We start from the raw sequence: 105,609 nt of genomic DNA on the forward strand, positions 1-105,609 counted from the left end.
ACCACTTGCTGGTTATGCCTGGAATTTTAAGCATAATTGAGTGCATATTTGGCCAGTGTATTATTTAACTATTAACGTTCAATTGCCACAAGGATTTATCTCGCATTTTTTCATATCTTAAAACAGTGCGCGCTGGAATGTTCTGTTCACATCCCCGTTACCGCTCTTGATCGGGCATCGGATGTAAGACGCCAAAACTGAGGCAGTCTGAAGTCTGAGCTGCACGAACAAAAAGGTAATTCAATATCTTAATATCCGCATAGATCAAGTGCAGGTACGTGCAGGTTTGCACAGTTTGACTCGGGCGCAGTTTAACGTGAGCTGCGACTTTACTGCGGCTTCCCAGTGAATAGAACGGGGAAAGGCGGTCCGTCATGGAGTTAGACGTCTGAGGCTTCATTTTTTTTACTGTTTGTATTGCCGGAGCTGGGGGCTGTGCTTGATTAGAGCCGCTTTGCATTTTTGTTTGGCTGCTCAACAATTTTATGGGCAAACAACATTCAGTCAGTTATTGAGTGAGTCAGTCAGTAATTCAGTCGTCGATTTGTGAGTAAAACTCCAACTCACTGCAAAGCGAAAGTGTTGTTGAGACAAGTTTTTGGAGCGCTTTGTGGGCATAGCCCAAAAGTTCCGACTTGTGGTTATTATTATACATAGACTTTTTTCTCTATGTTGTTTCGACCGAAAATCTCGTCGAAACTTTAGCAATAAAACTAAAAGTTTCAACGTTTATTGTCGCCAACTTGAAAGTTTAAACAATGAGCCACAGTTCATGAGCTACATTTTTGTGGGGGGTGCCTCAACTGCGGCTAAAGGGGGTTTTGCCCAAGGGTTGTCAGCATAATTAAAACCCAAAGCCAAGTGTGGGATATAAAAACTTTATAAAACGATAGTTGTTCGGTTAGGGTGCAATTAATATGGAAAAGATAAGCTGTAAAAAACATTGAATTAAAATTTAAAATATGTACACTATGCGCATTATATAAAAATTATAAAATATTAAAACTGTATTTTGTCAAAAACTAAATTAAATGTGCACTCATTGAGGATATATATATACGGGCTTATATTTAATTTAAAACGACGATTTTGTGCTGGCGTTGACATTTTTATTGACCCACATGCCTCCGTACGCTCGCAGCAAAAAAACAAAAGAAAAAACTATAGCTAAAATTGCATTTTGTGACAGCTGCATAGTAACGGCTTATATGTACTATGCACATAGACTACACATAAAAAAAGGCTCCATATATCGTTTTAATGCCCATTTTTCGTAAATAAAACTTATTTATATAATTTGCTGTTTGCCGTTGCGTTCTCTACAAACAAATGCGCTTACAATTCATTTAAAAAGTAACGCATACCCTCATTCACATACACTCTCACACAACCAATTTGCCATATATATATATATATATATGTATATATATATAAAGTTACCGGACAACGGAAAGCCAGCTTTTTATTGTGGCATATTTTTCGTGGCGTATTTCATGGTGATTTTTTTTCGTGGCATCTAAATTGATTTTTAGTGTGGGGATTAGTGCGAATTAAGCAATGTAATATGCACATGGGCCCAGAGAGAAAAAATAGACAGATATCTCGAATAGAGCTCGAAACTATATCGCAATATCTACAATTTAAAGAACAATAAAGTGTTACTTAGTTGGAGCAGAATCGGGTAAAAGAACGTAAGCTTATTATAAATATAAATAAATTACATTCAGATACAAAAAGTAAACACAAAAAAACCTTGGGAATATAGTTATGCTAAGGAGCCAACGTGAACCTGTTGCCCGTTATTAAGTAAAGTTAACAAGATATACATATTCAAAGACTGCTTAAGTATACAGCTTGAAAGTTCGTATAAATAAATTTAAAAGTGAGCTGCTAAGACAACCGCGTTCCGATGAAGGGCATAGGAAGAAGACAACACCGCGGCAAGTCGACAGCAACGAGTTGTGCATCTAATAAATTTCCAAAAGGTTCGCTGAAGTAAAGCTGATTTTGTTGTTGTCGTCCTGTTGCTGATGGTCCTGGACAATTGCTTAAGAAACTTGGGAGTCGATTTGCCTTTGGCTAAGCGAACGTAAAAACTTTTTGCAGCATTGTAAACAAATCCCAATACACAATTCAATGCGCTTCAACACGCCTTAATGTATGCTATACAGTGAAAGTTGCAGAGTCGGACAGACAGAGAAGGAACTAGTTACATACCGAGATAAAAACAAAAACAGAGGCAGAGACCAAGGATGAAAACGAAGACCAGAGAACGAGAAAACGACACGGAGTGGCTTTGAGAATTGTGCTGCATATTATTGTATTAGTTTTTGTTTTGGCCAAGGGTCCCACAGAGTTGTTGCCAGCAACACAAATGGAATGTCTGTGTGTATATATACATATATATATATATATATATATATATATATGTGTGTGTGTATGCTTGTGGCTTTGACATGATGATGTACAGCACAGATGCGAACCATCATTTCGCTCAGTTCAGCCACTCCACTCTGTTTGTACTTCAATCTGTTGGTTTGGTCCTGGCAGTCTGCAGGGCCTCTGTGTGCTGTTGCTGCTGCTGCTGCTGTCAATTGGCCATTGGCATTTTGTTTGCAAAACATATCACAAACTTTGCCAAGACTCTTTCAATTTCTGCCTGGCTGTGGGGGCCACTTTTATGTGTGCTCTTAAGCTTTTGGCGCCTGTTCATTATGGCTGCCTTATTATAATAATATGCTTATCGAGTGGCCCAGTTCACTGAACTCGGCTGAGCCAATTGAGCCATAAAATGCAAAATGTTGTCCTCATCAAACTGATATTCCATAACAATAAATAAAAATGAAATTAATTTCCGTTTTGTCTGCCCAAGCACACACCTGCTAAAGCGGCAGCCATTTTGTTCGAAACTAATGTCGAATAGCTAATAGGCAACGTACCGGAAATGAAACTTGGAATACACAGAAAGGAGATATAATTGCCTATAATTGGCATTCGATTGGAAACATCAAACGAACAAACCGCAAATTGGATATTGCTCGACTCTTATGATTTGATGATGCTGAATATTCAAAAGCTAAAAATCCGATCCAAGTCCTATAATTTCCCGATTATAAATATTGTTTTAATCAAGTCAGAAGTTTGTCTGATGCAAATGTCTTCTTCCCTAAATATGCTGCATATTTTTGCATATTCATAGTATGTATCTCAGTCATTTTTATCAATTGGTCAGTTTCTGTTTATTAAGCAAACAAATTAGTTGGTCGATTTCACTACTGCTCAGATTTGCATAACCCAAAACGTACACAACTCTATACGTAAGCATATATACACACCAGCGTATACTATATAACTTGGTATACTAACTATGCAGTATTATCAAATTGTGTATAGCTGGCAGACAAAGTCGATTTGCTTCAACTTTTGGCTAATATCCTGTCGCCGCATTGGCAAAACTATTTTCGACGGGCTATCGAAATTTTTGTTGTGATTTTTAATTGCTTTTGCTGGGGGCGCTTGAGTCTTAATTATAATTTGAATTGCTTTTACGACTGCCGCAAAACTACGGCCATTATTTTGATTGCACTGCTCAGGGCTTTAACATTTTTCTACGTTGAATGTTACTTTGAAAGCTTTTGTTAATTTTCGGCGCATAATTGTTTGGGGCTGTCGAAACTACAGAATCGTATGCGTAGTAAATTTTCGAAAATTGCTTTTTATGCTCATTAATTAGAAATACAATTTCCTGAGGCGTACAACAGCAGCAGGATGTGAACAATGCTCCAGGGCTCTGGCTGACACCTGAACAACAATACTCAGTTACATCCGGTCAAAGGGAAGACCAGCTGGGCTGACTGATGAGATTAATTAAGGCAAGGCAAACAAAAGGATTTTAGTTTCATGTATACAAACTTGGCATGCTTGTTGTTATTACTGCTATCGTAGTTGTTGCTGCCGCTGTAGCCTGACTGGCAGCAGTGCGTATGCCTGCTGGCATTTTTATTGACAAGGACACATTAATTACTCAATGACATTGTAATCAAATGTAAGCATTACCTGAAAGAGCTTCTTGATTGTTGTTGTTATTGTACTGGCTGTTCAGGCATTTGTCGTTGAGGTTGCTGCTCCCCTTCCTGTGCGTGTGTGCAAGTCAAAGTTCAACTTTGGTCTGTAAATCTTTGTCGCTGTCAATATTGCGCATACGCCACCATCACTCAAGTCCAGAAGCGCGCGTGTTTACCTTTGTACGTTGTACCGTGTCAATTCTAAGGACGCTCGTTCCAAGTATGTATGTGGGTGTGTATGTATGTGTGTGTGTGTGTTATTAATTATGTAATTATGTAGTAAATGTGCGTTCTGTGAGCAAAGTATCTCTTGTGTTATATAGAGCAAAGTCTACATTGCTGAAAGGGTTTTGAGCCACTTAAAGTGTTTGTGTGCATCTATATAGTTAGCCTTCTTTAAAGAGAGCGGGTATATTAAGCAACATTGTTCATAAAGGAATTGGTTTAGAGTTCAAGACGGTTGCTGGACACACAAGAAGTATTGCGTTTGAGTGTAAGGTTAAGATGAAAGTAAAATTATGAAGGTATCATGATAAGTTGGTGTCAAAGAAACTTTCTACATTTCAAGGATTCAAGATAATAAAATAAGCTTTAAGAATTGAACAAAAAATAGTCAACATGTTATTGAAAACATTATCATTTTGGCTTAATCATTTCAATAGCTTTAAAATAAATCAATTTTACAGATAATTAACTAGTGTTTGCCAACATAACCAACAATATGTAAACCAACGCGAAGAGAAATCTGAGCTATCACAATTACGACACCAGCTCTCAAACTTTGTAATTTCTTCAGTCACCTGAAGTTGAGATGACAAGCCGCAGTGTTCGGAGAGGTGCGACCTAGGACAGGACTGGCCTGACGCAGGCACAGGACCATAAAAAGTTTCTCTTGGCATTTCCGTTGCGCCGTGTGCTACATTTGTCTCGTTTTCCCGGCTGACGACATGCCACGCAGCTGCGGCAGGAATAGGAGCTTGTGCGTCAAGGGTCGCTTGCCTGGTCTCGCATTACGCCAAGGCACGCATTTAAAATCCAAATTAAATATTTCCGCATGAAACTCAAATCTTACAACTGATTAAATATACCAGCGTCAGATGAGAGATGTTGGTTTTGGGAAAATTGCTGCGGGGCAAGTCAAAAAGGCAGCGCACGTAAATTGCGACAAATGTGCTTCTCGTGTGTGTGTGTGTGTGTGTGTGCCTTTGCATGTACGTGTGTGTGTGTGTGTGTGACTGTGTATATTGCAGTATGTGTGTGTAATTGGTATGCCAGTAGACACAGGCTTTGCGGGTTCGGCTGTAGCTGTGTCTACAACTAACTCACTGTCGCATTGCGTTCAACATTTTAACATTTAACATAAACTCATCTACGTCGCTGGGGTAATTTTGTTGTTCTTTGCCCGCACCGAAAGCGTCCCGCGCTCGTCCCCAAAACTTTATCCTACACAAAAAACTCATTAGCCCGTCCAGAGCGGCTGGCAACTGTTCCCAAGTGCACGCCATGTGCAAGATGACTGGTTGTTCCTGTTTTATGAATGAATTTAGCTGCTCGCATTCAGAATCAGAATCGCATTCGCCTTCGTATTTGATTCAACTTCACCTGCTTGAGTGACTGAGTGCGCAAAATGGGAAATGACAATGAGGCGAATGCCGCAGAAACGAAGATGAAACTTTGTCCTTTGCTTTAGCTTTAGCTTGGTGCAAGTCGAACTTCACTCACTCCTACATCCGTTTACCCCTTGCTTAGTTGCCTCATTGTACAGTTACAACTTGTTCAGGCAACGACAAGTTGATCGTTCTGGCCAGGGCAGAGTGAAAATCATTTGCACGGTAAAACGTTTTTCGGTAAACTTGACTTGACTTAGATTGTGGAATATAAAATAAAATTACCAACAAATTGAAAATTGCATCCTGCGTGCTATGTCTACGGTTCATCCCCACTAACTCCTCCCCAACTGTCCATTCTTGGTTGGGGCACGAAAACTTTTCTATTTTGTACCCAAGGATTATGCTATGAATATAAAATCTTGCAAATTTACACACAGACACATGTAGAAAGTAACTATAAGTTGTGGTCGTGATGTTGCAGCGGGCGTTGCAGAGGTTATGACTCTGTGCATGTCTGTGTCTGATTGGGATTTCTGTGCACTGCAAGAAATGACACTTTCAATTAATTACAGTTTAAGCTTCGAAACTTATTGAAAGCCTTCATAAGCAAGAAGAAGTTGTGAAAATCTTCCTTAAATAATTTTAAAATAATGTTGACTATATTTGAATAAGTCAAAAAGTTTTAGCTCTCTTTACAAGCTTGTAATTTTAACGCTTTTGAACTGGTACTGTCTCAATAGGAAACTTCTCTAAGTTTTTTTTTTTTTAATTTCTCAGATGTGCAAACAAGTCGGGCACTTAGAAAACGTCAAGCTAGTTTGTCAGATTGACGGAACTTGTTAGCTCAACGTCGCACTTTAAAGTATTCAACAGACTGATACAGTTCACAAACTTACACACAAACAACACAGACATACACATAAATACAGCATGCCCTCGAGGTAAGTGAGCTCAGTGTAGCATCTCAAATTTGCTGTAATTTAAGCAACTTACTTGCAGTTTTTGTCGCTGCATCCTGCGGCCAAAGGAAGCGGAGAAGTTGAAGCAGCAGCAGCTGGTGATGCTGCCGCAAGCGCAATCATAAGCCAACACCTAAGCACGTCAACAACACTGGCAGTCTCCAGGTAACAAAACTCACAGCCGACTCTGCGCCCCGTTGTCTTCATCAACGGCAACTGCTGTTGCCGTTGCTGCTGCTGCTGTTGCTGCTGCTGCTAACGTTATTTAGTGTGAGAGCAAGAGAAACTTTTTGAAGCTACTACAAGTAAAACTAAAATTTGCCAGATCATTGCTTCCGCTACGTGCAAGGATTCACTGAGACTGGTGACTGCAGCCCAGACTAAGGCTGCAGTTGCTTGGCACGGATTTCGTTACCATAGCTGCTGTGCTGCATACATAAGCAATTTCTGTTTTTTGGCCAACTGCAATGTTATAATGCTATAATGCATATAGTACTGCAGTACAGCAGCAACAGCATCGCATGTTGTGATTGTCACCAGTAAAAAACTTGTGTACAACTTTCCAGCCAAGCTTGAGTTTGGTTTAGCTTGTGTTGGCTCAACGCCCTTAAGCCATATGCGGTTGGCACAAGTTTGAGCAAATTAAATGTTAATTACATTGCTGTGGTTGAGCAACCTGTAACCATAAAATTGGTAACAATAAGTTTTAGAAAGTTGTCAGCATATATATCCGATGATAAGTGCTGGTTCTTCGTTCATTTTTACCTTCTCATGAATGGTTTATTTTAAATTTGTTGATACTTTAAGTCAGCTCACACCTATTTACAGGGAATCTTTACATCGATGATTCTCGACTATGGTTTTCTTATTTCTTATTTGTTTTTTTTTTAATATTTTTTATTTGCTTCTGGTGCTTGCTTTGAAAATAAAGTTAAACATAATTTCTGCACGGATTGCCTCTTTACAGCTGGCAAATGCGAAATCAGAAAATGCAGCTTATAGCTTCGGCTCTAATACTGACTGCTTACTGTGTGCTACTTGAGCGTAAATTGCACAGCTCCAGCAGAGGAGCCAGAATCGGAGTTGGAGTTGGAGTCCGAATCCGGAACACACAAAGCCGCGCAGTCAGGCGAGTAAAGTGTGGGCAGGGTAGCTTTGCGAGCAGCAAGAGCAGCAGCAGCAGCAGCAGCAAAAGTCAAGTCAGTCAGAAGCAAGTAGCAGCTAGTGCCCAGTTACAGCTTCAGCTTCAGTTTCAGCTCAAGTTTTAGTTTCAGTCATTGAGGCACTATAAAACAGCAATGAATGGTAAATCAAGCAGCCGGCTTCAACTGCTTTTGGCTTAATTTTGCCGTTACACTCATTCGAGTAGAAGGGGGGCAGTAACAGTAACTGCAGTCAGTATATAAACTGCAAGACGCATATAAACAAAAGCAGGCACAAAATAGGCCGAGTGCAAAAAGGTGCCGGTTGCCCGACATGGGAAACCTGACAAGAGCTTGTAATTAGTACAAGGGGATACTAAATCTGAGGCAAAGTTCATTTACGGATTATCAAAGCAAGTTGTATGAAGATGGGGGTAAATAATGGTGCATATGTAGTTAATGGATTGATAGATAGTCCATATACTTGAGCCAAATTGCAAAGAGCTGTTGCTAATTAATCAAATGCGTTAGTAATTAAGCAACCTTAATCACAAGTAGTACTCTCTTATCCTATATAATTTCAAATTGAAATTTGAAGTATGCTTAAATTCTATACTTGTTTTCTTCAGTATTCGTCTGTGAGCCACACTCAAAATTGATGAGATCTTTCTTCATAGCTTTGCTCTAGACTATGGAGTATCTCCAAGTCGAGAAAATTTATTAGGTTGCTTAGTTATGGAAAAAAATGGCTGAAGGGTACATATAGTTGCAAAAAAGTGTATACATTTTAAGCTCAATCATTCATAATAGACTAAGAATAATTTTCTCTTCACTATTCTGAAATTGTAATCAACTCTCTCATATTAACTATAGGAAATCAGGTGAAAGTCGTATATTTTACGATCGCTGGAAGCTGATTTTATGCAGGCGAACGAAGCTGATAAATAACAACCATCCGATTTCATTGCTGCTGTGTTGCTGTGCAGCACACCTGACAGCTTAACTATCTGTTAAAAAATAAAGGAAAACGAACTAAAAATACATTTTTGTTTTTATTGGCTGCCAAGCTTAAAAACTTTGAATTTCTATTAAATATCTGGCGCCCACGTCGTATACGTAATATCAGATTACGGCGCCGGCTTAAAGGCAAACAAACAAAGAGGGAAAAAAACAAAAAGAAAAAGAAAAAATAGCAAAACAACAAAGGTAAATAGGGAAAAAAAAGAGTGCAGCAAACAAAAACGCGGGCATAAAATAAAATGGAAATTACACAGAGAGAATCAGAGAGCGAGAGAGAGAGAGAGAGAGAGAGATATACAGAGACAGGGCAAGATAGAGTAGGTGGAAGGATTGGGTTCGCTGAATCGGTGTAGTTGGCTAGGAATGGAGGTGCTTACGCTTTTTTAATTACCTCGTTTAAGGCAACGGGGGCCTTGAGCTTCCATTCGCATACGACTGTATGTGTGTGTGTGTGTGTGTGTGTGTGTGTGTGTGTGTGTGTGTGTGTGAGAGCTGGAGTGTGCCTGTATACGTGAGCTTTAACGTATTTGTATTCATGTATTTTTGTATTTGTATTTGTCTGTGTGTGTATTTGTTTGTGCGCGCTTTTATCAACTCGTTTCGCCGTGTTTTACTCACTCGCAGACGTTGCCATAAGTTTTAATTAAAATTACTTTGCCCGCTGCTGCCTGACGGCTGCTGTTGCTCCTCTTGTTGTTGGTGTTGTTGTTCTGGCTGCTGGTTGAGTGTTTTGCCGTGTGCTTTTTGTTATTTGCTGTTTGGCCGCTCACACTCGCCAGTTGGGCTTGCGTGTGTTTTTTGCGGTTTTTTGTTTCTGCTGTTGCTGCTGTTGCTGCTGGCGCCGGCAGTTTGTTTGCGGCCCGCGTCTCTGACATTGCCCCAGCGAATGACAATGGCGCGGTCGCGGCCGCATTCGCCGTCGCAGTCAATGGCCGTTGGCTTTGCGTTGCTGCAGTTGTTGTTGTTCTCAAAGTTGTTGCACACTTTTAGGCCGACCGGATATTAAAAGCCGTGAAAGTTGCAAAATATTGAACCATTACTCAACTAAAAACGTACGGAAAATGCTAAAAATTACATATATAGAATATATATATATTTGCATGTGTTTAAATGGCAACCATAAAACACGAGATTTTTATATTTCTCTTGGAATTTCACAGCTATATTAAAAAATGCATTAAAGCACAATAAAGTTAATTATTGAAATGCAATTATAATAAATTAAATTTTAATAATTACATTGCTCTTGTAATGCGACATATGTTTTAAAATCTGTTGAAATGCTTGTAGAAGTTGCATTTAAAAATATGAAACGCACATATTGAAGCTATAATTTAACAGATGTTAAACTGGGCGTAACAATTCAATGCCAGTTAGCATCAAAGCGCAGCTTTATAGGCTTTACCCGCTGCTGACGTCGTCATCATTCAAACAATCAGCGAACTGTGAAGCGACGCGCCAAAACGAGCGACTCTAAGCGCGCATTTCAACGCTTGGTTTGGCTCGACTTGCCGCCACTCGGTGCTGCAGCCAGCAGCGAGGACCTTTGGCAGTGGCACAGGCGGTGGTCCTGGAGTATATTTGCCACATGCTGATAAGCAGACATAATAATAAAAAATGTATGAGCTGCCTCGCAAGCGGCAGCCATAATAAAATGTGCAAAATAAAATGAAATGGCGAATAACCACAGAGTATGGGCAGCAGGAATAACAGAACCAGGATGGCGGCAACGGATGTGCGCCAAAAGCAGTAGCGGAAACGTTGCACAATTTTGCGGCGACAGTGCGACGCGGGCAGAAGGGCAAAGAGTGAGATTTGACAGCGGGTGGTGGGCTGAGGAAACGCGATATAATGAACTCAAAAGTTGGCCAAAGAGTTTTGAACGTTTTGCTAATGAGAGCTTTGAAAGGCGACAGTGATTATCAGGGCAGGGCTCAAAGTTCAGACGTCAAAAACAAGACCATAGTTCAACATACGCTTTCAACTCAACTTTCCAAAGCATCGACTAAGTCAGCGAAAATCACTGCTTTGGCTGTGTACACTACGTGAAAATTGGCGAAATGAAGCCGAAAGAGATTTCGTAAACCCACAAAAAATCAAAAACACTAATAACGTTTGTTGTTGCACAAAAAAATGAGCGCAAAATATTTATTTTGCTGTTGTTGTTAACTCTCTGCGCCCCAGGCGACAACATTCATGGCCTTTGGCATTAAGAACTTCCATAAATTTCTAAGAGAGCACCCGAACAGCAAGCGACGATGTCTGCTTATGATTGATACTTGAAGCTGGCAGCGATGTCGACAACGCCACCAAAATGTATTGCCAAACAGACGTTGACATTCACGATCCCTACGACATCGGCGTTGCTGTTATTTGTTTGCGCTGTCAGTGTTATCATGGTTGTCGCGGTCGTTGTTGTTGCTGTCATAAGCAGCACAATTTAATAATAGATTCATTACACACACATATATAATATTAGCAGCTCCCCTCACATAACACTCAAACTCACTGACACATTTGCGAATTCAACTTCCCGGGCGCAGCCTGTCAACATAGCTGGGAAAATATCGCCACATTTTTCACACGACATTTTGGGGATGCTCAGCTTCATGCGTATCATTATGTCAACAGAAAATAAGTGTCTCTATATAGAATATAATAAATTGAATATATTTTCATCAGCAATAACAGCAAGCAAACACATTACAGCTACAGCAATAGAAAAACAACAATATCAATGAAAACATCATGTTAACAAAATGGCTAAGAAATCCTCCAGCAAATGGTAGCAATAAAACTAATAGAGGCTAGAGGAGGGTCTCACAATAGGGCGACAAGTGATATGTGTTGTAAACAAAAAGATTGGGAGAATTTCCAGAATGTGCTCTAACAAGCGGGAGTAGTCTGAAGAGTTATGTGTAAACAGATACATTCAGTATATTTTCCCAATAGAAAAATTGTATAAATTGTATGAATGTCTTACAGTTTGTCGATTACTTTGCTAACTCAGTTTTCTATTTCGGGATTGATATTGCCTAAAATTCAAAATAATCTACTTGTTAATACTTTAATATGTTATAAGCAAACTGCACCCACAATTATAATCAAGCTGTTGGATATTTAGTATGCATATCTATGAATTAAGCTCTTCTGACAAGATAAATATACTTGTTCAATAGACCCTCGCAAATTTATATCTGCGTTTCGGCAAGACATTGCATACTTATTTATATGTAATAAAAGCACACATCTATTTGCCCCGATATATCAGGCAAAATGTCGCATTACTAACTATACTATCCTATCTTATATTCCTCGTATCTGTAACTGTCTGTCAGCAACTGAGCGCAATTGAAACGAGGCGACGAAGCGCCAACATTTTGGAAGTTTATTTGGCAGCCGGATGAGAAGTAGACGTGAAAACCGCCGAGATGTGCCAGCATTTCAACGCCATCAGCCAAACGCGTCGCTTCGGCTGCTGTTGTTTATCTGTTGCTGTGGTTTTTGTTGTTGCTGCTGATGCTTATTATCTTGAACTGCCAGGCAGACTTAACACCAAGGAACCACATCAGGACCAGTGAAGCCTTTTCCATAAGCAGTTGCGCCTCTTGCGACCGCCGAGAACTTTCAATAAACTTTGCCGTCGTCTTGGCATAAAAATTTCATCTGAGCATGCTTTGATATTTTATTTATTTTTATTTGTGTTGCCCACAGTTGATGATATATATATATTTTTTTGTATTTCTTTTTGTATTCTCTCTTATTTTTCTTGCGGGCAACTTCTAATCAATTCCAAATCATTTAGCACACGCATGAGAGCTGACAGTATGTAAGTATACAATTTGTGTGTGTGTGTTGATTTGTTTGTGTGTGTGTGTGTGGGGAGTAATCGCCATTTTGCTTAGGTTAAAGCTGTGGGGCTTTAAGACCGTTGCTGGCCATAAATCAGGGGCGTGACGGCGCACAAAAGGCAGCTGACAAAGCCCAAAAGCTGTGCGGGTAATTATGACTAATTAACGTGCCGAATGACCCCCAATACCACAAAGCAGATCTCTCGCTCTCTTTCTATCTCTCTCTTTCTCTTTCTCTCTTAAGCCGCTGTCCGAGCTGTCCATCGATACTTCTACGAGATGCCTTAATAAAATCATCAAATTTGCCTGGATCCAATATAAAAGGCTTTTGGCCAAGCCATAAAAACTTCGTCGCTCGCAATCCCAATGCCATTTTGATATGCCCCACACGCGCCACGGCTGATAAACTGAACAGCGTTGGCCATTTATGGTCGCACATGGTAGCCGGCACTCGATACGTTATATAAGTGGCATAAATTTTGGTCAAGAGGTAGCCAGCTCTACGCGGCAGTGAAACAATGGCGTATTATGACACCCGAAACTTGGTCACATGTGCATGTGGGCCAGGGAAATCACTCTGTAAACAATGTCCTACATATATGAAAAAATCGATCTATCTATCAAGAAACACTTGAAACCGGCTCCAAAGCTTCAAGAGCTATTCCTTTTTCAAATCTGCCCCAGTGCTTTCTGATTATGGGTTCTCCCATAATACTATTCTTAAATTTGGAAACACTATTTCCGTTTAAAACTCATCATAAAATGCTATTCCCCAAAATCCAGCCAACAATTCGACAATTTTTACTTACTCAGCACTTTAGAGCAATTTATGACAGTTCACTTCTGCGTTTCATACACAATTTTGTTACAGTTAACAAAAAATAAAAATAAAAAAAAATAGAATCAAGTAAACGCTGCTCTTTGACATTGTTTCACTTTGCACTTCACACTTGGGCGCTGCTATCTTTAGTTTGTCGTCTGGCTTGAAGTACATTTCTTCGGCAGCTATCCTTATTTACTCTCCGGCTGGACGAAATACGCAACTCTGCACGCTTCTTTTGTTCGCTACAAATGTTCATAAATAAGTTGATTAGCTTTTTATGTGTCTAGCGCTGAGCGACATTTTGAGTGGCAGCCACAAGAACAGGGCGCCACGGCAGGATGCAGCATAAGGACAGTAATTGAAAACGGTACTTAATGCGTGATTATTATATTCTCTGAAGCCTGCAAATAACATGATAGGGCGAAAAAGCAACGCTCCATTGACGTTCTTTATTATATACTCGTACATTATTAAATGTGTGTGTGAATGAAAAGTGCGTGTTAAGCGACTTTTGTTCTAAAATAAAAGGCTGGCCAATGGTTCGCAGCAACGATTACCAACAATAGATTACATATCAAAACATGAGTTTTTAAAATCATCAGTTTAACTAAACGCTTTAGTTTATAAGTACCAGTTCAGCAGTCGGTAGTACACACAATGCATTCAATACAAGGTTTTTTGACCAATCATTAGTGATTGCGCTCTCATATCCAATTTTAAAAGATTTGAATTAATCGTAAAAATCCATTGAAAATGGCGCTGATGAACTTCTGCCTCAAGTAAACTTGAATCGTTATTAACTTCCTAGTCAATTTACAATTTTCCCTTTTCATATGCCCAAAGAATGTTTCTTGGCTAAAGCGGAAAGTAAGTAATGGTTATTTGTCTATACTAGCTTATAACCATGTAAACTCGTATATGGTAGTTTCTCATCACAATTTCCGCATGCTGAGCTGTCTCTGGCCCCAAACTCAATTCAAACAAAGCCAGAAACAGAAAACTTTATTTTAACAACTTTTCGGGTTACAGTGCTACGAAGTTCATAAGTATGCTTAAAAACTACTTGCCAAATTGTTTAGCATTGCTATTTCCGGTTGATATACGCAAAACGATTGCAATACAATCAATTTTAATACCCTATATCCATAAAAAGAGTCAAATGGTCCTTGCTCGATTGCTGTGTTCATAAAATTAACGGCTAAATGAAGAAATTTTGTAATAAAAACTTTTCCAAGATATAAAAAAAATGAAGTCCATTTATTAAGTTGCGGAAAAGTTTCTAGTCTTAACGAGCTTTTTAGAAATGTGAACGAAAAATGTTTAAAGTTGCAATTTAAGGACGGTATCTAGTTGTCGAGCGGTTTGCTGGTTGCAAATTTTACTGGTTTATCAGTGGCAGTTGCTTCATTTGCAACTGAGATTTATGAATGGAACCATTGAGTACCGGTAACTGTTTTTCAAAAATGTTTAATCATTTAATGTGCGACATCTCCAACTTTACCCAGCTCCAAATGCATTTCGCATAATTTGTTTTGTGCACTGAGACATGCAGTGGCATCAACGCAGCCCTCTTCCACCAACCCACCGCCATTGCTTCGCCCAGTCTATTTGTATGCTGTCATGTGCGGTGCCAGGGCAGCGAGGGCTGAGATAGGGCGGTGTCGTGTTTGTATATTGTATGTTGTGCCAAACAGCAACCCTACCACGCACTTGCACTCTCACTTTAATGTGTGTGCCAGCCAGCGACCTACGAGCCCCCAAACGATGTCATTTGTCCTTTGTGAGCTCACGTGTTACATGCAAATGCTCTTCCTGCCCAGAACAGAAGACTTACAACTCACAGCTTACAACTTGACGTTGTAGCTCCTGCTGCTCCTGCTACTGCAATTGCTGCAGTATTTCTTTGTCTTGGGCAACCCAGTACTTATGGGGGAGGTTAAGAGTGTGCGCAAATAAATATTGTAATGATGTATGTGATTTCTTTTATGCCAGGCTACACAAAAGAAGCTCATGCCTATCAGTTTATTGAAATCTCTTTAGCCAAACGACAACTCGGCTCAAGTGTCGACCCACTTGAGCACAATCATAAAAAAAAAATGCAACATTTGCATGGCATTCATATTAATGAAGTAACAACCTGGCAATACAAAGTCATTAAACACATGTTAAAAGCATGTGCCGTAAAAAAATCAATAAACAATCAACGAAAGAAGTATAAATAATAAAATGAAATTGGTAGGCTGAAGCGCAGCCTCAAGGCTGCAATTATGAGTTTGCAGTTCGCAGTGCTGTTAAAGCTGCCTATGCAAAAAAAATAAAAATAAAAAGGAAACCATGCGAAATGCGTTGACGATTGCATTTTTCAAGTGCACAGCAATATGAAGCGATGTGTTATACGGTGGGTGTATTTTTCGCTGAAAATGTTAAGGAGTGTGTGCTTCACACGCATACGAACACACTCACATATGGTCATTGCGTTGACGCGCGAAAAATCATGTATACCAATTAAATGCAACGGACAACGCCCAAAAAAAAAAAAAAAATGTCACAAAAAATGTGTGGCAACTGCTGTCAATGACAGCGCAAATAAATGCAACAAAGTTCATGAAAAACACGCAAAAATGAAAATCAATAGCACTGCGTATATGTAGATGGAGGCATGTTGCACATAGGGCAGTATATAGCTGCATCCCATATAGGCGGCATGGTCAAACGCTGTTCGCCATGCAGTGTGGGCATTTGTCATAACAGCAGCAATAATCAGGACGACAAGCCTACAACAACAACAACAACGACAGCAACAGCAACAGCAACAAAAGCTGCGCAGCCAGACGAGGTGCAGTGACAACAATAACAATAACAATAACAGCAGCAGCAGCAGCAGCAGCAACAACAAAAACACGGCATAAACACGGGAAACGGACACGAACTGTGCAGGCCCATCCATGTTGACGTCAGTCACACAGCGTGCAAATGTTGACCTACATACAAAACGCTGAGCAAACAGGCGTATAAATGCCACGCCAACCAAAAACAAAAACAACAACGCTTTTAACAGTAACAGCAACAACATCATCGCGCAGTGTAGATAAGTCTGCTTTTTGTCCAGTTGCCAACGCATTGTTAGAAATATAGTGAACATAGTCATAGCTATATAAAGCTTTATCTATAGCTATCGTTGTTGCTGCAGTCCGTGCTATTATTGTTTTTAATTCTAACCAGCATCATAATTGTTATGTAGATTTATAGAATTGGGTTGGCAGCCATGCTGGTAGCAGGAGGCAGCCTTGCCGTTCAGTGTCCAGCAGCGGATGTGAAATAACCATTAAAACAAGCAATCTGTGTGTGCACTGTGGTATATATACATGGTGCATAAAACTTTACTTGAACTGCATAATATAATAAGAATATTAAGTATCAGATTTCATGCTTATGCTTGAAAATATTGTGAAATAATAATTCTCTGAGAAGTATTCTAATGATCTTATACAACATTTAAGACGGTATATTTGTTTTTATCAAAAGTAGACCCAATAATTTTTTATTGTTAGCTTTGATTGCGTATTTAAAATTGAATTGAATTTAATTCATACTGCAAGAAGTAAATATTTGTCTCTTGCTTAATAATATATTATAAGAGAATTCATTACTATTCATTTTAGATATGATACGTTATATCTCATGATGATCTCCATAATAGGTACATGTTTCCTTGGCACTGAAATACGGACGGTAATTTGGTAGCGGCCAGCGGGATGAAAGGGTGCAATTGTACGCGAATTCATATTCTGTAGGTAATAAACCTTGGCCACAATGGGACAGACGCTGATGGTGTTATTCACAATCATAACTTTTAAGGGGTAAGCCATTACCTTGCTTATTAACGGATTTTTGAGAAACGAACAGCCATCAAAATGATTGAGCTTGTACATTATTTGCTGAGACCTTATGGAGCGCATATTTATATCGATAAAAAAAATTGGCGCTGTTTTTAACACCCGAAAAGTGTACACACTTGAATTATTAGGCAATTTGTGGAAGTATTCTATAACATCGTGATCACATTTGGTTTCCAGTGATTCCATGACACTCTGCATTCTCCGACACAGTACCTATAAGAATATACATATATATATCAAAAATCACAATTAGGAATTTCCGGCGATGCCTTTTACCTGTCCTTTGTATTGAACAGCAAGTGCAAGCAGAATGTAAAATATGCCAACTATACTTGACCGCATAGTTAACTGTCAGATACCGAAGTTAATTTAGAATGAGTTTGATTTCGATTACTTAATTTCTGAATACGTTGAATAATGAATCGAAATTATAGTAATTATAAAGATATTAAAATATAAATTTACTGGAACAAGTTAATCGGCTCTTACTTATGTCATGGTCCATTAGATGTCACTTGAAATGTGAAATGAAATGTGAACATGTTAGAAACTGACAGTATTTTAGGTTTTGAGTATTAATGAATTTATATATGAAATATTTTATAGTTCCACATGATCGCTATTATTATATGGTTAGTTGTTAATAGCCAATCGGGGTAATGTTTATCACTTTTAAGACACCAAATATATTTTTATTAAAAAAACATCGGAAACTTGAAGAAGCTATAAGATTGCAAAAACACTCTGTTAATTAATGGAATTTACAGTCTTAAAAGTAAGAAAGCTTTTATGGCCCATTAGCTAAAGTATGGAAGATATTCTACTATATTATCAGTTAAAATCACAGATACATTTTCAGTACCAATTTAAATGAGCTGTTTAAGAATTAAAATATATGTAAAAAAATATGTGCAAAATAAAAATTACAATTAATTTGAAAATTTTATTTCATTTTATAGACGGATTAAATACAAATTATGTTCTCAAAATGACTACCTTGTATTTCGCATTAATTTCCATAACAAATGGTGCTTTACTCTGTGGCATTTTAACCCTCATTTTATATTGGAACTGACCAGCGGGATGAAATGAGGGTAACTTTAAGGTTACAACTAGACTTCTTATGAAGTAAATCTTTGGTTTCATAGGGCAAGTAAATGATTCGTTCACAAGCATACTTCGATAGACTTCACCCAATACTTTCTTAAAAAGTGGATTCTTCAGAAACTGGCAGCCGTCCAGAGAAATATTGTACATTAATTGGTGATTTTTTAACGCGCGTGTGAATATGTTAATAGAAAATGCTGGAGCCGGTTTCACAACGCGAAAAGTGTAAAGTAATTTATTACCGGGAACTTGGCGAAAGTATTCGACAAATTCGTGATCACTTCTGGTTTCGAATGACTCAACAACAACCTTCATTTTGCCTTCTACCAGCATCTATACAGAAAAAGAATATATGTTAGAATGAATGACAATGATGTAGTCTTTTCGTTACCTCCTGCTGAGTTGAAATTGCAAGTAGAATCCATGTTAGGCAAACCAGATTAGGACACATTATGAACTACAAACAATCAACCATCCAGTAACAGCCAATACTATGTGATCAAAAATGTTTGACAGCTACTACACTATATGAATTTGACAACAACATAATCATTATTAACGTATTTATAAACTCATAAATATTATTTGAAATTTGAATTGGCATTGACACTTGTAACCAAATGAGTTAGATAAAAACATTTTCAGCTACTATATGCAGTTGTCATTTGATCACACATCGCATCTTGATATTGCCTGGTTTTTTTTGGGGTTCGGTTTTCGTTTCAGATTGCCAGCTCGATTAGTTTCTCTCGATTTTTGGCACGTTTGCACAGGCGAGTGCCCCAAAGTGCCAAGGCAATGTAGTGCCACCTGACAATGTCTAATGATGATGGAGTAAGTGCAGCAACAACTACATAATCATAGCCATAACGTTAAGGCAGTCAAGGCACTGCCTGTGGTTGTCGTTGCTGTTGTTGATGTTGCTTTTGTTGGTTTTGCTTTTGTTGGTGTTGCTTTTGTTGGTGTTGCTTTTGTTGGTGTTGTTGATGTTGGCTACGTGCAGACACGCAGCCAGTCAACCAACCAGACAACCAACCAGCTGGCAAACAAACAAACTCACGCTTCTGAAGCCAACGAGTGTTGCAGTACTAAGTGGGCTGACTTTGGGGGGCGTGGCATTGGGTTGCTTGTGCTCTAACGTTTGTTATCGCATACAGGGAAAACTCAACGAGTCAATGACTTTCTGGTGTCGTTCGTTGATGCGCGACACGGCTTCGTTGTCATTAGTAACAACACTGACACGCACTCACTGACAGCCATACACAGCCACACACATACACACACACACACTACACACACACACACACACATGAATACGCACACAAATTCATTTGTTGGGCTGCTCTTGTAGTATGTTGCTCGTTGTGGGAAATATAAGCGGGTGCGGCAATAAATTTGGCAAACAAACACGTTTTGGCTTATGTTTTATTTTTGTTGGCGTTGTCGCTGCCGTTGCGGCTGATGTTTCGTTGTTGTCCTTGGCGTACCTAATGTGTGTCAACGACAGGCAGCATTGTTGTTGAGGCTTTCCTTTTTTTCGTAATTTTTTTCCTTTTTTTTTCATCCGATTGTGATGCGGACTCTGATTCTGATGCTTTTTACGCATTCACGCGCCGCAATTGGCCAGCAGAACGTGGAGAATATAAAAACAAATTATATGGCGCATGCTTTTAGCCTAAGTAATTATCATTTTTTGGCAACCAGCAACATTTGGCAGCTATTTGCTATGGTTTTTTCTCACTCACTACACATAATTTCCCTTGATGCTCATTAGCCTCATCCTGTGCTGAAGCAGGAAAAATTTATGCGCAGGCCGCATTGCCTTAAGTGTGAAATGGTTTGCGTAATTCCAAGTAAGTTATGCAAATATATTACGAGTTCATAAATGTGCCCGCACATGTCCAGATTTATGAAAAGCTTTATTTAAATTTCACGCAGTTGAGTTTTGGAAATTGATTTTGGTACTTGTTATAATTTATTAATATATTTTTGTATTGTATTTTCAGAAGACCTTAATTCACGACTGGCATCAAATGGGAGCATAAAAAGCATCCCAAATAATTGAAACATTAAAGGGGACGCTCACCCATTGAGCAAGGCCTTCGCCCAATATTTCTAGCTAACTGGCTGACCGCCCAGTGTAAACACTGTGCACAGCTGTTTGGATCCCCACCTGCCATCCTCGACTCCTGGTTCGCCTCGTTGTCGTGCCTAACCACAGACAACAATGTGTGGGGCGCATGCGTCGAGATTGGTGCACCGCCAAGCGAAAACACCACAGCAGAAGTCAGTAGCCGAGCGGTGTTCAAGTCAGTTGCTTTTCGAGGCTCGTAGGATACGCACGGCTCTGGCGGTTGATAAAATGCGGGAACTGATTGTGAAGTGAATACAGTAACTGATTGCTGTGCTGTGAGTGCGAGCGGTTCGAGTGCGAGTTCAAGTGCCAGTTGTTTCGCGTCTGTGGTGAATAGGCGCCGCCGAAGAGCACACTAAAGAGAGTACAGCATCACAGAATTGCAGAATCGAAGAGCTTGACAGCCTTGCTAACGGAGCAGGCATCGCAGTAAATCTAAATCCTTGCACGCGTACAGTTGCCTGGACGGAAGTGCTGTGCGAGAGTGTGTGGGCGCGTTTCTGCCCGGAGTGTGCCGTATATCAAATCAAATCCATAACAACTAAGTTTACAAATAATCAGATTTAGAGCTAGCAATTAATTACATCAAAAACTGTGCCAAACATATAAAATTGCAAGCAAGTGTCTTAAATGTAGTGCAACACAATTCAAATCAAAATTGCTCAATAAATCAGTGCATTAACCCAAAAGGCTACTTTCATCCACCTAACAATATCAAAACAAAACAAACAAAACTCCAATCAAGAAATCAAAACAGAAATCCGGAAAGCATGTGGATTAGTAGCCGCCTTTTTGTGATTTGTTTGCTGCTCAGGTTTGGTAGGTGCAACTTGTTTTCCTTACTCTCTGTCTCTCCCTCTCTCTCTCTCTCCCTCTTTCTCTCTGTTTCCATCTCTCGCGCGCTCTTTCTTTTAGAAAATATAATTCTTAAGCCTTGCTACCGGCACGCGCCGCAAAGTATGCTTAGATTTTGGTGTTGCGTTCATGTGCGAATGCATGGCTGTGTGTGAGAATATGTTTTGGTATTCCCATCAACAGCTGTCGGCATATTTCCTGCTTCACGCCCTCCAAAACTTATTATGCTAAAAGGCGCTAAAGCTCATAAGGATTTTAGGGGATTTTTCGAGTTTTATGATGAATAGTAAAACTCAGCAAACTTATAAGCTTGTCATGTGTGTTTTCGGTATTACAGATAGCCTTCTTTAGTGTAGCACACTTATTGGGAGACCCTTAAACACAAAATATTTATAAATACAACTTAGTTTCGAAAGCCATCAGAAAGCCTTCGCAAAGTCTTCAAAAGCATTAGGATATAGTTTCGTGTCACCTTGCTCTACCATTTTAGCAAAAACTTCGCTAAAAGAGTTTAAAAGCAGCCTACATAAATACATAACTGTATATATGAATACAAATGGTTTATGGGAGGTGTTAATATAATTTATAGCTATGCATTTGCTCTGCGAACTAAGTGCAAATGATTTGGTTGCTTGATGATACAGCCAAGGCCATAAAATAACGGTCATAACAACAAAAACTAAGCCAGCAAACGCTCAAAATACGTTTACATAATATGAAATAGCCTTATGATAAAAACCTAGGCGTCAATTTATGCCACAAATTGTGGGTGTATGTGTGTGTGTATGTGTATGTATGCGTGTATAACAGACTAATGAAATGTGTCAAAAACAGAGTCAGAGCACTCGATCGAACTGACAGGTCCATCGAACTCTTCACATAAAGAGACACACACAGACATACAAAAATGGGAAAGAGCCTTTTTGGAAATTTGATATTTTCCAATTTTCATTGCCTGGCTGGCTGTTTGCATTTTATGATGGCTATGGCAATAACAACTGACGCACATACTTTTTCCCCGGAAAAAATGACTAAAATGCCATACAGATATTTCATATTCCAGAAACACATATACATTGAATGTTTTCGCACCCAAGCTGAGGTTGAACCAAATGAAAAATATGCAAATGAAATTGTTGCTCAACGTCTAAAGGGCTCTCACATTTTTAACGTTGTTATTTCATTTTCATGCGGATAAAAATATACATAAAATATAATGTGCTGCATGAAATCAGCACCAAGAACAACAGAAATTCGATTAACCCAACACAATCTAGCCCCAACACAAGAAGCGGATTGCCCTCGCAGTTTTGACAACAAAATTATGAAATATTTTTGTTGGCTTCAGATTGTGCTGTTGCGCTCTTTGATTGATTGTGTTTTAAATCCTTTGTGACAAACGCTTTAATTTGTTATAGGATTAATGAAGTACGCCGCCAACTTCAAGCCAAATGTGCCCCTAGGCAGAGGTCAGAGAAAGCACAGCTGGCTGTGTAATCTTATATAAAAAAATGGGTCTAGCACAAATAAATAAAAATTTTAATCCCATCTGCTTTCCATTTATAGGTGATATTTCAAATGATTAAAATATAGAAACAGTGATTGAAATAAAATCTTATATTTGTTTTTAAATATTACTTAAGCTATTTTTAAGACACATGTGAACATTTAGACATACGTGTTGAAGTGTTTTTTATATATTATTTATTTCTAAAAAAAGTTTACCACAAATGAAAAAATTATTGTTAGAGCATATTAGCTTCGTTTCAACTCTTGTCTGCCATCAAACCTACTTTAATTGTGACTTATATATATATATATGTATGTATAAATATATATTTTTTTCAAAACAATTTGCGCAACAAACATTTTCATATCCCGTTGCCTTTTTTTGGGGTTCGGCTTTCTTGCCTTTTGGGTTTGCTCTTGGTGGGTCGGTTTGTGTGCACTTCTACTTTAAATGGGCTTGGGGCCAGAAGAAGAGCTTATTTTATTCTTTCGAGTTGGTCCAGCATAGGTATGGAAAAAATCAAGTTATTTGCAATTATTATTACTGTTTCCGCTTTTTTTTTTTTTTTATTGTTCTTGCGCAATGCGCGTTGGCTTGTGAAAGCTTTAAGTTCTTTTAACTTTTGGCCTAGACAATATTGACTCGGCATACGCATTTCTGTGAGTGTGTAGGCGTGTGTAAGTTTGCTTTCTTAACACAACAAAAAATTTAATTTTCTGTTTTCGGGTTGAGTGCGCATAAGACACGGCTCATCATTTCCGGCATGGCCCCATTTTATCTGAGCACTTCCGATGCCTCGAGATTCGTTTAAAATGTTTGCTGTTTAGCTTTAATGCGAATTGGAAACTTATATTGTGTTAGTTTTCGAGCCATCTGCTTATGTGGCTGTGAGCAATGTTAGCCGGCCTTTATGTCTTGGCCATTATAGATATTACGTCTGTAGCATCATAAATACATGCTCACGTGCGAAGTCAGACAACGGCACTTAAAACACTCACTCTTCCAAAGCCAAAGAAATAATTCAAAAAAATGCCAAAAGGGCATAATCCAAAAAACGTCTGAGACGCCTTGCAAAGCAACCCCGCAATTCGCAAGTGGATGAGAAACACACATTCCAAATGAAAGCCAGTAGAAATCTGCTACAGAAAACGAGCGGAAATGCGAAGCAAAGCGTTGGCGGAGGAGGAAGGCAGCAATCGCGTCTGCATTTGCTGACTGTGCTGCTGAGGGAGTGCAACGAACTGGAGGGCAGTTTGACAGCCGGTTTAACTGGCAACAGTTTTGAAGCTTCTTGATATGCACCTGATTTTTAGGACTGACTTAGAAAAATGAATTTTTGCCCAGCAATCATAATGTCGTTTAAATAAGTGAATAATTATTTAGAGATTATTTTGAAAAGTTCACTTCTTAACGTATACATAAGTCAATATTAAAGCCGAAGTAAAACTAAAGCCGACTCTTTGTGGGCCACAGCAACTCCCAAATGTCCAGAAATGCTTTATGTTTTAGGGATGAAGTCCGCATAACTGAAAATGTTGCGCAGCTGAAAAAAGATATTCGCGTGAATGTTGAATTCATCAGTTGAGCCGCAGGCATAAGCCCAAGTCGAGGTGCTGAAAGCACAAGATGATGATGAGGATGGAAAAGTAGAAGATATGAAGCCGAGACAAAAACATAACCAGGAACAACGGAACATACGCACAGTAGCGCTCAGAGCGTAGACTTTTTGTTTTCACAGGAAAGAATAAAAAACCTACAAGTGGATGTGCACACACATACACACACACGCACACACACGGGCATAAATACACCCACACACACATGTGAGTGCGCTTTGAGGCACATGCTCGTAAAACATACCCTTTCTGCCCGAAAAAAATGAACCGAGTGCCAAGCGTACTCAAGACATACTTGCAATAATTTTATGGCCAGGCAGAGGCCTCATCCTGCCCACCGCCCCGAACAGCGGGAGCCATGAAATCAGCGGGGAAAAGCGACTTGAAACAGGCACGGGCAGGGACCAGAGAACAGAGAACAGAGACCAGAGACGAACAGAAAAACGAAACCAGAAAGAAGTAACATAAAAATCCATGATGCCAAGCATAAAACAAAAAGCGCCTGGCCAGGCACAAAAACAACAACAGAAGCAACAACAACAAAATATGTACAAAAGTAAAAAGAACAAAAACAACTCTAATTGCAGACACAATGAGTTGACGGTGCGGGGAAACCAGAGCGAGCGGGGAACGCTTTGGCGAAGTACGAGGTTCCTAGCTAGTACCAGGCTTGAACGAGTTGCAAGGATTTGCACAGCGCCGCAGGGACAGCCGCTTGGGTGGCACAGACAGCCCAAGCGCATTCATGTGGAATTTGAAGCGAAATGTCAATTTGAGAAATATATACCTACATATATATGTATACAATCATATATACATATATATAAATATGTATATATATATCTGTATATATAATATATATATGCACTAGTACGAGTCTGTGTGTCCATGTATAAAAAAGAAATCCAAGCCGAAGAGAAAAATGTTATTCTAATTTAAGATAAGGCAAAATCTGTTTGCAAAGCGGGACGAAAGTACAAAAGCACATTGAAATGGGCTTAAATGCAAATCTTTGCAGATGAAATATATGAAATTTAAGTGCTTATTAAAGTACTACAGCCTAAAAAAAACAAAAGCGCATTTCGGAAAATAAATGACGAATATACATATTGAAATACCATTTCATATGTGCTCTCTTTAATTTTTGGACTACTATGAATTTCCAATTGTATTCATTCTCGTTTCATATCAATTTGGAAATATTTTCTTGATTTGCTAAGAAATGCGAATATTTATTTCTTTATTTGGATTAATATAATTATTTGATACACTGCAACTTCTATAGCTATGTATTTTTTTCCGTTTCAGATGCAACCATTAGTGAACCCTTCGAAACACATTTGCGTGGTCCCGGCTTTGTCATGGAGCCGCCGGGTCGCGTTGAATTCTCCAATTCCTCCGGCGGCTGGCTGGATTGCTCTGCCTCTGGTAGTCCTCAGCCAACGATCGATTGGGTGCACGCGGATGGCACGGCGGTTACGGAAATTCATGGTGTGCGTCGCGTGCTCCGCAATGGCACACTTGTCCTGATGCCCTTCGCGGCGGCTGCCTATCATCAGGATATCCACAATACGATCTATCGCTGCATTGCCAGCAACTCTGTGGGTCGCATTGTGTCGCGCGATGTGCAAGTAAGGGCGGGTAAGTGTTTGCCGGCTGGCCATAAAGCATAATATATTGTATTTTTGTATATTTGTATATTTTTGTATTTTCATCTATTTTTTTTTGTGACAGTCGTGGCACAGGCCTACAAAGTGGATGTGGAGGTATTATCTGCCTCGCGCGGTTGCACCGCCATTTTGCGTTGTGTGGTGCCCACGTTTGTCAAGGAATTGGTACGAGTGGTCTCGTGGGTTCATGAACCCGCTATCTACATCTATCCCTCGCTGCAAGGCGGTAAGTAACTGTGGTACCGGGCGCGGTGTATGCTTACTTGCATTACAACGTCTATCTGTCTTACTGTCTGCATGTCTGCTGCTGACGTGGCAGTAGTAGCAGCAGCAGCAGCAGCAGCAGGAGCTCCAACTGGAGTCGCAGCCTCGGCACTCGACTGCATCCTTGTCCCTGTAGCGGCTTACCAAGCCAACAAAGTGCATTGTTTGTTTGCAGTATTTGCCTCACATGTTTGCCTGTTTAACTGCCATATATATACATTTATGTATATATATATAAATGTGCATGTGTGGGTGTATGTATATGAGTGTGTGTGTGTGTGTGTGCTGCCCTGTGCTTTGATGCATAATTAACATTGTCCTTTGGCAATTTGAGAAGCGCTTATATTTCGCCTTAACCCTGCTGCCAACTAAGCTCCACTGATAAGTAGAAAAGCCTTTGGCAAGCGCTTCAAGGTGAATTATGTCTTAAAGATTTATTAATGCTGCATTTTAATAGGCATTTATTGTGAATGTATATTTAAGTCCAGAGCTAAAGTTATTTAACTACTTTTTTCTTGTAGGTTTTCATATTTTCATAAATATTAATATCAGGCCACACTTGAAATAAACTCGATTTTATTTGTAAAATATGAATATTTACCTCTTTAATGCTTTAATGCCTGCTTATGATAAGAAATTGTGTTCCAAATATTAACTAAATTGTAGAGTTCGTCTTCCCGAAGGAAATTACTGCACATCCACGAAAAAATGTTTAATGATGGATAACTTTGGAATAACTATCTGCTTTCATCCTTCACAGATGGCAAATTCCATTTACTGCCAACTGGTGAGCTGCTCATTCACAATCTGCAGGAGAGCGATGAGTCTCAATCCTTCCGATGTCGCAGCATGCATCGCCTGACCCGCCAGGTTGTTGTCAGCTCGCCAACACGATTGCGTATTAACTGTGAGTGACCCAATCACATAAACTGACTGCTAAGACACACATTCACATCCCCACACACGAAATTACACACACTCACACAGCAACACTAACCAATGTCAATCTCTACTCATACAGCACATCGCGGCATCATATCGCCGAGCGTTGTGGAGCACACATCTCATGTGCAGGTCTCCCAGGATGAGGGCGCGGTGCTGTTGTGCGTGGCGCAGGGTTGCCCTTCGCCCGAATACAGGTGGGTACGGTGCACGATGTAGCGTGTAAGTGCGGGGTGCAGGAAGTAAAATCGATTGCACTCCCAGCCACATAGACACATAACAGGTGAAACTTTTGACGTTGACAGTACTGCGTTCGTCGCTGCCATTGTGTGAGTTAATTGGAACATACACATATACACATCTACACACATACACACATGCATATATACTTACATGTCATATTTGCGAGCGTTTAGGGTTGCCAAGCCTCTAAATAGTATACAGCAGGTGTTGCTTGTTCATTAATTGTGTGAAGTGTATCGGGACAGTTACTAAGTATGGACCACTAACTAAAATATGAAATTAGTTCGTTGCCTAACTTAAAGTTCGTCTATTAAGTCTCTCCTACATGATTTGCTAATGTCGATAGCGGTGCGTATGTGTAATGTGTGTGTTTGTATTGTGTGCGGGCATTAAAGACAATGGCATAGGTAATGATGTGTGTAGTCGTTAAGCTGTCATGGAGGTAGCCTTTTGGTAGATGTAGCACATGTGTGTACACATAATTAAGCTTTGATAAGCAAACAAGTAATAAAAAACTTTTGCAGTGTAGCGGGATGAGTTGTGAAGGTAGCGGGTACAGATATCAGAGATACAATGCCAGACTGTAAACGCGAAACAAAAGAATCTCTGAGGGAAGCCAGACAACTGCCATATAGATGGATAGAGCAGCTGAGCAGCGAGTATAAAAAAAGCTGTTGCCATTTCATAATTAATAAAGCTGAGAGTCTGTCTGGCAGACAGTGGACGGAGACATTGGCAAATGAGCCAACCGTGAGGATTAATGCAGCATTGAACAAAGCGAGCGAAGGTGGTAGGAGTGGGCTAGATGTGCAAATGGGCTCTGTATTAAACTAAAATAGTTAGACCTTGAACTGGTTTTTGCTATGAACATATTTTATATCTTTCAAATTATTCAAAATGAAAGAAAACATTTATCTCTTAACTGGAAATTAGAATGACCATAGTTATAGAACTGCAATTATTATATTGACTGTTATTGAGACAATCTATTTTCTTCCGAGTTTTATTATCGTTCTACTACCTACGAGAAAGGCACGAATGGGGATATTTATAAAATATGCAACCAAATATCTGCATTCCCAATCGTATGTCTAAATTAACAAAATACAATATACTTTTTATAGCTGGTACACTCAGAATGGTGGTGGCCCGTTGCCCGTTCTAAGCGGACCACGGGTGCGACTCCTTGGTCCGATACTGGCTATTGAGGCTGTGACTGGCGAAGATTCCGGCGTCTACAAGTGTACAGCCAGCAATGTGGGTGGTGAGGCCAGTGCCGAATTGCGACTCACGGTGGCCACACCCATCCAGGTGGAAATCTCGCCAAATGTGCTCAGCGTGCATATGGGCGGCACAGCCGAGTTTCGATGTCTAGTGACCAGCAATGGTAGCCCCGTGGGCATGCAGAATATCCTGTGGTACAAGGACGGTCGGCAACTGCCCTCATCCGGCCGCATCGAGGATACGTTGGTGGTGCCGCGCGTGAGCCGTGAGAATCGCGGCATGTATCAGTGTGTGGTGCGGCGGCCCGAGGGTGATACATTTCAGGCCACTGCAGAGCTTCAGCTTGGCGGTAAGTAGGATTGACCAAAAAAAAAAAGTATAAAAAAAATAGAAAATAGAGGATACGCCAAGTAATTGCAGCTAAAATATTTATATGTACATCCGCAACCATTTTGTCCTTTCAGATGCTCCACCCGTGCTTCTATATAGCTTCATTGAGCAAACGCTGCAGCCTGGACCAGCTGTGAGTCTGAAATGCTCCGCAGCTGGCAATCCAACTCCTCAAATTTCATGGACATTGGACGGATTTCCGTTGCCATCAAACGGAAGGTAATTGAACTTGTTGAAAACGGGCTCTGCATGCGCAGTTAGCGGTGCAGTGCGGCATAATGTAGGGTGTGGGGCCTATGCAGGCAATGGCAACACTGCGGGCGGCACTATATAAAAAAAAAAAACATTGCGACGGAGACTGCATTTATTGCGCTCGTTGTGTATATTTTTTTCCTTCCTTTTTTTTTTTGCATTTGGCTTTCAAAACATTGCACGTATAGAAAGTGGCTGCCGACTGGAGCGCCTACCGAGTGGGCGGCTCGGCGCCGGCTTCAGCGTTCATTCACTCTCCTCAGGGGTAGGCGCTGTCACAGTCACAGTCACAGCCGCAGGCATATTCTAAAGACTTGGTGTCTGGCCAAGGTTCTGACTTTGCCTTTCTATTTGTTAATTAAGACTTGGCTACCATTTGTTTGCCTTACGCATTTAATTACATCTTTAGCGTGGCCATCAGAGGCAACTGGCAACAGGCAACTGTAAAGAGGCAACTGCTTATTAAATTCTTGGTGGCACTTTAATGACATTGACATTTGCATTTGACAGTCAAGCTCTGCAACTAGCTGACTTGTTTGGCACAAACAAATAAAATGCAACAGCAGATCGATTGATTGGCAACCTTAGTTGGTCTACTCCCTTTCGCTCTCCACACTCTGTCTACTGCTGACGATGGCTTTGGCTTTGATGATGCTGCTTTCACATTGTCGTTGGCATTTCATTTGATTTTTACTGCTTTTCATTCTCGGTTTTTTCTCACTCGCCCCTCGGTCTGTACTTCATTTGCAGTTTGTTGGCAGCTGCCACTAATTGTTTGAGTTACGTCTGTAATGATTTGCAAGTCAAAGTTGGTCCGTTGACTGTTGACTTCTGTTGTTGATTAAAAAATAGCTCTAGTTCTTTTTATTAACATTGACGTTAGCTGTCATTTAGTTTGCTCTGTTTGCAGACCAATAAAAAATCTTGACAGAGTTTTTAGCAACTGACTTCATTTTATTGTTCGTCTCTAGTGTTGCAGCTGTTTAGATTTTCTGCTGTATTTTAATTAAAACGTATGCAATATGCTGACCAGAGGGCAAATTGGTGAATAAATAAATAAATATAGTCCACTATAACATACCCTGTAACTTAGATAGATCGCATATACAATGTTGTCTTATCAAATAAATATTTATTTTGCATTTGACAAGAGCTCCTGCTTCAGCTAAATGTGTATAAAATGCAGCACAAAGAATTTAAATTGGATAAGTGAACAGTACAGAGATGTTAAGGTGGTCATAAGATCGTCGTGAATTTATTTTAGCCAAGTGGTTGTCCCGCTTTTTCTTGTGCTTTGTTTGAATATGCTTCAACAGTTTTGAGAAAAGTTTGGCTGACCACAAGGCGCAAATTGATTGCAAGTGTTTTCGTGTGGCATGTGCCAGAATTTTGTCAAAACTTGCAGATATTTACCCTAATCGCCGGTGGCTTTAATTTAAAAGTTATTTGAGCAACACAATTTTGACACATAATGCCGTTAGGCACTATCCTGTCGCACAGGAGGAGTGAGCGGAGTTGGCAACCTAATTTTGCTTGTACTCCGCATTGCTGCATAAATTTCGTTGCTAACGTTGCTTGTTGTTATTGCCGAGTTTTAAGTGGTTTACATTATTCGGTTTAAAGGTAAATCAACTTGGTAACTGTATTTATTTAATACACGCGCAGACAGCCACCCAGACATGCAGACAGCCGGGTAAACAGGCTGACAGACAGACAGACAGACAGACCGACAGACTGGCAAGCAGCCAGGCAGGCAGGCAGACAGGCAGTCGGGCAATATTGAGGCTCAGCGAGGAACTGGAGCTGGAGCAGATGCCTTGGGGCGGAAATTAAATGATTGCGCGCACGAGGTAACGCAACACTCAAACGCTCATTTTACGCCATTTGGAAAAGTTTGTCTGCGGCATGTGGGAAGTGGCAAGTGGCAAATGGCAACATCGCAGGCGGAGCCACTTGCTCAGGGTGCCTGCCTTGCTATTCACACGTGTGTGCCTCATGCGTTTGTCTACAACTGCAGGCGTTCTGCAAGAAGTGTGTTTAAGTTTAGATTAAATAATTCAGCGTTAAGTGTGGCCCAAATGGAAAGTTGTACGAAAACTACAGCATGCATTTTAATATTTAGGATAGGATTTATTCTGATCTTATCAGTTAACTTAATTGAAACGATACGAGATGTGAGCTTATTTGGTTTTATATATAATATTTAGATCTCAATTCGCATAGCCAAGCTGAAATTCTATTCATACAAATTGAAATGAAATTAGTTTCTCGACAATGTTTTCATGTATTCACAGAATTTAAGTTTTAGCCAAATCATTTTTAGTCCAAATTAAGGCACCAACCACCAACCACCAGCCCACATACGCAGTCTTGCACAACAATCACCTAAAACAGCACACAAAAGCCGCGCCAACTATTAGGTTTATATTGTTGCAACCAAAGCGTTTTATGCCACAGGCAACCCTTTGCCCTTTGCCCCCTGGCCCGATTTGTAGAATTCTCCACACACCCACAAATACTCGCGTTGAAAGTTTTGCAATGGTGTTTAAGCTGTAAGCCACTGCATAGTACGATGATGCGGTAGAACTCTCGTCCTGCCATGTGAGGATGTGTGGAACTTTATTGCAATTTTGTCCCAGCATTGTTTCAATGCGCTCAAGTGTTGCAGTTAGCATCCATGTCCATGGCTGAGTATTTGTACATGTTTATATACACACATATACATATGGGTTGAGCAGCTTCATTTTCATTTAACTGCAGTTGTTGTTCTTAACAAGCGTCGCTCAGCTTATGGGGCACTTCATAAAGTTCCAACCGCCAGTCGCCATTTCTTTTTTTGGTTGACTTGGCCACTTTCTGGGCAAATCAGCGTCCAGGAAACTGCACTCACACGCAGTGTACGTCAAACTAATGCATTCATAAGCCTCACCAAGGCAGCTACAAAACTTAATTAGAATCGTAATTACTTGCCGGCTGTAACTCTAATGCCAATTGAAATGTTGCGAGTGCCTCGCCCACAAACTAATGAGCCGGTTGCTGAGATGCCCCGTTTAACAATGAGACGCCGCAAAGCCGCTTGTGTGTTGTCACAATGGGCTCCATATATAAACATACATACAAACGTGTGGGTGTTTTGTGCCACATGGCGTATGCGTAACATTGTTTGCTGTAATTAATGTCTATGCCAATAAGACGCTAAACAGACGGCAGGCAAACAAACCGACTTAATGTCAGTTTGAGCGCTCATAAAATCCTTTTTTCATTATTTCCCAAGCATGGTATGTTAAAGAGAAGCGGCCGCATTAAGTGGAACTCGTATTTGATGGCGCTTTCGCTGCTGCTTATGGGCGTGGCACATGACATTGAAAGCTGTGGTGAAACTATGCTAAGCTTGGCAGCTCGACAGAACGACAGAACGACAGCTTGACAGACAAACAGCCTTCATTACTGCTAAATAATGCAATGTTACTTATGAGCCGTGTTATGTCGAAAACAAATGAAGCCCACAGCCAAAGGATTTGGGTCATGCTGCATATGAGATGCGCCTTGTTGAGTACAAGTACACGAATGTACATGCACAAATACATATATGCATATGTAGTTGCATGTAGTTGCTCGTTAATGCCCCTGGCCTGAGCGTTTAAATATGCAACAAAAAAAAAACAAAAAAACAAGCAGTTCTAAAATGCATATCGCAATGCGCATACGACGCGTCTGCCATACAAATACATTCTATATTAATGTGTGGTTTATGGTATTTTGATGTATTTCTTTTCTCTCTTTACAGATTTATGATCGGACAATACATCACCGTGCATGGAGATGTAATTAGTCATGTTAACATAAGCCACGTCATGGTCGAGGATGGCGGTGAATATTCCTGCATAGCCGAGAATCGTGCGGGTCGTGTGGAGCATGCGGCCCGCTTGAATATTTATGGTATGTGCCACATTCGCAAAACACACACAACTACAGCATATTTTTACCCATGTGTATGCGTGTGTGTGTGTATGTGTGTGTGTGTGTGTGTGTGTGTGTGTTCTTGTGTGTATGTAGACAGCTACTTTACACATGCACTTAAACGTTTTTCAGTTCTCTGAGTTTTATTTTATGTTTTTGTTTTTTTGTTTTTTTTTTGGCTATTTTGCGTTGCCTACTTCTGCTCGATTTTGCTTTACAACGTTTTCTTTTCTATGTTTTGACTGCTTCGTCCTCTTTTTCTCTCCTTGTCTATCTTTGTCTTTGACTGCAGTTTGCTTTGCAGCTCTAAAGTGTTGTTCAAGGCACAAGCACAAGCACACACACACACACATCCACACGTACGGTGGTAGCTGCGGGGCTTTGTGAACCTCTTCTACCTTTTTTTTTTTCAAGAAATCAAATATTTTTGTGTCGCCGGGCAAACAAAATGGCGTTGCCAGGCGCAGTGTAACACAAACAAAACGACAGCAGTGGCAAAATAAAGGACTGCTCCATGTTTGCTCCCAACGTTTGCGCTGAAAGTTAAAATAAACAGAAAAGCACACCAGCTCGTAACTACACTTTAGAAAATTAGTATCGTTTGATAAATGATATCACATTTAATGTTAGATTGGCAAATACTTAGTTGATGAACTATAAGTATCTTGTTTTTCTAGCAACATTTTTATCGTGTGCAAAATAATGAATATTTGTTAGAGTATTAGACAATAGTAATGTCGATGTTATACACTGGCATTCTTTTTAGATAAGTACTGTTGATTTGCAAGACCAAATCATATTTATTTCGACTGCTGCTGAAGCTTAAAAAAGTGCAGTGTCGTTGGTTTCGTTTAAAGCTATGCATTGTCGCTGATTACGCGACTTTGTGATAGCTGTGATTACAAAAATCTCACTCCACCCAGACAGCGACACCAAAGCTCTCACGTATGACATGCTCAAATTATGCATATTCCGCAGAAATTCACAAAACCAAGCACAACATCAACAACAACAGCAACAACAGCAACAACAACAACAATATCAACAACAACGATAACTGAGAAGACTGTGCACGTTGGTGTTGCCGAGCAGCATTTGCTGCATTATTTCCTTCCGCATTTTGGAGAGGCACAACGAAAAGTGTTTCGGCGGCATTGCACAGACTCTCGGGTTCTGTCGACTGTCAGGATATGCATATTACATTGTGCGCTGTTTCCTGCCCGGCTTGGCAGGCTCTGTGTGTGTTTGTTCTTGTGCTTGTTGTTTGCCTTACATTTTGGCTGCATTATTAAATAAGCAGGGTGTGCACACATCTTTTAAGCATATACATTGGCCAACCGTTTGCTTGAACTCCTGCAGGTCTGCCCTATATACGCCTCATACCGAAGGTGACCGCCGTCTCTGGTGAGACATTGAATCTGAAATGCCCAGTGGCCGGCTATCCCATCGAGGAGATACATTGGGAGCGCGGCGGACGCGAGCTGCCAGATGATATACGACAGCGTGTGCAGCCGGATGGCTCTCTAACCATCAGTCCGGTGCAGAAGCATACGGATTCCGGTGTCTACACGTGCTGGGCTCGTAACAAACAGGGTCATAGCGCCAGACGCAGTGGCGAGGTGACGGTCATAGGTTAGTATATATTTGTAGAGTGCCAACTGTCGGCCATTTGGCCAGTTTCCTTCACAGCTTTGACGACGGCAAGGGACACTTACAAGCAACAATAAAACAACAGCAACGAATGATGCCAAGTGAAAATTACATTTTAATTATTAACAGCAAACTAAGTAGATCGTATGGCTCTTTAAGTTTTTCCTTTTGCTTTTGCTTTTAATTTAGCTGTGTACTCTGCATTTGCTTATCCTGTAATTAAATATGCGCAATAATCTAAGCTTAAAAGTTTGTAAATTAAAAATACAAACCAAAGTGGAAAGGAGTCCGCGTCAGCAAAGGCAGCCAGCGACCTTTTTTTGTTTTATTATTTCATTTCACTTAATGAATTCGCGTGCTAATGAAGCGCGACGTTGATTAAATTTTCATAATTTGTAACCCTTTTTTTGGGGTTTTTTTTTCATCGTTGCGCATTAGCAAAGCGGTGAAGTGGGCCACAATAATTTTCTTGTTATTCCTCTGATTGTTGGCTCAGCACAGGCTGTTCGTTCGGTTTTCTTATTTATGTTTGCCTTGACAAAACCACTTGCAGTGCCACCGCGTCTGAGTCCTTTTCAAACATCCATACTACAACTGAACATGGGCGATCGCGCCTCACTCACCTGCTCCGTGGTCAAGGGTGACCTGCCGTTGACCATCAATTGGCGCAAGGACGGTCGCCCCATCGATCCCACGCAGCACATGTCCGTCAAACAGGTGGATCAGTATAATAAAATTCTGGTCATTGACAATCTGGGCAGCGATCACACGGGTAACTATTCGTGTGTGGTGCGAAACTCGGCGGCGGAGGTGGAGAACTCACAAGCGCTCTTGGTTAATGGTAAAGAAATGAGTTGTAAATACTCGTTTATACCGCATATCTTATATCATATACAATATAAATATCCTCTTTAGTTTAAAGTAGTTGCGTTTTTTCGTATGCACCATGTTCAATGTAATCAACAAAAAAAACAAAAAACAAACAAAATATATCACTATCAAATCGTCAAACGAAATTTCACTTGTCCTGCAAATATCCATGTATACCTGTTAAATATGTTGAGAAAACCGATATTTAGTTAATCCATATAGTTAATGAATATATCATATAATTTTCTAAATCACTTTCACTTCAACTTTTGGAATGTTTGTACAATTAAGTAAAATACTATTTCGTAGAGTTTAACAGTCTTTTAACAAAACTGCGAAGGTTTAGTTGTACATATATGTATGTATGTATGTATGTGAAAGCTAATTCAATTAGGAAACAAACAGCAATCCGCAAACAGCAGCTCGGCGTGGGAAGAACATCATCAAAATCAACATCAACGATAACAACGACAACGACAACGGTTACAAGCTGCAAGGCTGCAAGCTGCTGGCTGTTGCAATTACAGTTCTTAACGTTTCTGGTTGCTCTTTCCTATTTACAGTACCGCCGATCATAGAACCGTTCGCCTTTCAGGATGGCCTGGCCGAGGGTATGCGCACGCGCACCGTTTGTGGTGTTTCCCGCGGCGATGCTCCATTGAAGCTGATCTGGCTCAAGGATGGTGAGCCGCTGCCCGATCTGCTGGGTGCCAATGTCACCATGCTAGATCAGTATAGCTCGCTGTTGAGCATTCCCTCGCTATCGGCCACGCATTCCGGGGAATATACGTGCGTGGCCAAGAATCCGGCCGCTGAGATCAAGTATACCGCTCTGTTGCAGGTCAAAGGTAGCGTACTAGGTTACAATCCAGCAATTTCACACAAAAACACAAAAACCCAAAACAAATCTAAACTCATACATATATGTATTACCAATTCACACCAAACACAGACTTTACTAAACTGATTGCCCCTCAAAAATAATTTTTGCTTTCTCGCTGATGTATTCAAGAAAAGCGCTTCTTAATGGTTTTGAGTTTTTAATTTTTTCGTTTTATTTCGGAGAAATAAACTTTTTGATGCTTGTAATGTGTCCTACAAGCGAAACCGTAACTGAACGTTGCCCCACTCTTGCTTTTAGCAAATGGTGCTTTCTTTGTTGTTTTCACTCTGCGAAAGCACAAAACAAAATGAAAACTAAAACTTATAACAAAGCCATAATTAAATCAATTGCCCTGCTTTTAAAACCCATGAACTTATTTATACGAATCCTTATACCCTTAAGTCGCTTTGGCACGCTGTGGGTTTTTTTGACAACAGTTTCACCAGGTAAACTTATAAACTGCACTGCTTCTTTATCGCTTTTTAACCAAAACCTCAACAATCGTACACATAATTAAGAATCTACATCATTATAAAAAGAAAAATAATATATATACATATATGAATATTTTAATAATTTGCTGATCTAATTTTAGCCGCTTTATACTTGAAAACTGACTACAAAAACTATGGCTGGCCGTAGTTGAAATGCGCTTTTCGCAAGTTTAAACCGATTACAAAATTGAAAAAAAAAGCGATTTGATACAAAAACGCATCGCTTAAGCTGCAACTCACAATTTTGACAAATTCAAGAGTCAAATAAGCTTAAGAATTTCAAACTCGGAAAAGCGCACAGAATTCCCAATTAGCTGTAATTATAATTTATATAAAGTCTCATCCATTAATTAAAGAACATAAGCTGACTTAAGATTAATTTGCTTTTCGCTTACTCCTTTTGTTGCTATCTCAACGGTTGTGTATAATATACAATGCATAAATATTTTTGTTCCCTTTTTTGTTACTGCCATTTTTTGACTTGCAGCTTCAAAACTTAGCGCACAACGGCTGCTGTTTGCCCACTCCCCTCCAAAAAAAATCGCTATCTACGTATAAAAATAAAAAATAAAACTAAATGGCCAAGCCTTAGCTATAAATGTGATGTGCTAATTAACAATAATAAACTAAATAAAAGAAAAAGAAGAAAGAGCTATAAATCCACTGAAGACGCGCTGCTTATGCTTCAATTTGGTTTTGGGCTTTAGTTAATTGCTTACACTATGCTATGCTCTGTACAAAACTATGTGTGTGTGTGAGTGTGTGTGTGTGTGTGTGTGAGGCGATTTCTCTACCCCTGCTTGTGTGTGAGTTTGGTCATTTTTGTGCAGCTGACAAAATGCATAAGCGTATTTTTTTGCAGAGCCAAAATGAGAAACGAAAGCAAATTACAAAAAAAAAAGAAATATAAATATAAATTTAAAGCTTCGCAGTATTTGCTAATGTAGCTGAGAATGAATGTTTCATAGTTATGGCATGTTGTGGCAGCAGCAGAATATGCTGCACGTTTGTTTCGTTCGCTTTTGATTTAGCATGCAACTCAACAGTAACTGTACATAAATTGCCTCCTCTTTTTTTTTGTGCCAGCTGCCACCCGCATGCGCATTGTGCTAGTAAAATGAATTTTAATTTAATTTATTTATGATTTGCTTGCTCTTTGCTCTGTTTTTTTTTTTTTTTTTAGCGCAAATGTTTGTAAAATTGTTTTTACCAAAATTTCGCCAGGATCAAAGCTCAATTTACCGTACCATCGTTCAAATAAATAATAAATGCTCAGTTTAGATATTTATTTATTCATTATACTTATATGTATGGCGAAACGAGATAAAAACCTTTTTTTCGAACACATGTGTGCATTAATTTAATTTAATTAATTTTTAATACCCCATTACCCAGGCTGCTGTTGTGTGCAAAGATTTTTTTCCAACTAGTCGCTATTAACCAACGCGCTGTCGTATATCCAAACCTGCTTTATAAATAACATAAGAGAAGCAATCCATATAAAACCGCTAAATGCTTTTTAATTAATGCCGTTCATTTTCAATTTTTATACATAAACATAAAACATTTTTTTTTTTTTTTATTATTGCCTGACAAACAAAAGGCGGCATATTTATGGAATGGCCAAGTAAATAATTATTGGCCCCATAAATTATTGAAATCCAATTTTGCGCTGCAATGCTTTCTGCTCGGGGCGTGGCACAGACATTTTTAAACTAATTGTTTAAAGCCTGTTTGGGATTTGTTTTTGTATAATACATATCGTTTATTTTCAGCTGCGTTCATAACAATAAAACTCATATAATCATAATACATACGAAACAATTATGCATTTAAGTTGCAATTTAATTTTAGTGCAAATATTTTTAATTCGCCTTGGCATGCCTTTGTATTTTAATTTATGCGCCGACGAGAGGCAATTTAAATAAATTTGTTGAACAACAAATACCAAAAAAACAGCGAGGCGCAGAGCGTGGGCAGAAATTTAACAACAACTGAAAACAAGAAGAAAAATTCTATAATAAAAAGTAATTTAAATATGCCTGTAAAAATCCTTGCACAACAACCGCCAACTTTAATCAATTTTCCCCACGGATTTTATGAAAAATCAAAATCCGTTCTAAAAGCATCAATTTTTGAACTTTTTTTTTTCGATTTTGACTAAGTTGCATAAATACTTTTTGTTGAATTTTTAAGCAAAAAGCAAAACAACATATTACCAAAAAAGATATAAAATTCCAAACTGTATATTAGTTGAACTTTTTCTATATGCTACAAACCTTTCTATTACTCTCAACAAAAATTCCTATCTGTCTCTCTCTATCTCTCTCTCTCTCTCTCTATATATATCTCTTGCTATTTTGTTCTCTATACATTATAACCTTTCAGTATGTCTTAGAGACTTTTTATTTCAATCATTTGTTAATAGATATTTTCACTTATCCGATTGCAATCTGACCATTTTCCATGTTACATATACGTCCCACAGTTCCGCCACGTTGGATTGTGGAACCTGCCGACGCGAATGTGGAGCGCAACCGTCACATAATGTTGCATTGTCAGGCGCAGGGAGTGCCCACGCCCAGCATTGTATGGAAAAAGGCTACAGGTTAGATATACTAAAGAAAATTTCAAATTTCAGCAATTATATCCCTTCTTTTTTTTTCTTAATTCCTTTGTTTTGCTTCCCTTAACAGGCAGTAAATCTGGCGAGTACGAAGAGGTTCGGGAACGTCCCTTCACAAAGTTGCTTGGGAATGGCTCGATGTTGCTGCAGCATGTGAAGGAGGATCGTGAGGGGTTCTATTTGTGTCAGGCGAACAATGGCATTGGCACGGGCATAGGAAAGGTCATACAGCTGAAAGTGAACTGTAAGTATCGTAAGGCGATTGGGGATGGGATGCCAAATGGAACGTGGCAATTTGGTTAATTGCAGCGCTATCACCTAGCGGGATTGCAATTGTGTTGCCTCTATAGATGCTGATGCTGCTGTTGCTGATGATGCTGCTGCTGCTGGCATAATTAAAATGTGAATTATTGTAATGTTTTGCAGCCTCGCCATACTTCTCATCCACGTCGCGCTCAGTAACCGTTAAAAAGGGCGACACAGCGCTGCTGCAGTGCGCCGTCAGCGGCGACAAGCCGATTAATATTGTGTGGATGCGTTCGGGCAAGAATACACTGAATCCGTCGACCAATTACAAGTGAGTGCACTGAATCGAAACTAATGCAATGACTTTGCCAATCCCAATCTCAATCCCCATCAGAATATCTGTTAAGCAGGAGGCCACCCCAGATGGCGTTTCAGCGGAGCTGCAGATACGCACAGTGGATGCCAGCGACAGTGGTCCCTATTTTTGTCGTGCCAGCAATCTTTATGGCAATGATCAGCAGCTGGTGCAGCTGCAAGTGCAAGAGCCGCCACAGCCACCCAGTGTTTTGGAGGCGACCATGATAAGCAGTCGCTCGGTGAACCTTAAGTGGCAACCTAAGGCTCTCAGCACAGGCGATGTGTCCAAGTACATTGTGGAATATCGCGAGGCAGATCGTAAGTCGAGTGTTGGCAAACTGACAAACAGACATTATGTTCGGGCTTTACTCAATCTCGTTTCAGCCGTTCTCTTTATCGATCAGTGGCAGCACTTGGAAGTCAAAGATCCGCCCAGCTTTAATGCGCTGATTGAGAATCTGAAGCCAGCGACGCGCTATGCTTTCAGAGTAATAGCCGAAGGCAATGCAGGACGCAGTGCACCAAGTCAGGAGCTGATTGTGCGCACGGAACCACAACGACCCGCTGGACCACCTTTGAATCTTTCTGCACGTCCACTCTCATCCACGGAGCTGCTGATCAGTTGGGTGGCGCCGCTGCCAGAGCTGCGACATGGCGATATACAGGGCTACAATGTGGGCTATAAGCTGGCCAGTTCAAGCAACACTGCCTACAATTTCACCTCCGTTTCGGGCGATGGCGAGGGCGGCAATGGGGAGTTGTTGCTCAGCGGACTCTCCAAGTTTGCGCGCTACAATATTGTGGTGCAGGCCTTCAATCAAGTGGGCCCCGGTCCGCTCTCAGAGCCAACAGCAGCGCAGACCATGGAGGATGGTTAGCAAATGAGTCTCTCAGTTTATCCTCTGCAGCTCTAAATTTACTTTCCTTTCAGTGCCCAGTCGGCCGCCGGAGGATGTTCGATGTGCTGCGTTGACGTCCCAATCGCTACAAGTGTCTTGGCAGCCACCGCCAATTTATCATACAAACGGTTTGCTGCAGGGCTACAAACTGGTCTTTGAGCCCATCATTGATGACATAGTGCCCAATAAAGATGAGGTGGAATCGCGAAAGACAACCGCATTGACCACTGTACTCACTGGACTCCGCAAGTACACCAATTACAGCATTCAAGTGCTGGCACACACACGCATGGGTGATGGCGCTATTTCGAAGCCGCTCTTCTGCCACACCGAGGAGGATGTGCCCGAGGCGCCGTCTGATATCAAAGTGGTTGTCAGTTCGCCGCAATCACTCTTTGTCTCCTGGCAGTCACCGATCGAGCCCAACGGCGTCGTTACCAAGTACAGCCTCTATACGCGCGTCGTTAATGGACGCGAGGAGCTGAAAAATGAGAAGCGCAGCCTGCCATCACAGCAAACCTACTACGAGGCCAAGAATCTGCATCCCCACATGGAGTATCAGTTCTGGGTGACGGCATCAACGCGTGTGGGTGAGGGTAAAAGCTCACGCGTTGCCTCACAAATAACTACGAATCGTGTGCCGGCAAGAATTATTTCTTTTGGTGGTGGTGTGGTGCGGCCTTGGCGCTCCACAGTCACGTTGCCCTGCACGGCTGTGGGCAAACCCAAGCGAGAGTGGTTCAAAGCAGATGTCGCACTGCGTCAGGGCATGCATAACTCACAGCTGCTGGATACCGGCGACTTGATCCTTTCCAGTCTGCAACTGACCGACAGCGGCAACTACAGCTGCCAGGTGGATAATGGCATCGGCACGGATCGTCTGACGCACATGCTGCTCGTACAGGTGCCACCCTCAGCCCCAGTTCTGTATGTGACAAGCGCCACATCGAGCAGCATTTTGATGCACTGGAAGTGCGGCTTCACTGGAAATGCTCCTATCACTGGTTACACTCTGTTTTATCGCCGCGCCACTGGCAACACGGATGAGATGCAGCTCTCCCGGCACGCCTCTAGTCATGAGCTGAAGGGCCTCGTCTGCGGCAGCACCTATCAGATACACTTGAATGCCCACAACAAAGTCGGCAGCTCCCCAGCCAGCATTATGCTCCATGTGCGCACACAAGGACAGGCGCCAGGCATGCCAGCATCGACCAGTTTGCTGGCACCCAACTCCACGTCGGTGTTGCTGCGTCTGCACACCTGGCCGGACAATGGTTGTCCCCTGATGTACTTTGTGCTGCAGTACCGTGCGGTGACAGATGATCCCGACAGGGAATGGATTCTGGGTGAGTTTAGAAGCTGAGTTTAGTTGATTGATAATTGAAAATGATTACTTCAATCAATAAAAATCAAATCACTTTCATCATCTCAGTTTCGAATGCTCTGAAGCCGCAACGACGCGTGGTCATCTCCAATCTGCAATCATCGACGCTCTACCAGATGCGCATGGAGGCACACAATGTTGCTGGTGTTTCGCAGGCGGAGTTCAGTTTTGTGACACTCACCAAAGATGGTGATCCACCACCGCCGGAGATTGTGCAGCGTGGTCAACGGGGACCAAGTGTGTTCTATGGCAACGTTAATCTTCTCGTACCCAGCATTGCTGCTGTCTCCGGCATGATATGCACCATAGCCTTGGTTGTCATCTGCTATCGTCACAGTAAGTTTGACTGAGTGTGAAGTTTATTTGTTTACTAATTGTGTGAGTGTCTTGCGTGCTTTATTGCAGAACAAAGCAATCATATACAAAAGGAATCGCTTGAGAATCGCGCCAACTCTGAAGCGGCACAGCGTGAACGATATTATGCCACAATACATAAGGTTTCCATGCAGAACAATGACAAAATTCCGGGTAAGCGTCTGCTCAATCATAATGATCACAATGAGTTCCATCTAAGCCTGGGGCTATTTCGCAGAAACCTCTGAGGACATCTCACCGTATGCCACCTTCCAATTGTCGGAGGCGGGTAATATGTCACAGCCGCATCATGGCGGTCCAGCCAATACGCTGCTGCACTCGTTTATGTACCATGAGAGGGCTCTGGCCGAGGGCTGCTCCTCGCCACCACCAGCTGCGGTATTAAAACCAACCACCACCCATCACCACCATCACCACAACCAACGTCCACAAAAGACAATTCATAATTATTATCAGACCTCACCGTTTCATAATATCGTGCGTTTGTTTATTCATTTCTTTGATTTTAGATCTCTCTCTGTCTCTCTCTCTTGCTCTATGTCTCTCTCTCTCTCCTATTCTCGTTGTCCCCTTCTCTCGGCAGGGGGAGAGATTAGTCATACAATTAGTGTGTATTTTTCTATAGACTACTATAAGTACTACGTGCTTTTTATGTTATTTCTGTGCTCGTGTCTTTCGTTCATCTAAGTTCCCTTAAGTGCAATGCCGTACATCATTCGGGCATTGAGCGAAGCGCTCTGCCTCGTGCCACCTGTCAATTTTGAGTTTTCCTATTGTTTTTTCATTTGAAAGCGTTTACCATCCCCAGGCGCTTATGTAGTCGCTAGTCACTAGTCGCTCTGGTGCAGAAGGACTATCCCAACTAATGTCATTGTTTGTTTTATGCACAGTCCAAGAATCGACGTCGTCACTCGCGCAAGACCGAACCGGAGAGTGAGGAATCCGAATCGGATCAGGATCAATTGACTTCCAGTCGCACCGAGTCTTCCAATCAGCATGAGGGCAAGATCAAGCACAGTAAGTCGTTATCCATTGCTCCCGGTTTCAGCATCTGGAAGATATCGGTTAATACGGTCATTCCAAATTGAAGATAAGATAAGGATATGCAAATTTGAAATCTCTTGAACAGATCCAACAACAGACCTTTTAATTGTGACACTTCCAGGTGTGAGAAGATTGTTTACCTGCAACTGCCTACAGCTCTTAGTTGGGCTATCAAATGGAGTAATCTACTCGCACTTTCTCACTTTTTTGCGTTATTTTACTTTCCAGACTCAGACTCTAGACTAATTCAACATTTTCCAAATCACAACATATCGATAACTTATCTGTAGTAGATCAAGGAAACTGTGCATCAACTTTTGCCACGCAATGCTCTTGACTTTTATAGGCATACATATATATTATATATTTGACCAGTGAACTGAACTGAAGACTAAACTAAAACTAGAACGAATATTGTAAAGTGCGAAAGTTAGTCTTAAGTTAGCTATAAGTTGATATGTTGCCCCATGCCCACATGCCAAATCTCTATTTTTCCCGTATTTTCTTTCTTTCTTTCTTTCCAAAACTGTTAATGCTGTTACTGCGAAGCAGGCATCATCTACCATGGAGCACAATCAAGCACATCCTCCGATCTGTCACCAATGTCCGAACAAAAATCATTGCCACGACGCGGTCGCTCCAGGTATCATCATCAGCAATATCAGTTTTCCACCAATACAACACCGCGTCATCACAATAGCAACAAAAGCAACAACAACATTACCACAAACACGTCCACAAATACAAATACAGCCACATCGGCAACAAATTCGAGCAAAATTCTATCGCCACGCAACGGTGTTGGTGGCAATTTGAAATCCATATCGAGCACATTCAAATCACAAGACTCCATACAATGCCATATACCCACATTGGTTAAATCGCCATCAATAAGCACACAACAACAGAAACAGTTCCACAAACAACAGCAGCAGCAACATCAACAACAACAACAACATCAACAACAACAGCAATCACAGTCTAACAATATTACTAAGCCCAGTCAGAACCCCAATCAGACCCAATGCAGTAGCAGTAGTTTGAAGCAACAGCAACCACTACTGATCCAGCCCAAGCTCCATCAGCTCGAGCCGACGCCGACAACGACAATGCATGTTAACAACGGCCAGGAGCTGTTGGGCTTGGATGGAGGCGTTAGTACATTAGCATCTGTTGTGCCCGTCACTTGCATGCCACCCTCCTCACAGTTTCGACCCATACCACACAAGTCCATAATGCCCGCGCATGAGTCACACCTCAATCACCACAACCATCATCAGCAAAATCATCATCAGGGCGGTGTCCCTGGCACCGCTCTGCTTAACCCGTCGACGGCTCTGCTGTCCTCAAAGTTCTTTACGGCACCAACGCTGCCGCTGCCCAAATAGGATACGGCCAATGGGGGGAGTGAATACACAGGCGGTGCAGGTGGTGCTGATAGCAGCAGTAGCTTCAATAACGGCTATAACAGCGGCGACATTTCGTGCACCTATATGGATCCCATAGATCACACATGAGACTTGGCGTATGGTGAGGTGTGTGGTCCTGAGGGCGCCCATTAAACAGCAGCCACCACCAGCCACCAGCCACCAGCCACAAGTTGCCAACTGCCAACTAGAACCACCACTTGACACACAACTTGAACACAACTAAGTCTCTCTCTCTCTCTCTTAAATACTGAATGCTTGAGTGTGGTTGCCAGCCAAAAACAAAACTATAGTATGAAACAACTCTGGATACTCTTCTTCCCCTTCCATTCAAAACAATTATATCAAACAAATCATGCAGAGCTGGCATCCTGCGCACGCTGCATCCGCTGCAGCTGCAGGCCGAGTGCACCGCTGGTGCCTTCCATCATGGCGAGCGCGATGCTGGCGAGCACATCGAGCTGGCCGAGGTTGAGTGCGATGTGGATACGATCAAGAAGCTAAAGCTGGGACAGCGCTCGTCGCTTTGGTCGCGACCAAATTCCACCACATCCCAGTTGCAGCAGGAGCATCAGCAGCAGCAGCAGCAACAGCAACAACAACAGCAGCAGCAGCAACAACGTCAGCAGCAAGCACCACATAAGAGAGCGCATTCAAAGTCACCGCAGCCGCAACAACAGCAGCCACTACAACAACAACAACAACGACCCCAACAACATTCACCCGCTCCAGGCCAGAAATTGCTTAGCGAGAAATCGGATTATTCGATATCAGTGTGAGACATTGGTAAGATCTGATCAAAGCCCGATCAACAGTTAGGATGAGGTCAGACCAAAAGCAGACGATAGCAGTAAATCGAATTCAAATTGGGCGGCCACTCGTCAATTCTAGATTGTCGAATGCCATTTAGGTAAACAAACAAACAAACAGTTGAGCCGTTTTAGTACCTACATTTTTGTAATGCCAACACTTCAGCTCCTCCCGATATAACCGATCCACGCCGCCTCCGCCCTGACCCCATAACCAGCTTGACAACATACCCAAAACAAAACAAAAAACAAAGAAAAAAATCTGAAATGCGAAATAAAAACCCAAACACAATGGAATACTTTCGGACAATCAAAATCAAAATTATTTTGCACAACCATCCATTGAACACATCCCATTTGTTACTCTCCATTCCCGAATATTTACAATATAACGCTCATATAACCGTATATGCATATACATATATATATATATAAATTAAATAGGTAATTATTACGATTACGATGCATGTTATACGGCATGCACCCAGAACCCAGGTCAGTTATCGAACTTCCAGATACAAATTTTTTGTATATACGTACAATATATACGCTAACTTATACCTACTACTAACCTAGGGTTAAGTACTTACGACTAACTAAGTAACTCGAACTACTAACTCGAATACTATTGAATACTAACGACGCATCGCATCGTATATCGGATAAAGCGTATTAACTCGTACTACTTATAATCGAACTGTTTTCGTATGTAGAAAGGTTGTATGTAAGTATTTTGTATTTTGTATTTGTTTTTTTTTTTGTATTATTATTGTGGTTTCGGTCAACAATTTCTTTTATATATGTATACATATATGTACTCGTACTGACACTTGAGTTACGGCTAATTCTAAGTATTAATTAATTCCGTTTGAAAAACAGCATTTTCCATTTGTAAAACGAGGAATTTAAATATGAAATTACAACTAATAATTAACTCAAGACATATGCTGTGTACAAATCGATATATTTATGTCTAAATACTAACGATATTTAGTAGAAAGTATTTAATATTGGCTCATGTACATACACACACACACACACACACACACACACACATACATATACACTTACTTATATATAGATAATAAATATCTAGTTGTTAGAGCTACCATAAAGAGTACATTTTGTATATAGAGACACACACACATAAACGGATAAAACTTGACTGAAGAAAAAAAGAAAAACAGAATGAAAATAGCTCCATAATGAAATGAAATACAATGAAAAATGTTAACTAAATGTATTTGATATATATTCGATGTATACACGAGTACGAATCGCCAGCTGAATCAGTATTCATATATAATATGACACGATGTCGCAGTATCTACACAATTAATGTTTCCATTACAGTAAACTGTCGTTCGTCAACGTGTAGATAAATGTTTTTAACAAGCCAAGTATGAAAATCAAATAGAAAGTCGTAATCAAATTTTGACATATTGAATCAAACAGTAAAACACACACACACACATACACACACACACACATACACATTGTAAACTCTGAGGAGAAACGAAAAGAAAAAATAAAATAAATGGCCAAGTTAAGAGCAGTAAAGAGCAAACTACAAATTACAATTAGTTCACATAAATAATCCACACATTAATTAGCTGTATTTTAAACTAGTCAACAAAATACATAACAAATTTAGCCACAGATCAGCAGATTGAAAGTATGCAGTGAGCAAGAATCTAAAACGACTTTCAAAACAGTTTCGGAAACCATGTGCCAAAATTCGTATAAGACAAGAGTCAACCCAAAATCGTATTAACAAAATATACAATAAAAGAAATCCCGAAATGGATTCATTAGCTCCACAAATAACAATAATAAAACAAAGAATATATATATATATATATACTTACACATAGGTATACAAATATTACAACTGACAGACAGATTAGAGCCGAGGCCATTTATAAAAACCTTTGGCAGCCAAAAAAGTCTGCATTAACGTGTTTCATTTATTGCAGCGCCAGTTTCACACAAAAAAAACATATTTATAATAAAAACATAAATAGAGTAAAAAAAATCAGCTCATAATAAGTAAAAAATCAAATATTTGAATAGAATTTATGTGCTGCACTTTTTTTTTTTAATTTGTATTTAGCAAACACGATGCAGTATTTTTAATCCGTTTTTATACACCTTTTTTTTTATATAATATGTAATAAATGGTTTATTAAATTTAACATCGAATTTTACGAATTTATTACACAACACAAAAGTTGCAAGTGAAAATCAACAAACAAATCAAAACATGGCAATTTACTTAACAACCAAAAAAAAAAAGGAAAAGAAATTAATAAAAAATACAATCAAAAGGCAAAACAACAAAACAATATAGTACTAACTTATGTATGGGTAAAATAAATAAACAACATTTTTATGTTTAACAATATAATTAGCACAAAAACTACAAAATAACAACTATTAATGTAAAAACAAAAAAACAAAACAAAAACAAAAACAAAACAAAAAACCTTCAAAAGTATAAAAATAATTTTAAAAAATCGTATCGTGTTTTTTTTATGATTGCTTAAATGTTTTGGGACACAAAGGGAAGGATGTGAAATGTGGGGATTGAAGATAGAAGATATGAGACTGCAGTCGTCGACGCTTTTTAAATGCTGACTCTTCCACTACGATGCCAGCGATACCAGGGTGATTTGTGTATTAAATGGATCAACAGCAGCAACAGCAGTCGTTTTGCGAAAGTGTTGATATGAATATTATACATTTTCATGTCACATTTTAATAGACGCAAAAAGGTGTTTTCAAATTAAAATATTAAATCTAATTTAGTGATTTTCCGTTTTAAGCCCTCACATGTAATTCAAACGTAACAGAATGTTACTTGACATGCCAAAGAATATGGTTTGAATATTAGGTGTGTCCAAGGTTTTGCTCCTCCCTAAATGATTTGACAGCAACCAACTAAAGTGTTATACGCTGTAATTCGATAACAGAGTACGTCATGTGCCTTGCGTCTTGGCTAACGAATATTCAACGAATCTGTTGCCTGTGTACTAAAATTAACGAGCAAACTCCACACTTAACGAAAGTTCGACGAACTCCGCACATAACGAATATACTGTACACTGTAACAGAAATGCTCCACACGAAACGGCTATGCTCCTCATAAAAACTGTTATACAGATAGGCATAAGAAGTACCGCAGCTGTAGAATGTAGTTTAGAAAATTCCCAAATTATAATATAATTGGTTTGTCAACTCTGGACTGGCCATTGCCTTGCTGTTGTTTCGGTGTCGCACAGACTATGGACACCATCAATCACCACAGGCAGACGACACACACACACTATCACCCGCACGTACGCACACACACACACACACACATGTACAGATGACAGACAATTTTTTGTGCGTTTGAATGTGAAAAATGTCGATCAAGTTAAGACATGACCAATAAAAAAAGGGTTAGCCAAAGAGCAAAGCTGGCGTGCAAAACCAAAATTAACAAAAAAATATGCCAGCATTAAAATTTAAAATGACCAACTAATTAATATGCTAAACAGCTGACAATTTTTTTGTTTGCTTGCCCTCCAACCAACCAAACCAATGCAAACTTGGCAGCATCAAAATTTGTTGTTTTATTTTTGATTACTTTTATTACATGACAGTTGCTGTTTTTTTATGTGCAAGATGAAATGGCCAGAAAAGCAATAAAGTATGTATAGATATATGTATATTTATATATGATATCTGTGTGTGATGTCTATAAATATAAATTGAAAGGGAAACCTTAGCAAATTTGTTGTTCTTTGTCACTTTGCAAGCAATTTTCGTGCACCCAAAAAAGAAATCGAATCGTGTCTGGTCAGTTGTGAGCCACAGACAATTTTATATATATATATATATATATATATATATATATATATATGTGTATTCCGCACGTGACCATAAATGCGTCAGTTTGTCTTTTGGCATTTTGTGTATTTCGGTCATGTAACGGTAAAAATTGTTTGCATATTGTTTTGTGGCATTGGCGGCGCCATTGTGATTTGCTCGTCGCCTCAACTATTGCGAAATGTGTGCCACAACCAGTAAGGCAAATGAAGCGATCGTAATGATGCACAAAAAGCTGCCACCCACACACACACACACGCACACACCCACACACCCATGAAAAAAGAGAGCAGAAGAAAACAACGACAATCAACAAAGCAAGTTTCGCTTTCCTTTTCGCTTTTGTTAAGCAAATTAAAACAAAATATGTGCACAAAAATATATATATATATATATGTGTTTTATGTGTGGGCCGTGCAACTAACGGGATCTGGCACGGCCACTGCCACTGCCACCAATTCATTCGTCACGCACGTGCGCCTGCGGCTATGCAACGTTTGTTGCCTGCACCAACTCCACTTCCCCCCCTGCGTATTCCTTGGCCACTCCTTTAAGCCACAAGTCTACACACTCAAATTAATGGCTGCCATTGCTATAAGTTATGCAGCTGCATATTAAACTTCTTCCGTCTTGTGTGAGCGAGAAGAGAGAGAGAGAGAGAGAGAGAGAGAGAGAGAGAGAGCCTATTTGTGCTGCTTGTCCCTAGCCAATGCTTTGCGGCATTTACACCAATTATAATACTAACTCACCATCACACACACACACACACAAACACACACATCACATCACACACACACACACACACACAATTACACACACAACTACGCACAGAGGCAGCCAACAAGTTATATCATACTGTGATTGAGAATATATTGCATTGCTAATGGTCAATTTTCACACGCCTGCTTAAGCAAATGTTGGTCGATCCAGTTGGGAGAGAAAGCTCTCTGCCTGCCTGCCACCTTAACTGCCACGTGCTCCGCCTTCCCACCCTGCCCCCTTGACTGTTGTGTGCGCTGCATATACAAATAAGCTGAGGCTGGAATAGATACACACGCACGGGGATGGACAGGCGTATCGTCAACCTACAGTTCGGACTACATATTTACACATTAGGTGCGATCATAAATCAGTTGGATTCAATTCACTTGGGGCTATTGCATGTGCTAATTTTGGTAAGCAGCTTTAACCTATCAGTGATATGAGCTGAAAGTGCTGCTTACAACGAGCATGTCTTAAGTAAATAAACAAGTGCATTTTGTCTTTTAACTTTTGCTTGTGCTTGTGCTTCTCATGCTTGTCGTTTGGGAATGTACACTGATATTTACTTCCTGGCAGAGTGATGGCGCAGCTATCATTTGTATGGGTTAACACGAGCTTAACACGCTCAGTTCCGGAAGCTGTCCGACTGACAGTCGCCTGGAATTTAAAATTTGATTGTATGCAGCAAAGTGGGGCGCTGGCGACAACTGTGAAGGACAACAGCTCCTAGATGGCGACGGCGCTTCTTTTTGAGCCGCTGCCAAGCATCGCGAAAACTTTGAAGAGCAGCCAGGAAAACACTCACACATGCAACACAAGCAAACAGACACACGAACAGACAGACAGACAGGCAGACAGACAGACAGACACATACACATACTATGTCGTGGCATGTCTGTCACCAGTTACCAGCTCAACGCCATTTCAATGTCTGCAATCTATCTCACCCACCCAGCCAGTCTCACTCGCACTCGCACTCGCACTTTGACTGGCACTCGTTCCTCCAGCTACTTGTCGTTTGCTCTTGATGGCATTTGGTGATGATGCGCTTAAGTGCGTTGATTGCACAAAAATTGAATCTTAAAAACATATTTGCATTTGATTATTTGTTGCTTGTAATTTATATGCAAAATTAGACCGGAAATGTTCTTCATACACTTGTTACGTCTGCCACCATGTAATATTTATAAATGGCCGCTCTCTCCCTCTCTCTCTCTCTCTCACCATTTCTCTCTCTCTCCCTCTCTCTTTCTGTGTGTGCTGGTGACACTTTTCATTTGATTACATTCCAAGACGATGCGTGTCTAAATTGCCAGAGAAGCAAATAGCTGACACCAAGAAACAAGATTTTTGAGCACAACAACAGAATGCCAATAAAATAATATGCGTGTGTATATCCATTGAAAATATATTTCCAATTATTTGTAAATCTTTGTATTCAACACTTAACATATTTGGATATATCTTTTTCCAACTCAAACGTTTTAAGCCTTGTGCTGAAGTTAAGACTCCTGTTGCTGCTGACTGTGGTAATATTTATCTTCTTTGCCTGCAACTGAATCAATGTTGATGGCTGTGTATCTGTTTATGCTGAGCCGCTCCGCGCTGATGTCGAGATGCAGCCATTGATATGTAAATGCTTTAATTTTACACTTTTAACATAAGAAAAATGAGTGGGACTGGCAAGCCGGCAAACCGGCAAACTGGTAAACTGGCAAACCGGCAAACTGGTAAACTGGCAAACCGGCAATCTGGCAAACTGGCAAACCGGCAAGCTGGCAAACTGGCAGGCAGACATATCGATTTAAGTTGCCACCATGTTCGGTGCTGGGGCTCAGTCTTGAATTACCCCCACATCCACATCCAGGCAACTCGATCGGCATCCTGCCTCCGCTTTCGTGTTTGCGGTCGCCAAAAAGCCCGTTGCATGTCCCCCCGTTGAATGTGTTGAAAACAAGCCAAGTGATGCGAATGCGGATGCGAAAAACACGTAAAGCAAAATTGCACTTGCGTAAAAGTTTCGGTTTCTCCACATTTTGTTGCAAATAAATTAAGTGCAGGCGACGTTGAGGCTTATTGGCAATGCTTTCGCTTATTTTGACAACAAGTGCGTGAAGGAGAAGAGCGGAAGTCGACTTGGTAGTGAAGACAAAAGAACACCGCAAAAACACAACAGCTCTGAACTCAACGTGACCCATTTCCGCTGCCAGTTAAATCAAATAACGGTGAGAATACACGAAACTGTTGCAGTTTACAGTTGTTATGCCCCCCACAAACATTATCAGGTGCATCACTTACTTGCCCCTCAAGATGGTGCCTGGCACGACGGATGCAGAGTTCTGCGTCTTCCGTTCTAGTCGCATGCCGAAGTCAAAAGATTGCCACAAAATAACTTCCTTACAATTGTCATTTGAATTTAGCGAAATCAAACGTTAATAAAAAAAAAAAAACATAAATGTCAATTACCAGCACAAAAACACTGCTGATGCAGTTAATTAGCAGGCAGTGACTTTAAATGGCGTTAATTGCATGGCGTTAATATGATGCCCGGCAGCAGACTCATCAGCTCAATTTTATGTTAATCAAAAAATGAAATTACCAACAGGTATGCGTAAAATAAATATGCACTCAGCAGCTTAAAGTACATTGATTGAAATTGAGGTGCTGTAATAATTTTAAATGTTTCTTCTTTATCGATGCCGGAATGCTTGGGACTATATTCAAAGCACTGAACCATTGTCAGTTTTAAGAAAGTAATCACTTGCAATGCTTTCTTCGAATAAGTAATTGAAAGTGACCTTTGCCGCTTTACAATTACAGAATAAAAGTGGAATCGTATTTAATTACAAGTATATAGGATTTAGTACACAACTCTCTTGACTTGAAATGTTGATTGAGAAGTTTGGCTGTGCATCCGGTTCGTTATCTAGGCTGATTTTTCAACTACTCTCATATTTTGTAGAGCAGTTAACTCTTAAGTAAATGGTTGAAATGCAAGCAGCTATCATAGCTCGAAGTGGCTCTTAGATGACAGGCTATGGCTGGTTTTGCCCGACTGGATCTATGAATTGCAGGACAAAGTTTGCCGGCAGGAAGTGACAGTTGATTTAACACGAGCGCACACACACATACACACACACAGACACACACACACACACACACACACACACACAGAGACACACACATAAAGTTGTAAGGACAGACACGTGCACACCTGTCGTTAAAACTTGCATAAGTCATGAAAATGCATGCACTCAGCTCCGACAGGCCCCGTCTACACTCTTTGTGAAATGACACAGAGTTCTTCCTCTTCCTCTTCCACTTCCTTATCCCCTTCCACTTCCATTAAAAATGTCAACTCGAATGATTTTTGTGCTTTCTTTACTTTTCGCTTTGATGCAAATGCCAGACCACAGCCCCAGGCTCAGCACCAGCACCCAGCACCAGCACCAGCACCAGAACCAGCACCAGCTCCACATTCAGATTGAGATGCAGCCTCGAATTTCGATTCAGTGCCAGAAATTTATGTCAGCTAATTAAATTTAATGCGATTTGTGTGACATTTTGCACAGCAATAGAGCAGTCAAGAGGTTGACTTGGATAAGGCCAGCTTACTCAATTTCGACTGTAGAATGTCAGATTTAAAGCTGCTGCCAAAGTGCTCTTCAATATTTGAACATTGCTGCAGTGAAAATAAGTCCACAGCTCGAGTAGTACTCTATTATACGGAATAAATTTCAACTTTCTTTGCTGCTAACTTAAATATTATTTTCTTAAATTGACTATGACAGCTGGCTGGATCAATAATATTTCCAAGAAAAGATTTGAACGCGTCAATTGAAAATATAAAATATAAAATATATGTGACAATTTTAGGTTTTTTAGATGATATTCATTTCGCACAGCGTGGCAGCTGTTTCACTTAACTAAAGAAGCTGTATGAGTAACAAATCACTTTGATATCTAAGGTGTACGCCATCTATCTCCCTCACTCTCTCTCTCTCTCTCTTATTTCCCTTTCGCTCTTTTATGTGACATCAAAATAAGTTTCAGTTTTAGTACCGCAATGCATGCGACTGCCTAAATTGCTTGGGTACTTTATTAAAGTAGCATTGGTGAGTTGATTAAAGCTGCTTGCGAAGTGCAGTTGTGCAAAATGTTTTGTGTTTTGGCAAATTTATGAGACCAAAGCCAAAAATTGCCAGCCGGAAACCCTTTGGCTAAGAATCATCTTTAGTAGCTGTTGCTGTAGCAGTGGCTGCTGCTTACTCCGGTTACCCCCTTACTTTTAGTGTTTATGTGCTTATTTATTATTTCACTTTTATATGGGCGGCATTTCTTTGGTTGTGGTTGTGCCAACGATTTGGGTTGCCTTCCAGAGGCTTCATTTTTATGGCAATTTGACGCCATTTTATTGTCACACCGCAGCGTTGGCCACTTTAGAGTTGTCTCCGGCAGTCATAAATTCCGTCATGTTGGCCATTTTGTGGCATGCTGGGACATTAATTCGTTGCCAATGTCCATGCTGCTGCTTCTGTTACTGCTACTGCTGCTGTCGCTGCTACTCCTTACCGGTGGTTGTACTTTACTTTTGCGCTCGGTAAGCGAACATAATTTATTCGCCTATCGTTCGTGCTGTTATAGAAACTTCATTTTTTTTTTTGTCAGCCATTGCCTGCTGATTGGAAATCTTGGTGTGCGGGCGTTTTTCAATTTCGTCTGAGTTCGCAACAACTCTAAGTGCAGCCAATCTTATGGCGGCAGAATGAACACCTCAAAAGCTGCGTTAAGTATTTGACTTCTGCATGTGTGTGTGTGTGTGTGTATGTGTGTGTGTATGTGTGTGTGTGGGTGTATTGGATTGTGGGTATGTGCTGGTTCGGCTGCTTGTGTGTATGAAGGACACAGTAAGCAGCAAAATGCCAAACGCAAATGTCGCCAATATCCCAATGGCAATCGATGAAAATTTATAGAAAATTGCGCACAAATAAAATTTTACGTTTGTTTGCTTTTTCATTTACGACGGCAGCAAACAACCCACACACACCCTCCCTCTCTCCCTCTCTCTCCCTCTCTCTCTCTCTTTCTCTCTCTCTTTCTCTCGCTCTTTCTCTCTGTTGCATACACCATTTATCTCGTTTTGCTGCTTAGACCGTTGTCATGGCTTATTGAAATGCATTTTCTTGACTGCTGCCAGTCATCGTGTTTTTTAGCCACAATAAAACGATTTGCAATCCTGCAATTCTTGTTTAGTTCGATTTTTGTTGTTCTTCCAGCTGATTCGCCCACATGTGGCGAATGTTTGTTTGCTTGTGTGTGTGTGTTGCACAGCATGAGCTACGCAGCTCCGAGCTGTTAATGTTTACGATTGTCGTTTTCCATTTCAGTTAATTGAAACATACAATGGCAACTCTGTGCCCATATTCAGCATCGTTTTCGATGTCCTGTCGCCTGGCAAGTGCCTAAAGTACCCAGTTCTCAGTATTTTCGTATGCTTTTTGTCGCTCCTGTTTTTACATTTCCAGCTCACAGTCATGTTTTGTAGCTGTTTTTGATGCTCTTGCTTTGAGCGCTGATAGCACAGTAAAAAAACTGGGCAAACTTTACTTTTTGCTTTTTGCCCCGAAAAGTGAGCTGCTTTGGCAATAAACCAGACTAAAAAGTTACTCAGAGCTAAACTGTAGAAAATTTGAACCATTCCAATCGTGTCGAGCACTGAAAATAAAAGATACCTATTTATTTCCAGAGGGCCTTAGACCAAATAAGCCACAGTAATTCAGTTAAACAAACTGCTGCATATTTATTCTCAGCGATAATTTAGACTGAATAAAACGCAATTTAAAATTGGTAAAACCCTTACTAATAAAAATTTACGTGTTTTATTGGCACATATTAAACTATTTATCATGTCAACATGTCTGTCTGGTATAAATATGAAAATGGGGTTAGCTAAAGTCTCTGTATAAATAGTTATATATGTATGTTAAATCTCGACAATAACTTGCTTATTTCTTTAGTTTATCTTTAGAGCACACGAGGCTCAGGTGTGTGTGTGTGTGTGTGAGTGTGTGAGTGTGTTTGCACATTAAGCAATTATAAAACTTGTACCATCTAGTTAATTAAATGCCTTATCGTGTATATTTTTATGTGTAGCAACTTTTGCGGCCCAGGCTGCATAATTAGCTTAAACTTTAAGTATTTTGGCAAGACCGCTGGGAAATGAGGCAGGTAATGAAGAGAAGAGCATCAAAAATACAGTAGAAAACAACAGCAACACCAACAACTGCATAAACAAACAAATTTGGCACAAGTTTGCATATTTTTTGGTTCGCAGTAATTAATACAATTAAAAATTAAATAACTTTAAACTCAATTCCCGAGGCTTCAATTAGCCGGGCACCACCTCAGGGGTACTTTTAGTCTTTTATGTTGTTGTTATTATTGTTGTTGCTGCCATTGCCATTGCTGTTGCTGTTGTTGCTGTTGTTATTACAGACACTGGCCGCATGTTATTGGCCTGTGAGTATCGACTGTTGCCTCAACTGCTAATTGTGGGCATGCCATCTTCGTTCCAGCCTCAAAGGCAACCAAATTAACCGCAGAGCAGAAGTCTCAAGTCCTTTCCAAAGTGAAATAGGATAGATAAATATAGAAGCCAGCGGCACTGTATGCACTTCAAGCAAGACCGCTAAGTGCCCAGGAATAAAGATGACTGCAGCAAAAACACAAATATTGCATATCAATAACTTTCTATATATCTTTATATATACACATATGGATGGATGTGTGCATATATTTTATATATTTGTTATATATGTGTGCACGCATGTGTAGCATATCTTCATATTTGGGTGGGCGAGCAGTAAATTTTCCACATCATTAGATGGTAAAGTACTCGAGTGAGCTATCCCGGGAGTTGTTTCGCTTGTTTCCTTGGCGCTCCTCAGCTTTACTTGGCTTTAAGCATATGCGTTAACCCCCAACTGTTTTTGATATTGCTGCGAGTGCCATACAAACCCATCTCATCACATGCCATATTCATCAACTTGATTTCTGTTTTTGCCATGCGTCTTATTCTCAATATCTCTCTCTCTCTCTCTCTCGCGCCCTCTGGCTCTCTCTCCCTCTGTCTCTCTCTCCCTTACTCCTTTATTTTTTTATATTTTTCGATTGCCCTGTGTGAAGTTCTGGTCGGAAGAACGCCTTCAATTTACAGAAGCGCCAAACCGACAGTTGAGCCCAATGACAATCTCAATAAGTTGTACAACTCTATGAATGAGTAAAAGCTGCCCAGATGCCGGCTGAGCAAAACCAATGTTGTTTACAACGAAAATAACGGTATATTCGGGTTCACTTTCCAGACAAAGTTTTGGAAACTGCTGACTGAGAACAGTTCCGCGGCAGGTTATAGCAAAAAGCTTCAACAAAAGCTACATAAAACATAATAAAGCTTTAGCCAAGTACATAAAATGTTTGACAGAATGCTATAAAAGCTTTTTAAAGCTAAGGATCTGCTATAAAATGTTTTTTTCTTCAGATAATATTACTTACTTCGTAGCCATGTTCGCTCTGTCCCAAAACAATTAAATAAAATTGAAAAATTAACACACATACAGGGATAGTTTAATTGCTATTAGAGATAAATGCATACAACTTAGGATAGATACATAGAGATAGTAACCAGATGGCTACTCGCTTAACAGTTAAGGTCTAAGGAACTTTTTTAAACTTAAGCAGGCACTCGTAGAGTGTTAGCTGCCGCGTCTCGGGCATTAGCATGAAGACGAGCAGTCCAAAGGCAAAGCTCAGGCCACCAAATGTGAAAAAGAAGATCGAATCGCTGAAGCTGTGCTCGAAGGCGGCCACCATGAGTCCCAGGTGCAACGCCTGCTCGCAGATGAGGACGGCACCAAAACATCTTGCCTTGTGGGCCACGCTGAATGCTTCCGCAGTGTAGACTAAAGCGGGCACAGCCACGCCTGCTGTTACAATCACCTCGAAGAGCAGCATGAGCAGTGCAATTGCCTGCAGATTGATGTCATAGTAGGTCTTCTTGACCGACTCCAGATGTTCAAAGACGCCGCCAACCATGACAATCACAATGCCAGCCACAAATAGCGACAACGAGCAAAGTTTGCGTCGACCCTGCCAATCCACGAGCAGGGCGCCAGCGACGCTGCCAAGCAGGCCGCAGAATGCCAGCCAATACAGGCAATTCATATCGCACTCGAGACCATGCCAGCTGACCACGAGGAAGGCGCGATTGTATGGCAACGATAGTGCCAGAGTGGCAAAGCAGCGCAGGAAGAGCACCTTCAGCAGCGGCAGCAGACAACGCAGCCAGCGTTGCCAGCGATCATCTGATAAACCATCTGTAAACTGCTCCCAATCGCGTGTATTGTGCAGTTGTCGGCAATCCTCGCGCAGACGCAGCAGTTCCGTGCCCGACTGCGACTGACCATTGAGTTGCTTCAGTGTATCACCCACTGCCATGTCCCGTTCCTGGCGCAGCAGCAACAGCGGCGATTCCAGGCGATACGACAGAGACAGAATGACCGCCGCCACGCCCAAGGCGGCCAGCAAGATGCCATGCAGCTGGTCTATGTGCATGGTGTGTCCTCGCTCCACGGTGTACCAGACACGCGCATAGAAGACCTGAATGCAAACGCCCAGCCAGAGAAATATTCTCTCACAGCTGAGCAGCATGCCGCGTATAGACTTGTGGGCCATCTCGGAGCCGGTAACCAGTGCCTGCACCTGGGTCAATCCATAGGCAGCGCCGACGCTCACACTGCTGTAGCAGGCGGTGGTGAAGTGACTCGGCAGCACCAGATTTAATATACCAGCCACAAGCAATAGAAATCCACTGGAGGTCTGGAAATGATGGTACCCAGTGAAAGATATCTTCAATTTGTTGGCTCGATTTAAATGTTACTACTCTATCGAATAAACGTTTTCCACGCAAATAGAGTTGTGACAAAATCAGTTCTTTGAGAGAAAATTTAGTTAGGATCGTATTGAAAAAGAGAGTTGAAGTCATTGTCTTGTTTCCTGTGGTATTTACCAAAAATCCCCCGCAATAATAATAAACTCTCATTAAGATTATTAAAGTTAATGGCTAATGGCAAATACAAATTAAAGTTTATCACTTTATGAATGTGAGATAAGCAGCTAATGGCTGCAGCAGCACACTTACGTAGGCCACGTTTTTGGTAACGCGCTGCACAAAACACGACGCCAGCAGAGCACCGACAGCGGCACCAATAAACCAGCTCATCATCAGATTGTGTGTACTGTAGTTGTTCAGATATTTGCCCGCGGGCGTATCAAATATCGACCAGGCCAGTCGCATTCCGCTGCCCACAAACACTAGCGAAGCTAAAGGATTTATATATATATATATACATATGGATGGAAAATGGATCGTGCAGTTAGCTAGGTCGGATCATACCCGCGGTCATGGACTGAAATTGCAGGCGATAGCGCCACATAAGTCGTAGCCAGGGCAGTTTACCCTCCTCCTCGATGGTCGGCAGCAATGGCATTCTGGAAAACCTCCCACTTATTCTGGCAGTATCTAATTGCAATTCACAAAAATCAATTGATTTACTTGTTTGCTACGCACTGGCACTTACACTTGGCACTATTTTTATTTTATCACTTATCACTTGTTGTTTTCGTATCCGTCATTTTCACAAACTGAGTGTCAATTTTATGAGCTTTGACTTCGCTCTTTTATATACACTTCCCCTTTGAGAGCTGGCCAGTTGCTGTTCGCCTGACCGACCGGTTGCCTCTGCAGTTGATAAACAGAAAGCACACAACAGTGGTCTGAAGTGCTTGAAGCGAGAATTTCGAAGCTCTGATAAGATAAACACAACTACAAACAAACAAACAAACAAACGCTGCAAAGTTTTTGCGCGCTCTCTTATCAACATGATTATTGGATATAAATAAATTAATTAAATTTGAATAGTAGGCGTCAAAAGTGGGTAGAGTGGACACAAAACACCATATAACTGCCAAACAATATGGTAATACGAAGGTACGCTTTTCACGCCATACACTGAGAGAAAAAATGTAAAACACCATAAGACTATACAATTTAAAATTAATTTAACACAGTATAATGTGAATTTTATTGATTTAAAGTTCGATATACAAATATTTTACTTTAAAATATTACTGTGTGCATAGATTGCTTTTCGCCGATATTCTAAAAGCTCGCTGATCTTGCGAGCTATCAGTCGTTTAATATATAAAAGAATGTACAAAAATATTTGTTTATATGGCTAGTGTATATATGTATATGACTAAATAAGCTAGTATTAAATGATAGTCCTCGTTGATCATGAGAAATCCCGAAACTTTTCTTGTGCCTGGCGTAGCGTCAAAAACTTGGTCTCTGGCAGATACCAATGGCTGAACATGAAGCCCAGCAACATAAATATGCCAAGGCCAGAGAAATAGATGCCATCAACATGTACGCTGAGATCCACTTCGCAAATAGCCAAATGTACGCTCAACTCCATGATGTACACGATTGCAATGCAAATACGCTTTATAGACAGTGGAAAGGCCTCCGTGAGATAGACAGAGCTGGGTGCAAAGCCAAGTCCCGCAAAGAATTGAAAGATAAGCAGCAGCCATAATGCCATCCTCAAGTCTGATAGTCTCACAAAATCCTCTGCCGAAAATCTGCTAGCCAGACCAAGGGCCGCACCACTACAGACCATGAAGCCTATTAACTGGGTCAGCTTGCGGCCCAGCGTATCCTGAACAAATGCGCCACTGAAGCTGCCGGCTACACGTAGTAGTCCAAAGAGTATATAGGGGCCACTGGAGCTACCATAGACGCTGGTGCTGGTAAATGTTAGCGTATAGATGACCAAGATGCTCGTGCTCATTGCATAGAGGGCGCGAAGCAGGCAGAGACGCAATAAAGCTGGCAGGGCTTGACACCAGGCTCCCGTTAGGCTTAACGATTTGTTATGTGCGATATAGGAACTGTGCTCCGTCAGCTGCTCGTTGGTTTCTTTCGTGACAGCTCTGGGATTTTGCAGGCGAATCAGCGCATCGATGGCCAGTTCCTCCTCGCCGTGGGCCAGAAGACGCACTGGTGACTCTACGCTGAATCGGGTAGCCAGGCAGAATGCAATGAAGCCATAAAGGGCACACAACACACCCTGCAGCTGGTCCACGGTCAAATCATAATCCATATCCCAACTGGCGCTGACAACGATCTGCATAAATATGCCCAAAGTACTGGACATTTGTTCGATGGATGAGGCGATATTTCCCCGCTTGTAACACACTGTCAACTCCCCAGCCATTACCAGAGTGGATGGCAGCACGAGTCCGTTCGCCAGGCCATTCAGATAACGTGCTGCCAACACAGCAGCCTCCCCTCCACTCTGTCCGACAGCAAAAAGAACACCACCGATTAAAACGAGCAGGCAGCTGAGTTGCTACAGGAAAAAAGTAAAATGTTACGATAATCATATGCAATTTAATGTAATAGTTTTGCTTACTGTAAGTAATTTGTAGGTGAGGTGCTTGTGTACAAGAACTCCAAGTGAAGCACCGATGATAGCTCCGATGAACCAGGAGCTGCGAAGATGCATGGAAGGGGTTAACTCATCGGTTTGACTATAAAATCCAATGCTCCAGGCTAAGTTCATGCCACCCGAAAGGAAGATCAAAGCAGCTATAAGTTTGAGGTAAGCGAAGAAAGAAAGTTTGAGATAATAATTTACCATTATTATGAATTAATTTAATGCTTACCAGCTCCCAAAGCATTTGCCTGGGGCTGATTGCGTGTATCACGAATGCAGCAACTATCTGGATTGTGATAAAGTAGATAACGTTTTGACATTTTCTCCTGATCTGGCTGTGGCAGTGGTGAGTAACCAACAATGATTTGTGACGCCGTTCGTTGATATTGGCTTTTTTGTTCCATTTTCTTTCAACCTTTCGTTTCGTCCAACCTTGTCGAGGCGCAACAGAGTACTACATGAAGCTACACACATTTTGGACTCCATGTAGAACAGGTTTGTATTTGTCTTATCCATAGGTAAATGCTTCTTATCGCACATTGATTGGCAAACATGAGTTGTCAATAGATTTGGTGGTGCTATCGCTATCGCATTGCCCACAGTGCAACCTATCAGCCCGTCACGTATCTTTCAATGATTATATTGGATTCTAACCACGATAACAAAGAGCATATGTTACATTTTGTGTAGCAAATTATAGATAAATGTTATTTACTGACTGAGTTTGGCGAGGAAAATTTTTAATCAGCTATTTCAGCAATTTTCCAAACTATGCTTACTCATTATACATGTCTCTCTGTCCTCTCTCTCTCTCTCTCTCTCTCTCTATCTCTCTGTCTCTCCCTCTCTCTATCTCTCTCTCTCTCTCTCTCTCTCTCTCTGTCTCTGTGCAACCATTTATATCTCTAACATACCGTGTTTCTCTTTAACACTTGTTTAGTATTTCTGTCATAAACAGCAATGACTCAACAATGTCGCCGAAATAAATGAATAACAAAGGTATTGAAATTCTTTTTTCTTTTTTTTTTACTTTAGTGGATCCATTTTACTAATTTAAAAAGATACACTCTCATAAACAGTATTATTTTCTTAAGCTATAGTTATTCCTGTATGTGGAAAATGTAAATTCTTATTGATTTCCTTTCCTTTAAGGTCTTTTTGATCCGCAGCAGCCTCGGAATCTTCTCTGTGACTCTAATAAAGTGGTTCTTCGTGTCTCTGGCAGGCTCCAAATTGACAGAAGGAAGACGGCTATATAAATGCCACCGATAACATAGAAGAACTCATTGACAACGTCATGAGATGTAATTACAATGAACACCACAAGCTCAACAATAAAGGTGAAGCTAATAAAGTGCTGCTTTACTTTCAAAGGATAGGCCTCGGCCAGGTAGGCAGAGGAGGCGGCGAATGCAACGCCAGCAAATGCCTGGAAGATATCTAGCAAAAGCTCAACATATTTGTAATCAGGAAAGTGGTATTGATTGCCAATGCCAATTGCCAAGCAGCCGCAAACTATAAGGCCCAGTAGTGTCGACTTCTTGCGCCCAATCGAATCCATTAAAAAGGAAGTGATAAAACTGCCCAGCAGCCGACAGGCGCCAAATATTAGAAAAGTCGACCTCGTCTCATTTTCCTTGTAAAAATCGTCTGTGGAAAGCCACAATGCATAGTAAATAAAACTGGATATGCTCATCGCATTGAGCACACGCAGAATGCAGAGTTTCACAAAGGCTGGACATGCCTCAACAGCGCTCTGCTCGGATGACAGCTGCTTGTTTTCGGCTACGTAAAGCTTATGCTCCGCCAGTTGTGCATATGTTTCCCCATTAAAAGTAAACGGATGTTGCAGGCGACGCAACGCATCCGTGGCATGATCCTCTAGCCCCATGTCCAGCAATGCCACTGGTGACTCAATGAACAGCAAAGCGGCTAAGCATAGTCCAATAAATCCAAACACTGCGGACAAAATGCCACTTATGCGATCTGGATTGAAACCATCGTAGTGACATGTTGAATCCGAGCTGGTTGAGTGTATCAAGATTTGCAAAAAGATGCCAAAGTTGAAGCTCAGCTGTTCCGTAGATGAGCAAATCTTTCCACGCATATAGAACACGGCCAACTCTCCAGCAACCACCAGTGTGGGAGCAAATACCAATCCATTTGCAATGCCATTCATATAGAGCGCTGCCGTCAGGGCATTGATATTGTAGTGGGTGCTGGCGTTAACAATGCCACCAATGATTGTCAGCATGGAGCAGAAAAGCTGTGAAAGAAAATCTGTATATTGGAGTTGATGGTGATTTAAGAGTTAGCAATGTGCTTACCGTTATGGCTCTCTTTGGCAAAAATTTGGGCAGAAAACCGCTGATTGCTGCTCCAATGATGGCGCCAATGAACCAAGCGACGCTCACATGCGTGGTTATATTATAGTATAAGCGACTACGGAATCCAATGCTCCAAGCGATGTTCATCCCCCCCGAAATGAAAATGAGGGCAGCTAAAAAAGTGAAGCAATAAGAAATTATCTTATATGGAAAGCGGAAATTTATGAACAATTTGTTGATCGGATAATGTTAACATTTTATAACTAAGCAGCAACTTACCTGCATTCAAGACATTCATTTGGGGCCTATTAGTTTGGATGCGATTAAAAAAGCCACTGGGTCGCACTTGGACAGTGTTGTGTGGTGGTGCGTGCGATGGAGGTGGTTCATATTTTGGTGGAGGGAGTGGTATGTTGTATTGTTGTTGGGGTGAATAGCTCAGCGTTGGATTTGGCTGCTGGGGATATTCTTGTTGTAGGTATCCGTATTGAGAATATTCCTGCTGGGAAACACTGGGCTGTGATGTCTCTGGCGGTGCTGATGCGAAGCAATATGCCGTTGGCTTTGACAACAGATATTTGTCCTTTTCCATTCTGTTTTCTAAGCTCACCGACAATTATTTTTGTCGGAGTACGTTTTGTAACTAAAAACCCAGCGTGCTAACAAACGCGTTTTAATGTTATTTTATCATCCTAATAAATACTGATTAAGGAACTCGCCCACACGCTTTTATTGATAAGATATTTTGTTATATATTTGTTGTTATGACCATGTCCAAAAGCTTCGATAGTGTCACGAATAGATTGGAACTAGGCTCTCAAATAGACGTATTTCATTATAACATCGTTTCAACTCTTATTAAATATTTTAGTATTCCCCGTTTGAGTTGTGATCAGTATTTCCAGGTAATAGGTATGGTGAAATAGATTATTGAATTACACTTAACGCTTTTTATAGAAACTGACTCAGTGTGTTGATTGTATAGAAATTGAATTTGGTATATAAATGAAAGGATTAAAATTAAATAATTCGAATTTTTATGAGGCATTTATTGTGAATTCATTGATCATTTATATTTCACAAAGAAGCTGATTTACTTAATTAAAAGCCTCTGTTCAGGAAACCCTTAAATTTGTCCTGTGATTCTCGTAGAGTGGTTCGTCGGGTCTCTGGCAAGCAGAATATGCCCATCAAGAACCCAAATATGGATAGTCCACCGACAGAGTAAAAGAATATCTTATGTCCTCCTAGACTATAGTCCACGCATCCTATAATTATGAAGACCAGCATTTCGAGAATGTAGGTAGATCCAATAAAGTGTTGCTTTACGCCTAGGGGATATGCCTCAGACATGTAGGCAGAGGTGCTTGTGAAAGCAATGCCTGCAAAAAGCTGATAAACGCACAGCAAACTAAATAAAGTATCAGTACTCATGCGGGGGTAATACGAAATTAAATTGGCAATTCCAAAGGCAATGCCACCGCTGACCACAAGGCCCAGTAGTATTGTTTTTTTGCGTCCAGCTGACTCCATGCAAAAACTAGAGATAGCGGTTCCCAGCCAGCGACTAATTCCAAAAACAATGTACTGCCATATATAGGTGTAGCCAAAAATATTGCTGTATGAAAGGGTCAGAAACATCGCGTAGAAGACCAAGGCAGAAAGGCTCATGGCATTGAGAGCGCGCAGGTAGCAGAGCCGAACAAAGGCAGGAAATGCCTGGATAATGCTTTGGGCCGTCGACATTTCCTTATTCTGGGCCAGATAACGCTTATGCTCATCAAGCTGAGCAAATGTCTCATTGGTCACCGTGGCGGGGCGTTGTAGACGTCGCAGTGCATCGATGGCCTTTTGCTCCTCTCCATTGGCTAGCATTATCACTGGCGACTCAATGCACAGCAGGGCAGCAATGATCAGCGCAATCAGTCCACAGATGGCAGAGAGAGTGCCTTGCATTTGCTGGGTAGTAAAGTCATTATAGTAGTCATTTGTGGTCCAAGCTGTCAAATATATAATTTGCACAAATACACCGGTTATGACGCTGAATTGCTCAATGGACGCGGCAATTGGACCGCGCATATAAGACACTGCCACCTCCCCGACAAGTGCCATTGTAGGCGCAAAAGCCAATCCATTGGCAATGCCATTGAGATAGAGACTAGCCTCAATGGCTTGGATGTTTAAACGTGTGGTAGAAAGTACAATTCCACCGATTATGACCAGTAATGAACAGAAACACTGTTGAAAGTAAGAAAATGCATGAGACAATTACTGTTGTAGTGTAGAAATTAAATCATTTGCTAACCAGAACAATTTTCTTTGGCAATTTGTTGGCTAGAAAGCAGCTTAACAATGCTCCGATTATACCACCAATAAACCAAGCAACACACGTATGCAGATTAAGTGACAGAAGATAAATATCTCGGAATCCCATGCTCCAAGCAATGTTCATGCCACCCGTGAGAAAAATGAGTGCAGCTGAAATGAGAAAACTTCGATTGGTAATTGAATTTGAGGAGACTTCAGAGTAATCGGTTAATCGAAAACAATTTATTGTAAGCCCAACCAAGTACTGCCTGATTCACGCAGGCTATCTTATCGGCTGCAGTTCTTTTTATGGCCAGCAGACTTATTTCGAAACGTCCAGTTGAACTTACCCGCACCCGCAGCGTTTGATTGCGGTTTGTTCCTCTGGTTGCGGCTATACCAACCATTAGGTTGCACAATAATGGTAGTGGTAGGAGGTGGGCCATAGTTTTGTGGTGGAGGTGGACCATAGTTTTGCGGAGGCGGCTGCCCATAGCTCTGTGGCGGTGGTGAAAAACTTTGTGGAGGATATCCTTGCTGTGGATATCCGGGCTGTGGATATCCTTGTGAAGGTGGGTATCCATACTGCGGATTATTTTGTGGTGGGTAGTTCTGTGATGCTTGAGGTGGAGCCGATGTGAAACCATATGCTGGTGGCTCTGGTCCCATATATTTGTCGTTCTGCATTTTTCAGTTGGGCTTGTCCTCCTTCACCCAACTCCAACTGTCAACTACTAGTAACTGAAAGCTCATACAAACGGTTGAGTTCTTTTTAATGCTTTAGGACTGATAAGCCTGGAAACTCATGGTTGACGAGCTAAGCGAGATAACCGCTTATCGCTGAGTTGATACGCCAAAAATGGATACAATGCAAGAACGTAATTTCAAATTCGAAATCAAAGTGGTGATAACAGAACTTATCAAGTTATTCGTATACATTAGCTAAGTCGACAAAAGCATATTACCAAAATGAAATATGATCAATTTGTTGAATGTATATTTAGCAATAGCGAAAACTTTACTGTTTTAAAATAAAAAGAAAAAAATACTCACTCTATAGGATATATATTTTCTTGCTCAGGATCAAAAGCCGAGTCGATATAGCCATGTCTGTCTGTCGGTTTGCGTGAACACGCGAAGCTCAGAGACCATAACAATATAAGAATTTGGGATTAATGTAGTCTTATACCCCGGACAGATCAATTATATTTCATTTGATCGAGATCAGCCTTCATTTCGATAGCATTAAACGTCATACTTTTAAAGGCGGGCGACTCTAATTAATATATGTATTAGAAAAAATTTCATCAAGATCGGATAAGAAACAACTAAGTTATCTACGATTGCGGGTGTATATGTTTGTATATGTACGAATTTCCACACATCCTTATCTTTGAGTGTGCACAATTTTTTAAAGGGAAATTTTGCAATAAAAAAGTTGAATATATTTAACAATTGGGTTCAGTGTGTAGCGTAGTCGAGCTCTCCCGACTACAGAATTTTTTATATTTTTAACGTTTGATGGGTATATAAGTCATGTCAGATTACAGCAGGTTAATTTGTTGGGACACTGATAAGTTTATAAAAACTTTATTTTTATCTTACAAGAGTATATTTAGACAATGAGAAAGTATTCATACTGCATTGATATATGTATGTGCGTGTGTGGCTCTTAGAGCAAGATCAAGTGCATGGTCAGCGCATTAGTGCAAGTTGATCGATTGTAACTTGAAAATAGACCCAGATATTTGTTTTCCAATTTATGACTTGAAGCAAATTTATTAATTTTTGAGTCCATTGGCCTGAATGTATTTATTAATTATTTCATTTATAAAAAGATTGTTTCTCAGTTGAAATTTGTACTAACTGTACTTAAGAATTCTCAAAGTATTATCTAAATTTTTATTTAACACTAATATTTTTAAAAATCCTCATTAAACCACTTGCGAATCTTCAAGTGCGCCGCCATTGGTGTTGTCAGCTTCGTCTCTGGCAAACAAAAAATGCCCAGCAAGAAGAAGATCAACGATATGCCTCCCAATGTATAAAAATATATGCATATGGCCGCTGTTGTTGGCACATAGCTGCAAAAACTTATTCCGATTAGCAGTTCGATAGCATAGGTGGTTCCCACAAAATATGGCTTGACTGCCAGCGGAAATGCCTCTGTTAGGTAGACCGAGGAAGCTGCATGTGCCACACCCGCAAATAACTGAAAGCAAAATAGAAGAGCTAGCGAAGAGCTCATGCTTCCCCCGCGATCAAGCACCAAAGCAAAAGAAATGGCAAAGACGCCGCCAGCAAAAGTGCCAAATAGAGTGGGCTTTTTGCGGCCGACAGTGTCCATTAGGAAGACAACAGAGATGCAGCCGCCCCAACGTAATATACCAAATACAACATATGGCCAGGTGTGAAAATGTGGAGCCGTCTGCACGCCTGCTTCGAATAGAGCCCTCCAAACGATGGGTGTGAGGCTCAGTGCATACAGTGAGCGATGTGTGCCAACTTTCAGCAATGGAACCAGACCACGCTGTATGCTTTGAGGCCAACTAAGGTCTCGATTGGCCGCAACGTAGCGCTTGTGCTCGTCCAGTAGCAGGAATGTCTCGCTCGTCACCACATACGGACGTTGCAGATGGCGCAGCGCAGCCACAGCAGCCTGCTCATTACGGCGCAGCAGAAGAAACACAGGTGACTCGATGCAATACGTGAGGGCCATAGCTAATCCGACGACTCCAAACAGAATGTCGAGCAGGCCATGAATTTGATCTGGTAGAATATTCACATTCCACTCGCTTTGCCAGATGGCCGTGTAAGTTAAGAGGATTAAGATGCCGAAATTGTGGTTTAACTGTTCCACAGCAGCGGCCAGTACGCCGCGCGTCTCCAAAACCGACAGCTCGCCCACGGAGGTCATCATTGGCACAAAGATCAAGCCATTGGCAAAGCCATCCAAATAGCGGGCCGCTATAATAGCATTCGATTGCAGAGGCATCGACAAGAAGAGAATACCACTGATCACAACCAGGCAAGAGCTAAACACCTGTAGGCGAAGTCATGTCATCCATTTGTAATCCACCAACAATCTGTTACTCACATAAACCGGGCGCTGCGGAGTGCGATGGGTCAATGCAGCGCTCAATATGGCTCCAAGGAGTGCTGCTGCATACCAGCAGACTTGCATGTGTACCGTCAACGTGAGCAGTTCCAGATGAGTTGAATGGGACGCAAAGCCAGCACCCCAGGCCAGACTCATGCCGCCAGATATAAAGATGACCGAACCAGTACCCAGTGCATTCCATTGCGGCTGATTCTTTCGGCTGCGACTTAGCCAACTGTTCTGGTCAGGGTCTTGGCTCGGCTTCTGCTCCTGTTGGAAGGAGACTCGCTGTGTTCCTAACTTATCGCCTGTCATTGGCGTACTACAAAGAACCCATTGATCCTATTTATATTTATAAGTCACGCACGAACAGTTGCGTTATGTGTATTATCAGCTTATCGTCGGCAATTCCGATACAAAATAAACCGCGTTACCGTTTAACTCATCAATCTAAACGCAAAAAAATCAATATATTACCATATTAAGACTTTTAATTAATAGCTACTATTTTGGTGCTATAAGCGTGGTGCTAACCGATAAGCTCACTGAATTATAACCTCATATACAGAAGGAGAAGTAAATGTATGAGTTGATTGTGTATTTGTCATTGAATAATCACGGGTCCCAACTATCCATGCTCATTTGTTTAATGAAGCATGGAGCTAGTAGCTTTGACATGCAATGAATTAACAAATATGAGAAATTCGAGCAACGGCCAACTACGAAATGAATTTCATATGAATACATAATCGAACTTTCATGCGTAATGGTCGAAATTCAATTGCAAAACTTTTCTCTCTGGCTTAAATTGGCCAATACTGAAACGACTTTCATAATCAATTAGTAAATGTTTTAAAATATGCAAACACAATATTGGGTTAATATTCCTGTCAGGATATTGCTCGCCTGAAATTTGAATGCCAAATTATACACGTCCATAACTATGTCAAAACAAAAACAATCCAGTATTGCAGTGTATTTTATAAACACAATTTCTCTTTTAAAATCGTTTTACACTCTTTCAAACCTTAAGTAGAAATTTGCCAAGCTGGCAAAAACGAACTATTCATGTGTCTGTTTATCTCACTAGCGACTGTTTGCTTTTGGTTCTGCATTGCGGTGTCAGAAAATCTAGCGATCACTGATTTAACCATATACGCCCACTTGGTGTCGTGGTTGCGGCGCATTACATTCGGCATTTCATTGCGTTTGTTTATGGGTTGCATTAGCCGGTGGAGGTGGCAGTGGCCAGCGGGCAGTAGGGAAGTGTCGGACTGAAGTGTTGTTGGCCCAAACACCACCCGGAAAAGTGGCAGGTTTAGCGAGCTCCACACACGGAATGTGATATAAGGCAAGTGGAAAATGGCGCAGAAACTTTTATCGCAGGTGCTTTTCCTGCCTGTGTTGTGAAATCTCTCGCATCTTTTACAGCAAATTTAAGCGATTTCCGCTAACTTCCACTGCTGCTGCAAAGGAGGAAGGATAGACAAACGTTGCCGGCCATTGGCATCCAAGTTTTCAACTAGCAACTAAGTTCGCGATAATGTTTGACTATGTGCGCACATGATACGCCCACAAGCACTGCCAATGGCAATGTCTGGGGCAATGTGGGTCTGTGTGGCTCACATTTGGCTGGCGTTAAAATAAATTTAATTTTATCGCTACATAAATACAGGCTCAGCAGCAGACAAACACTTGCAGAAGGACTCCTAGTTTCGAGCTAGTGCCTTGTGCTAGTGTGGGCTGGTAACCAATCGACTTACCAAGTGACACTTCCGTGGAACTTTCTGTTCTTGTTCTTGTTTTTGTTTCCTGTGGCCTGTCGCTAGCCACATTTTTACTTTTATTTACTGACACAGCGAGCTGCAGCCCATAAATCCCTGAGGCAACCTTTAGAGTTAAAGTTGTGTGTATCTCGGTGAAGATTTGTAGATGCCTACATAGATATTAATTAGGCAGCGTTGGGGAGTCATCATACAAATACGCAGCATTTTTATGACCACTCAAGCAAAAAATATAAATAAATGTTTTATTGATCGGTTCCGCGTCGCGCTGCGTCTATTCTAGGATAGCATTTTTATATGCTAACACAAAATGGGCAATTTGCCGTTTTTAAAAGATTTACGACGCTTTGGCCAAAATGTGTATCATAAACATTGCAAAATCGAAAAGCAATTCAAAAAAAAAAAAAAAAAAAAGGGAGAAAATGAGAAAGAAGAAAGATGTGCCGACTTCCAATGCGAAATTGGTCTAGGAACATTTTGCAAATACTTACAAGTCAATAAAAATAAATATTTGTATGTGCATGCTTTTAAATGTGTATCTGTCTAGGGAAAAACACACATATTGATCTGGCAACTGGCGGTTGCCTCACTATAGCGCATTGCGTATATGCCGCATGTGCATAATTTACAATGCATTTTATGACAACAACGCCAGCGGTTGTGTCACTAATTCTGGAATGTGTGTGTACCTCAATTTGAGCATAAATAATTAATGCGCTTTCAATTAGTGTTGCATATTCGCGAACGTCGTTTGTATAACCAACGGAATTTTTATTTCGTACAGTCTTAAATCAGTCAAATTTATACTTATTTGATTAAATGCACAAATTCTTTTTGTTCTTACTTATGTTGTGAACGAAAATTACAAGAAATTTAGTATTCTGTGCGTAGGTAACTTTATATGCGCCATTGGCTTTCTAACATTTTTTCTTTTCTCTTTTTTTTCAAACTCTATATGCTACAGCTTGGAGTAAAGAACCAAACTTCTTGGCTCTAAGGCAGTCGTATTCGCTTGCGACCATTGACTGAGTGACAAATTGCGCCAGTGTCTGCCCACATATGTATATGCGTGTAGCTCTGTTCCGCCATAAACAATAAATCCAAAGTTAATGTACTGAAATAATAGAGTTTTGTAGTTTGCCAGTGTTTGTGTGTGTTGTGGGGGGGTGGGTTATAATTTTGCCTTTTTTTGTATTGTTTGGTTACTTATCGAGTGCATAGTTTAATGTTAGTTGCTCAGAGCCCTACTTAATTTGACAGGCTATAGAATTTTTATGTTTCCTGCTTAGATTTACATGCAACCCACGGCAAACGATATTTATGCAAATTTCAATGGAGTTGCCCGAAGTCAGATCACAAATTAATTTATCTTAAAAAGGCAACACAAATCCTGATTAACTTCAAGGCATGGAATCTGCGAAAGCATATAATAAAAAGGGCAAGAAGTTTGTCCGCCAGGAAGACAAAACAATTGTGAAAGCCATGTAAGCATATATAAATATATATATATATATATATATATATTTCTAAATTTCTATATGTGTGTATCCTTGTCGTTGCATGTGTACGTGTGTGCTGGTTAATGCGTGCTAATAAATTTCAGCAACATTTGTACCTTTTTTGTGGGGCGTGCTTTTATTGTTAACACAAGGCGGCGTGTTGCCTACCAAAATTCCAATGCGTTCGCCTTTTGTCCTTGGTGCCATTTATTTGTTGTCTTTATTGCCAGCTACTATGCGGCTCGCATAGGGTTTGTCAAGCGCCAAGGATGCCTGAAAAATGGCAACAATTCATTTGCAGTGAACCTAGCGGCAGCAGCAGTAGCAGCAGCATCAGCGGCGCAAATCTCGTCAAATCAGCTACTACGCTTAAAGCTGTAGCTACTACTCTGTGCAGGACTCAGCTTTCATGTAGCTTATGTAAGCGAAGTTGTTAGTTTGCCAGACGGAGCAGCAGCCGTTCGACCAAGTGATTTGTTTTGCTTCGTTTGGCAACAAATCAGAAGATAAACGGCATCGATTGTATCAAACGACAATGGTTGCCTCAATCCAAAATCCGACCAAAAGGGTTGGTCTTGCAACTTAAAGGCCAACGGCTTTTGCTTAGCACCGATAAATGTCACGGCTCTTAGTTTATATGTTGTACAAATTATAAATTGCATTTTCCAATGGGAAACAACGTTTAACGCAAAGTTCGTGGACATACAATTACAATTGCATCATTGCAGTGGCAACAACTGTTGTTATATTTGCTGCCCCACTACTCGTTCATGTTGCACGTAAACATTTTAATAATCTCTTTGCTCTGGCTGTTGTCGATGGCGTGGCTCCTTCTACTCATGTTATTGTTGTTGCTCTAATTTAATTATGCATAACGAGCGACTTGGGCGCCAGGACACCCGCCGAGCACACAGGGGGGGCAGCCAAACAGGTTTAGAAATAATTGAAAACAATCGGATTAAAATGTGCACAGCGGTCGACAAAAATTGAACTGGCCAAAGGAACCGGAAATAAATGAAATAATCAACATTTACATATATACAAATTAACCAGGTCAGGTGCGTGTGGATATTATACTTATTAAGGCCAATGACCGGTGGGATTAGTGACGTAATAAATGAGTAAAAAAGAGCAAAAGTGATTATGGGCAATGAGCAATAAAAAAAAGATTTGCTGAATTACATTATCCTTTGACACCAGAGAGAACGGAAAGATGTCGAAGGAGTACTTACTAATTAAGTATAATATTTTACATATACGACAAGCACCTTCAATTGTTAAGTAATTTTATGCTGCTTTTATCGCCTTAGTTGAGTAATCTGCTCTGCCTACCGAGTCCTTCTTCGACATGAGCTCCTTTACCACATTTACATAAGCAATAACAAAATTAAAACAATAAAGGTTTATAGGTTAACACCATGGTAAAGCACCTGCCCCAACATTCGAATATTTGAGCAAAATGTAAATGAGTTGTGTTTTGGCATTTGATTTCCTGCAGCGGTGGCGTCTTCGGTTGCGTATAAGCAATCTAATTAAATGTTATGTTTATGTTATAAGTTAAAAACACACACAGACACACATGCCACTTATACACAAACTTGCAATATTAATTCGCCTTCTTCATATCATCATAGTTGGCACTATCATGTGGCTTTGTTTTTGGGTTGCGCATTTAACGAGACACTCAAAGTTTTATGCATCGTCGGGAGGCCTAATAAAAGTCATAATTTTTATGAGCACATTGTCTTGAAATGATGGCTAAGTTTAATGCATGGTTGACATTATGTAGAACTTTAAGCTTAAGCTACCTGACATAAAGCTTAACTTAGTTGCTCAGTTGCCATGGCTCAAACTAATGGCCAGGACGATGGCACGCGCATAACCCTGCACATAAATCAATCATAATTGTCCTTGTTAACTACAATCATGAATATTTCGGCGCGCATAAAGCAAATGACAGTCATGCCATATACATAACCGAACAGATCCCCTCCTCACATCCCTTGCAAATGCCTGACACATTTTACAATATACATATGTGTATGTGTGCTTGTAGATTTTGGGTCAATTTTGGACGGCTTCCTTGTCCTAATGCTCGACGTTTACAGGCTCTAATTGTTGTCCGGGCTTGCAGTGAATGCTCGACCGTAACCAAAACTACGACGCATGTTTAAGCATTTACGTACGAAGTGCTAAAATGGGCTTTAATTAATTTTAAGTCCGCAACGCATTTGACAGCCTCACACGTTACAAATGGAGCTCGACCAAGGTCTGCTTTCTGATCTCATTGTTACTGGATACACCGCGTGTTTACTTTAGCTAATTGATTTTCTTTCAATGCGATGATTTGCATACAAATTTGTTATCCGCACCAAACTCAACTGAACCTATTTCGTACCGAAACGAATACCCAAACCAAATAGAAAGCAACCCAACGAAAAGTTCTGTCATTTCTCCAAAAGAGTCGACGGTTTTCGTTCTGTTTGACGGTTCAATTGGAGCTACTCAGTGTTTTTGCGCGTGTGTTTGACAGTATGATCTAAATCAGGCCAACTACCAATTGACAAAATTAAGTAAGAAAAATGATTTAACTCAATTGTTTTTTATTTTGCATTTACATTTTTGTTTTACATTTAAAGTTGCATATACGATTATAGTCGATCGATTTTCAAAATTCGTGGCTTTTAAATCATAGTTTGACCTCTAAACTAATACTATATTTAAAGATGACAAAACGATTCTGGCTCGAAATGCAAGTTAAAGTAAATACAAAACTTTCCATCGCCGTAACTTTTCATAGCTGATTTGATTTTTAAAAATGCATCGTGTTCTAGATCATCATCTGGAATAATACTTAAACTAATTTCAAATATCGATGTGAGTGTAACCATTTCTCAGAGGGGTTTAACTCCTTTTTGCCCATTATTTCATTCGCACAAGCAAACATATTGCATTTTAATATACAATCAATAGCATTTAATTGCTTTACTTATGTCAGAGTATTATGGACAGGTTTGTCTGTTGGCATTTCGCTTGATATATTCCGGTATTAAAGAAATTTAGCACGTACGCAAGATGACACGATTTGCAGCTTATTTGCTACCACAGGCAGCACACAGGTCTTAATTGCTAAGCGGCGTTCTAAATCACTGAAAACGACAGGACTTGACACGAATTGACTATGACTATGAATCGAACTGAGACTAGGACTGTCACTGCTCCTAACAATGCTGTTATTGCACAGTTCTTAATGCCCATTGGCAGTTACTCGCTTCAATTAGTCAACAATTACCAACGGCAATACAAGCTGGTGTGGACACTACCGAGCTGCATGGAATCACAACAGCACGCAGACGGTAGTCGATGCGAGTTGGCAGCTCAGGTTTTTGTGTGCATGGCCGCCTAATGGCTTATGAGTAGTCACGTGCCATGGTGTCAGCGTGCTCCCTGTAGAATATGTGTGTGTGTGTGTGTGCATCAGTTTCTATGCCTGGTAATGAAGCACGCGAAATCGCGTCAGCTGCAAAAACAACAACAGTAACAAGACTTACTACAGACTGACAAGTTTACATCTCAAATTTGAATAATTACGCAAATTTAAAAGAGTCAGGAGTGGAGCTGCCTGGGTGGCCAAATGAACGTCAGGCACAGTAACTGAGCCTACTGCGGCTCGTTACTGTTATCTGGCACATCCTGGCGGGCTCACTGCTTAAACTTTTGCCAGCCTCGCTCTACTCGTTAATAAAGTCAAATGAATGCGCTTAATCAACACATGTGGGCGTGAATTGGGCTGCCGCTGCCTGCCTGCAAACAGAGCAAAATGCCTGTTGGTCCTGCTCCTTGCAATTTCACCTGTATATATGCTTTTAAATTCACCCAACCAGAATATTGGTGGCGAAAAAATAATTAAATTAAATTTTTTTAACGCACTTGCCAGCATGTTTTTTCAGGCTGAAGCGGATTTTATGCAATCAAAAAGTAAATAATATTTTTCTTAACAGTTTTATCTGTTTTCCGCGAACAAGGCTAATAAACGAAAAACAAACAAAAAATAAATAAAAAGAAGTTGCGCTTGAAAAAAAGCCACAAAGTCAGCGGCGGGCACCAAAGCCCAACTCGTTGCCATTAAAAACGCATTATCCTTTGTGCTTCTTTTATTACTTTTTATTTGAAGAGCATGAAGATTAAGGCTGTATGCGTGTGTTTTTCTGAGTGTGAGAGTTTTTCCAGTTGCGTGTTTATGTGCTGTTGAGCTGTAAACGAAACACAATAAGATAATGCATAGAAAACCAAAAATTATTGCATATACAAAGAGCGGGATATGTTTACCTAATAATAAATATTGCTGGAGAACGCACAAGCAACGGAAAGAGGCAATATTAAAACACTTTTGCCAAAATAGAAATCAATTGTCTTTCGATGAAAGACACAAAAGAAAAGAAAATGGAGCAGCGAGAAATACGGCCTAAGATGGAAAATATTTGATGCGACTTTCCTTTGCTGCCAATTTGGGCGCCCTTTTGCGCTTGGCTGCCAAAGGATTACATTGGATTTGTATTTGATTGTAAAAATAAAACAAAAATACGGATAAAAGTGGCCCACCAGACAATGCTCTGGGGAATTGAGAAAGTGGGGAGTAATGATTTACAATGTTGCCAAAATAGATTGTAATCCAAATTCGAGCTATCTGCATCTCTTATCCTAATGGAAATCAGTCTCTTGTGGATTACCAAGCAGTTTCCTGTCTGTGGGACACACAAAACAGACAGGGTTAATCACCTGAAGGGTCTAATGAAACCTTTCCAAGTAATTACATAGTGCTGCAGCTTGAGTAGTAGACATTCTTTTTTATTATTGTATTTCAACTATTTGCAATTACCTAAAAGTTTATATCGATTCTTAAGTGGCTTAGTTTTATTTAAATGGTATCTTCTTTATGCTGGTACTGGTCTTGAATAAATAATTCATTTAATTCACTAATAATTGAGAAGCAAACACACCTGAAAGTCTACAGGGATAATCTTATGTCTCCCCTGTGCTTTCCACAGATTATTTAGTATAATCGCCAGTGAGACAATTATTGAGGTTATTGTCTCAAATGGCAGACGCCACATTGTTGTTATTGTAACTCGGCGGCTGCCACGTGCATTGAATGGATCAAATTAAAAACGGCATAAGTAATGGGACAATAGCTGCGGCAGAAGGGCGGATGATATGCAAAAAACGAGTGCAAAAAAACGAGATGACAAAGAAACTAAAATTAATCGACGACGCATATGAATTTATAATAAACGCGCGAGCGAGAACATTTTGTGCAGCTGGCTTTGAAATAAATTTCCACAAAAGAGCACAAAGCTTCAGCTTGCCAGTGTGTGTGTATGTGTGTAGGTGTATGCATGTGTACCTTTGTGAGAGTGTGTGTTCGTGAGCTAAGACGCCATTCATAATTCACCAGCATAAATTGTATGTAGTGGAAGTGACGGGAGCTGGGCGGACGTATGAAAGAATGTGCGCGTTTTTGGCAGCCGTATGTAAAGGTTCCACTTACATTTTGTCTAACGATGCACATTGCACTGGCAATTGGCGTGGGTTTTGTTGCTCGCTGGCTGCCACAATCAAGAGCAATTCATTTTGTGGCACGTCAGCACACACATGTGACAAAACGGTCTTAACGCCCGACAACAGTTGTTGGCTATGGATAAAAACAATAGATGCCAACTATTTTTCTTAGGCTACGAATTGGCCAAGTTGCTGAGTCGTTGCAAAGCTTTTCAATTTCTCAACTCTTTAAGTTGAGAGTCATTTTTCTTCACATTGTTTCCGTACTCTGGCAGACATGTCAAGTAAATAATTTATTTTATAAATTCTAAAGTAGGATTAACACTGAAATATGCAGATTTTCGCAGGCGCGGTCAAGTGTGCCCCGAAAGGGTTCAGAGCAACAGCAAAAGCAAAACAAAACAGAGCTCAAATCCAAAAAGGGTCAGTTGCCCTTTTTCCTGAGTAAAACCTGTTCCTCAAGCAGATTAGCAACCAAACAGTGTTAAGCCTATTTATATAGTTAAAATGACTGCAAGTTTTTCTCTTCTCGATGCTTTTGTTCCCCTTTTCTGTCAACTTTTTGGCAAATTAAATTGAGTTTGTTTTTCTTGTAAATGTAAAAACATTTCCCAGCACTTTGCAGATCATTATGTAGAATACATTCACATAAAACCATGTATATACGCCAATCACACACGCATGCAAGCTGACAATTATTGAGTTGATGACAAATGTTCCCAGATTGAATATGTGATTTTATTAGTTAGGCAGTCATTGAAGTTATATTGAGTCTGGCAAGGATAATGAACTCTTAGGTCCTTTTGTGCGACAAATAGCTTATAGATTCCTGAAACAAAATCTTGTTTGGCAAAAAGAAATTAAAAATACATGTATATATCATAGGACTATTACTGTGATAGCAATACATCCACCTTAAATTGATTGCCATCTCACATACTAAATAATCAAGAACAAACAGTAAACTGCGTGTTAGGTGAAACTGTCAATGACTTCAAGCATAACATGTGTTTTTCAGCGTAACTTTACAAGACTTGATTTCAGCCTGGTCTGACACATTGACAACAAATACACAATGCAAACGTTTGCAACTTTCCGATAGCGTTAAATTAGACATCAACTTGGCAATGAACAAACAAGTCACACACTCGTTCCCAAACTCTTCCCCATACACATACACACACACACACACAAACACACACAAACACACACAAACACAAACTTAAACAGAAATATAGACAGCGAACACTGATACCCTGCGGAGCTGATGTCTGACATCGCTTGACGCTTATCAACAGCGACATCGAGACCAGTTACAGTTACTGAAACAAAAACATCCAACACAACAGTGGCCATGTCGTATAGCGCCTTGCAAAAACACAGTATGCAGCGTGCACAACATTTAGTGGGCGTGCCCAGAGACTGCATATGCTGAAGGCGCACCAGACGCCAAGTCTGCATCCTATCCACGCCCATCGCTCCTTTTGCCCAACGCCTCGTTTGCATATTCAAGTGGCTTGCTTGCATATGGCTTTATCAGAGCCAAGGCATCGCCAACGCTTAAAACAAACAATGGTGCCCATTACTCAGCTCAAATGTATGACCAGAAGTCGTGTGTCTATATAGCGTCACTGTGTGTGTGTGTACTTGGTCATTTAAATATACTATACTAACTATCTATCGCAGCGCGGCACAGATCTGGCTCAAGATGTTTTGCTTGAGGGCAATGGCTGCACGCACACAAAAAGACCGCCCCACGCACATATCTTCAACTGCTGCAAACAATTTGAATTTATAATGTAGGCAAAGAGATAAGTCCACTATTTTTAAACATCAACGTTCAACTTTTTTAATATAGCTGTATAAAATTTGTAAAATGTATTTAAACTATATTTAGTTCTTTGATATGGATTACACAGAATATTTTATAATATTCCACCTTTTCTTTCCAAATTTTTCGATGTCGTTCTTGTACATTTAATTATATACATATATCCTTCGCTTTTACTAAATCACTAAATTTGTAAAAAAAAAAAAAACTCAACAAACATAACATTGGCAAGCGTTACCATTAAAGTTTGCGAAATGTTAGTGAAAATCTCAAAGTAAAATGCTGTGCCCAAGTGGGAATGCTGGGTGGGAGGATGCGCCAAGGTGCCGACAGCAGCATCAGCAGAAATGAAACTTTTGGCTGTTTTTATAAATGTTTATTTAGCAGAAAAAAACGGTGGAAAATGGAACAACAAAAAAGAATGAAAATGAAAGGTGAGCACAACAAGAACAATGAGCTGTCTTTTTTGTCCTAATGCCAAGGCCAATGGTTCGGCTACCGCTTTTATGCTACTTTTTGTATCCCCGTTTCCTTTGGCTTTTTGTCGATTTTGCTTTTTCAACAATAATTCCGCTACTTAAACAGATTTCTGCATTTGTGTATCAACGTTTTATATGCTGACAGGTGTAAAATTGTTTTTGCAGCCCCCGCCGTGATACAATTTTGCTTGTCTGCCCCCTAGTAATCTTTAGCCATTGCTTACCGCGCAGACATTTGGTGTGGATAATTGCCAAACAGAAAGCAACAAAAGCGATTAGTTTAATAGTGGCCATTAATGTTGTTGCCTTGGCTATAATTTTGCATGTATGTATATGTAACTACATATATCTTTCAATACGTATACCTACATTACGCATACGTCATTTTGGCTATTACTTGCATCAATCAAAGGAGGACTTGCGTAATACATGCATTTTAAATAAGTATACACACATCAATTTACGATATACACACAATAAATACATTTTGCTGGTGTTTTCCATGTGCCACAATTTCAGATGTGCTGCATATTTTGCACATTGCTGCAAGTCGAGTGCGTTGCCATCTTTGACAGCGTCATCAGCAAGCATTCTCCTTCTTGGGTTAATGCTTGGTATTTTTGCCGCTAGCTTGGCATACGTGCAATGCTTTTGGCATGCATGTGCATCTTTTTTTATTTTTGCATTTCATATTGAAAGAGTTCTGATAAATATGCACAGCTTGAAATATTGAACTGGCAAGTGTGAAGAGTGTGAGGGAAATACTGCATAAAATGTGTGTGTTGCAAATTTGGTTGCACAAAGTTGGTTTGATAATATGCAATTTCAGCGCAGACAGTATGAAAAATTGTTTGACATGTTTGTTTGCCCATTACCCATAATGAATATATCAATAAGCAAAAGTGCATATTTTAGATTTGCTATTCATGCATTACGTTAGCCCCTTTGGTGCAAGTGGGAAATATCTTTCAACACCCGATTTGTTGCATGCAGGAGGTGTAAGGAGGCTCTGTGCTATCTGACGCACTCGCTATATCCTTAAAGATCCACAATATCTGAAAACTTATATATATGTAATAATTTATTCATCTGTCTCAGCAGAGCTTGAACATTTTAAAGCTTTCCAATAAAATGAATTCGAATATATTGGCGCTTGAACTTACTTATCGCTTTATACACAAAAAATCACATAAACTTTTCACTTTCGCCAATTATACTGGCAATGAATAAAAAAGGGGATAATAAAATGAGTGGAATTAAAGATCAGCACATAACTTTCATAAAAGGCAAGGCAAAACTTAATTTTGAATGAAATAATAAAATTAAATAAAATTCATTACTGATTGCCGCTGCGTGGAACAATAAGCAGTCGAAGAAACAGCGAGCCAGACCAAAAGCAGTTGTGCTGAGTGTTTATTTTAAAAAAATAAATTACATTTTAAAAGCATCATAATTCAACAAAAACATTGCCAAGGCAAGGAAGTGGAAGGCATCCAGCCAGGCGGACACCCAGCCAGGCAGCAAGGCAGTCCTGCGCCAGTCTGGCCAGAGATGGAGGAGCGAAGCTTCTGCTCCACTGAAAATTCATTAAGCATGTTATAAATGCTGGAAATTTATAAGTAATTGTAAAGGTTTATGCGGTTCGCTATGGCTTGAACGTGTTTATCATCACAAAGACGAAGCCAAAACCGAAGGCATGCCACATAATTTATTTAAGGACCAAATAAAGCATCCTCTACGGCACTCGGTCTGACTTTGGCCCTGGGCATGAAACGTTTAGCGCAAATAATTGTGAGCAAATGTTCAACCAACAACAAAACTCAGTCTGTGGTTAACACAAAGAGAGCACTTTAACTATTTAAAGTTAGCTATCTCATATGCTTTCAAGTACAGATGCATTTGTATGTAGCACATTCATTTTTCTTTCTATACAAACATAAAAGCAAAATAATTCAATTTTGTGTATTGCGAATTTTAATTACACTGGTGTTGACTAAGTCAAATCAAATACTTATGCATACACTTCGACAAAAACACACATGCGACTCTCGAATATGTTTATGTACTTAGGCATTATACTGAGTGGAGCATTGGTTAGCTTCATATCTAATCAAAATATCAATATTTACCATTTAGATAGTGCGGCTGATCCATGATTCGATTGAAGTGCTCTTGCGGTTCAGCTGTTATCAAACTCTATGTGTTTGATTTATGTGTATGCTTAAGTCTGTCAGATGAGTTTGTGTCTATTAAAATGTATGTCAGTGTGTTTTTGATATGTGTTACAGCTCATCATTTGATTTGTACTATTCCGAGAATCAGTTTTCATTAGATAAATGCAACGCAGGAGCCTCAAAAAATATCCGAAGTCAATTTACTCTTTAAGCAAATATGATAAGTTCAAAATACATTAAGTGAACGAGCAAATTACCTCATTTAACAAGCATTAAGTAATATTGTTTAGCCGTATTCTATAGTATATCAGGTGAATTAAGACTGCCAGTCAGCTAATGGCACTTTAAATACACTCTCATTTCTTGGGAAATGAATTGCATGTGAGTCAATTTCAGCAAATAATTCACAAAGCGTTTGGCACAAATTAATGGTGTTACTTTTGAAACCTTTTACACACGCCAGCAAGGCAGAAAAAACAAAGCAAAAACCAAAAACAAAAAACAACAAAAAAATGAAGGAAAAAAACCTTCGTAAAGCCAAGCTCGTAAATTTGTTGGCCATAAAAATCAATATGTTAATGGGCAAAAGTTTGCTACAGTTGTTTGTGTGTATTCAAGTATGTGAGTGTGTGTTTGTGAAGAGTGACACTGCTGAAACATAAATCCTATTGTCAACAATGGCCAGCAGCATTGACATGCGATGCCAATGTTGGCGACATTGCCGAAGGACGTGCAGGATGCAAAGGAGATGGCATTGCCAGCGGTTGAATTCACTGCACCGCAGCGTTAAATAAATACAATAAATACACATGCGGACATACAAATATACCCGCAGATGTGAGCACAGCAAAACCTCATTAAACTGTTAAATCTTTTGACAGCGGCTGACACTGCCGTTGCCGATGGACAGATGACGAAACGGATTCAGGCATCCACAAGCAGCAATGCCGAAATCCAGAGAGCCAAAGGGACTGCACATTTGCTGTATGCAAATGAACAAAAAGTGTATAAAATTTAAATTGCAATTAAGCGTGGAAAATGTGCGTAGTGCTGAAATGCGAACTGACAGCTTTTGGATTGAAAGTATTGACCAAGCGAATATTCGGCTGCTCCTTTTCCGTGCCTACAACCACTGCCGTGAGAAAGTGAGCCAAGTAGGACTGTTAAATTTATGTAAAGATATGCAAACCACGCCTACTCAAAAAAACAAAACCACCCCTTTAGCCTGCCGTTGGTCGCTTTCAATTTGTGGCTTGACTCGAATCAACTAAAATTGATTTATGGATATTTTTAGAGACGATGCCGTTAGCATTGGCTATGGAAAACTTTAAAGCGTGTTGCGTGTCAAGAGCAAATATCAAAAATCGACATTTGAGGCGTGGTAGTAAAACCGCTCGAAAATTATAGCATTCAGTTTGCGCGCGAATCGTAATAAATTTAGAAAACTTATATACACATCGCGACCCCCTTTTCCATTTCATAAAGTTTTCTGGCAATTGCAGCTTAACGCTCGGCAGCTGCCTGCCCAACCCCCATTGTTGAGCAGAAAACGAGTTTCAACTAGCAGAGGTCGTTACCAGATGGCAGGGCTTAATCCCGGCCCAATGGAAAAAAGTACGTAGGTGCAAACAAGCGTGGCGAAGAGCGGCTGAAGAAAGAAGGGCAGCATGGATGTGGCAGGAAGTGCTTGACCTCGACCATGATATACGCTGCAACACACACACAAACAAAATTAATAAAATTATGATGATATGGTAATATAAATATTATACTTTTCAGAGAGAGAGAGGGAGAGAGGGGCAGTACACACATTAGTTTGCGGTATAGACTTACACGAACAACAGGCCTAATTCAACTGTAAAGTTTAAAAGTGTCTTACTTTAATCAAAAATATAACAAGATATAAAAAATATGTATATTTATCAAACAATTTTAAAGCTATTTCTATTTATTCAGACAGTGTAGTCGTCATTTTGACTATTTTTTGCAATTTAACAATTTTGTGCTGACAAGTTTAATCGTCAATACTTTGCTTCTCTTTGCTGCCAACTCCCTACTGCCCTGTTGCATAGCAGTAGGCAAAATAATAATACCCTTTAATCCTTGCCAAACTGCAGGGCATCTAGAACAACTTGCCTAAGTAGTAAGGAAGAACTTTCGGACGACTTAACACGCAATCCAAAAGGGGCTTAAAGGTTAAGCATTATAATTTGGAGAGTTTTTTTATTTTCCCTTTTCTGGTATTCTTGCTTGTAGCAATTGTTGCTGTTGTTGTTATTTTTGGGCATAGGGGTTTTTCCTATTCTTACAATTGCAAAAGTTAAAAATAGTTTAAAAACTTGGCCGGCGGGCGGTGTTTTGGCCAATTGAATTAAATTAAAGGTGGATCCCAATTGTTTGTTTATGTTTTCAACTTAAAGCATTCAAATGCAAAAATGTTTCTAATTTTTTGTGAGTCTTCCCGTTAACCAGGAAGGGAAACTAATTTATGGGCTCCCCGGCCACCATATTCAGATATTTTGCGATTGTATTGCTCGGTTATTTATTGTAAAATACCCGCACACTCCAAAAACTGTTAGATCGATACGGCGCAATCAATGGACAGTGGTTGGGGAGAAGGGTGGGCTGAGCAACTGATTGCGAACTGGTCGTATTTAATAATAATTTCTACATTTATTTATGCCAGTTGGCATCGTTGTAATTGTTGCCAGTGGGAGATTGGGGCCAACAGACATGCTCAAGCCGTCGGTTTGAATTTGTAAATGCCCAGACTGGCATATTGGGTAGCAGTTGGGTTGGCAGTTGGACTGCCTTCAGAGCATTGGCGTGCCAAACAAAAATACTTAACACTTGTGCCATAAACTATTGTCAGATGGTCTCGTGGGAGCCCTCGGGAAGCAAGCTAAATCACCCTAATGTAGGTCGTGGTTATGAGCTGCTGGTCGATGTTGCTTTAGTCTTTTAAGCTCAAAATATTAAACAAAATTATTTACAGCTTCCTAGAAGCAGTAAAAAGTGTAATTATTTGTTGACCAAAGCAAACATAACAAAATGTTAATTATCAGCCATTAATAAGCCCAGCTTAAGCGGAATTTTTGTCTATTTATAAAATTTTCAATTATAGTTATCATTGAAATTACACACTTCGCATGCTATGAATCAAGTTATTTAACAATAGATAAAATCAGAAATATAAATGCGCATATTTTTGATTTCTGCGATTTTCCGCCAGCTGGAACAATTAATTCATTTGTATTGAAATATTTTGCATTTATTTATTTGCACATTTATGGAATGGCGCAAATAAATATTGACACATACACCATTTACTTTCGCAATACATTTATTTCGTAATTGTACTTATATACATAAATTTATACATGGTCATTTATGTTTTTTATGTCTATATACAAATGGAGCAGATAACAGTTTGAATGGATTGCATATGGACAATATCCAAATAACTAAACAATTACATTAGGCCGAGATTTCTTTTTTCCAACTATTTTATAAATCAAATTGAAAAAAATATAGCTTGTTTTTAAATCTCTTAATTAGAGATGATTATTTTAAAGTCTTTCAACAATGACACCCTGCAAATACTGCAAATACACCAATACAAATACACTGCAAATATTTGTGCTTTTTTCGACCAACAAACAACCGATGCAAAAACACTCTACATGTATAGTTATATATGTAATATCATATTTCATATAATGCGCAACTTGTACGTTCGGCTGAACACAAAGAAAAAATGAATTTTTTTAATGACTGCGCGATAAGCAAGGATGCTAAAGTGTTATAGCGAGAAAGGAAGAGGTACAGCCTCGTGATAATTGTGGTTTGGCTTGCTATGTTGTATTAAAGGTGCTTAAGATAGCTCACAAAAGAATGGCCAAGAAGAACAGCAAGACAGCGTTAGGCGAGTAACAATGAAATCGCAACTTGGCATAAAAAGGCGTCGATGGAAGAGAGTGCTAGGAAAATATTTGTACCATAAAAGGACTGGCATCTAGTGTGGCTGGCAAGCGCTCATTACGCAATTAATTATACGTCACGTTGTTCGCCTATGGCCGAAAAGTAGCAACTGGGTTGCGAGTCGCCCCCGAAAATGACAGAAAACAACTAAAACCGCAAACATAATGAGATAATCTGTCCAAATGCTGCATACGCTTGGTTGCAGGATACAGGAACCCAACGGGGTCGCTTATCTCTTTCTCTCTCTCTCTCTCTCATCTCCTCCTTGGCCTCTTTCATTTTCCAGCTGTTTTCACTTCTGTCCTAAAACGGTCTTAGTGATATAGAGCCTGAAAAAAGGCAAGGAGAAACGTCATGCGAAGTGAACTTTTGGCATTAATGGCACTATGCACTGTTTTTAATTAGCAGACAGCGTGTGAAAAAAAGTGAAAAGGAAACCAGACGAACAGCAAGATGAAACCGAGAGTATGCCGCAAATGCAACACTTTATATGCAATTTTTCTTTTAATTTTCCTTTTTTATATGCGAAGGCTGTGACGACGATGTCGCTCAGCCTCCGCCCAAAAATTTAGGTTGCTATTTCTTGCGGCACACTCGCTTGGTACATGCCCCGCCCCGGCGCAGCCACATTCACAGCCATTGGTATTGCAAGTGCCGCGGATGTGGATGCTGGCAAGGATGTGCCCCACTGAATGTGCTGGCTTTCGTTATTGTGTTAGTGTTGGGGCGAGTGCATATAACTTGTAATTAGAGTGGAAAAAAAACACGCCATTACCATTATGTCCGCCGAATTTCTCTTTACGATTCGGGCGCACACTAAATGCTAGGTAGCAGTTGCAACAACAGCAATATCAACTGGAGCAACAACTGCTACGATTATGCCAGCAATGTCTCTCAGTTGACCTCAATTTATTTTAAATCCAAAGCGCTTAGCTTACAACACGCGCACCAGTCTGACAGGATGTTGTATTATACGCTAGAGTTCTTCTCCTGTTCCTTTGCAGTATTCTGAGTCCTTACCCCGGGCGACATTTGCAAAGATAGCAATGCCTCTTAAAATGGCCATATTTTCAAAGTATATAAGTAGATAGAGTAATTCAATATTAACATAAGTATTTCCGTACTCTATGTCAATCGTTTTTTCTTCACTCGCCGCATATTACATTTTGCCATTATCTATGCTTTGTTTGATATATTTCGCTAGCGGCTAAATAATAGTCAAGACCAAGTCAACAACTATCAGATATTAATCATTCAAGGTCGCACTGAAACTGACATTTATTTAGATATAGTTGTGCATGATTGTGGGCAAGCCCAGACGTTCCAACATATATACTCCAGCAAGCTAGAGGTCAAGTTGTGACTGACATTTATGAGACCAGAGCTCCTGGAATACGACGACATTTCCTATTCCACATGCTTAACAATTCAGCACATGGCTTTGGCTTATTCTGGTACGCAAAATTACGGAACGAACTCCCAAGTGGCGACCAGAAGCTGTGCATAAAAATGTCTCAATGTGGTCCAGAAATCGCACACAAAATCCACCACAACTATTTTTTGGTCTCGTGCTGAGCAATAAAAGTGTCCTCACTGGCCGGAGACACTTGTACAGTCCATGTCTAACCCATAAAAAGGGGCACATGTATTGAATCTATGCCACACACACATTCACATATATGTACGTTGAGGACACAGCTGTGTGTCTGGCCAGGCTTACGTACTTAGGCAACAACTAAATGTGTGTTCTGCAGAGCTAGACTTACCATTTGGGTTAGAAGAACTGTTGGCCAGCTACGTAACTGCAATGTAAAATTTGAGTGTCAACGGAGAGCCGGAATAACCTGAGACCGGTTTCCGGGTAAGCCGTTTTTGTGGCTTCTGCGGTTACAAGGATAATATTTCATCTAAAGTTTTTAGCTGCACACAGGACAATAAACTTGCTTTGAGGGTTTTGTGGCAACGAGCGAGTATTTAGAAGCATCGAAAGACAAAATGTAAGTGCATAATTGGTACCTACCTGATTGAAAATATGTCAAAGGCTAAGGACATTCTGTTGATCTCAGTGCGAGGGCAGCTAGCTAAAAGCAATCATTTAGAATGCCTATAGCTACAGGGCTAATAACTTAATATTTGATTTAATTATGAAAACCTAATTCTTTTTAAAATCAATTTGTAATGAACATAATAAAATTTCATTGCACTTTGTTTTCCCAAACTTAACTAGTGGAAAATGTTCTAAATTTAAACAAAATATTTAGAAAAGTAAAAATATTTATATATAAAATTGTATAAAACAACCTGGATGTCTAGCACGATGATGGCCAGTTTCAGCTTATTATTAAAATACTGTCTCCTTTGCATATGAAAACTCAGCATTAGCAGTATTATTGCCATTGGCAAATTCAACTTTATGGCACAATAATTATGCTAATTTCGAACAAAGTTGTGCCCGGCACTCCCTGTGCCCTGCTGCCTGCTGGCCTGCGGCCCGTTGTGTTAGCATTGCAAAATTATGAGTATGAAATCGAAAAAGTTTCAATCATCCACGTGCAAGCTGAACAGTTTTGCAGTTTGCTGTTTGGTGAGTTGGCAGTTCGCAGCTTTGAAGTTGCAACTTTAACGCCCAACATCGCTCAAAAGTTGAACTCATTTCTGTGCTGCAATAAAACGCTTGAAATGTTTTTTAATATGCAGTAACTTAACCCAAATCGTTGCCCGCCCATCGGCTCTTGACCCAAACTTTCAAGCAGATAGAACCAAGGCGCAAGCAGTTGCGATACTAAATATCTATCTGATTGATTGACTAGATGCACTTTATGTTAATTTGTGCGAGCCACAAGCAGGATCTTAATCACACCACCCTGGAGTGGGAAGTGGCACAATTTCTTAATTTCATGCAACCAAGTTGCACTTGAAGCGCCACTTCATTATACGTCCAACAGTGTCGTTGCCATCCATTATAATTGAGTGCAAAATTATGCATTGAATTTACTGAGGCAGTGCCACACGTTGCACTCTGCCCACTTCATCTAGCTGATGGAATCGTGTGCCCATAAAACAACTAGTGGCCAGGCTATTCGGTAACCACTATGTAGCTAAAGTACCCCGGCCATATTATAAACAACTCTGGCAGCCTAACAAAAACACCAACAGCAACAGCAACAACAACAACATTAATAGCCACAGTAGCAACAGCTCAACATCAATGGCTAATAACAGCCAACTATGTTGGACGGCCCATGCAGAGAGTGGATGTTTGTGTCTAAGTACGATGGTAATTACAAGCTTGCCTAGCTATTTAAGCTTTGGCTTTAACTCTACTTAAATTTAAGATTTAATTTTTAAAGCATATCAAATATTGAATATATCAATATAAAATTATTCACTTAATTCATTTAATATTTAAATTTAATAATAAAAATGTATCCCAACTCTGTTGATATTTCGTGCTATTTTTTTATGTATTCCAATTGATATTTGCCATCAAATATAAAATAAAAGAATGTCGGGTACACCCATCTTATCGGAATGGTATCCTGCTTGCAAAGTGTCAATTTATGTTGCATACTTGGTGGTGTGGGACTGAGTCAAAATTAAAGTTCTAAAGCAAAGCTGCGCTCTGAGTGGCAATCATAATGCAATTCATTTTGTAACGCTCCTCGGGGCATAATTTTTGGTAAACGCTAAAGATTAAGCAGCATTAGAGTCAAAAGCAAAGCAAAAAAGCAATAAAAAGTAGCCGCACACAAAGCCACTAAAGAAGCGGGAATAAAGGACTTATGTAGACTGATAAGGCAAGCGAGGAGAGAAAGTCGTGGCAAGGCCAGGCACCACGTTTGCCAAGCCAATATTTACAAGCTCATTGCGCAATGTTTGTCGTTATAAATTTGCAATTATATTTAACTGCTGGTCGCTTGTGGCGTATACGTAACATTTAGCGAATTCAACAATTCGTGAGCTTAAGCAGAGCTTGTTTAGCCAATTAGCGGACGGAAGACGCACAAATTTTGCATAACTAATAAGCTGCAACTCAAAATTTGAGCCAGGTAAGTAAACTGTTAAAAGTTGTTTCCAACTGCTATGCAATTATTCCGACTGCAGGGTACGCTACAGTTTATTCAGTTTGCGAGTTGTCTTTGGCCTCGTTGTCCTTGTTTGCTGTTGTTTCCTTAGATTTATATTGTTTGCTTTATTCAATTCGTGTTTTGGAAATCTTGCTCTTTATGTTTTATGCTGAATGTCATGAATAGGTCTAAGTTGGGTCGCTGCTTTTTCGAAATGCCCTTTTTATATGTTTTTTTCTACATAGTGTGTATCAAATTCGCCTTTATTCTTTGCCGACTTCAGCCACTTACCACTTTGCCATTCAAATTCAAATGTAAAATATCAAATGCGATGTTAAAAATTGAACATTGCTATTGAAAATCTTGAGCTAGCAACCTATTGACCATGTCAATTGCTTGGGTCTTATCGCCAATTGGCATTGGCAGCCCTTTTGCTTTCTTCTGGCTGCTGTTGCTGCTGCTGTTTGGTTCTGTTCTTGTGCCTAATGGCATTGTAAGCTGCTACATTTTGTTTACTATTTTCAAAGACATGGATTTTCAAGCTGCCTCTTTTTGCCCTTCTCAACTGAATTGTTTGGTATTAGGCATACAAATTGACATGTTATGCTAAAAATGAATTGCGTAATTTAATGGGATTGTTAGAGAGCAAACACAAGCAGAAAAGAAACAATACAAGAAAATACATCACAAAGTGCAATTCAGATACTATAAGAGCAAAATATAGCAAGTTGTTTTTGTTTTTTGCCAACATTGGTAGCATTTGGCTGTTGGTTTTTGTTATGCTTACATGTAACCTGACGCTTATGTTGATTTTCTGAGATTGCTACCAAAGTCCAGGCATTTCGGCATGTATGTGCATGTTATGGTGTGTGTGTATGTGTGCTTGCTGGTGTGAGTTGCCACTTTGCTGCACTAAATTGCATTTAATTTTCAGATATGCGTTGTGTGTACAGGTTGCTCATTTTTTTGCCTTTTGTTTGGTTGTTGCTCTTGCTGCTTTCTGAATTGTACATGGCCTTCACCCAAATAAACACGTAGCCGGCTTATGTGTGTGCAAGTGTTGGGGTTCCTAAAATTTATGTGTAAGAACAGTGCACTATGCTCACACCCATTCAAATATACTGGTCCCTTGCTTAGCGCGACAAACAATGCAAGAATTTTGCATATTTGGCGCCGCTTTAAAATACCAAAAAAACAAAACGCTGAAAAACATTTGAAATTCGTATGAATTTATATACGCTTGCAGTTTCCGAAAAAAACTAGAATGAAATGTCTGCATAATGATGCACTAAGCATAATATTACTATAATGCTAAAAACAGGCGACAGGCAGTTAAACTTTAAGGATTGTGAAATATTCCGAGTTGTCTTTAAGCGAATAACAATTAAACAACCGTATATTATCCTATATATTAGCTCAAGCGACCTAAGAATGTGAATGAAATGGCTTCATTTTTTTGTATTTTTCATGCAATGCCAGTAAAAAAAATGTGAACATGAAAAATATGTAAATATTTTTTACTACAATCAGGAAATGTGTGATGTTGTTTTTTCGATGAGTGATTAGATTAGAAATTAATCGCTTAATTAATTTTAATTGAGTTGCAAGAAAATGTAGCTGAAACTTAAAGCAATACGGGGCTAGAACAAACTCCATTCGAAATATGTTGGATTTCGGAGTTGCTTAGCTCACTTGACACGTTTCTTTGCATGCAGGACACGAACAAGTTTTCCACGGCGTCGCTTAAAAACTTTTCAAACGACTTGCAAAGAGGATTGCGCGAACTAAGCTCATTGTGAGAGACGGTGCGATTTTGGGCCGTGCTGTGGGTGTTTGGGATGTGGCCATTTGGAAGCGGTTACTTCGACGAGATTTGCATAAAATTAAGGCTTATTTTAACAGGATTCGGTGAATTGCGTGAAATATTAAACTTTATGTGCATATTGATGGGCCAGCGACAGCTTCTGCTCCGACTCAAACGTAAAGCTCAATCCTTTGACAAGGGTATCCAGCAATCCGCAATGTGTTTGCATCAATTTTGTTAGGCAAATATTAGCGCAGGCCGGTTTAATTTATGGCGACCTGTCTAAACAATAAATCAGCCTGAAACAACGCTCTTAGGAACAATGCCATTGGATTTGATTATTCAATTGCAAATTTCAGACAGCGGCAATTTCAAGAATATGTGAAGATGCATTGCATAGATATCAAAAGGGCGCACATTGCTCGGCAGATTGTGGGTCTAGCTGCATCCAATGGTCAGATAATGACATTATAAATGCACATCGCTTACATAATTGAGCGCCTGATAACAATGGCCGCACTTTGATGTGCAATGCGGTGTCGGAAAATGTATGTGCCAAGAGCAAATAAAAGCGCAGAGAAGCGTAAAACCTACGAGGCAGAAAAGAAAGCAAGTTTGTTTTTTTCTATTAAAAATGAATTATATACAAAATACATAAAATTGTATTGGGGCCACGTAGTAGGCCATAAATTTGCCAACCAAACTGACTTTATGGCACAATCTCTTTAACTAGGGACTAGGGCTGTGCCAGACAGTGGACTGGGTAACAAGAATCGGCAACAGGTGCAGCGCGTGCCCCGAGTGCTGGCTTCAAACATTACTGTTTCCAGCTATGGTTCCGGTTTCCGGGGGGCATTCACTGTCCAGAGGCTGGCCCTTGTCTGTTGTTTAATGCATGCTTCTTCACATAACTCGCCCCAAACGATAAATCACATAAAAATGTTGTGCCCTATACTTTTCTGCTGTTCTGCTTTTTGCATTAAAATTTACAACCTACTAAACAAGAAACCACACCAAATATTTGACGGGTGCACACGCAAACATCCCTGTATGAATAATTACGCATATTTTTAGCATTTATCTTCAGTAGAGCAACTGCGAAACTTTAAATCAGCTTTTGAGGGGGATAGCAATGGATGTAGTAGAGACAAATCTTTCACGAGCAGCATTGCCTAATTAAGCCGGCTTAAGTAAAACCAATTACACAAATCAGCCGAGCATCAGTTGGCAGACAATTACTGTATTCGCAGACAGGCTAGCTGTGTTTTGCCTGCCTTTCCTTTAATCATTTGTGAGATATTGAGTTATTAGCGTGGCAGCCTAGCGGAAGGATTTTGTAGGCTTGTCGTTGCCTTCATGAAGTGCCATTTAATGTTGCCTAATGCGAACCTCATTGACAGTCGCGATGTCTTCGAAACTTTGAGGGGGGCTGGTGTCGAAGACGCTTGTGGTGTTGGCAGCTCAGGCACTCAAGCGTTAAAAGCGACAGCAACCACAACAACAAAAACAACGCCGACAAAGATGGTGACAGCACTTTCGACTGAGACATGGAAATAAAAATTATCCTTGAAAGCAGACTTGGTTTTTCTAAGTGTTTGCGGCTAATTTGGGGGCAGAGCTATGAACATGTAAACAGCTTGTGTGTTTGAGTTTATATTGAAAGCACAATACCGCATTAGCTTGAAGACAGCAAATGAAAAAATATCAATTTATATCAATAGAAATGAATGTCTACACTTGTATAAATTAGTTATTCATTTATTCATTTATCTGTTTCGTCTAGCTTGTGGGGTATTGTAAAAGCAAAATACTGATACAATGTCTTCGTATATTGCCTAGGGTATCTTCAAGCCACCCCTTTCGAATATAACTTTCTTGCATGCGTAAAACTTCCATTAAAATAATTGCTGGTTTTACTATTTAACAGTTGAGTACTTGCTTAATCACTAATTTAAAACACAATTGTAATCCAACTGACAACTGCTTTTAAATCGCAAACCAAATGATTATTGACTGACTCAGTTAATTCTGGCTTAGAGGCTCGCCTATAAAAAGCCAGCTAGAAGTTTTCAACTAGTTAGTTTGTGTATCAAAATGAATGTGTTGCGTCTATTATCGCTAATGCTATGTGCTCTGCTTGCAGTCACTCAAGAGGCGCCACCAACAGGACCCAAAAATCCGTATTGCAACCACCAGCTCTGTCCAAAGGGCAAGCGACATGTGGCATGTGAAAAACCACCAATCGTGAGTGATATATTCAAAGAAGCTCTCAAAAGCTAAATATTCGTATCTAATCCAGGATATACAAAGAACCTGCAACATACAGCAATCGCTGCTCGTGAATATGACTGCCTACGCTGAGAATATTCTCAAGGCACACAACGAGAATCGTCAACGCTTGGCTAATGGTAAGAATATGACGCTGCCAAGAGCTGCCCGCTTGGTTGTGATGCAGTGGAGCGAGGAACTTGCCACGCTGGCCAGTTACAATGTGCGCATGTGTCATCCCAAGCACGATGATTGCCACAACACGGCCAACTTTAAAAACTCTGGTCAAAATATTATTGTAAGTATGAATTTCAGGTAATCAACCTGACTCCTGGATCACCAATGTGATTTCTTAATAGATGTTCAATATGACGCGTCTGGTGGAGCCTCTGCTGTTGGAGAAGATGTATCCGCAGCTAATCACCATTGGCACACACACTTGGTGGTCCGAGCATACCAATACCAGCAGCATGATGACCGCAGCGGATGTTGAGCACACCCCATGCTCAAAGAAGCCCAACCACCCTCAGTAAGTGGACAGGTGTTGTGCGGCAGCAAATAGTTTCTCTACGAATACCTTCAATTCACACTAAACTTAAATTTCTCCAACAGACCCTTTCGCCATTTTGCTGTAATGGCTGTGGAGAATAACACACATGTCGGCTGTGCCGGACTCCGTTATGTGGCCAAAGACATCACCTATTTCAAACTGACCTGCAACTATGCAAAGAACTTTGAGTGCGGTCGGCCTATCTATCATTTCCGTGCGGTGGGCTGCCTTACTGGGTTCAACACGCAGCATAGAGCGCTCTGCTCGAAAAAGGAAATATTCGCCTAAATACGTAGCAATCCGAATAGTCACATACCCAAACATTTGGATATCCCCAACAAGCCACAAATAAAACACAATGTCCATCCGATTGGTGTCTAAAATTGTAAAATTAACGCTATGCATATTTATCTCATTTCAATGGCACTTTCTATAGCGCGTGCCATTCCTTTCAGTCACAACCAATAGATTCCGCTCCACAAAAGCCATTGCGGCGCTCTCTATTTCTGCAAAATGAAATCATTACGCATGCAAAATTCAAATAGCGCAGCATCAAAATGGAATTTCTGCCAATTTCCTGTGCAGTGCGATAAACCAGAATGGTGACTATTGGGGTTATACCTTGGGATATGGGTGCTGGTCTTTGGTATGCAGGTCAGGATGCGGGTCATTTGATCTTTGTATGGCAAAGCAATTACCTGGACACAAGCGTTCAGCCAGTGAATCCGATGCGCAGAGGAAGAGAAAATTCCGATCGCATAATTGAATGAAATCCCTATTTTTTAACGGAATAAGCATAATTCTTATTATTGAAAATAATATGTATGCTGAGGCAAAACCTATAACATTGAGGACATTTACGATTTGCTGCAAATACACATTTCGTACAAGCATAAACCAACAACTACAACGTTTTTTGTATTATTTGGACTCATTACAGCACACTAAATTTGTTGATTATAACAAGTATTTTTGGTTAACCAGCTAGCAATTTTAGCGTCATGGAAACATCCCCAGGGTTTAATGTACAGAAGCTTAACTATTTCACTGTTGACAAGCACACAACAAATTCGAAGTGTGTTGCTCGCCAAACACATGTTGGCTGACTCACTGAGCGGAAATGGGGATTGCACCCCAGGCAAAGCTTGAAGTGAGGTCAAACCGTATGCTTTTTAAATATATATAAGCAGAGTAAGAGAAGGGAGTAATTTATAAGTAATTTAATTAATATAGAGTCATAGTATTATGAGCTTATTTCTACTGTACAATTGACAGCAAAATTCTCACCTTTGGCCGTTGTCACTCTAGAGCTTCTCAGTTTTTTCTTTTTTCTTAGAGCCAGCGACTTGATTAATAAAACTGTTAAGGGAAATCCGATTAGCACTTGAATCACACTTCCATTTCATTATTTTATGCGACTTCATTTGATTGGAGTGCATGTGAAATGTGCTTCAGTAAAGTGTAAGATTAACTCAAAAGCGCACTAAAAACAAAATGCGAAACTGTTCCGAGACTTGACTTTTAAATCGCCTTTTACTGAGCCAGTGCAAAGCTCAGTCGGATTGCATTCAACTTGCCATCATCAATACTTTCTCAAACGCTCATTCTCTCTTCTCTCTCTCTCTCTCTCACTCTCTCTCTCTCTCTCTCTCTCTCTCTCTCTCTCTCTCTCTCTCTCCACACACATATATACACCATATTCATGCTTGGCTGTTGGCTTGGCCAACACCTGGAAAAGCTAAAAATCGCTACATCCGCTGCACATATATTTGAAGTGCCGCTCATTTTTAAGGCTTTTTCAGCCAAAGAAATTGTAGTTATGAATAATTATATGAAAGGTATGACGGGGAGATGCTCTACATCTAGATCGTATGCAGCACATATATATAATTTTGATACAGGAAATAGTTTCATCAATAATCAAACTATTTGTTTTTGCCTCGATATTATTGTAAACTTATGTGTCATTTTACCAATTTAAATATTTGTACATTCCGCTGGTATTCCCTCTTACGATGAAAACAGGGTATGAAAACTAAATGGTGTATAAACATAAATTTCTAGCTGCTGTTTTGTGTGGATAGTTTTCGTTGGTTGATTTTTTTGTATTTTGTGTTGTGCTGAACCACAGTTTGTTGTACTTTGATTTAGGTGAAATTTGTTGGACTTGTTTTGCTTAAGCGAATCAAGCAAAGGCTTTTAGTTTGCTTAGCTGCAAATAGTTCAACAATTTATCATAATTTATTATCAACTGAAAATACTGCTCATTCGCAGAGCTCCCCCAATTGACTCTCACACACATTCAAACACACATAAATATCTATTAAAGCTGAGCAGTCAGATGCAAGTGAAGATTTACGAGTCGTGTAGGGCAGCATTTGATAATGGTTGCATTAGCGTGAAATGCTTCAGATTGCACTTTTGTCTACCCTCAACCGGGGGTGGTGTGAACTGTGGTGTGGTAGAGAACATCTGTAAACCGTAGGCCACAAGGCTCTGCTTCTTCCAGCTGGCTGCTCTCTTACATCCATCCATCCAGACATTCAGGCAACGTCATTATCAGTGTAGAGCAGCACGTCACGATTATATATGTCTGCTGCTCGCATGCCTGTCCAAAGCAATTGGCGGTTTCCTTTTGCATTTGGCCTTTGACCCATTATGTATACGCAACGCGTAATACGTAAAATTACCGCTGAAGCGAGCAAATGCTTTTTGCCAGCCACTTGGTCGTATTTGGTTTTTATGGTCTGTAGCCAGAGGTATCGGGGAGTATATTAAATTTAATGGAACGCACTCCTTCGAGTCCATACAACATTTATTTACCTGATTAACGCTGAAGCCGAAAACCATTGCAAATAATGTGCATTTTGGGGTGTATCAATAACTAAATGAAGACCATAATTGGGCTGGTAACTGAAGAAATAACATAATTTAATGATACATTAATGGTATCGTATGATATTTTCACGCAAGTGAGTTAATCCTTGTTAGAAGAGCATTCCAAAGTCTGGGAAACAGATGCTTTTTTTACGATCAACTTCATGATGGCACAAGCTTTACGTTTATTAGCATACTTCTAGGCGCATTGGCTGCTACTCAAGGTGCGTTTAATGGCCCACACGGACACCTAGTTGTCGACAGCTCTTTACGACTTCATTAGAAAGGCACTGACAAGAGTCTGGGCCGCTTTCCTTCCTTTTTCGTTCACTTGACTTATTTTTTTATGGGAGCATTGAAAGGCAATTGATTTGATATAAAATTCCGTTCGACCAAACAATGGGACACAACTAAAGGAGCCCTCAGCTAAAATCTAATGAAATTTATGCAGCCGCTGCAATGCGGCTGCACATGAATAACAACTACAGGACATGTACACCTAGCACATAAGCACACAAACACACACACAAACGCACACACAGTGCAGTACATGGCGGTAACTTTTACCTGTCGTTGGCCCCAATTTACAATACGGCGCTTTTTGTTTGTCTATATGTGTGAGTTTCTGTGTGTGTTTGCTGCTGACCTACTTCAGGGGCACAGGAGGCGGCGTGCTTTCACTTTGGCTATGGAACTGGGTTTCGTCTATAGCTTCGAACATTTTATGAACACTTTGGGCCGCCTTTGTCTTGGCTCTTAGTTAGAACTGCATTGATGGCCAGCTGGACTCAGTCCGCAACCGCGTTCGTGTCTCCCCATGGCCGGCATAGTCCTTGGCGAGTGCGCGCGCATGTGGAAGTAACAGTTTAACGCTTAAACATGCCCAAGCTGCGCTCAACTGAAGTGTACATTACACACACACGCAAGCACATATGCCAGTTCTTAAATATATATTATTATATATATGTGTGTGTATTGTTTTCAGTTTTGCAAACTAAATTTTGTGCATATTTCTTAGCTCACTTGTAAAGTTTTTTAGGAAAACAAATACAATTTGTGCCACATCTAACTGGTTTAAAGAAAAATAGAAAAGCGAAAAACATCTGTTTAAAATTCTGAGAGCAAACTGCTAAGGCTGAAAGATGTAAGAGGCTGTGGTATTGGTCTTAGGTGTCAGTGTCTTGCCAACAGGAAGGAAGCTTTTCAAATGCCAAATGATAAATGCATTTTTAATGGAGCGTTGGTGAAGAGAGCTGAGAGGCGCCAAAGGCAGACAGCGTCTGAGTTTAACAAACAACTTCCTTGGCTTTACTGCTGAAAGCCTGGCTAAATGGCAGGATGCGCAAACGAGCGCCTCTAAGCGAATGGGTACCCCAAAGATGAGGGTTGGCCAGTTGAGAGCCGTGTGTTGCGAGTCCATTGTCTTCGTCCTAAAGGCATAACAGATGATTAAGCTAATGTTTCCCTTTTTTCATCGCTAATCGGTTAACTTTAAACTCTGTACATTTGCGCTTAATTTTCCAAGCATTTATATGTCAGTTTCGAAATCAATTGCCTCATTTTATGCAAAACAAATAAGCGACACGTGTTTGATAGATTGCCTGGTGCTTCCATCCAGGAATTGACGCAATTATTTTAGCTTTCATTTGGGCAATCAGCATTTAATGCAAGCTTGCAATTGTTGCCCATTTTATTTTGGGCTTCTACGGCCTTTTGTTTTCAGGCAACGTTTCAATTTAATCAATATTCCAAACACAAACGACGGTCACAAACATTTCATATAGCCAACCCTCCCAAACTTCGAGTCCAAAATTGTGCCTGAACAAAAACTAAATGCCACACAAACACATTCACACACTTCCACACATATAAAACCAAATTTAGATAGAGAGGAAGGATAAGGATGAAGCGAGCTAGGGGCTGGAACGTGCGCTCTTAAAAGCGTGCCACGAAAATTGAAAACTATAGTATATGCTAGTGAAACAAAAAATGCCCATCTGACCATTTTAATTTAGTGAGTTCTTATGATGCTAAAATATACATATACATATACATATATATATATATGTAAATATCGTTATAGATGAATGTATTTAATTTACAAAAATCACAACAACAAAATAGTAAAACCAGTTGCAAAGGCAGCTTTGCTGTAAATTTGAGATATTGAAATGAAAAATTATTAGTCCGTGGTTACAGTTCACCAAATTGACGTGTGTGCGTGTGTGTGCATATATGTTTGCTCCATCTAGGTGTTATATGAGTGCATTAGATAGTTATTGATATGGCATGGCAACCCTGCTAACCGTTGGAAACAGTAATCAATTCATATTGTAAGCGAGCTTGCCGTTGTGGTTCTAAATTTATGAGCAGCTGGCAGCCAGACTTAATAGAAAACGTTGCCGTACAAGAGCAACAGAGGACCATCATTAGCTTGAAGCGATTTACGGAAAATGAGCAAGAGGCAGGCAAAGAATGTGCGAGAGCTGTATGAACGATGGATTGGATTATGCCTGGTTCAGAGCTAAATGATAGCTGTAAGGCTAAAATATGCTTGGGAAATTGCATTGAAATTACTCGATGGTGAGATGATTACAATATCAAAGCATATTAAGCTTTATGGCTGTATTATATATCAAATGTATAATCAAATTCTTAATTTTAAAACAAGCTGTGCTTTGAAACTATAGTTTAGAAAAAACATTACTTTGTATCCCAAATATTTATATTTTACTCTTCTCATAAATAAGAATTTGTTGAGAATTTAAATAACCCAAATCGTCCCTTTTTCCATCATTCAGTACTTCACTTTATCAATTCTCTATTGGTTTTCATTTTTGTGCTTCTTATTTGCATTCCAGCTCATCTTTCCTTTTGTAAAGATGATGTTCATTTATCTAGCAATATACACAAAATGGAGATAAAATTCAAATTAAGCTATTTACGTTTCAGCTATTTCTCTTCTGCGCTTATTGTTGGATTGGTATTGGCAATAAAGCAGTTTTAATATCATTTATGGCAAACAAAAAATGGGGAACAATTTATTCAGTATTTCATACAAAAACTTTTATTCCGCGCATAAAACCCTTTCCGTTGTACCCACTTGCAGACACTATTAACACATTTTGCAGGTGGAGTATCATGCAGCTTACAACCTTAAAACAATGCACGTCATAGACACAACAACACACGAGGGCGACATGAAAGACCAGGCTCCGGTCCAATTGGGCCAGAATAAATGTCCCTGATGGAATGTGCGAAGGGACACAAAGAAAACCCGCTACTATTGTTGCAGCTGTCTGACACATATAGACAATACCTAACGAAGCCAGAAGCCCGCCAATCGGGACCCACTCTAAGACAAAGATACAAAGCGCCTGGCGGCTAATGTTGCATTTTCCATTGTAATGAAAAAAAATATGCCACAATGACGGCAATTGTTGATATGAAAATTTAGTTAAAAGTTATTTTGGTTCCGCAATAGGCCCGTTTGTAATTTAAAATCTTAAATACAATAATACCAAGAGAGTATTTTCTTAACTTCTTTAATGAAGATTCTAGTTTTGCAAGTAGGAGATGTCTAGCTGAGTTACGAGTACAACTTCGCTGCAACTCTTGCACTGGCAGGAGTTTCTTTTACTGCTGCAGCAAAGCCAAAAATGAGGTTAACGCGTGCACTTAACGACACGAGGGTCGTTGCTGTCGCTGTCGAGGACGATGTCGAGGACAACATTATAAATCAGAGCCAGGCATTTGCAAGTGGCAGTCATTGCGAAACTCCTCCTGCTTAAGCGCATTGCCAAGTGTTATTTTTGGAATGTGTTTTCTTTTTTTTTTTCTTTGGCGTACAACTCAATTTAGTCAGTTTTTAATGAGCAACTGCTGTGCACATGTTGTGTCAATGGGCGTGGCACAGGGCGTCACCTTATTTGCATTTGCTAAGCGTTTTCGGCTTTGCAAGCAATCGACCTGCGCCATGCAAGCCCAGTCGTCTCAAAAGGAATTTGCCTCGGTGTCTTTCACGTCATTTATTACCGTTTGCATCGTGGCTGCAGTTTCATGTCCGTTGGCTAGATTTCTTACCCCGCATCGTTGCCTTTCGTTTCACCCAGTCGGTACATATTTCCGGTATGGTGTCCTTTTTAGAGCGACGCTCTGGTCGTCCTTTGTATGCACTGTCCATTGACAGTTCGGCATGTCAAGTCCTGTGTCCTGTGCCCTGTGCCCTTGGTTGTTTGTGTAATCGCATAAGGATGGCTCAATAACAACATGACGAAATCGAAATAAGGCTGAATTGAATGGTCTGGCGATGGCTGGGCAGGTCTGGGCAGGTCTCTGCCAGTAATTTGGGGGTGAAATTGAATTTGTATTGTGCCGACCAGCGCAAAATTGATTGAAACATTTGCGTGAATTTATGTCCTTGAAATGATTGGGCATATCTCTGAGCACGAGGTCAGAGCACTGACCATCATAGCACACAGTGAGTAGCCAGCGTTCAGTGTTGTCTCCGAAAAGCTAAGGCGAGAAGCTTGCATTATTTATGGGATTAGTGACTTGACTACATGTTTGCCACGTGCCCAACTTGGCCTGAAAACTGATTAGGTTCAATGAAATTTTCGGTCCACCAGTCCCCAAGCACTTTGAGCTGACTGCTGGCTGACTGCCGACTGGCTTCATCTATTTTTCATTCAACTTGCTATGCCAAATAAAACAAATTTGCACTTTAATATGAGCTGCGTTAGCCTTGAGTTCAAAATTCATGTGAAAAACAGCACAGATACTGAAACAGAAACAGACAAGGAAACCGCCATTTGGGCAACAAGTTGTTTTGGCTGCCTGAGTGTGTAAATGTCTGTTTGTGGTTTGTTTTTTTTTTATTTTGTCAATTCCACCCCATTCAAAATGGGTAAGAAGGGTATTTGGGTGTTGTGCTAAAGTATGTAACATGCAGAAAGATGTACCTCATAGCACATAAAATATATATATTCTTGATCAAGTTCTCGTATACCTAGCAGATTTAGTTTACTTCGCATATATATATATCCAAATGATATATATGATATTTTGATACCATTGACAACCTTTAAAATTTTCATCAAGGGCAGATATACTTAAAAGCAGGGCATCTTTCAGTCGGGCTAACTAGACTACAGAACTCTTGCTTGCTTTTGCTGAAAACAAGGACACGCAACACGCCAAAATAGCCAACGACATGATGTAGAGCTTGTGCACATCAATTTAGACTATCCACCATAATAAATAACAAAATAAGACTTGCAGTCCATAAAATCGTAATTTGCTTTTGTTAGATTATTTTTGTTTTTGTGGCTTAGTGAGACTAAGCCATTTTAAAATATGTGTAAAATGGTTGTACAGTGTATTTTAAATTGTACTTTCAGTTATGTTAAATATTTAAAAGAAATTACTAAATGGGAATATTCTTTTTAGATATCCACTAGCCAAACCACAAACCATTAATAATTTCCACAATTTGTAATTTATTTTTGTTGCCCAGTGTGGGACGGGCGTGTGGCCGTAATGAAGCCAATGTCATGCTTCAACATATTTTTTAATTTCTGAAATGGCATTTTCACATAGTCGCCGCTTACGAACACACACACACTCACACACACTCATACACATATAAATATACGCACAGACTGAAGTAAACGCCAGACGCACGCAGTTAAGCGCAAAATGGTTAGTTTAATTTCCTTAAGTGCTCACGTGGCGTATGAGTAATGCGATGAGAACAACTGCATCGGCGCCGGAAAGTAGGCTGCAACTAAATTTCAATTATAAAATGCCATACAAGCCGGAGATAGCAGCAAACAGCTAGAGCAACAATGTCGACCGACAATAACCAGCAACAAATGGAACAACATCAGTTTGACATTCTGAGCAGTTTTCTGTTTTATCAAGATGTTCGTTTAAATACATGTGTGTATATGTGTTATCATTGTCGTTGTTAAACAAGACACTTAAAGCACATACATAGACTCTCACAATATATGTGTACACAGTCAAACGCACACACACACACACACACACACACACACGAAATAAGTTAAATTTGATGCTATTGCTGATGTTGTAAAACAATGGCCTCAATTGTATGTTTGTATGCCAGCGTGCTTGTATCTTGTATCTTTTTGTGTTGGCTCAAGTCAATTGTTTCGCTTGTGTGTGCCGCTCTATGTATGTGCTTACAGG

General features: G+C 40.2%; 10 protein-coding genes and 2 long non-coding RNA genes across 15 annotated transcripts; 5 read left to right on the forward strand and 7 right to left on the reverse strand.

Annotated features, from left to right (window-relative positions):
- Nucleotides 1–6,584: 6,584 nt before the first annotated feature.
- Nucleotides 6,585–7,757, forward strand: LOC116806498. Its single transcript, XR_004365663.1, has 3 exons — nt 6,585–6,615; nt 6,674–6,798; nt 7,601–7,757. It is a non-coding gene; the product is annotated as an uncharacterized LOC116806498 (long non-coding RNA).
- A 4,785-nt stretch (nt 7,758–12,542) lies between these two features.
- On the forward strand, nt 12,543–13,436 carry LOC116806359. The gene is made up of 3 exons (XR_004365618.1): nt 12,543–12,624; nt 12,701–12,794; nt 12,891–13,436. It is a non-coding gene; the product is annotated as an uncharacterized LOC116806359 (long non-coding RNA).
- Nucleotides 13,437–17,122: 3,686 nt separating this feature from the next.
- On the reverse strand, nt 17,123–17,566 carry LOC6557677. The gene has a single exon (XM_001984575.1). It carries the CDS (start codon nt 17,564–17,566, stop codon nt 17,123–17,125), a length of 444 nt encoding a protein of 147 aa, XP_001984611.1.
- Nucleotides 17,567–18,343: 777 nt separating this feature from the next.
- LOC6557890 lies at nt 18,344–18,926 on the reverse strand. The gene is made up of 2 exons (XM_001984574.2): nt 18,867–18,926; nt 18,344–18,808 (listed from the first exon to the last, which is right to left on the reverse strand). The coding sequence occupies exons 1-2, from the start codon at nt 18,924–18,926 to the stop codon at nt 18,344–18,346; spliced, it is 525 nt and encodes a 174-aa protein (XP_001984610.2).
- A 1,578-nt stretch (nt 18,927–20,504) lies between these two features.
- Nucleotides 20,505–46,121, forward strand: LOC6557986 (Down syndrome cell adhesion molecule-like protein Dscam2). 3 transcript variants are annotated; one of them, XM_032742423.2, is made up of 21 exons: nt 20,505–21,428; nt 25,899–26,231; nt 26,325–26,486; nt 27,285–27,431; nt 27,546–27,663; nt 28,834–29,282; nt 29,398–29,542; nt 33,363–33,514; nt 34,895–35,167; nt 35,739–36,026; nt 39,921–40,040; nt 40,129–40,302; nt 40,485–40,635; nt 40,699–40,979; nt 41,046–41,534; nt 41,593–42,906; nt 42,993–43,280; nt 43,350–43,472; nt 43,537–43,697; nt 44,210–44,336; nt 44,916–46,121. In XM_032742423.2, exons 1-21 carry the CDS (start codon nt 21,380–21,382, stop codon nt 45,749–45,751), a joined length of 6,180 nt encoding a protein of 2,059 aa, XP_032598314.1. In that variant the 5' UTR covers nt 20,505–21,379; the 3' UTR covers nt 45,752–46,121. The 3 variants fall into 3 exon arrangements, with proteins under 3 accessions (XP_032598314.1, XP_032598317.1, XP_032598323.1); XM_032742426.2 differs by lacking the exon at nt 35,739–36,026 and adding an exon at nt 36,619–36,903; XM_032742432.2 differs by lacking the exon at nt 35,739–36,026 and adding an exon at nt 36,619–36,903 and having other exon boundaries at nt 44,592–44,966.
- Nucleotides 45,762–47,316, forward strand: LOC6558101 (uncharacterized protein DDB_G0283357). The gene is made up of 2 exons (XM_032743273.1): nt 45,762–45,809; nt 46,084–47,316. Exons 1-2 carry the CDS (start codon nt 45,762–45,764, stop codon nt 46,567–46,569), a joined length of 534 nt encoding a protein of 177 aa, XP_032599164.1. The 3' UTR covers nt 46,570–47,316.
- Nucleotides 47,317–58,835: 11,519 nt separating this feature from the next.
- On the reverse strand, nt 58,836–61,032 carry LOC6558047 (sugar transporter ERD6-like 17). 2 transcript variants are annotated; one of them, XM_032738402.1, is made up of 4 exons: nt 60,870–61,032; nt 60,686–60,811; nt 60,431–60,612; nt 58,836–60,108 (listed from the first exon to the last, which is right to left on the reverse strand). In XM_032738402.1, exons 2-4 carry the CDS (start codon nt 60,777–60,779, stop codon nt 58,945–58,947), a joined length of 1,440 nt encoding a protein of 479 aa, XP_032594293.1. In that variant the 5' UTR covers nt 60,780–60,811; nt 60,870–61,032; the 3' UTR covers nt 58,836–58,944. The 2 variants fall into 2 exon arrangements, with proteins under 2 accessions (XP_032594293.1, XP_001984607.1); XM_001984571.2 differs by having other exon boundaries at nt 60,686–61,032.
- Nucleotides 61,033–61,337: 305 nt separating this feature from the next.
- Nucleotides 61,338–63,242, reverse strand: LOC6558185 (D-xylose-proton symporter-like 2). Its single transcript, XM_001984570.2, has 3 exons — nt 63,019–63,242; nt 62,766–62,941; nt 61,338–62,702 (listed from the first exon to the last, which is right to left on the reverse strand). The coding sequence occupies exons 1-3, from the start codon at nt 63,191–63,193 to the stop codon at nt 61,584–61,586; spliced, it is 1,470 nt and encodes a 489-aa protein (XP_001984606.2). The 5' UTR covers nt 63,194–63,242; the 3' UTR covers nt 61,338–61,583.
- Nucleotides 63,243–63,800: 558 nt separating this feature from the next.
- Nucleotides 63,801–65,774, reverse strand: LOC6558475 (arabinose-proton symporter). Its single transcript, XM_001984569.2, has 3 exons — nt 65,396–65,774; nt 65,117–65,289; nt 63,801–65,055 (listed from the first exon to the last, which is right to left on the reverse strand). The coding sequence occupies exons 1-3, from the start codon at nt 65,706–65,708 to the stop codon at nt 63,937–63,939; spliced, it is 1,605 nt and encodes a 534-aa protein (XP_001984605.1). The 5' UTR covers nt 65,709–65,774; the 3' UTR covers nt 63,801–63,936.
- A 370-nt stretch (nt 65,775–66,144) lies between these two features.
- LOC6558793 lies at nt 66,145–68,170 on the reverse strand. Its single transcript, XM_032743013.2, has 3 exons — nt 67,774–68,170; nt 67,422–67,594; nt 66,145–67,354 (listed from the first exon to the last, which is right to left on the reverse strand). The coding sequence occupies exons 1-3, from the start codon at nt 68,108–68,110 to the stop codon at nt 66,218–66,220; spliced, it is 1,647 nt and encodes a 548-aa protein (XP_032598904.1). The 5' UTR covers nt 68,111–68,170; the 3' UTR covers nt 66,145–66,217.
- A 1,174-nt stretch (nt 68,171–69,344) lies between these two features.
- LOC6558829 lies at nt 69,345–70,954 on the reverse strand. Its single transcript, XM_001984567.2, has 2 exons — nt 70,521–70,954; nt 69,345–70,466 (listed from the first exon to the last, which is right to left on the reverse strand). The coding sequence occupies exons 1-2, from the start codon at nt 70,836–70,838 to the stop codon at nt 69,345–69,347; spliced, it is 1,440 nt and encodes a 479-aa protein (XP_001984603.1). The 5' UTR covers nt 70,839–70,954.
- A 24,846-nt stretch (nt 70,955–95,800) lies between these two features.
- LOC6558428 (antigen 5 like allergen Cul n 1) lies at nt 95,801–97,332 on the forward strand. Its single transcript, XM_001984566.3, has 4 exons — nt 95,801–95,945; nt 96,001–96,267; nt 96,329–96,498; nt 96,582–97,332. The coding sequence occupies exons 1-4, from the start codon at nt 95,823–95,825 to the stop codon at nt 96,805–96,807; spliced, it is 786 nt and encodes a 261-aa protein (XP_001984602.2). The 5' UTR covers nt 95,801–95,822; the 3' UTR covers nt 96,808–97,332.
- Nucleotides 97,333–105,609: the final 8,277 nt, after the last annotated feature.

The sequence above is a fragment of the Drosophila grimshawi genome, unplaced genomic scaffold (genome assembly GCF_018153295.1).
Source record: "Drosophila grimshawi isolate 15287-2541.00 unplaced genomic scaffold, ASM1815329v1 contig_44, whole genome shotgun sequence".
In the NCBI taxonomy this organism is placed as follows: Eukaryota; Metazoa; Arthropoda; class Insecta; order Diptera; family Drosophilidae; genus Drosophila; species Drosophila grimshawi.

Bases quoted from the DNA above. Each gene is read 5' to 3' on its own strand.
- LOC6558475 (XM_001984569.2), bottom strand. From the start codon at position 65,708: ATGGAAAAGGACAAATATCTGTTGTCAAAGCCAACGGCATATTGCTTC. The intron at 65,290-65,395 runs GTAAGTTGCTGC...TCACTTTTTTAG, and splicing joins AATGAATGTCTTGAATGCAG to CTGCCCTCATTTTCATTTCG. The intron at 65,056-65,116 runs GTAAGCACATTG...TTTCTTTCACAG, and splicing joins TGCCAAAGAGAGCCATAACG to CTTTTCTGCTCCATGCTGAC.
- LOC6558428 (XM_001984566.3), top strand. From the start codon at position 95,823: ATGCTATGTGCTCTGCTTGCAGTCACTCAAGAGGCGCCACCAACAGGA. The intron at 95,946-96,000 runs GTGAGTGATATA...TATCTAATCCAG, and splicing joins CATGTGAAAAACCACCAATC to GATATACAAAGAACCTGCAA. The intron at 96,499-96,581 runs GTAAGTGGACAG...TTTCTCCAACAG, and splicing joins AAGAAGCCCAACCACCCTCA to ACCCTTTCGCCATTTTGCTG.
- LOC6557890 (XM_001984574.2), bottom strand. From the start codon at position 18,926: ATGTGTCCTAATCTGGTTTGCCTAACATGGATTCTACTTGCAATTTCA. The intron at 18,809-18,866 runs GTAACGAAAAGA...TTTTCTGTATAG, and splicing joins CAATTTCAACTCAGCAGGAG to ATGCTGGTAGAAGGCAAAAT.
- LOC6557986 (XM_032742423.2), top strand. From the start codon at position 21,380: ATGTGGATTAGTAGCCGCCTTTTTGTGATTTGTTTGCTGCTCAGGTTT. The intron at 29,543-33,362 runs GTAATTGAACTT...CTCTCTTTACAG, and splicing joins CCGTTGCCATCAAACGGAAG to ATTTATGATCGGACAATACA. The intron at 35,168-35,738 runs GTTAGTATATAT...AACCACTTGCAG, and splicing joins TGGCGAGGTGACGGTCATAG to TGCCACCGCGTCTGAGTCCT.
- LOC6558793 (XM_032743013.2), bottom strand. From the start codon at position 68,110: ATGCAGAACGACAAATATATGGGACCAGAGCCACCAGCATATGGTTTC. The intron at 67,595-67,773 runs GTAAGTTCAACT...TTCTCATTTCAG, and splicing joins ATCAAACGCTGCGGGTGCGG to CTGCACTCATTTTTCTCACG. The intron at 67,355-67,421 runs GTTAGCAAATGA...TACTTTCAACAG, and splicing joins TGCCAAAGAAAATTGTTCTG to TGTTTCTGTTCATTACTGGT.
- LOC6558101 (XM_032743273.1), top strand. From the start codon at position 45,762: ATGGGGGGAGTGAATACACAGGCGGTGCAGGTGGTGCTGATAGCAGCA. The intron at 45,810-46,083 runs GTAGCTTCAATA...ACAAAACTATAG, and splicing joins AGGTGGTGCTGATAGCAGCA to TATGAAACAACTCTGGATAC.
- LOC6557677 (XM_001984575.1), bottom strand. From the start codon at position 17,566: ATGCAGAGTGTCATGGAATCACTGGAAACCAAATGTGATCACGATGTT.
- LOC6558829 (XM_001984567.2), bottom strand. From the start codon at position 70,838: ATGACAGGCGATAAGTTAGGAACACAGCGAGTCTCCTTCCAACAGGAG. The intron at 70,467-70,520 runs GTGAGTAACAGA...CTTCGCCTACAG, and splicing joins CTCCGCAGCGCCCGGTTTAT to GTGTTTAGCTCTTGCCTGGT.
- LOC6558047 (XM_032738402.1), bottom strand. From the start codon at position 60,779: ATGCCATTGCTGCCGACCATCGAGGAGGAGGGTAAACTGCCCTGGCTA. The intron at 60,613-60,685 runs GTATGATCCGAC...TAAATCCTTTAG, and splicing joins ATTTCAGTCCATGACCGCGG to CTTCGCTAGTGTTTGTGGGC. The intron at 60,109-60,430 runs GTAAGTGTGCTG...CATCATTTCCAG, and splicing joins TTACCAAAAACGTGGCCTAC to ACCTCCAGTGGATTTCTATT.
- LOC6558185 (XM_001984570.2), bottom strand. From the start codon at position 63,193: ATGGAACAAAAAAGCCAATATCAACGAACGGCGTCACAAATCATTGTT. The intron at 62,942-63,018 runs GTAAGCATTAAA...TCAAACTTATAG, and splicing joins GGCAAATGCTTTGGGAGCTG to CTGCTTTGATCTTCCTTTCG. The intron at 62,703-62,765 runs GTAAGCAAAACT...TTTTTCCTGTAG, and splicing joins TCACCTACAAATTACTTACA to CAACTCAGCTGCCTGCTCGT.